This window comes from Lissotriton helveticus, chromosome 6 (genome assembly GCF_964261635.1).
Source record: "Lissotriton helveticus chromosome 6, aLisHel1.1, whole genome shotgun sequence".
Taxonomy (NCBI): Eukaryota; Metazoa; Chordata; class Amphibia; order Caudata; family Salamandridae; genus Lissotriton; species Lissotriton helveticus.
Window position 1 is genome coordinate 2,046,404,708 of NC_136067.1, and position 144,179 is coordinate 2,046,548,886.

Sequence of the window (144,179 nt, forward strand, 5' to 3'; positions counted from 1 at the left end):
ACTGTTCCGGACAATATACATCACCAGTCGGATCCCAGAAAGCTGGAGAGGGGCAGTCATCAACCCAATACACAAAAGCGGTGATCGGAAAAATCCTGCTAATTACCGCCTAATAGCGCTCATTGATGCCGAGGCCGAATACTATGCCTCATTGATATTGGCTGACCTAACAAAATGGTGAGATGACAACAAAAAAATTCCCGTGAATCAGTCCGGGTTCCGCCGCGGCACAGGTACTATGGTGAACGCCATAGCAATAAGCCGGATAGCCGAGAAAAGCCTGCAAAATCATCAAACTCTATATCTATGCTTCGTGGACTTCAAGGCGGCATTTGACCGTGTATGTCGACAGTTACTCTGGGCCAAACTAAAGCAGCAGGGTCTTCCAAACGCGATCTTAAATCCAATAATGGAACTATACACCAATACCTGGATGCAGGCAAAGATTGACAACGGTCATCGGCTTACACAGAAAATCAGTACGTCCGCAGGACTAAAGCAAGGCTGTGTCTTGGCCCCTCATTTGTTTAACTTATTCATGGCCGATTTGTCATCAAGGCTAGATGGGGTCAACGCACATCCTCCACGGCTAGGAACATTGCCCCTCACACATCTTTCCTACGCCGATGACGTTGTACTCCTCAGTCACACTAAAATAGGACTGCAACGCCTCATGCAGGAACTGAATCTCCTGGAAATAAACATCAAGAAAACAAAGGTCATGATAATAACCCAGCGCCGAATAAAACAGTCAAATTTCACCATCAACAATAAGAAACTGGAAGTAGTAGAAAGCTACAAGTACCTGGGGATACTTTTAGACAGACGGTTCACCTTTTGCACGCACTTTGACGCCATAGAGAAGAAAGGATCTGCCCTACTACATGCATTCAGCATTTTATCCAAGCAGTTAAAAGGCCCCCTGTTCACTCCCCTTTTAACAGTCATCAAAACCAAACTAATTCCAACAATAGCCTATGGTAGCGTGTTACATTGCGGAAGGAGCGCTCCACTCTTAGATCCAAACAAGAGTGTATAAACGCAAATTTAGAGTACCATGTGATGCCTCCCCCGCGCAGGTACGGCTCGAATTTGGCTTGCAGTTACAAACATTGCACAAAAATTACGAGACAGTCAAATTTTGGTACGGCATCTGGTTGGACCGTGAAACCAATATCAACTTTGCAATATGGGAAGCCATCCAAAACAATCCTAACTCTAAGTATGCAAAGTACCTAAAATCTTCCCTTGATATCACAGAGCTGGCATCATTGTGGGATAGGAAGATACCTTTATCCTCATTTAAGAAGGTAACAAAAAAGGCAGCGAACATGCATTCCTTGAATGTTGATAAAGCAACCCTGAGACATCAATCACACGCATGGATGGTATTACGTTCTTACAAAAGCTGGCCCCCCAGCCTATTTCGAGCTTGCCTTTCCATCGCACCACAAACACAAATATTTAAACCTACGTATGGGAAAATTACCCACAAACGCGGACCAACCTGGCTGGAAAACATCAGGTTTAAAGGGGTGCCATTTATGTGGTGCCGCTGTGCAAGATATAATCCACCTGATTTGCATTTGTCCAGAAATGTATAGTGAACGCCGATGCTTACTAAAGGCAAAATTTAAGGAAAAAGGAATTCGCACATGCCGGTCAGCGATCCTACAAATGCTGGACTCAGTGGACCCTCGATTTATTTGTAGAGTAATCAAGAATGTTAATAGTTTTGAAAACAAAAGAATAGATCACACACATTAGAACTCTTGGAATTTTTAAATCTGTATCTTTTATTAGTCTTGAACGAGTACAAGAATCATTTGGACTTACAGAACCGCCAATGTTCTTTCTTTTTTATCAATAGTGTCTCAACATGAGTACTCGAAGCACTTTTTTCTCTTAATAAGTACATATTTTTTCTCTTTTTAACTAATATAGCATGTAACATTGTAATGGTTTTTATTAATTATACAATAAAGAATTTCAGTTCAGGGTCGGGTCACGGATTAAATTCCGGCCCCTTTGTTGGTGAGGCAAGTTCTGTCGTTACATGGGCAATAAACTAAGTCTGCAGGGGTCGGTTAGCGCCTGGGGCTGGATTGAGTAGCCAGGTGCAGTGGAGGAGGTTATCAGGGGGGCCTGATTGCGCGCAGAGGATGAAAGGACAAGTGGGTTTGGTGTGGGAAGTGGCTCTAGGGTATTGTCATGCTGACATGGTTTTACGACCCCGGTATGTGTGCTCGGGTTCAGTCAGAGCGCGGGGGCGGGTGAGGGCAGCTGGGGTGATGTGCAGGTGACCAGCAATGTGGGAAATGGCTGCAGTGACTAAAATGGTTGCCGCTTACGCGCTCGTAGACAAGATGGCGCTGACAATGTTCATATTTATCGTCTTACTTTTCACAACAGTATATATCAAAAACTCCAATGTCCATAGGCGAACGTGTCCTATTTCAATCCACCGTTGTTTTGCAAAGGACCATCCACCAATCACAAGGGAAGAAAACAGAAGTTCCTTTATTTATATGTGCCACATTTCCAGCAATTCTTGATGCCAATTCTTGAAGCCAACATGTGTTTCGTCTGTACAAATATGTATTCAGACTTTCTCAAGGCTGCAATATAAACATTACATAGCCTCCATAAGCTATTTTGTTAAACAGCCAATATATACACAAATACAATCTATTCATATTAGTCTTGCCTGGACCAATTACTCCCAGAACAGAAGAAAAAATAAAAGAGGAGACACCGTGTATTAAAATCAGTTGTATAGGATGCCAGAAAAGTAGACATCCTAAGTGCTAATAGATATTAATCGTTACAAAATATAATTAATCGTGTAAGCCGGGCACACTTTGGGGTCGATTCCGATTCGGGAAAAAAAGCGTCTGTCCGAATCGTATCCGGAGCGCTCGCCGTACAAATCGTACACGTCCGTCCGAATTGCGTAGTACAATACGTTTCCCGTCAATCCGTCCAAATCGTTGTCAACCGTATGAATTGCAAGGCTGAAACCATACGATACTGATCTGCACAGTGAACCGTACGATCCGTATACATGCCTTACAAACCGACAAATACGATCCAGACCGGGGGATGAGGACGCGATTCGTACGGTCCACGTCAGGTAAGGGCGATTCATACGGAAAAGCACACAATCACATACACACCGTATGGTCCGTACACCCCATGATCACGGGGTACGGTGCGTACCCCTGCGATCATGGGTTGTACGCACCGTACCCCTGCGATCAAAGGGTGTACGCACCGTACACCCAGCGAACCTGGGGTACGGTCCGTACACCCCATGATCGACGGGTACGGTTCGTACCCCCCATGATCGCGGGGGTACGCACCGTACCCCTGCGATCATGGGGTGTACTCATCGTACCCGGGAGGGCCGTACCATACCTGTTTTGAGGCGAACTCTGCCTTTATGGCAGTTTTCAGCTCCCGTTGAAAAAGGGTCGTACGGTGCGTACCCGACACGGATCGTACTTGCTTGGTCGGGAAAACCTGCGTCGAAACGTACAAAGGTAGCTTGCTGCGTGTTCCGGCGGCAATTTGTACGGGAATACGAGTCGTACAGTTCCTGGTACGATTCGTACAGGGAGCTGCATTGGGAGGGAATCGTACTACATCGTACGTATGGGGGACGTTGCACGGTACGATTCGTACGGGAGAAACACTTCGAACGGCTATTCGGAGCGGTTTTTCCCAAATCGGAATCGACCCCAAAGTGTGTGATCAAGTAAAGGAAAGAAAGAACATAGAACCGATAGACCTCCACCATTGTTATTTCATACAGTGACAACAAGATAATTCTTGTAGCGCCAAATACCACGGAAAGTGTGATGCACAAGACACCAAAATGTTCAAGTAACAGATAATAATTCAACACCCACCAGACTAAATAACTGGACAAGTGTTCCACGACGAATCGAATGCTTCTAGATAACGATGGTCACATGTAAACTGCCAATACCATGAAACATATAAATGTTTCTGATACAAAAATTTACATGAAGTAAAAAGTAGTACAAACATAATATACTATACAACATGAATGTCACATTTGGTCTATAGCATTATAACCAAATGATAAATCCTAATCAATCATGCAGTGTCACCAAAAGAGTTGATGTCCAATAGCCAGATCCATACTATGAGCTCAAATACAATACATAGCCCACTGTATGGTGAAGTCGAACAACCCTTTGTGGAAGATGGATGCTCAATAATGCCAATGTCGTGTGAGACACATCCTAGCGGCGGCCCTAACCACATAAGAGTTACTCACGCAGTTCGCCCAAATATGAGCCAATCTGAGGTGACATGGTGGGCGAAAAATGATAGATTGGGATGAGGCCCGAGAGATTGCCAGTGGCTTTGATTAATACAAGCTTTCCATCATTCACCTAGTTGTTGTTGCAGTTGATGCGCTAAGTACGACGGGTATGCCCAGACGTGGGTCCTGTGCTCACTGTGCCACTAAAACTTTGGTATACCTGGCTGAAGGGCCCATTATAAGGGCAAAATCAGTCCTAGGTTGTTTGTATTCAAGGTCAGGAAGGACCTGGCTTGGCAGTTCGGGCTGGACTTTTCTTATTGAAGCAGGACCAAGACTGATATTTGCATATGACTGGTTCCAAACTGAGGTGGCATGGGGGGCAAAAAATGATGGATTGGGATGAGGCCTGAGCCATTGCCAGTGGCTGAGATTAATTCAAGCATTCCATCCATCACGTTGTTGTTGCAGTTGATGCCCTAAGTGTGACTGGTACGCCCAGAATTGGATCCCATGCTCACTGTGCCACTGGAATCAAGCTATACCTGGCTGAAGAGCCCATAATAAGGGCAAAACTACTCCTAGGTTGCTTGTATTCTGTTTCAGGGAGGACCTGGTTTGGCAGTTGGGCTGGACTGTTCCCATTTGAGCAGGGTCAAGACTGATTTGCATATAGCTGGGTCAACACTGAGGTGGCACAGTGGCTAAAACAACGCATTGTGGTGCGGCCCAAGCAACGGCCAGTGACCGGGATTCATTCAAGCATTTTATCCATCAACTTGTTGTTGCAGTTGGCACCCTCTCTCAGCAAGCCATGCAGTCTTACAGGCAGACCCACAGCATGCCCAGCAAAATGGTGCAGACTTCAGGTGATGTCCCCTCATCTCTAGTGTGATTTTGGACGGTGGACGAGAATGGTTTTTAACTAAGTTTAGCAACTGCAACACTACCAATGTTATTTACAGACTTACATGCAGTTGTGGCTTACATTATATTGGTCTGACGTCAAGGAAGGCCAAAGTACGAATACAGGAGCATCTCAGCACTTTTTAAAGCTAAGAGATTGACCACCAGGTGGGTCCAGCACTTTGTTGAGAAGCAGCATGACCCCAGGGATCTGAGGTGGACTGTCCTTGAGAGGATTCTCGAGCAGATTCTGGCAAGAAAAGAGGCTAAATGGATATTTTCAGAAAAAACTGACAGACTGGGGCTCAATGATCTCATTGAAGGGAACAAGGTCAGCAGTCGCTAGAACGCTAGCCGATTATTACCATATGATTATCTGTACCGCCTATTGGACAGTCTGAGTATATATTTGGCATCTTCCTAAACCTGCCGTTGCATTGTTGTTGACATTGGTGTTGAGTACCGGCCATCGCCCTTATCTGGCAACGTGGTGCCCTTTAAGTCTGAAAGTAACCTGGGTGTATGCACCGTCCCAGTTTTCTACCACCTTAACATCACGGATGGCTAGAAGGTATAAGAATTGCCTTCATCCGAGATAAGCATGATTGAAGCGTAATAGCCTGTGGGTCCTAGTAATCCAACAATAACAGTAAAATGTGTTTGAGATGACCCATTATTAATGAACACAAGGTGCCATTTATGCCCTTCCTTCATAATAAGTGTTTTAATATTACTGACAGATTATCATAAATATTAGAAATATTCATAGTGATGGGCTATGTCTGTGTATCTCTCGGCAAATGGAGGAGCATTATACAGTTAGAATGAGAGAACCGTGTTTTTCCTCCCTTTCCATGATGGCGCCCGTTATGACTTGCCCTGGTGCCGTAATCATGCGACCCCCGAGTACGTGCCATGTCACGTGACGCATCATAATATGTTTATTATATGAGCTGCTGTAGTAATATCTGCAGTGATGGGCTATGTCTGCATATTTCTCGGCAAATGGAGGAGCATCACACAGTTATAGTGAGCGAACTATATTTTTATTCCCATTTCTCTTCCCACTACATGATGGCGCCGGTTTTGACTTGCCCTGGCGCCGTAATCATGTGATCCCTGAGTACGTGCCACGTTACGTGACACGTCATTTCATGTTTATCATATGCGCAGCTGCAGAGATAGCGGCCGGATGATTGGAAACGCTCCAGGTCCGAGGTCGCGGTAAGAGTATGAATGGCAGTTAAGGAAGTGAGCACGCAGTTGTGTATGTCTGGGAGGTTACGGTGAATTGCTATAATGAAAGTGTTGTCACCAGAATTATCCATTAACGGGTCTTTATGAAGGTGGTGTGACTTACACATGAAAACTGATACTTTTATCGTTGTATAGAGTGAAGTTGTGAGACTCCCCCTGATGCTTGGGTGATGTGAAAATTCCTCAAACGAGGAGTGTGAATAGTAACAATATCCATCATGGATGGTCATGGGGTTGTTCTGCCGTTTGAATTGGTCTATAGGTGACAAGACTCGTTGGCGGTTACCCGACTGATGCGCAATCGTATGACGCGTGATTCCTGTCTCATTGAGGTTGCCGGTATGCTGCAGTGACGCAACCGGATGGTATGACACCCCTATTAAACTTTAAAACACTGATGTGGAGTACTATGACACATTGGAAATGCTGTAAAATGAGTTGCAGTTATAGCACGTTTTTACCTTCTTTGTCTTTTGTCACTACCATCACAGGTTTGATGCAAATCCCACATGAAAACGTCTATTTGGATCCCTAGCCCTGACGAAGTTGCTTAAAGTTGATAACAGCAACCAAACATGTTGGCTAGTTGTTATTTGATCATGACTTGATAGGAGTCATTTTTTAATGTGGAAAAGCTTACAGCAAGGAATAAAGAGTATCAGTAGCAAGTAAGCTTTACCAATTTTTATTAATGAGGATTATGTTTTTGTTCTCACGGGATCCTTGAACACGTAGATGATTTTTACACATATAGGAAGGACACTCACATTTAAGTTTCTTCTTCTTGTTTTCATTGGGTTGAGGCTTTGTCTTAACACACACGCACATTTCCTTTCTGGAAAGAAGGGAACCAATGATGATAAGTGGGTTTCTGGCGAGTACCAGTCAGTTTTCCCCTTTGGTGTTCCTACCGTGAGGTGCCTTCTCTCCTTCTCACATTTTTTCTGTGGATGAAAGGTCTGTGTATGGTAGTTTATTTCTTCCTTTTTAGAAATTAGATACACCACAGCCAAATGACCAATTCAATTAATTGGTCTCTGTAAAGTGAGGTTGCAAAGATATTGACCCTTTCGGGCTGTTATTTGAAAACCATTCATGGTGTATCAATGTAGAGACAGCCATTTCTCCTGCCCCTGCCAGTAACGCGTTGCCATAGTCCAACCGACTAATGACCATAGCTTGGATCAGGGTTTTACGATGAGCGGTAGGCATGAAAGGGAGGATTTTTCGCAACACACGCAAGCTATGATAGCATGAGCTGGTTGTGGTGGCAATGTGATCTCTCATTGATAGGGACTGATCCAATTTAATCCCTAGGTTTTTTACAACGTGAGTAGGCACTGGAGATGCTCCCAACTTAGCAGGCCACCAGTCGTCAGACCAGCTTGCTGTGGCTTTGCCGATTAACATTATCTCGGTTTTGCCAGGGTTCAACTGGAGACAGTTCGGCATCATCCAGCTGTAGATCTCAAGCATACCTCTGGCAAACCTTGCTTTCTCAGCAACTAAGTCCATACCAAACGAGAACATGAGCTGAGTATCATCAGTATAAGAGATGATCTCAAAGCCCAGTTGTTCCGCTCTCCTAGCTAGTGGGGCCATATAAATGTTAAATAAGGTAGGACTTAGGCAGGATCCCTGAGGGACACCTCTGTCTAAACTGATTGCCTCAGACCTGTATGGGTCAAGCATGATAGTTTGTGTCCTATCGGACATAAAGTTCCGCAACCAGTTTAAGGCTGTTCCTTGGATGCCACACGACTCCAGTCTCTCCGCGAGCATTTCATGGGAAATGGTATTGAATGCTGCGGAGAGATCTAGAAGTATCAGGATAGCCGATCCGCCATTGTCTATCTGTAGTCTAAGCGAGTCCGTAACTGCTAAAATAGCAGTCTCCGTGCTAAAACCCTGTCGGAATCCTGATTGTGATGGATCTAGTATGTCGTTTTGCTTCAGGTAATGACTCAATTGCTTGTTTACCATACTTTCCAGCATCTTGCCCAATAAAGGTAGAAGGGACTCTTCCCAAATCCTGACCGCCCTTCTCACTTACCATCACCCAAATGTGCTCAGTAAGGGTGATTTGCATACTGCTCCTCACACAATGTCACTTCTATATTTCTTAAGAAGCCCTGAGTCCGTCATGCACACCATGCTCTTGTCCAATATCTTTTTTCACCTTTATGAGCTCTATCCATGTATCTTTGCCCACTTTGATCTGTGTCATCTCTCTCTGATTTTGTGCTGTCTTTCCCTGTCATTCTGTTCTTCCACTGTGCTCTAGTAAAGTGTCACTCAAAGCATCACATATAGTGCAGGAAATGTCACATATAAGCACTTTGAAAACATGAAAATGTAACATATTGGCAAACTGAAAACTTGAAAGCTATGAAGTATGATAATTATTTAGCAGGCAGCTGATATCATCCGCGCTGGGGCCTCTCACATCCTCTTTGGAACAGTCAAACACCACAGTGCCCTTCCATTTCTGGTGCTTTGCAGCAGTTTTAAGCTCTCACGAGTTTCTTGTTGCTCAAATGAGTGCAATTTAAAAAAAGTATATGCTTCCCTAGTCTTTATTGCTTGAATTTGCTCGTGAGAAATTGTCACTCAAAGTCGTTGTATGACACTCATAGTTACACCTAAATTATGAAAATGTCATACATAAGCAATCTGAAACCTTGGCAGCTATGAACAGGTGCTCAGTCTAGGGAGTGCCTGCCCTTTTACATTTCCATTTAAAGCACTGGATAGGCTCAAAAAGCTGTCTGCATTACAGTTCTGCAGACAACAGCGTCCCTCTTACTTGACTCAAATGATTCAGACTAATCTACTTTGCATCATTTTTACTGGCCGCAGATGCCGTTTTACACCTGACTAACCCCCTTTCCCACCTGTCTCTTTTTCACCCCTCCTGCAACACACACCAACATCACCGTTCACACCACCAACAACTTAGCACTAGTGTCATCGAGTTAATGAATCATAATATTGTGGGGAGGTGCCAAGAAGTTTGTGCTCAGAGGCCAGACGTTGCTTTGATGTGTGACTGACCTATGATCACAAAATGATTCTCCTTCTGCCTTATTTTGTATTTATCAACTGCCGCGAGGGCGCCAAATTTCTTTCTGCACAGGGTCTTTACGAGCAAGGGCCGGCTCTGATTGTTGTTTATATAGCATTACTATTCCTGGCTAACCTGTGCAGCGGGCATCATGCCACCCCAGAACCCAAATGTTTTCAGTTTGGTTTTGGGTGACATTTCCATGTTTACAGTGTGCTTATGTGTAACAGTGCAATGCCTTTCAATTCCTTATGCATACATGGCAACATTTCAGAGCGGTAAAATGGAAGGTTTCGAAAAAATAATAGGGTAATGTATTGTCCCCATTGACTTCTGTTGAAGTGTAGGTGGGAGACAGCAGAAATAAAGCCGTTTTTGACTTAAAGAAATTGGGCGTCTTCCACCTGAATCGGTTCGGTTTGAATGTATGCTTACCTATAGACTGACAGTCTATAAATAGCCTTAAAATATCTCTAAAATTCCCTTAGTGCCAATCCTCCCACCAGGAAAACTAGAACTGAAACCAGGCTAGGTACACAGTGCGAGGGGGGTGAGACCAAGAGTCCAGGCTAAGCAGCCAGAGTGACAAGCAGAAAGGCTGTACCATCATCGTGAAAGGGCTAAAAACTATGCTCTGCAGCATTCATGCATAGCTGCCACGTTTTCTAAGCAGCCTTGCCAAGTACCACGCATCAGGGGTTAACCTAACGCATTTTAGTGTGTGGGTCCGCATCACAGCACTAAAATGCATAGTCAAGAATTAGCACACCTTCCACACCACCTGCTTGCTGCCTGTAGCAGCTGGCTGGAAGGCTTGATGGACGAAACCAGGTGAAAGCAGGAGGAGCACATAGCATCGCAGTGGCTTTGTGTGCTTACTCTAATGACCTAGCCCGTCATGAAAAGAAGTCTGTCTACCACTGACAGTTATTTTAAAGATGCCAGCTACTAGCTCTAACCTGAGACCAAGCACCGTGTGGCCTAATCACGTGATGTCACGTGCACCCACCTATAGCATCATCCAGGAATTAGACTCCGTACACAGCTGCCACTTTTGTTGAAAAGTAATCAGAAGGGGGACGAAAGGGAGTTTTAAGCTTGCTTGTAGCAATTCAACAGCAAGTGCAGCAATGGGTTTTCCTTTCAATTTAGTAAAAAGATCAAGCAGATTTGCATGCAGAAATGAAGAGAAGTAAAGGCCTCTGTTTGTAGTGACTTTCTTTAAAAGTGTCTGGCTCGATTAAAATGTAAACAAAGGCAGTGACACTTTTTCTTTGAAGTCTTGCTTTCGTTCCGGCAGACTCTCAGTACAAAGACAAAATGTGCCTCTTTGTCAGTTGCTTCCATGCCTCCTTTTCTCATGCTTTTCTGATACCTACCCTTCCATCAGATTGTCGGACACTGGTGTGTCATTGCCGAAGTGCTCTGTTTTGTGCTGCTCAGTCTGACACCTTAGATAGGAAAAACTAGTACATACGGTATTACAGTGGTGATCATCATGCTGGCACTCATGATTCTCCAATGGTATTTAAAATCATACCTGAAGCCGCTAAATGGAAAGGTCACGTTTAGGGACACGGAGAGCAGCACCAGTTGCTGGAATAACAGCAACAGGGAAGGTGCCACCTCTGGATAGATCGTGTAGTCTACTGACTAGCATGGACGAACTACTACAGGCTGTGTGACAGACAGTCAGTCGTGGCAGGGTCTCAGCTGCTAATGAATACAGTCAGCTGAGCCCAGCCTGCCATGGCACGAGCCCAAGGACGCGAGCATCTCTGAGTTGCAGGCTGCTAAAATTATATTATTAATGTTCTTTTATCAACATGTTTCAGCCAATATTTTTTAACACACACAGACCTGAGCGACCAGTATGAATCTTGCAGACTGCACTCGGACAATGCGCTGCGGTACATGCAGCTACATCGGTCGCGGTCACTTTCTGATTCTCTGTAATAAGACCATGTAGTTAATGTGTAGTATAAAGATGAATGCTTTATTGATACAGTTCTTAGATGTAGATAGGTATCAAACATAGAGCAAACCGAATCAAATATGGATTAGGTCTTCAGTACAGAGCCCCACCAGGAGCAACCTCCTTGCTGCTCAGCCCATCCTCTCAACTGACACACCACACTCAGGCCTTCAAACAGTCCATTACCTCATCACACACAACATTCCATAGTACATTCACACTGGCTGAGCAGCAAGGCAGAGAAGCAGTCAAGGTGCATTACACTAAATACCAGTATACTACACTCCTTCCCCCTTTAATGAACAGCAACAAAAGAATGAAGTAAGAAGTAAGCATAGTAATAGCATAAATAAAGATAGAAGTAAAATTGCTGCCAAAACATTTAGAGAAAAGACATACAATTATCCATAAGAGCGAAGACATTGCATTAATTAACAAAAAATGACATAACATGCCTCTTTCCCTTTTTACGGAGCAAATGAAAAATAGTAAAAGTAAATGCAAGATGCTAAAAAATTCCAATAACAGATAGATCTTGCAACAAAGGTCTGAAGAAGAAACAGAATAGATCAAGAAATTCACGAAAATAAAGAAGAGAATGTGAGAAAAAGGGTATTTCCCACTATATGTGCAGAAAAACTAAAACAAACCTAGAATAAAAACATGAACTTGACATCAAGGTTACCAGCAAGACACACCAGTTGGCCAGACTAGCATGAAGATGATAAGCAGTGAACGTCAACCAATGAAAAGAATTAGCGTAACAATGAGAAGGACAAGAAAAAGCACTCCCAAACGAGAGACACTAAGAAGGACTCTCTTACTCACACATACGAGGAAAAGGTTGGTTATGATCCAACACATAATCCCTGGAGAAGGAAACTAGAGAGAAGTAAAAGAGGGGTGAAAACTACACCCTGTTGGATATTGAAAATAAATCCAACATGACAGAAAATAGGTGTGAAATCACGCACAAGTACCATGTGAAAAGGTGAAAAACACACCCTGTCAGCAAATCATAGCAGTAGATCCTACGCACAGTGTGTTTTTAAATCCAGCACTGTAAAGTAAAGTAACAAGTAGAAACACTGCAGGTGATATTTCCACACACAAGTGAATATCACATAGCCAGTAGGCTATCAAAACGTATACTTTAATCAATGACAGTCCCCTTACTAAAACTTGCCGACAAAAGCACTGTAAGGAATCATGTAAAAACAAAATAGGTGACAAATCCACGTACCGGTGGAAGGTCACATAGCCAAAACACTATTACAACATAAACCTTGTAGAACAATATAGGTGACAAATCCACGTACCAGTGGAAAGTCACATAGCCAGAAGGCTATTACAACATAAACCTTGAACAAATCCATGCACAACAAATATTCACACGTGGAGTAAAAAAAAATACGTTCCAACATCCATGAAAGAAACAGTGAAAAATTCCAAATACAAATATTTGTTTCGAGGTGGAAATGCAAACTGTTAAATTTTAAAATAGACATGAGAATAAAATATTCTGCGAAACATGCAATCCAATAAGTAAAGCATTGGGGATAAGGAACAAAACAATTTTAAATAAAAGATACTTCTCTCCGGTGAATGACTTCTCACCCGAGTTCCCACTGAAGACCCAGGTACTGTAGGGCATTTCTGAGAGTCAGCATAGTGAAACAGGAGATCCTTGTGATTAATAACATTTCCTAGATCGTTTGGCAGAGCAGTACCTGTAAAGTCACCAGTCACTACCAGTTTTAGCATAGCAATAGTTTACAATAAAACCAAACCGAATTCCCAAATTAATTCCTGAAGAGGAGAAATGCATGTTAGAAATAAAGAACTTTGTTATTGAATAACATGCCCAGTAAATGGTGCTCTAAGCACAGTATAAAGAACATAGGTGACTAAAACAGCAAAACTCTCACAACATTGAATGAGAATGCACTTTGTAGCGAATTTTAAAATATAACTCTTTTTAACTTCGCCGCACAGATGACTGTAAAAAGCCTTGATGTATGACCCAGTTATAGAGTACTCCTCCAGTATTGGCGTTTTATGGAGTGTTCAACCTTTGTTTACTTCGTTTGTTGGATAACGATAGAATGTACCTCCAAAGTCTGATGTAATTCAGAAGTCCACACAGTCCATGTTAAGTCTATTACCGGGAACGTAATGACAAACTTCCAACAAGGACAAATGTAAGCCGGACTCCAAGTAAAGTTGCAGAAAGTCAATTTCATAGCAAATTTACCACAAGATCTCGAAGCAGCAACCTTGACACCTGTGCGTTGGCCTGAGTAAAAAGTCACTTACTCTTGAAACAAACGCCGCAGTAGTGATGTGAACGTGGTTGGCAAATAGGAGACTGTTAATGCTTGAAACACCTGACATCCTAAACTGGAGGCACATTATCAACGTCGTGCCAGGTGGCTCCAGGTGTGTTTGTGCAAGCTAGAGTGCAAACTGTAAGAAACTTCACACATGCTGCAGGCAGACTCGCACTGGAGGCAGGCTCGCGCTAGCAACAACGAGTGATGAAGGTAGGTGACTTTTTTTTTAAAAACCAACAGTAATTACCCCCATCTGGTGATTCTTCCCCAAAAAATAGGAGAAGTGAACTCCTCAGAGCACAAACAAAAACAGCGAAGATCAGTAAAGTTTGCTTGAAATTTAGAAAAGTGATGAAATTATCACTTCAGCTAGGCTCTTGAGCGTCACGCTCGGTTCCCTGCCCTGTCAAAGCCTGGGAAACACTAACCGAATCTCGTCCTTTTTCTCCGGTTCTGGGCCCCCTTCTCCGACTCCAGCTCTCCCTCGCTGACTTTGGGACCTCGTCCCAGACCTGGGTTCTCTGTCCAGACTCTGGGATCTCTGTCCCGGCACCGGTTCAGGATTTTTTCACCCGTTCTCGAGGCAAAATGCGGGGAATATAAATAAGAGAGTTATTATTGTTACTCTCTTCCAAAATACACTCTCCTAATGCAGCTGGAAGTGGAAGAAGAAGAACTCTTCAAGGTAGGAAGCAGGATGAACATTAACTGGCACACTTACGTAAGGACGACCGATGGAAGGTCACTGGTGGGGCTTGCTCAGGGGTGCCAGTATGCTTTTTAAGTCCGTAATTTCAAGAAATTCTATACCTTGTAGCTTCTTTAGAATTCAAAAATTAGTAATCCAAAAGCTGGCACACGTAGATTCTTTCCAGATCGTCACCAAATGTAACAAGTCCATGTAGTCGAGGTGTAGTATAAAGATGAATGCTTTAGTGATACTGTTCTTAGATGTAGATAGGAATCAAGCATAGAGCAGAACAGAATCAAATATAGAATAGGTCTTCTGGCAGAAAAGCAGGAAAGGAGCATTCCACTAAAGACCAGTATATTATATTCTACCTCATTGCGCAGGTGGTCAAGGAGCTAAAAGAACTCGATTCATGCATTTTCGCGTGGTGATGCGGACTACCACATTAAAATGTTAGTCTGACGATTGATGTGTGGTACTTGGCAGGCCTGCCTGTTTGCTCTCAAGAAGGGCTGGTACTCTCCCATGAAATGTATTACAGCAGTGCTGAGAAGTGCAGGTACTCTCCCCTTCAAATGAAAGAAGCTCGGGTGCTCAGTACAGGGCAGCACCTGCCCATTTAAAACACTGAGCCTATCTGAAGATTGTCCTGGGGCCCCTGGCCTATGCTGAGCTCCCCCTGCCAAAAGTCAGCCCTGAACACAATCATACTCTGTCCCTCTCACATAAGCAGCATCCGGGTCATGTGATCAGTCTGACGGGGTCACGTGACTCGCGCGGCGCCGGTGATTGGTTGCCAGCGAAGAAGAGGCGGTCCTACAGAAGTCACGTGATGCTCGAAGCGTATCACGTGATCTATCCAAACCCGGAAAATGGCTGCCAGCGGCGGAAGGGACCTGCGGTGGGGTCTCTGGCCCGTGCTGCTTGCCCTGGCAGCGGTGGACGGCCTCCCCGAGGTCCGGAGCTCCGGGGAGCAGGTGAGAGCGGCAGCCGTTCTAATACAGGGGCCCCGCGGCCTTGTCTCCGCCACAGAGGGGAGGGCAGGGCTCAGGATGGGGTAACACCAGCGGCCTCCGCGGAGGGGAAAAAGAGCAGAAGGAAGCGTGTGATTTAAAATAGAATAGTACGGTGTAAAGAGAAAAACAACTTTCTGACCCAAGGAGGGAACTCGAAATATGCAGTTATATTTATTGTCTTAGGTAGAGAAACTCCTCCCTTGGGTTTCTGAACACTGTACTCTTCTGTGATAATTTATGCTTATTTTTTATTATTTTAAATAAACTATGGGAGCATATAACTAAGCACTTTTTGCGCACACGGGATAAATGCAATATTCTCATACATTTTACGGAGGTAATTGTCTACAGCACAGCTGATATGTTCATATCGTTCTCAACTGTGAATATTTGCAAAAAACAATCTGGCATAAATTCACTATCGTGGTGAATAGCTAAGCATGTTTGCGCATATACTATAAATGCAGCATGTTCATAACATTTTCAGATGTCGTTGATAGCACAGCTAATATAGTAGAGGTGATTGATTTGTGTCAGCAAATTAAAAGCTCAAGCTCAGCCACATTAAGGCCTAAGAAACGCTAAAAAGCTAGAAGGATGTTCTGTTGATTTGCATAGTGCACTAATCACCTGAGAGTGTATCCAAGGGCAAGGTGTGTAGTTCCAAGTTGTTTTTATAAAGGGCAAGGTCTTCAGCTTCAGGTGGAACTAAAAGAAGTGAGGAGGAGGCTCTGATGTGTCGAGGGAGGTCATTCCATGTCTTTGGTGCGATGTAGGTGAATGAGCGACCTCCTGTTTTGCTTTTGTGGATTCTGGGTTGATCCAAAATGTATGCAACTTTTTTAGATCTTCTAGCCCTGTGAGTATAGGGCTTTCTATATGTGCATGTAAGGTTTGAATCAGCTGGGCTTTTGAATGGGGAGTCAGTGAAGTTTTCTGTGATGCATTGTGATAGGTCGAGTATGAGTCTTGCAGCGGTGTTTTGGATGATCTGGAGTTGTTTGGAGATTCCAGCTTAGAAAGTTTTGCTGTAGTTCAATGTTTGTGAATTGATTAATTATAGAAAGCATTATGTCCACTTAAGGTTGCCTCAAAGTGCTGAAAGGGACTGAGATTTGGGAAAGCGAGATGGGTGGGGTGAAAGAAAAATGGAAGTGCCTCGTGGATGGAGTTTTCTAGAATGTATTTTACCAGCTGGCTAGAGAGCACGTCGGGCAGCCAGTATTTAGCAAGCCTGATGATAAGATATGTATTTAAGGGTTCTGGAAAGTGAGGGAAGTAGATTATGAGTTAACGCAGAATGGGAGGTAACAGTGGGAGTAATCCAGGCTTGACCGAATCAGAAATCACTATACTATTTCATTGATATTCATTTACACCACAGAGGGCCTTAGAAGGCTGAAGAGCGTCTCTCTTGCTAAGCATCGTCTTCAGTCAGAGACGCTCTTAATAGATCACTTGTTCCTTCTATTTGAATATGAAGGGTGTGTGTAACACTAATATTTACCCAGCACAAAGAAGGCTTCCCCATGGTACCTCAGCACTGCAACACTAAGGCAATTCTATAACGAGATCGTGGTCATCTCTTTCTTACTTCTTTGGTAATAATTATTACAAAAGTCACTCATTCACTTGGTTTCTCAATCAAAATTGATTAGTCAAATGTTTTTACTTGGAGCCAAATTTGTTTCACAAATATGATTCATTTTAGCAAGACTCTCAATTTCTTTTTTAAGTACTTTTATTAATTTAGGCAGTTTTAATTGTCTAGGGCTGATACTTATGTTCCTGAACACACATCGTTTAATTTTATAGTGTGCATCAAATACTTCCTTCTCGGTGTACTTTCCTTTCAGCTTTCAGATTTCTTCACAGAAATTCCATTCTTGCAAAGACCTTCGTCGAATTTTCATGAAACGCATATCAACTGGAACCAAAACAAATCATTTTTGAAAAAGGGGGTGGTGATGGACAGAGTTTCTGAATGATGCAGAATACTCTTACCATGTCAAGAGATCATGGTTTTAATCCATCACCATTTTTTAGCTCACTGCACCATCCCAGCTCAGAACCTGGCTATATGCAAATTAGTCTGTTCCTGTCCCAGTGCATGATGGGAACAGGGCAAACCAAACTACCAAAACAAATCATGAAATTTAACCAAAGCAACTCAAGAAATTTCTGTAATAACTTTGGATGGAGACTATACTTGTATAATATACATAAGGGCTTATTTCATAGGAACCTTGGAAGTGGTGCCTAAGTGTTCTGTATCTACCTTAGCCCCCAGCTTAAATGGGAGTAGTAGATTGAAAGCGGATAAACTGGAGGGGATAGTCATCACCCAGAAAGAAGCCTGCACGTTAAAGATGGAGGCATGGCCATGTGTGACTCGTTCTACTAGCCCTGTCTTGTAAGCCAAAAGCACATTGCATGCTACTACCTTTAAGGTCATTCTTGCGATTGATAAAAATAATCTACTGGTTAGTTCCCAGATACAAACCTGGAAAAGGGTGAAGCCATGAGTTGCGACCTCTCACCCACCATGACATGTTGGGAAGTGTTATGAAATGCTTTGACCCCCACACAAGGGTTTCCATGCTTCCGTTTTATGTTATTTGTGATAAACATGTCTTTTTTTAGTTGCATGTGAAAAATATGTTGGGAGTAACTAGGAGGGAGATTCCTCCTTATAATACCTTTTAGACTGATTTTTCCTTGACATGCGTCCTCGGGGCAACATTGTATGTGTCATATACTGGTAGGTCAAATTTTACCCTCATAACCCCAGTCATAGCATATTTTGGGAAAGTGCATCCTCCTGCCCCTTATTAGTCCAGGAGGCTTATTTACTATTCTAACTTCACTGGAGAAATGTTTTGGGGAAAGTTACCAATTCACCAATAATCTTATGAAAGGGTTTAAAAGTAGTAATGCATTGTAGAAAGTGCTTCCCTGATGGCAGCAATCAAGGCACAAAACTAGAATACCTCGAAGTAAGATCAAGTCATGTGATTTCGAGGGTTAATCTTTTCAAAATCAACTGATGATAACTAAGGAGAACGGATTTCCTGTATGGGTGAGCACATTCAATTGTATAGAAACATTTGGATTGTGGGAAGGTGAAACACATTCCAAAGATGCCATCTAAATGATGACAACTTGAGTGGTGTCTGATTTTGAAAGTTTCTTATGAGCATTTGCTGTATATTTTTCTTTGCGGGAGATATTTCATTTTTGTTTCTTTAAACTGCGCTCTTATTTTATCATCGGTTTAAGAAATTAGGTTTTTAGGTACCCACCTCAAGTAGTAAACACAATCCATGTCGGGATTAATCACTAAAGTCCCTAAATAAACCTTTGGTCACCAACCTGGTAGCTGTCGCTTCAGGGCTTAACCTAGAGGCCATATGAAAGGTATTTTTGTAGTACTAAAACTGTAATAAAGTTGAAATGCAAAACAATACAAATCCTAAAAGAATTTAGAAAATGGAGTGAAATGTAATACCCAAAATGACAAAAGTTTATTAGGTTGAACTGGAGATATGATTTTTTCTAAAGTTTTAAGTAGAAATAACACCTATAAGCAAACAGTGCCAATAATAGTCAATGGATGCGGTAGAACAAGACCTAGCGACAATTCAACGCTGACCACACTAGAATGCGGTTCAGATACACTAACCAGGTTCGTCCTGGTCAAAGATTTTACCTTCTGACTTTAGACCCTTACATCTTAATACACCAGGGGAGTACACCTCTAAAGCCCCCTAGGACCACAGGGGAAGCACATAGAGACTCACGGGATGGCAGGAGAGGCCAATAGGAGAGTCCAGTTGCTGCTGGGCAGTTGCAGGAAAAGGCCTCTTGTAATTTGTTGTGTCCCTTTAGCTTTAACAGGAGGCCAGCCTTCTGATCCTTGGAGTCCACTTTGTTGTCCTGGATACAAGAGGAAGAGCAGGCCCATCCTTCCGGGCTATTTGTAGGTCACACAGCAAGCAGGTCCACTCGTCTTCTGCCCTTCCACAGGTCCAGAAAGTGTTCTAAAGTGGGTGCCTGGAGGCGTCACATTTGTGCCTTGCACAAGCTAATGGGAGAGAATTACCTCAGTAGAATCCCTTCCCAGTGGTGTGAGGAATACCGGGGCTAACCTTACCCAATTCGGCCACACGCTCGTGTGGGTGGATGTAGTGTATTATGGTAACCCCATCCCAACTATTACCGGACTTCATCAGTCTGTTCACACCCATGAACACTAGCCCCAAACACCTGCTCCCCCACTGAGACCCCCTCACAACTCAAGCCACAATCTCCGTCATGAACTCCGTGAACTTGGGAGTGCCCACGGACGCACGAAAACAGCAGATACCCCCTTCCGGTACATTGGTTGCGAAAGACAGGGCTACCCTTGCAGGACATTGGTTCCTGCTCCAGCCTTCATCTCTATAGCCCATCATTCCTCGCCCGACATAGGAGAGTCAACTATCAGCCTTGATTGGTTTCATACAGGCTTTCTCAGGCATCTATGATACCTTTTGTCTTGATGGTGATCCCCCTACCTCTTGGCAGGGATCAAAATGTCGTTGACACCCACACTGTGACTCCGAATATATAACAATTGTTATGGAGCACGAGCTGTCCCCTCTCATTGTGACTGCCTAGTAAATGTATTGCTAATGTCACTTTTATAAGTGAATGCCTGAGGTCTGGAAATCTGTTGATTTTCATACTCTGCTACGCTACCCACTAGATTGTTTATGTACGGTTTTCCTTATGTATGTTGAATAAACACAAACTTTTCCATATGGATAAATCAACACAGCCCTAATTGTGGTTCTGTGTTTATGCCTTGTATATTTTTGTTGTAGGGACCCATGTCTCTAGTAATACCCTGACTACACAGAACACATCCTTAGACCTTGGATTAAATAAACCATGGGTTTTGAAATGACACACAAACTGCAATTCCATACATGTTATCTATGAGATAACATGCCTGTGCCAATTGAGATACATCCAGGGGCAAGAAGGAAGGCTTAGGTCCTGTCACTGACTGGCATAGACCACTAGAATTCATTAAACAAAGACGATGGCCAGACAGGTTTGATTTCACACGTTACCACGCCTAGTATACAAATTGCTAGGTTGGACGACTATTTGATTTAGTCAATTATACTTTATAAAAACTCTTTTCAAAAGTTGGTTGATATGTCATAGAAAAAAGACACAATCATTGACAAATACAGACATTCAAAGAATATTCAAAACTTGGTACAAAATGCACAAAGTACATGTAACAAATTACTATACATATCACATAGACAACTGTACAATGCCTCAAATTAATTCATTATGAGGCACTAGTCACTAATCACTTGTCAATGATTGTGTCTTTTTTCTATGACATATCAACCAACTTTAGAAAAAAGTTTTTATAAAGTATAATTGACTAAATCAAATAGTCGTCCAACCTAGCAATTTGTATACTAGGCGTGGTAACGTGTGAAATCAAACCTGTCTGGCCATCGTCTTTGTTTAATGAATTGCGATACATCAGCATGACCGGCAGGAAGGTAAAAATCTGCATAGGAGAACACAGGAGTAACTTGAGAGGCAGAAAGAGTACAACTAACATGGCCAGTCACTACATAACGATAGGACACTCAATGACTGATTTGAAGTGGATAGTATTAGAACAACTGGAGGAAGACACCAAAAACTCAAAGTACTCTTTGAGAAAGAATAGCATTGTGTGTTCAGGTTTGAAACACATATAAAAGGATGAATTATCATATCCCCCGGGTGTGAGAAGTTGGCCTGATATATGATGCTCACTAGTTCTAGTGATCACCTTGTATCAGTCCAAACAACCCTTATGGTGATTAGTTGTAAGTCAACCTTATAGACCAGCTATCCTAATGGTAGCATGGCCAAAGCAGTCTTAGGCTAAACTCTTTTGGCATGTGAAGCCAGCTGTTTTACCACATTATAACCCCTTGAATATCAGATGAAAGGACACACACCCAGGTTGTTATGAAAATAAACAGTCTATTTATTAATAACAACACCTCTGAACTCTTTATGAGGTCAGAGGGCTAAGCACATGACAATCTCTTAAGAAAAATACGACAAGTTGCACAAAATTACAATGTTGCCCTAGGGGCACGACAAACCATATACTAAGTAAGTGGAATGTGAAAGTCGATAAAAGGAATGGAGCTGTCCAAAGGCTGTAAGATCGTTGGGACCACGCTACACTAACTCTAGGTAAGTAATAGGAGGCCCACGGGACGCGTGTGCAGAGTGTGAACTCACACGCAAGATGCGTAACAACGTCTATGGACAGTACAGTTCAAGTTAAAGGTGAGTACGGACAATCCTGGCTAGTTAGGACTAAAACGACTGTGGAACTGGACACTAGGGCAGTTAAACTACCCTTGAGCACCGAAATGCTCTCGTTACCTCACCCACAGGCTGCGGGTGCATAGGTGTCAGTGTGTCGGGTTCTCGCGTTGAAGTCTATGGAGCCTGGAAGAAAAGATGCTGCAGGCGACCAGGAGGTAGATGTCCGGTGCGATCCAAGGGTGGATCGGTGAAGAAGAGGACCTGAAAGCAGAGGGGACAGTGTTCAAAGTCACTAGCCAGTGACCGGTGTGGAACCAGGAAGGAATCAGATGTTGTCGTCGCGATCAGGTGAAGAGTGGATGCTTGACTCTGCAGCCACGTGGACCAGGAAGTGTCTTCGACGACCAGGATGGAGGCACGAGCTGTCCCACGCAGGCTCTCGCTGTCGGCGGTGTCGGATCTGGAATTGGAGTCAACAGGCCTTGGCAAAGGCAACCCACGCGGTGAGTGGAAAAGACGTCTGGTGCGGACTAGGAGAGTCCGGGGTGCCCCTCTTGTGGAAGGGAGCAAGGGCCAGTCTGGAGCAACCAGACCAGCAGTGAAGATTCAAAGGTTCGTTGTCTAGGAGGCCACTAGCCAGCCGGCAAGTGACCAGACAACGCGTCGAGCAGCAAACAAGCAGAAGGGCCCCACGCAGATCTTGTGGAAGCTGGAGGGCTGATCTTCGGTGCAGGGGCTGCTCGGGGCTGGGGCTTCTCAATCCCCAAAGCACTTGGTCGAGTTTACCTCGGGAGTCGTGCTGGAAGCGAAGTGCAGGTTCGTTCAAGATGGCCGGTCCTACGTGTCTCGTCGCACCCACGGGTCTCAGCTTTGCTGTAGAGGTGAGTTGAGGTCGGAGATGTCTGGGAATCCAGGTCTCGTCGGGCTCTGAAGTCTGGATCCTCGAGGGAAGACGACAAAGTGAAGCAGCTGGACGCTTGATGGTGCCTGCAGTTGCAGGGTGGACACTCCTTGTCCACAAGGGAGATTCTTCAGTCTTCTGTGGAGCAGAACGTCGAAGTCCAGAGTTTCTTCTTGTAGAATTGTTCAGGATAATCTAATTTAGAATGGGACCAGCTCCTACCTTTATTCTCCTAAAGGGGCTGCACTACTGACTAGGTCCCTCCCCTGGGTGGGCCCAGGAAGGGGGTGGCTACACCCCCTATCTTTTGTCCGGTTTCCCGCCAGAGCTGGGGCTGGAGTGCCCCAGCAACTGGTTTGAACCGGTGTATGCACAGGGCACCTTGTGTGCCCCAGGCATGTCTCATTCCTTTCAGGCCTGTCCTACCCAATACACAAAATCCTGTCTGGGGTGGTGCTAGCACCTCCCAAGGCAGGAAACCCTTTGTCCAAGCCTCCCTCGCTGGAAGGACTCCCAGCAGCAGGAGGTCAGACTTGTGTCTGTGGTGGCAGCATCCATTTTGTGATGCTGAGGCTGGAGCTAACTTTAACCGGGGTTCACAGTTACATACATGTCGTGTCCCTCTAGAAGGGTGGAATGCTACCCCCGTCGCCAGAATTGGCGAGGGGGTAGTATTCCAAATCGTATGACACCTTACTCGACATGTTTTGATAATGTTATACCAGAGTTAGCATTTAACCGTGAGGTCGATAATGCACTTAAGAGTATATGGTATAGCGTTATCATGGAACAGCTATTAGGACTTGGTTCCGCAAGCTGCAGACGGGCTCAGCTCATGCCAGAGCACCATCTCACATAATTCCAAGCACTCTGCCTTCAGGATTGATAAGGCCTGCCATAGGAGTGACTGATAGGAATATATGTGTCCATTTTAGGGTTAGATATAGGTATACTATATCTATAGCAAAGGGTGATTACACCACCTTGCCCCAGCTGTCATGCAGCCAGTTGTGTCAGCTTTAGATGGCCAGCCAGGGGTGGCATAATACATGCTTCAGCCCCTGGTAGGCCCTGGGTACACCTATGCCCTGGATACCTAAGGTACACTGTACAGGGACTGATAAGGTGACCCAGTACCTATTGGTAGATGCACCTAAAGTACATGGTTGTCAATTTAGAGAGAGAACAGCTAGACTGTGGGTCTGATTAGCAGGCCCACAGCCAGGGAAAGTCGTAAACCAGTGAAGCAAAAAGCAAAAATCTGGGGTGACCATAGGATTGCAGACCCCACTCTCCTACACCGGGGAGCAGTATTGAAGTGAACCCTATAGTGGTATTACGCATGAGTGTGACTGCTTGAGAAACTAAAACATTTAGATTGATCTGATCATTCCAGGGAAAATAGGAATCTCTGCGTTTGGAATTTCAGGAGAATATATTTATAGCACAGAGTATCAATATAGAGGATATATGCCATACAGTAGACTACCAGGTATGATGGCAGTATGTTAGTAAATATATCATGTGATAAAAAACACAAAGATATTGACATCTTAATAGATAAGCGTAAACATGTCTAGCTTCCCGGGAGACAACAGAACATGTAAATATACAAATATTGTCAACCTATCATCTTGCTGATGAATCTCAATAGGAGACCATGGAGGAATTCCTGGAGGCATTCATCCTCTCTGATCTCTCAAACCTGGAGCTGCTGCATGACTTTCCCTTAGATTAAAAGTATTGGTTCCCTGCACAAAGATCATCTTCAAGAGGATGCCCATGAAAGAAAATGATTAAGTAGAGGGAGATAATGAACAATAACAATCGCTTATTCTGCCTCGATTTCAAAATTTAGAAGCATCAACAAAGGAATATATATGAAGTTAAGAAGAAGCTAAAGCAGAGGGGTGTCCCATAGTTTCACTTGCCACCCTTAATTTGTTTTCAGTAAATTTTTGAGATTCTCGTATTCAGTATATTTTTGAGATTCTCGTAAGGCATTGGTTTATGATAGCCAAGGAACAATTATGCATATCGAACAGACATAAATTCAGCAATATATCAGTGGAGGAGATGGCGAAGAGATTCAGTATAGCGGGGCTTCTAATGTTCCACAGAGCCCGATATAATTGATAGGGTGCCCCTCAGGAAAATCTTTTTCTGTGTAAATATCATAAAAAGGGTTAAGAGAAAACCATGACTAAACTCGCACTCACCACAGGGAAAAATTACAGTCCTGCGGTCTTTGGTGCAAGGTTGCATTTAGAGAGGTTCGATTTCAGGGGTCATTGATGTGAGGAAACTGCAGAGGGAGAAGGAGAGGGGAATTGGTGGTTGATATTCTTCGAGGCAGTTGTGAGAGAATGTAAGGTCTGGTGTTGAATATTTAGGGTGGTCATGTATCATCCCTAGTGTGTGTCATTTAATTTTGTAGGTTCACGTCCCAATGTGATGCCAGGGGATATTTCCATAGGCCACGTCTCTCTTGCCTGCAAAGAGCAGCGCTTTCCACTTGTGCACATCTGTATACCTCCGCTCGCCATTGTGATAGGGATCAATGGTTGTGGTGATTTTTATTTCATCGCCACAACATATTTAGCATGAAGAAGGACAAAGTCCATAAAGCATGTCATTGCCTTGTTGTTTTTAAGAGTGTGGGATCAGACCAAGAAGGCGGTGTTGTGCCATATCAAGTATTCCTTCCTATTGCTCGGGATGTATATGACAATACAGTGTCCCAGTAAACCCCTAGCAATCTGCATGTCCAGAACATTACTAACACATGTGCGGAGTCTGATTTGCAGCAGGGACATTCATCTGGAACAAGTGAGTTGATTATGTTTAAGAGCCAGGTGGTCGGGTGGGCCCTGTGCAGGATTCTAAAGCATGTAATAATGGGCCTTTGGCTGGTTCTGCTCCCCGGATATACCAAGGTCGTAGTGTTGCTTTGAGCACCCCATAAATCAGGAAGGTCGTGGTGCTCCTTGAGGGACATGAGTGGGCTGTTGTCTAAAATGTCGCCAAACGTGCAAATGCCGGCTGCCACCCAGATCTCTAGGGTGCAGCCACCTACTGGGAGCCCTCGGAGTGGTATAAGTGGGGAGTACGGTCAAACGGTCGTGGACTGCGGAAATCTCTGCTTTGAACATTCCAGAGCTAACTGTAATAGGAGCAGGTATTGTTCTCTCTGCGGTGGTCAGGTTGTTGATGTGGCCTGTGCAGATGGTCGTCCAGGTGCACTTGCCATCCTTAAAGCTAAGGTTTTAAATTGCAAAACCTTCCTTTTTAGGTCGAGTCTAAAGCAGCGCATGCGCTGCTTGCTCGACTTTAGTAAGGGGGATTTCAAAGTGCTACCCTGGCCTAAAGCTTGCGTGCATGTGTGCGGGAACGCGCTCAGCCTCCATCTGCCTTTATCTCATTGGTTTACAGTTCCGAGCCGTCATGGCTCATTAAGTGCTTTCGCGCGCAGCGCGAGCGCACACAACTCCCTCCGGCTCTCTCTCCCACGGCAGCCCCCTGCATTCTGCGCGGCCAATGCTTGTTGAACTTCCTTCCACTCCACAGGCAGAGAAGTGAGAACTAGTCCCGCTCTTCCTTTCAAAGTTATATCTGTTAATGATGTGGCTGTAAAAAGTGCAAGCAAACTGTAGGCAGGCGTGGGCCAGAGTGCATGGCCTAACCAGAAAGCTGTTCTGAAATGCGGCATGATTTAGTTACCTGACACTTCTTGACTTACCAACTCCCTTTCTTGTAGAACAATAATTTTCTGTGGCCCTGGGCTTTTCCTATGAACTTACCCGCGTCACGCGCACTGCTGTGCTACGTCACTTTACTGCGGTAACCAGCGCAGCTTGCCTTAAGGGTTGCACGAGGAGTGTGAGAAACGCCAGATTGCACCTGCACGTTCCAGTGTTTGTGAAGAGCTGTAGATATTTTTTTACAAACCTTTGGAACCACGCTGAACCTGTGCAGGGCGTGCAGCAGGTTGGCACTGCAAACTCAATACCCATGATGTATAATCAATCAACAATGCCACCGTCTCTGTCTCATCTTGCAGGGAGCAACCCCCACGCATTGTGCCCGTTCTCCTGTTTGCTGACGCACCCCCACACGTAGGCTCCGGGTCAGTTTTTGTCTCTCGCCATCGCTGTGTCATATGTGAACAAATAGTGAAAGGGCGATTGAGGATAGAGAGGCCACGCGTGTGTATACTGGCTTGTTTTTTCCCGTCTGTCTGTTGCTCCACCGTAGTCTTTGTTCTTCTTGCTATAAGAACTCTTATTTCTATAAGTTTTACTCTTCTACAGTGATTTTTAGCGGACAAACAAATGTAAATATACAGCCCGACGCACCAAAACACCCAATTAAAGTAACCTGTTAAAGCTCTCAAAAGGAGTACCGTTAATGTGCAATTAACCCGAGCAGATAGCCAACTGTGTTATACTTAAGATTTACAAAAACAAATGCTTTGCGTTTATATAAAAGACCAAACCCTTTGGTTTTTCCAGTGCGTTGTCGCTTTCGCTTCAGTTCATTGTTATCCTCTAGCAAATCGACCCTCCTCTGTGGGAGAGTTGAGTGTAGAGGACACCTGAACGTATGGTCTTATTGTTGTTTTCTCCCAACCATTTTAAAAAAAACCTTTAGCTGCTGACGTAGTTGGACTTACCCCCACCCCTTAGATGCTTCATAGACAAAGTTTGCATGATTGATTGTTCATTAGAACATTGGAATGCTGGGAGCTCCATTGAAAACAATGGAGTGCTCCGGGCTTATAATGGCTGGTATAAGCCCGGAGCTCCAACATTCCAATATTTCTTTGTACACAGCTCTGGCTGTGAACAAAGGCTTCAGGGAGCCTGAGGGGATTCCAATCCCCTCACGCTCCCATAATGCTTTGTTCTTTTTTGTTAGAACATTCTGCCCTCTAGTGGCAGAATGTTCTAATAGCCTTATAGCCCTTTGAAGCTGTGCTATACCAGCTATTAAAGTCCCTCTTCCTTGTTAAAGGCCCGAGCCGACACTGGAGAGGGCCTTTAATAGCTGGTATAGCCCTCTACGGCGGGCTATAAGGCTATATTAAAGTGCTTTCTCTGGAAGCCTTAATAGTGCAGATGTAGCTGTCCCGCTACTTCCTGCCCTGCGAGAGGTGGTATTTTTTTAGCTCTCCATGGTGTGAACAACTGACTTTAGGAGGGGAAGGGGCTAGAGGCTTGAGGGGTTCATGCGAACCCTTTAATATGGAAATTGTGATTACTCTTTCCTGTGGTGAGTGGTGCAAGACAAAGTTATCAATGTGGACTTGATGTCCAGCAACCAAACGAGACCGTCTGGTGTTTACTTATTTCTTTGATCACCCTTATTAAATATAAAAGGGAGGCCTTGGTGGTCTGATTAGATTATTTATATAGCTCTAAGAGAATTATGCGGTAGGGAACGGCTAAATTATCCGGCAGGGTTGAGTAAATTATACGGCAAGCAAAGCCAAATTATGCAGTATAAGGCAATTACACAAGTTGAAAAACTTCAGGAACTCCTAGACTTCAACTAAATACATTGTTTCAACTTCTTGGCCACCTTTTTTCAGGCGTTAACATTAGCGGAAGTGAGGCAGGATCCTGGCATACTTACGGTTCATTCAGTTAAGCGCTGCCGCCCATGTCCGGTGGGACCATCTGTTCCCATACCTGGCCTGTCAGGCAGTTTGGTGCTTACTTTCCCTCCATGTTAAATAACAGTATGTTTCAGCACCCACGCTAATGTGTTGCATAGCTAAATATATATAAGATCCCAATGGCGAGACCGATTCGCATTGCCAATGCTTTTTCCTGTTGTCTTTGGCGCACCTCCACCCCTGCCTGTTCTATCTGGTCCGATCCTTTTCCTCCCCTTTTTCCTTTCTCCCTACCTTACATACCCCTTTGGACGTGTCTATATTTTCTGCTATGTTATTGTAACTAATGTTATTGTGCAACACTGCTTTTAACTTTGTAACTCGCTGATGCTTATGTAAAGCGCTCCGATACCTCCAGGTCTAGCCAGCGCTATAAACAAATCAAATAAATAAATAAAATCTGAGTAGCACTGTAACAGAATTAAAATCAAATAGTAAGTGATATTTAAGTAGTTATGTCTGTGATTGCTTATACAGATAGATATATCTGACATCTGTACTGTGCAACCGATGTCCTGCGGGACTCATTCACGGAAATACCTCTTCACGTGATTCCGAGGTATTAATCCTGCTTACTTCATTCATTCAATATCACATGAAAAACAAACATGTTTCAAAAAAAGAATCCATACATTTCACCAAAGAAGAACATGGCACAGTTGTTTTTGTCAATCTCCCTGTTGGGTTTATATGCAAGTATGCGCAGTATCTGCGACGTGCAGGTAGTGCTGACGACGCAGTGCTCTGTAGTGAAACAGATAAATGTACACACAAGCATCTGCGACGCGCAGGTACTGCTTACGATGCAGAGCTCGGTGGTGAAACAGATATGCTTGCACGCAAGCCAGGAGTGTGTCTGGAACCTTGAGACTGGCGCAGCTTTCCAAACCTACTACTGCCAATGTTTGTGAACCCAAAAGTAGTATATTAACCCCCATTCGAGGAGTGCTTCTGTGGGTGCAGATTGACTCGCTTTTTGGTAAACCTGTCAATATATATATATATATATATATATATATATATATATATATATATATATATATATATATATATATATATATATATATATATATATATATATATATATATATATATATATATATATATATATATATATATAATTAAAGATCCTGAGCCAACAAGGGAGCAAGCAAAAAGCTGTCCACGAAATGAGAATGACAAAAAAATCGACACAGACACAGCAGACCCGACTCAGGCCCCCGACCTAACTACTAAACGAAGAATGCTTTTGAGGGGTGCTGCACCCCATCGCTGTCGCTATCCCTGTGCCCTTCTCACCTGGACCTGGTTGTTCTATCTGGGAGCTCACGACTAGTCACGCACAGCGGCCTGGAGTCACTGCGCCGGGACCACTTATTATGGATGTATGTTCACAGCGCGCACCCTTCTCCGTCTCTGCTACAAGAAACCTTGATGGTCGAGGCGTCAAATCAGTGCCTGTGGGCGGGCTCCGCGTTTCTAGCCCTCGCTTTTGCAGGTCATTTTATGAAGTGGCCGGCGGCCCAGCGGCGTAATGAAACTTGAGGGGGCCCCCCTGCAAAGTACATGGAGGGGGCCCCCCATTCTCCGTGCCAGTCAAGAGCTCTCAGGCCAGCGACCCACCATACCTTCATTTTTTTGTCTCACCTATTATATCCCACAGGGATAAATAGGCGAGATTATAGTAAGGGGAAAAGAAAAGTCTACCTAGCCTGTGGATCGCGTACAGTTCATGTGAGCTATGCGCGTGCACAGAGCCAGCCACTTCACACACCACCATGTGTCTGTGCCTCGCCATCAGACTTCAAAGGCTGCCGCCCCGCGTGCACATCGCACTTCACCATTTGTCTGTGCCTTGGCATCAGACTTCAAAGGAATGCTCCCCCCCCCCCCCATGTCGAGAGCTTGGGGTTTTTTTGCATCCATTTCGCGGGGAAGCTGTGTTCTGTTCGGCGTTCTCTGCACCTTTCTCGTTTTTATTTCTAGACGAAAGTGAAAGCCTACCGTGCTTGTTTACAGTAGCCTTATTCCTCAAATGCTGTTGCTGTGTTGCCATTGCTCTAGGGACACTCAGCTTGAAAACACTCGACTTGCTAGCTGCTATGCTACATCCGCTATGCTTTGTCTCTAGACACGTTGATCCCTCGCAGACTGTGCTGACTCTGCCCCTCCTGATTCGGAAACTGATCAACGCAGTCACGATGCAGTCTCTTCTCTCTGTCTTATGATGTCTGCCCTGCCACCATTTACTTAGGACCCTCTCCCTCGCACCTCCTCACCCTCACACACCCTCACACACCCACACACCCTCACTCACCCTCCTACCCACACCCCCCCTCACCCTCACAACCCTCTCACCCTCACACCCTCACACCCCCTCAACCCCTCACACCCCCTCACCCTCACCCACCCCCTCACCCTCACCCACCCCCACACACCCTCTCACCCCCACACACCCTCTCACCCCCACACACCCTCTCACCCCCACACACCCTCTCACCCCCACACACCCTCTCACCCCCACACACCCTCTCACCCCCACACACCCTCTCACCCCCACACACCCTCTCACCCCCACACACCCTCTCACCCCCACACACCCTCTCACCCCCACACACCCTCTCACCCCCACACACCCTCTCACCCCCACACACCCTCTCACCCCCACACACCCTCTCACCCCCACACACCCTCTCACCCCCACACACCCTCTCACCCCCACACACCCTCTCACCCCCACACACCCTCTCACCCTCACTCACCCTCACACCCTCCCCCACCCTCACCCTCTCACCCACCCTCACCCTCTCACCCACCCTCACCCTCTCACCCACCCTCACCCTCTCACCCACCCTCTCACCCACCCTCTCACATCCCCTCACCCTCACACCCCCTCACCCTCACATCCCCCCTCATCCACCCTCTCACCCTCACTCACCCTCACTCACCCTCACTCACCCTCACCCACCCTCTCACCCACCCTCTCACCCACCCTCTCAACCTCACCCACCCTCACCCTCACCCACCCTCACCCACCCCACCCTCACCCACCTCACCCTCACACACCCCCTCACCCACCCCCTCACCCTCACACACCCCCTCACCCTCACACACCCCCTCACCCTCACACACCCCCTCACCCTCACACACCCCCTCACCCTCTCACCCTCTCACCCCTCACCCCTCACCCCTCACCCTCTCACCCCTCACCCTCTCACCCCTCACCCTCTCACCCCTCACCCTCACACACCCCCTCACCCTCACACACCCCCTCACCCTCACACACCCCCTCACCCTCACACACCCCCTCACCCTCACACACCCCCTCACCCTCACACACCCCCTCACCCTCTCACCCCTCACCCTCTCACCCCTCACCCTCACACCCCCTCACCCTCACACCCCCTCACCCTCACACCCCCTCACCACCCTCACCCTCACCCCCTCATCCACCGTCTCACCTCACATAACCTTTCGCCCTCACACACCCTCTCCCTCACACACCCTCTCACCCACCCTCACACCCCCTCACCCTCACACCCCCTCACCCTCACACCCTCACATCCCCTCCCCCTGCCTCACCCTCACACCGCCTCACCCTCACACCGCCTCACCCTCACACCTCCTCACCCTCACACCTCCTCACCCTCACACCTCCTCACCCTCACACCTCCTCACCCTCACACCTCCTCGCCCTCACACCTCCTCGCCCTCACACCTCCTCGCCCTCACACCTCCTCGCCCTCACACCTCCTCGCCCTCACACCTCCTCGCCCTCACACCTCCTCGCCCTCGCACCTCCTCGCCCTCGCACCTCCTCGCCCTCGCACCCCCTCACCCTCGCACCCCTTCACCCACCCTCGCACCCCCTCACCCTCGCACCCCCTCACCCTCGCACCCCTTCACCCACCCTCGCATCCCCTCACCCACCCTCGCATCCCCTCACCCACCCTCGCATCCCCTCACCCACCCTCGCATCCCCTCACCCACCCTCGCATCCCCTCACCCACCCTCGCATCCCCTCACCCACCCTCGCATCCCCTCACCCACCCTCGCATCCCCTCACCCACCTTCGCATCCCCTCACCCACCTTCGCATCCCCTCACCCACCTTCGCATCCCCTCACCCCCACCCTCACACACCCACACCAGCATAGCATAACATAACAAAGCATAGCAAAACAAAACATAGCATAACATAACAAAGCATAGCAAAACAAAACATAGCATAGCATAACAAAGCATAGCATAACAAAACAAAGCATAGCACAACAAAACATAGCATACAAAACATAGCATAGCAAAACAAAGCATAGCATAAGAAAACACAACAAAACATAGCATAGCATAACATAGCATAACATAAAACATAGCATAACATAAAACAGCATAACGTAAAACATAGCATAACAAAACATAGCATAACAGAAAACAAATCATAGCATAACAAAGCATAGCATAACAAAACAAAGCATAGCATAACAAAGCATAGCAAAACAAAGCATAGCATAGCATAGCATAACAAAACAAAGCATAGCATACCAACACATAGCAAAACAAAGCATAGGATAGCATAACAAAACATAGCATAACAAAACATAGCATAACAAAACACAACAACGCATAGCTTAACAAAGCACAACAAAACATATCATACAAAACATATAATAGCATAGCAAGACCTAGCATACCAAACACAACAAAAATAGCAAAACAAAGCATAGCAAAACAAAACATAGCTTAACAAAACATAGCATAGCATAACAATGCAGATTGTATTAAGGCAGCTAGATTGTATTAAGAAGAACAACATCACAATAAATGAAGACCATCTTTTTTGTGACTCATTTGAAAAACTTTGAGTCTTGCTATTAGCCCAGGATATATCTTGCTTTTTGCATAGCAAAACATAGCATAGCATAACAAAACACAGAATAGCATAACATAACAAATCAAAGCATAGGATAGCATAACAAAACAAAACATAGCATACTGTTAGACGGGGACCCTGAGGGTCGGCCAGGTACCGAGGGAGAGATCCCCGAGGGGGACCGTCTCCAGCGATCGTACCGACAAGTACCCTCCCTCCCCACAAACAGGCACCACACCAAGTCGAGTTCAAGGCTTTATATAAGGTTCTTAAGGCAAGGATATCAGCGATACAGGATAACTTGGACCCGGGGGTCCTCTCACTTCTAGTCTCTGTAGGGAAAGGGGGTAGCGGGACAGTCTTGGTACCGGATCGGTACAGGTAGTGGTAACAGGCGAGCTCACAATCCTCGAGCTGGAGTGTCTGGGGATCGGGCCGCGGCAGCGCCAGCAGGCCAAGGTGATAGTCTCTTAAAGCAGCGGGCCGCGGCAGCGCCAGCAGGCCAAGACGATGGTTTCACGAGGCAGGGGCCGCGGCAGCGCCAGCAGGCCAAGACGATGGTTTCACGAGGCAGGGGCCGCGGCAGCGCCAGCAGGCCAAGACGATGGTTTCACGAGGCAGGGGCCGCGGCAGCGCCAGCAGGCCAAGACGATGGTTTCACGAGGCAGAGGGCCGCGGCAGCGCCAGCAGGCCAAGACGATGGTTTCACGAGGCAGAGGGCCGCGGCAGCGCCAGCAGGCCAAGACGATGGTTTCACGAGGCAGAGGGCCGCGGCAGCGCCAGCAGGCCAAGTCACGGATGAGTTCTTCTCGGGTCTCTCGACTCCAGGATACAACTGCCTTCCTGGTCTGGTCCTGCCCCAGTTATAGGTCTGGTCCCCTTTGATGTCCGGACCCTCGCGCCTGGGGGGCCGGGAGGTCCGGGATGAGGGAGTCCAGACACCCAGCATGGGGGTGGAGCCAGCGCCCAGGCGGCCGGGGGTGATCGACACCTGGCGGAGGAGAGCCGTTGACGATTCCTTTCTCCCATTGACTCGCCAAGTGGTCACTCTGCCTCCCGGGGGGAGGTTGGTGCCTCGATGTCGGGCCCGGCCGGGCCCGGGGTGAGGGTCGAGTTGAGGCCACGCGGCCTCGTGCTGTAGTGGTCCAAGATGGCGGCTGGGCCGAGGCCGTGGTGTGGATGGTGACCCGGGCCAGCTGGGTTCGGAGCTGGTGTCTTGTGGGTGAGGAATTGCAGTGTACTTCGGGTGGTCGTCGGGGACTCTGGCTGGGGGATGCAGGGGGAGCCAGGGTCCAGGTCCCATTGCGGGGAGGGGGCAGCCCGACCATGCGGCCTGTCCAACATGCGTCCCCCCCAGCTGAAGGCGGGGAGAGTCAGCCATCTTCCTGGGGACTCTCCTCGCTGAGGCGGAAAAAGCGTGACAGGCCGTCGGCGTTGGCGTGGTCCTGGCCTGGACGATGTTCCACCGTGAAGTCCATCCCCTGCAGGGAGATGGACCAGCGCAACAGCTTCGGGTTCTCCCCCCGCATTTGCATCAGCCATTGCAGGGGTCGGTGGTCTGTTTGCACCCGGAAGTGGGTGCCGAAGAGGTATGGCCGGAGCTTCTTGAGTGCCCAGACTACGGCGAAGGCCTCCCTCTCAATGGTGCTCCAGCGCTGTTCTCGGGGCAAGAGGCGTCTGCTGATGAAGACCACCGGATGGTCGACCCCTTCGGCGTTGAGTTGGGAGAGGACGGCCCCCACACCATGATCGGAGGCGTCCGTTTGCACAAGGAATTCCCGGCTGTAGTCGGGAGCCTGGAGCACGGGGGCCGTGCACATGGCGGTCTTTAGCTTCTCGAAGGCTGATTGGCAGTCCGGGGTCCAGTTGACGGTTTTGGGGCTCTTTTTGGAGGTGAGCTCTGTGAGGGGCCCCACGATGCTGCCATAGTCCTTCACGAACCGCCGGTAGTATCCGGTGAGCCCCAGGAAGGCCCGGACCTCCGTTTGGCTCGTCGGGGGTTGCCAGGCCTGGATGGCAGCAATCTTGAGTTGGAGAGGGGCCACCAGCCCGCTTCCCACTTGGTGTCCCAGGTAGGTCACGGACCCTTGGCCAACTTGGCACTTGATGGTGAGCCCTGCTTGCTGGAGGGCGTGTAGAACCTCCCGCAGGTGGCGGAGGTGGTCGGTCCACTGGTGGCTGTACACAGCAATGTCGTCCAGGTAGGCGGCGCTGAAGTCTTCCAGGCCCGCCAGTACCTGGTTTACCAGCCGTTGGAACGTTGCCGGGGCGTTTTTCATGCCGAAGGGCATGACTTTAAAGTGGTAGTGCCCGTCTGGGGTAGAGAAGGCGGATCGTTCTTGGGCCCTAGGGGTGAGGCCGATCTGCCAGTAGCCCGCTGTTAGGTCGAAGATGCTCAGGTAGCGGGCGGCCCCCATCCGGTCAATTAGCTCGTCTGCCCGGGGGATGGGATGAGCGTCGGTCCGGGTAACTGCATTCAGCCCTCGATAGTCCACGCAGAACCGGAGCTCCGGGGCAACGCCCGGGGCAGCTGCCTTGGGAACCAGGACGACTGGGCTCGCCCAGGGACTGTCTGAGGGTTCGATCACTCCTAGGGTCAGCATCTTGGACACCTCGGTCTGGATGCAGGCTCGTACCCGGTCTGCTACGCGGTATGCCCGGTGTCGAATAGGAGGGCTGTCCCCGGTGTCCACATCGTGGAGGCACCAGGGGGTGACTCCGGGGGTGAGGGAGAACAGGGAGGCGAACTGCCTCAGGAGCGTTTGGCAGTCTTGGCGTTGCTCCGGGGACAGGGCCTCGGAGAGCTGGACCCCTTCCACCGAGCCATCCTGCTCGAGGGCCCTCAGTAAGTCTGGAAGGGGTTCGGAGTCTTCTTCTGTCCCAGTATCGGTAGCCATCAGGAGGCTGAGTTCGGATCGCACAAAATGGGGTTTGAGCCTGTTGGCATGGAGGACCCGTAGGGGGTTCCGGGCAGTCTCCATGTCGATTAAATAGGTGACGGGCCCCTTGCGTTCGATTACCTTGAAGGGCCCGGACCATCTGTCTTGGAGGGCACAGGGCTCAACCGGGGACATCACCCAGACCTGTTGTCCAGGTTCGAACTCAATGGAGGACGTGTGCTGATCGTACCACCTCTTCATGTCCTCCTGACTGGCCTCGAGGTTGGCTTTGGCGGTGTCTCGGAACCGCCGGGTCTGGTTGCGGAGAGCCAGGAGATATCGGTAGATGTCCGGGGGAGTTTTCTGGGGAGGCTGCTCCCAACCTTCCTTGACTAGGCTGAGGGGGCCCCGGACGGGGTGCCCGTACAGTAGTTCAAAGGGGCTGAAGCCGAGGGACTTCTGCGGGACCTCCCGATAGGCAAACAGGAGGCATGGAAGCAGTACGTCCCACTGGCGTCGAAGGGGTTCTTCTAGACCCATAATCATCCCCTTGAGGGTGCGGTTGAATCTCTCGACCAGTCCGTTTCCTTGCGGGTGATAGGGGGTCGTGAATTTGTAGGTGACCCCGCATTGCTGCCAGAGGGACTTCATATATCTGGAGATAAAGTTCGTGCCCCTGTCACTGACGACCTCCCGGGGGAACCCCACCCGGGAGAAGATCCCCATCAGGGCCCGGCCCACCACGGGGGCCGTCACAGTTCGAAGGGGGATGGCTTCGGGATAGCGGGTGGCGTGGTCTACCAGGACCAGGATGAACCGGTGTCCTTGGGCTGTTCGAGGGTCGAGGGGCCCCACAATGTCTATTCCTACTCGTTCAAACGGGGTGGTGACGACAGGAAAGGGTTGTAATGGTGCTTTGATTTTTCGGCCACTTTTTCCGCTGGCCTGGCAGGTGGGGCAGGCCTTGCAGTGGTTGGTGACATCCTTCCGCATGTGGGGCCAGAAAAAATGGGTCACCAGGCGGTCGTAGGTTTTATCCTGCCCCAGGTGTCCGGCAAGGGGGACATCGTGGGCTAAGTTCAGGAGGAAGTCTCGGAAGCGAAGGGGCACCACCAGCACCCGACTGGCCCCTAGTTCTGCAACTTTCTGCTCGCTGTAGAGCAGGTCTTGGTCCCAGTAGATCCAGTGGGCCCCCGAGGTATCCCCGGCGCTCTGGGCCAGGGCTTGCTGCCGGAGTCCTTCGAGAGAGGGACAGGTTTTCTGTTCGGCCCGGAATTGTTCCTGCGTGGGGCCTCCCTCCTGCCGCCATTGTGCCAGGTCAGGGACGTCCCGAAGCTGGTCGGATCCTTCTTCGGTTTGGGTCAATGGACTGGCTTCTGGGGCGGCCTCCTCGGGGATGAGCGCGGGAGGAGGTTCTGGCCACTCGGGCTCTTCTGGGCTGGGGACCGCGCGGGCGGTCATGGACCGGGTCGTGACGCAGACCCATTCGGGGAGGCCAAGCATCCCCAGGTGCTCCCTCCGTTCGACAGCTGCCCAGGGAGAGCTTTCAAGGTCGTTTCCTAGGAGGCAGTCCACGGGGGCATCATCGCGGACAGTTACTTTTAACATCCCTGTTACTCCCCCCCACTCGAAGGGGACGCAGGCCATGTGGCATAGGCTTTCGGAATTGTCGGCTGATCGGACGGGGCAAAGAATGTTCGGCAAGATTTGGTCTGGAGTGACGAGGTGGCGTCGGACCGCCGTTACACTGGCCCCGGTGTCGCCGAGGGCTTCCGCCCGGCGGCCATTAATGTTGACCCATTGACCGTACTTCTGGGTGTTGGCGGGAAGGGGGGCCCGCGGAATCATGTCTCTCTCCCCTAAGCAGACCAGTGCCCCTAAGCAGACCAGTGCCATGGCGGCGGGTGCCCATTCAGAGGGATCGGTCTCGTACTCTTCCTGGTCTTCCGGGATTAGTTCTTCCCCTAGGGCCGCCGCTGCAACTTGGCGGGGGGTAGTGTTCGGGTTCTTTGGGCAATTGGGATCACTGGCGTAGTGGCCGGGTCGCTGGCACCTGTGGCACGTAATGTTGGCCCGGAAACCGGCCCGGACGGCAGGGCTTCCTCGGCCAACCGGGGTCGAGGGGTTTCTGGGGGGTGACGAGGGGCCGGGGTCTCTCCCCCGACCCTGACTTCCTCCTCCCCCTCGGGGGCGATACGGTCTGGATAATTCGCTGGGTGCGTTCCTGCCAACTCGGGTGCTTTCCCACCGGTCGGCTTCGACGGCTAGTTGTCGAGGGTCGGTTAGCTTACTGTCCAGGAGGTGTTGCCGGAGCTCCACGAAGCAGTTGTTCGACAGGTGCTCCCATACGATAAGGTCAAAGAGTTGTTCGTAGGTGGTTACTTTGTTGCCCTTGATCCACCCCTCGAAGGCTCGGCTAAAAAAGTTCACGTACTCCACCCAAGTTGTACCCGGAATCCGTTTGCAGTCGCGGAACCGTTGGCGGTACATCTCCGGTGTGAGCCCGTATCGAGTGAGGAGGGCGGCCTTCATGTGGTCGTAGGAGGTCATCAGCTGGTCCGGGAGTTGTAGCAGGGCGTCCCGCCCTTCGTTGACAAACCTCCCCCATAAACCGGCCCCCCAATCGCTTCGGGGAATCCGGTGGGAGGTCATTGCCACCTCATAGGCTTTAAACCACTGCTGTATATCATCGTTCTTGTGGTATTCCCGGATGACATCTTTGGGGATGTGAACCTTGGGTTCGGTCGAGGCAGACGGGGTCGGTCGTTCGGGGAGCCCGAGGTCTTTATTCTGTTTCTGGACCTCCAGTGCTTTGAGATTGCGCTCATGTTCGTACTCTAGTCTCTTTTCCTCTAGCTCCCTCTGTCTTTGCTTGTCTTCCCGCTCTTCCCTGAGCCGTAAGTGTTCCAGGGTTATTTTTTGTTCTGCCAGCTTGAGTTCCCCATCCAAGCGAAGTCGGGCAAGTTCTAATTCGTGGAGTCTGGTTTTTTCTCTTTCTCGGATCTCTTCCAGGGAGAGCTCCGCTCTTTCTTTAGTTGGTGCGGGGCTCGTCTCGGTTGTTTGTGTTCGGGGTACGGCCGTACCCGTTTCCGCCCAAGCTTCTAGGGCTCGTTTGAAGTCTTCCTTTGTGCTAAGACCTGTGGTTGGAAGTCCAAGTTCTATGCAATATTGCTTCAGTTCCCGGTGGTTGTAGTCTTCCAATTTTTCCATCTGAAATTTCTCCGTTGTTCCGCTCTCTATTGACATGGTTGTTGTGTGTGGTGGGGCGAGTGACTTTCTGTACGATTATGCGTAGGTTCGGATCCCGTCGCTGGCCACCAATGTTAGACGGGGACCCTGAGGGTCGGCCGGATACCGAGGGAGAGATCCCCGAGGGGGACCGTCTCCAGCGATCGTACAGACAAGTACCCTCCCTCCCCACAAACAGGCACCACACCAAGTCGAGTTCAAGGCTTTATATAAGGTTCTTAAGGCAAGGATATCAGCGATACAGGATAACTTGGACCCGGGGGTCCTCTCACTTCTAGTCTCTGTAGGGAAAGGGGGTAGCGGGACAGTCTTGGTACCGGATCGGTACAGGTAGTGGTAACAGGCGAGCTCGCAATCCTCGAGCTGGAGTGTCTGGGGATCGGGCCGCGGCAGCGCCAGCAGGCCAAGGTGATAGTCTCTTAAAGCAGCGGGCCGCGGCAGCGCCAGCAGGCCAAGACGATGGTTTCACGAGGCAGGGGCCGCGGCAGCGCCAGCAGGCCAAGACGATGGTTTCACGAGGCAGGGGCCGCGGCAGCGCCAGCAGGCCAAGACGATGGTTTCACGAGGCAGGGGCCGCGGCAGCGCCAGCAGGCCAAGACGATGGTTTCACGAGGCAGAGGGCCGCGGCAGCGCCAGCAGGCCAAGACGATGGTTTCACGAGGCAGAGGGCCGCGGCAGCGCCAGCAGGCCAAGACGATGGTTTCACGAGGCAGAGGGCCGCGGCAGCGCCAGCAGGCCAAGTCACGGATGAGTTCTTCTCGGGTCTCTCGACTCCAGGATACAACTGCCTTCCTGGTCTGGTCCTGCCCCAGTTATAGGTCTGGTCCCCTTTGATGTCCGGACCCTCGCGCCTGGGGGGCCGGGAGGTCCGGGATGAGGGAGTCCAGACACCCAGCATGGGGGTGGAGCCAGCGCCCAGGCGGCCGGGGGTGATCGACACCTGGCGGAGGAGAGCCGTTGACGATTCCTTTCTCCCATTGACTCGCCAAGTGGTCACTCTGCCTCCCGGGGGGAGGTTGGTGCCTCGATGTCGGGCCCGGCCGGGCCCGGGGTGAGGGTCGAGTTGAGGCCACGCGGCCTCGTGCTGTAGTGGTCCAAGATGGCGGCTGGGCCGAGGCCGTGGTGTGGATGGTGACCCGGGCCAGCTGGGTTCGGAGCTGGTGTCTTGTGGGTGAGGAATTGCAGTGTACTTCGGGTGGTCGTCGGGGACTCTGGCTGGGGGATGCAGGGGGAGCCAGGGTCCAGGTCCCATTGCGGGGAGGGGGCAGCCCGACCATGCGGCCTGTCCAACACATACCATACAGCATCACTCCGCACCACCACAGCATCACTCAGAGGCACCACAACATAACTATGTGCTACCACAGCATCAATCTGTGCATCCATTCAACAACACCTGTTCAAATATGTTCTCTCAGTGTTTCAAGCTTTATTACAAATGTAACAAAAAGATGTTAATATTTCCCTTCTGTTCTGGTTATAGTTCCTCTGTATCTTTGTTATGTTATACAGCACTTATAGCGCACACGGATACTCGAGTGTCCCGGCGCAAGAGCCAACTACAGGAGACAAGACAAAAGGCGTTAGGAGGAGCTGTACGTTAGTTAAAAGCAAGGTATTTAACTGTTTCTTAAACAGCCTGAGATCTTGAGTGTTTCGCAGTTCAAATGGGAGGGTGTTCCAAGCTTTGGCCACCTTGAAAGAAAGAGAGCTACTCCCTGTTTGAGCAAGGCGAAATCGGGGGATGACTGCCAGGCATTGTGCTGCTGATTGCAGATGTCTTCGGGCGCATATAAGTCAAAGTGTCTCCTAAGATATGGTGGCCCAGATTTGTATAGGGCGGGAGGAATTAGACCCCCCCACTTCAGCATCCCACTAGTTTGTGGACCTATTTCAAGCTGATTGAGGCATTTGACCAAGCATTTGTTCTTTACTGCCAATGAAGGCATTTTTTGCAGAAATGCATGTTAGCTTTTACATGTTGCTCGAGACTGTGTGTTAGATAAGATTCATTCCGTTTGTGTTAGTCAAGTTTAGGTTGTGAAGGATAATTTGGGTTGTATTTGTGTTGCTCGATGGCTTCAGGTGGGATACATGTTAAGGAATCCCCTTGTGCTCTTATACACAATCTTCTGTGTAAAGGCACCAGAATGAAAATCATTACAGGTTGGCGAGATCTTGTGGTAGTATGTGACTGAGGTTTAACACATAATATTCAAATGCTATCTGAGGGTCACAAGGTTGTAAAAAGCAGAGTACCTTTGTATCTGGCAAAAGAGACACACCGAACAAAGAGGAACATGCTAAGTTGGCCAGGAAATTAGGTGATCATATAGTGCACACCTCCTTTAATTGTGGTTTGTCAGCCTTTGAAATGCAGTTTGTTAAATTCTTTCCTGACAATGTGTTGGGATGTTGCTAGGGTGTGTTAGACCCGTATTCTACACATGCGTCAAATATTGACGCACTTGTGTTTTTGCTTGCTTTTTTTTTAATTTTATTTTTTAATATTCCCAACTTACCTCCTCTTCTTTTTTTTAACGCTTCCCACACCGTTTGGAAATCCTCCACTGACCCCACATTCTTTAAAAAAAAAAAAAGGTCAATCGCCTCTGCCAATTCCCCTCTAAAGACGGGGTCTAGGAGCGAGTATGGCGGAAAGCGCCACGTAAAGGGGGGGTATTTTCCTAGCCGGGCCGCCACGACCAACAGTACGGGGGAGTGGTCCGACAGCGTGCGCGGTAGGACCTTGCAATTTCTGATATTGCGGAGCACCCCCGAGGCAGCAAACCAATAATCTATTCTAGTGTGCACTCCATGGTAAGCCGAGTAGTGAGTATACCCTCCCGGATCTGCATTCCTGCTTCTCCAGACGTCCTCCATGTCTAGAACGAGAAGTCTAGCAGTCAGCATCTGTGCCGCAGCCGACGGCCTTCGAGGTAGGCCAGTCGACCTGTCAATATCTGGGTTAAGCATCAGGTTAAAGTCCCCTCCCCAGATTATGTGGGGCATGTCATATGCGCCGATCATTGCAGCTAGCGATTCATAGCATTCCGGGGCATCATAATTGGGACCATAAGCGTTCACCACCAGCAAATCCAGCCCCATGCCCCTACAGGACGCTATGACCTATCTGCCCTCTGGGTCGATTCTTAGTGTCTGCAGCATGATTTTCGACCCCGGGTTAACCCATGTGATGACCCCTCTGGCATGAGTCGTGAACCCTGCTGCTGCTATGTTCCCCTCCAGACCTCTACTGTGCAACATCCTACAAGAGAGTGGCAAATGGGTTTCCTGCAGCAGCGCTATGTCTCTATTTTGTCTTTTTAAATAACTCAACACTTTCCTCAGCTTCCTGAAATCATTCAGCCCCCTAACATTCCAAGTGAGGGCGCGTATAGTGGCCGTCGTCTGTGCGTGCTCCTGCGCTTCAGGTGGGTTATTCATCCTGATATGATGTGCATAGTGTGGAGAGCGCAAGGTCTCCAGCAGTGTACCAGACCAGTGTGCTCAATCTGCGACGTAACAACAGGCTCATTTCCCCCTCACTGACCCCTTCTGTGCATTGCAATGAAACAGTACCCTCCCCCCCCCAAGTTGAGTCAAGACCCCTTTCCTCCCCCACCCACAGCAGACCAACCCAAACACGGCCTAGCATGTACAGACATCCCCCCGCAAACAATCCCAAATAACTCCAAGAAGCCCCATGGGGACTATTAGTGCATACAGCGCTAGGGCCAAGGTTGCCAGTAAAACAGGTAACTAAGTCGGTGAAAGTTTACATCAGTATCGCCCCTAACGCCATCACCACATGTATATCGATCAACAAGAGCTATAAATGAGTGATTGTGCCTCCCAGGCGTCCCCCAACAGCTGTGCAGCCACCCCACGACCCTTGCCCAGGCAGTCCACGATTGAACATTGTATCAAAAGGCGTGCGCTATCATAGTGCACACTAAAGCATATCACTGGTTGACAAACAATAGATGACAAAATGGAAAGTTCTCACCAGATCGCAGACCGGCTTGTCCCCAGTTGGCGCCTTGGGACTACACGACCCATCCACACCCAGGCGGAATGAGGTCTCGTAGGTACAGACCCAGGCTCCAAGTCAATTTCTAGGTCTCATCGCTCAAACCAAGAGCACAACACCCAGAGTGAGCGGCGCTCCTAGTCCTGTTCGTCCAGTTGGCTGCCTTGTCCCTCCTCGCCGTTTGGAGTTCTGGGGTGGCTTTTCTGTTCCTTAGCCCATGTTTTTAAGGCTTTTTGTAGATCTTTAGGATCAGTGAAGAAGTGGGAATGGCCTTGACAATTAATTCGTAACTTCGCTGGATACAGCATGGCGTAGTCCAGGCCAAGGTCGCGTAGTTGTTTTTTGTAGGGAGCGAAGTGCCTGCGTTCTTCCTGCACTTTCGCCGTGAAATCCGGGTATAGCGAGATAACAGCGCCTTCGTATTGTAGCTTCCCCTTCTCTCGGGCAATCCGCAACGCCGTGTCTCTGTCTCTGTAATTTAATAACTTGGCAATGATTAGTCTCGGGGGGGGGGGGCTCCCGGGCGCGGGCGGGGGCCCAGCGTGCGATGCGCTCTTTCCACTATGAACATAGGCGAGAAGGCATCATCTCCCAACAGTGTAATCAATAGTTTTTCCACGAAAAGCTCCACTTTCCCCGTGTGCGTCGTCTCCGAACAGGGAGTAGACCACGCTTCGGGGATAAAGCCGCACGCCTGACCCTAGCAATCGCTCGGGAGGAGCCACGCCGCAATGATTTACCAGGACCACGTGGCGCTCACCACAGTGTGAAACGGTGGGCTGTGTTCCACTGTGCCACCGGGTTCCCTCTCGGACGTTAATCTATGAAGGCTGGAGGGCACCCCCCCCCCCCCCCCCCCGAGCAGCGTCCAGAAGGGGGGGGTTAGTAGCAGTTCAGGGTGTCGCCCCCGAGAACTCACAATGTGGTCAGGCAATGGTCAGCAGCAGGGAGACTACCGTCTGGTGGCGCAATGTCTCCCCCCTCCACGTGTCCCTTCACTGCGCTCACAAATGTACATCCAGAGGGTTCAAGGTCTGGCACTGTCTTAGTGACCGCTGCAGGCGAGCATCCCGCTATGAGCCCGGGCAGCCTGCTGCATACTGTTCTTATCCAGTCGGGTAGAGGGCCGGCAGTCTCAGGCCCCACAGATGCCCTCCACGCGCTCGTGAGCACGAGTATAGCCAGTGCCTACAGTACGTATCCCGGCGAGCAGCCGATAGCGCAGGAGTGTGCTGAAGAGAGTCTTCCTACCTGGGGCCCAGACGTGCACTCGGGCCGTTTTGGAAGTTCCGCCTCCACCAGGTCGACAGTCCGCAAGTCAGCCGCACGTCTGATGATGCACGCCGGGTAGCGAGTAACTCGAGACCGCTGATCTGCGGCCCAGTTCTCCGGAGGTTCCGTCTCCGCGCCCGCTCCGTCTGGGCTGTCAGGGATCCGCTTAAACACCCGTTTCAGGCGTCGGGGGCGCCCAGCTGTTGTATGCCCCCGTTTATGTGTCTTAGGCTCCGTGAATTCAGGATAATTATCGGATATTTCTGGTGATGGCGCGGAGCTCCTCTATCGAGCGTCCGCCATCGGCGCTGGCAAGCTCCGCCCCCCCCAATTCCTAACTTACCTCCTTCGGTGCTCATGACGGCTCCCGGCTGTCATGAGTCATGGTAGGCGTGTGCTCATGTCGGCCGGGAGCCGTCGGAACGTTGCCGCTCCGCCCACGTGCTTTTAATTCCCTGCCTGTGCAGGAGAATTAATCAGTGGGCGGAGTTCTGACAGCTCCGGGCCATTTTGAGCACACGTCCACCGTGATTTATGACGGCCGGGAGCCGTCATGAGTACCGCAGCGCCACGCCCAACCCCTTCCCCCCCCCCCCCCCCCCCCCGGCACTGCAGCGGATTTTGCGGCGAAGGGGTTAATGAGGGGGAGTATCAATGTTACTATTTTATATAGGCTAGCAAACTATATCTTACATCAAAGACATGAGAGGTAGCAGTGGACTGCTGGTCAGTGTTCTCTGAGGCCTGCAGAATTACATGCTTGGACAACCCATCACAATTATGAAAGTGGTTACTTGATCCATTTGATGATTCATAACTCACCCAGTTGAATAGAACGTCGTGAACCTTTCAATAGAGAATCGTTTCATTTAGTCAGAAGTGCAGCTTACTGGACATGGGTAAGTTCCCTTCTGATAATGATACAATATAGTGTTGATGCTCCTCTGATGCTGACATGGTGCTTTTTAATATATGATGTTTACCTCCTGTGGTCTGGGGCAGGTGATGACCAGGGGAGGTGATAACCATGAGAAGAAAAGGACTTGAAAAAGTCTGGTGTCAAATACATCTTTTAGGAAGGGTCTGGTAGATATCATGTCTGATTTGTTTGAATACTACAATGACCATTTCATGGCATGTGTTGTAAAATGCATATGCCAGGAAGCAGCTAGATGAGAGGCTACAACTGGTTTAACATTATACACCTAGGGAAATTGATCCACAGATTATTATATTAAACAAGCATTTGAGACCTGCAACTCTGATATCTGTGGTAAGAAGATTGGTGGTGTTCCAGAGCATTTCAGTTGATGATGCAGAAGCCCACACCGAGTGACTTTAGATATTAAGGGCCATTGAAAATATGAGCAGCAGTGAAACGCCAGGTGGAAATGGATTCCCAATAGACTTTTACAGCAAATAGAGAGACATGATCGTGCTAGGGGCTAGTAAGTGTTTTATGAAGAAGCATTAGTGAAAGGGAAATTGCCTACAACCTCATCTTCCCAGAAAGGCAACTATTGTCTTACTGCCCACGACATGAAAGAATCCATTTAGCTTGTGGATCCAGCAAGCCTCTCTTTATGATTTTCTGACTTCAAGCTTCTTCAAAACATACTGGCATACCTGGTGGTGAAGGCTAAAGGCTTGTTAGTTCATGGGGATAAAGGGTTTCTGTAGACTCTTTATGTTGCAGGGCATGTCCGTTACAGCAAGTACATTTATGCAGTGACCAGCTTAGTCTCGCACTGAGCATTCAATAGCATAGATATTTCTAGGGCTCGCAAGAGAGCCCTCTTGAAGGGGGTTTAAAAATAGACCTGCAAATCCCACACGCTCGTTTTTATTTGTTACACACCAGAAGCTTTGAAAAGATTTTCTGTAGGTAATGCACAAGGGGATTCCCGTCACTATACGGGAGTCCAAAGGCAAGACTTGAGATGAACTAGGTGATATCTAGACAGTGGTCATTATATAAGGGGTCCAGACAGGGATGCCTCCTTATATTTGCCCCAGCTATAGAGCCTTTTTCTTGTCGTGTTAGGGGTAGGTTTTATCGGTGGAAGATTGAGGTGACTAGCCTGTTCCGCACACTGATGTGCTGCTGAGTGAAATCCCAGATGATCACATACATTTTGAAAGCATCAGAAAATGTTTGGGCTAGAGTTGTCTTCATATTAAATGGGAGAAGTGAGCACAGTCTCTCTGTCCATATACAGTTAAAAAGGAACCGGATGCCACCCCACGCATCCCCTTTAGACAATGGTGCAAATGCACGTACACACATATATCTACTCTTGCAATCTGTGGTATATTTACACTTGTAAATGTTGACTAGCCAAAAGTAGTAAATTTACTACAAAGTGTAGACTTGCATGTCTCTCCCATCCTGAATAGAGGGGTGGAGCTTAATTTGTGAGTGTAAAGTTTCTATCTGTAGCCTTTCTCTGCCACCGGGATACAGATCCGTCTATGGTAAAGGGTAGGGTTAATGTAAAAATATGATTAAACTTGGAAAAAAAGGCAATAAATATTTTGGTAGTACATATTATGTGAATTAATTTTATATGTTTAAAATGTACAACACAAAGCTACAGTGCTATTAATTTTGACTTGCATATTTAAATAATTTAAATATATTAAGTTAGAATTATTTTTCACAATTTATTTTCAAAACACTAAATTAAATTGTTATTTTATAAACTATACTAAAAGGTATTTATAGATTGCAATTACATTAATATAATTTCATTTTTGTTTTATTTAAAATAAAAGTTGCGTGGAGATCTTCCAGTGGAAATTATAGGAGAGGTGGAGATTAACACTCATAGTTTTGTTAATAACAACTTGTATTAATTAAACAGTACTCATATAGTACTGCTTTATGTGCTACAAAATGCTGTTTGTGAATCGGCCGTTCTGTATTTGAGCAGAATGTATAGAGGATGTTGATGACTATCGAGAAAGCTGTTCATTATTGGCTGGTGTTTTCCACTGGTGGAGAAAATGTATTTAGCAAAAATGACACTGATGCTCTGAGCTCTGCAAATTGTTGCCTATGATGATGGCCAGGACAATCTTTTGTACACTGGAAGCTCCCCTACTCCAGTTATTGAAGAGGGGGAGGGGCAAAGTCGCCTAGGATTAGTTAGGTTGGCCCTGAGCATCTGTAAACTAGTTGGGAGCTGCAGATTTTCTTGCATATTAAACAGCATCCCAACTAGAATAGTTGAGCCCTTGATCTGATCATGTACAAGCATATGCGTAAGCGGGACTGATTAGGGAAAGCTATTAAGTATGCAATTGCAGGTTGAGGCTGGGTGACAAATGCTTGAGATGCACATTAGCTGATCTGAAGGTCGTGAAAACCAACATACTAAATCATCTCCGTGTATGTGATACCATTCCCTGCTTTCAACACATTTCCTGCTTTCAACCCACAGCTGTGTTCTGAACATAATAAAAACAAGAGGAGCTTCTATAGTGAGAGCAGATCATGGGTTGTGACCATTTTAGCAAGGTGTGTGGGGTGGTGAGAGGCCAGTGTGTTGCATATACAGGGTATGCAGCATTATTCTAAAACCTTTGACCTGATTTCTCTGAGGTACTTATTATGAATACAGCTTTGATAGACTTAGAAACTGGTGATTGATCTATGTCAGGTATAGCGCAGAAATATTTCCATTCTGTATGTAATATAGTAAGTAGCAAATGGAGGTGGGGCAGGGGATAGGAGGTTGATATTCTTGTCCCTCTGTCAGAATCCAAGGGGTCTAGAGCCTTTGTGCTACATTAGTATTCCACAATGCTAGATGAAGCTCATTCCTTTTAAAATCTGCCTCAAGCCTCTTTCTGACCACAGTTATTACCCAAGATGAATACTTTGTCGAGAATAGCGTTTCAATATACACTACAACTCCTAAGTCCTTTATACATGGCGAGAGCCCCTGCCAATTGAAAATGTTTGATGAGATCACAGACCACCTTTCTAACATTGTGGGGTTTGATTGTGCAGTAAAGTCACTTTTTTTTCTGTCCTATAAAACAAGGAAGCATATTTCTAAACTGGCTGCATTGGAAATCTCTCTGATCAAACCCATGAAACTGTGCAATAGGAATCTGTCTGCTCCTGGATAAGACTTGATCAAACATAGATGCTAAAGCATAGTGTTTGTCCTATTCGATATCACGTTTTTCTTCTTTTCAGTTGTGCGACTGGTGCCCCGCAGAACTCAGAAACACTTCGGAAGTTGTCACTCTCTGCCAAGCCAGTCATGGGGTACTGAAGGGACGTTGCTGCCTCTCTCGGCTAGAGGATGGTGATATCATTGTGGGGTAAGGTATGCAGATATTGTTTTTAGGTTGAGCATTCAAGACCACTTGTTTATACTTTTAGTATATACTTATATGTGTATGTACTTTGTGGGCTCTGGAGATCAGTCCTAGGACTTGTCTGCTTCCGCTTAGGGACTTTTCTTCTGTTCAACTGCCTCTATTTAACTTTCTTGATAGAAAACGACCAGCAGAGGTCAGTAAAATACCATAATCACTTTAGCATTCTCTATATTCCAGTCCATAGAAATTGTCTTCAATGAGCACCCGTAGAGAATATTTTTTTCAATCCTGCATTCAGTGATATGACCAGAGAAGACCCTGATTTTATATTAAAAACAGAGCTTTGGACTATACCATTTCCCGCTGAAAGGCAATATTTCTCTCCATGTGTTCCCATACCTAGCGTGTCACGCAGTTTGGTGCTTATTTTTCCTACATGTTTAAGAACAGTTGATGTTTCAGCACCCAGGCTAATGTGCTGCATAGCTTAATACATATAAGGTCCCAAAGGCGAGACCGATTGCATTGCAAATGCTTGTTGTAATATTACAGTGTGTTCAGCAGACCTGAATATAATGCAGAAGCTGGGAAATAATTTTTAACAGCAAACAAAAGCCCTACGGGCTGCATTCAAAATATCCCATAAAGATGAATTTCAACACGAGGACCTCTACTTGTCCCAGGCAGTAAGAAAAACAAGGCCTGGAGGGTATTATTTCAGATCTCAAGCAGACAGAGAGGTGAAGCTTTGTGAGATTTACTTATCCACACTCACACTATTGAGGAGTTAAAGGCTTGTTCAGTGATTATTCACTTCACCCAGGAAGAGAGGATGATAACGCTTTATGTAATTGCTTTTCATTAATAAAGAAGATAGTTAAGTATAGTAAAGAAAAAGTAAAAGGATGCGGAAGGCTCACAGTGGTCCGGTTTACACTGGAAAGTGAATGGTCATGGACTCTTAAATCAGTTCACAGTCATGGAAAGAGGAAGAAGAATTGCATTGTTATTTCAGTTCACTCTAAGAGGTGGAGAGGGGTTTAAAATAATATTACATTTATTGTAATACTAAGAGTACATGATTGTGAGGTGGATGTATGACGTTACAACGCATACTTTTACAACGCCTACCTTTACATCGCAAGTTTTACAACGCATACAATTACAACGCATAGTACTTTGGGGCGCTGGATAGTGAATAGTTTAATTTACTATTCCAACTCCAGTCCCCGTGGATAGTAGGGAAGGTGTTGGATAGTACATTAAAACTATTCCCTATCCTAGAGCGCCCCCCAGCGCAATGCGTTGTAATGGTTTGCGATGTAAAAGTTGCGTCTTAAAGGAACTGCGTGGTAAAAGTTGCGTTGTAAAGGATGTTTCCCTTGTGAGGTACTACTTCAGCGTACACAGGGCTCCACCCTATTACTCATTAATAGCCCAACTCTAGCAGTTGCAATAAGAAACATCTTTATGCTTTAGTAGAGGGTGTAACGTAACCCTCTATACTTAAGCAGTAAGATGATTTTGGATGGCAGCAAGAGTGTTGTGGGAGGACATGTCAGGGCGTCGCTGACACCAGCCCAGATAAACCCACAGGACTGACTATCAGAAACGGGAGGGGACAAGCACTGGCAAAGCCAATAGGTCTTGCCTTTGTGACCTATTGACTTTGCCAATGGCTTTTAGCCACACTGCAGAGAATTCAGGACGACGTACAGCGTGGCTAAAGTAAAAAATAAAAAGCCTTTAACTTGGTTGCTCACGCCATTTGGTAGACCAGCGCGCACATACACAATGATATGGGTGTTGTGTTTTCTTTTCTTTTTATTTACCAATCCAGGTGGACAGGCACCTAAAAAGAAAATGCAAACCTGTTTTCTTTTTTAAAAGCAGGTGGGCAGGTTGAGAAGAACTAACACTGTGAAAGGCAGGGAGAACTGGAAGCAACAAGTGGGATGATGGGGCAGAACGTGAAGTACCGAAGGGGAATTTGAGGAGGGGACGCAAAAGCAACAGGGGATGAGAACCTAAGACAGGGAGGCCAGGAAGGACACGGAAGCAACACAGAGAGCGGGGGTGTGGGATGCAATGGGAAGAAGTACTTGGGCGACCGCAAGAGGGAAAGGACAAGAAGAAGCATCGACAGAGCAACGATCGACAGAGCAATGTTGAGATCGGGGGGGGGGTCCTTACACAAGGCAGATGACTGAAATGCATGCTCTCTCACAGAATGCTTGACTCAAAAGAAAGTAGTCCTTGAATCACAAACAGTGGAATCTGAAATGGATGCTAGTCAAAGAGACTGTAAAAGATGCAATGCTCCATGGGAGGGACACCTGCAATATTTACAAGTTGGAGCACGAATAAGAAGCAGCCAAATGAGCATGAGCAGGAAAAGCCAACCATTGATAAGCAATGGCCAGCTCCAAGCCCCTCTGTGTTCTTGGTAAGCCACACTGTCTCGCAACGGACTTCGCATGTACTGTCTACTAAGCTTGACCTAACCACTCACCTGCAAAAAGCTTCAATGGGCCCTTACTAGAACAGTCCAGTTTGACTGTGTCAGGTCAAGGTCAGATGTGACCTCTGGCTATGCAATGAATAATGTTGCAGCCACTCCATGCTGCTTGATACAGAAGCATTTGACGGGATAATATTTAGATATGGCTGTGTGAGAAGTTGGCCTGATGTGCAGTGTTCACTATTCTAGTGATCACTATATATCAGTCCAAACAACCCTTATTGATGATTGGTTGTAAGTCAACCTTATAGACCAGCTATCCTAGTAGCATGGATACGAGCAGTCTAAGGCTAAGACTCTAGAGGGCGTGTTAAGCCAGCTGTTTTACCATCACATTACCCCTTGAACACCCAGTGAAAGGACACCACACAAGTGTTATGAAATAAACAGTGTATTTATTAGAATCACAACAACCCTGTACTCTTTATGAGGACAGGGTGCTAGGCACACAACAAAACTCTTACGAAAATACTTAAGTTAGCACAGTATATACAAATGCCCGAGGGGCACGAAAAACCATTTACTCTAAAAGTGGAATGCGAAATTACTAGCAGGTAAGTACAGTACTAATAGGCTTTGGAATCGCTAGGACTTGACTAGGGAATCGTTAGATTACTTCTAGGAGACCTAGGGGACTCGGGTGCAGAGTGTGCACTCTCACGCGGGATGCGGGACAAAGTCTATGGAAGCTAGTAACGCTAAAGTTAGTGTTCACGGGTGAACCCGACCTGGTAGGGAGAAAACGACAGTGGATCCTGACCCTTGGATAGTGAGGCTATGCTGGGGCACCGAAATGCCGAAGTTACCTAGCCCAGGGGCTGCAGCTGCATAGGTCTCAAAAGACGTCTGGAATCCTCGTTGCCGGACCAGGAGCCTGGAAGAAAGATGCTGGCAGGCGACCAGTGAAGATAGTTCGAGTTGATCCAAGCCTGGATCTGGAAGATGGATGACACCTGAAAGCAGAGGGGACCAAGTTCGTGACTACTAGCCAGTAGTCAGTGGGCACCAGGAGGGCACCGGATGGCAGTCACCTCGACTAGGTGAGTGGGCGACGCTGGCTCTGCAGGTCTCACGGACCAGGAGGCGTTGTCGGCGACCAGGATGGAGAGGCGAGCTGTCCCACGATGGATGAAGCTGTCGGCGTCGAAGTTACCCAGGATTGGGCAACAAGCCTTGGCTAATTCAAGCCCACGCGGTGGACTCAAAATGGCGTCTTGAGTGGACCAGGAGGGTCCGGGGTGCTCCTCTTCGGAAAGGGAGCAAGGGCCAGTCTGGAGCAACCAGACCAGCAGCAGTGATGTCGTCGGGCGTCGTTCAGAAGGCCACAAGCCAGCGGGCTAGTAGCCAAACAACGCGGTGAGCAGCAAAAAGCAGAAGGGCCCCACGCAGATCGTGGAGATGCTGGGAGGCTGCACTTCGGTGCTGGAGCTGCTCAGGGTCGGGGCTTCTCGGACCCCAAAGCACTCACCAGGAAATTACTCGGCGGGCTTGCTGTGCAGAAGTCGTGCAGTCTTGCAGATGGCCGGTCCCTCGAGGTCTCGTCGCACCCACGGTTCTCAGCTGGGCTGTAGAGGTGGGTAGAGGTCAGAGGTGCCAGGGAAGCCGGTTCTCGTCGAGCTGGGCAGTCTGATTCCGGAGGAAGGACTTGCAGCAGACCGCAGTGTTCTTTAGATGGGGCCTGCGGATGCAGGGTGACTACTCCTTAGTCACAAGGGAGAAATCTTAGGAAGAAGTCTTGAGTTCCTTTCGTGGAAAGTAGTTTCAGGATTCAAAGATGATCTAATTTGGAAGGGGGCCTGCTCCTACCTTTATCTGAGAAAAGGGGGCTGGCACGCGACTAAGTCCTGCCCTATGGGTGGGACCAGGAGGGGGGTGGTTACACCCACTTCCTTGGCGGGCTTTTCCCCAGCTCAGGGTCTGGAGTGTCCCTGGAACTGGTTCAAGCCGGCCTATGCATAGTGAGCACCGGGGTGCCACTTGCAGTCACCTTCCTCTGTAGCCCTGCCTACCTGGAATACACAAAACCCTGTCTGGGACGGTGCTGGCACCGCCCCTGGCAGGAAACCCTTTGTCCTTGCCTCCTGCTCTGGGAGGACTCCCAGCAGCAGGAGGGCAGACTTGTGTCTCGGTGGCAGCATCCATTTTGTGGATGCTAAGGCTCTGTCTGACTTTAACCGGGGTTACAGGTTACATACATGTCGTGTCCCTCTAGAAGGGTGGAATGCTAACCCCGTCGCCAGAATTGGCGAGGGGTTAGTATTCCAATTCGTATGACACCTTACTCGACATGTTTTGATAAAGCGATACCAGAGTTGGCATATAACCGCGAGGATTATAATGCACTTAAGAGTATATGGTATGCGATATCATGGAAACGGCTAAGGGATAGATCCCGAAAGCCGCAGACAGGCTCAGCTCATGCCAGAGCACCATCTCACACGATTCCAAGCACTCTGCCTTCAGGATTGTTAAGGCCTGTTAAGGACTGATAGGAGATCTGTGTGTCCATTTTAGGGTTAGATATAGGTATACTATATCTAAAGCAAAGGGTGATTACACCACCTTGCCCCAGCTGTCGTGCAGCCAGTTGTGTCAGATTTGGATGGCCAGCCAGGGGTGGCATAATACATGCTGCAGCCCCTGGTAGGCCCTGGGTACACCTATGCCCTGGGTACCTAAGGTACACTGTACAGGGACTGATAAGGTGACTCAGTATCCAATTAGGTATGTACCTAAGGTACATGGAATCCATTTTACAGAGAGAGCAGTAGGCCTGGGGTCCTGAATAGCAGGGCCCCAGGTCAACTAAGTCAGAAAACCAGCAAAACACCAGGCAAAAAGTTGGGGGCAACCATAGTCAGGGATCTACCTTCCTACAGGCTGTGTTTGGCATCTGAATAACCGGGTTTTCAAGTACCCAGCGGCGTCAGGGACACGCCCAGAGTCCTCTAGGTTCCCTTGCCTTGGTATACAGAGACACGGAATACTTCTTGGTGGCGTCAGAGATTATATTTATTAGCTGCAGCTAGTACCAGAAATCCCAGTAATACAGCACGATGTACAACTCAAGAAACTGCTCAATTTTACTAAGGCGAGACATCCCTATTTATACACAAAAAAGGTACATTTAAAATGCACACCCCTGCACCAAAATTCAACCAATAGAAAGTACATGACATCACACAGCATCATACAGTAAAGCTCATTTTACAGTATCCCAACCCACAAGTTAATATTTAGGCATATCTAAAATATTAATCTGAAAAGCCCACACAAACCTTTAATTGAAAGCGTAACCCATGAAATGAAGGAACAATAAAAAAAAGTAGTTTCAGATAATATGCAAGATTAACAAAGACGTAAAGAAACTTTAAAAGTTAACAAATGTCTTGAATAGTGATTGGAAAAAGTAAATAACGATCTTGCAGGGAAATTGGCTTGGCAGGGTCAATTCCTAGGTGAATGGCCAGCTTCTAAAATTAACTCCAGCGCACGAAGAAAATCCCTGGTTAATGTGTACATGTGATTCACAACAGGTCAGATTGCTTGGCTCACAAACTAACTTCTGAAGCCTACATAGAAAGCAACACTAGATGGCAGTCACAACACATAGCAAAAACCCAAGTTTCAGAAGAGAAAGTCTTTGAGGAAAGAATACATTTAGATGTTGTTTAAGATAACACATGCACAAGGAAACTTAATGGTTAACAAGATCCTAATCAGTAATTGAAAAACTTAGATAACCATCAGCTAGGGAAATTAGTTTTACAAAAAGGTCAGTTCCAGGGGAAAAAAGGGTTACTCTCTGCAGTTCATTCAGAGACAGAGAAACCCAAATTAATATATGCACGAAAAGCCACTTGTTCGCTGGGCCCACAGCACTGGCCTACGTAAGGGCAAGATTAAAATGCAGACAGGTTTGAGAATTTCAGAACCACAGACCCTCCTTTTGCCATTACGTAGGCAATAACCTAAACTCATGTCAATCTGAATCTAGGTCTATATCTATTCTCATCAGGTCATCAAGGTGTTGCTGTAACATCATCTTATTATCCTTCACTTCTCTCGGAACTGGTCTTCTCACACAGATCATAGCACAAAGACTACAAATGGCGGGACCACACTGGATGCATAAACAACACGAGAAAAGGATAGCTAACGCCATACCAAGGAACGTCAGAATCTTCCATCCCCATTTGGACAACGACTCCCATAACCATCCCATCAATGACCAGTCTCCTTCGTCCACATGAATAGACTCAGAGATCTTATGTAGTCTAGAGATGGCTTGGTACACTGTAGGGGCATTATCTGGTATGAAAACGCAGCAACTAGATCTAATCAATTTGCATACCCCACCTCTATCTGCAAGTATAATATCTAAAACAAAACGGTTCTGTAATGTCATAAGGCGATCCGCTTGAAGCTCAGCTGTAATATTGCTAAGGGCACCTGCAGTCTCATTTATAGTGGCCTCAACCACTCTCGTAAACTGACGAATATTCCTTCTATTAGCCATAGGACCCCAAAAGGGTAGGAAACCCTTAAAGAAGTCTCCAGCTTCTTGTGCGACAGTATCTTTCGCATCGATTACACCTCTACCATATCTTGTCTTATGGTAGTCGAAAACAGCAGTGTATGTAGGGGGAAGCAAAAATGCCACATAACATGTGCCAGAAAAATCAGATGGCAACCATGTGTATGCTCTATCATGACAAACAAAATACGTGCCTTTAGCTGGCACGAACGGAGGGGATTTCTGGAACGTATAAACGTATGTGTGAACACACACACTCTTACCAAGCTGAGCTCTCGGATTCTGACCATTACCTTGCAAACAAAGATGACCTCGTGGGGTACAATCCAAATAGGAGGGGACCTTCGCTGTCTTTCTTTCTCCGTCAAGCTAACACTATATGTCCTCTTATTCCAACCAACATATGCTCGCACCTCATCTCTAGGGATAGCGTTATACGCATCGATATCTCTAATCATATCAACTATTCCCCGTATCAAGGCATTATTACTTGCATTGTCTTTGACGGAACGTACAGGAGAGGCTTCATTCGCATAGATAAACATTGATTGGAGTGCCCAAACTGACCCGTTAGGCGAAAAAGGCAAAACCAAATATGGCATTCCCTTATCTGTAGTATGTGGCATAAGACCACACACCCAACAATTCGTGGTATTTATGACTAGCTGATGCTGATGCAACATCTGTATAAACGAATTGTTCACAAATTCTGATCTTCGTGTCTGTTCATGTTCAGGTAACGTATGAAACTCATGTGAAGAAACAGTAGAAAAGGAAAGAGTAGGTTGAGAAGTTGGTGCAGACGTCAATTGTGTAGGAGAAACAAACCAGAATATAGTAGCTAATAGAATACATAAAAGTATTAAAATAGATAAAGCTATACCACACTTGGAGAACAACATTCTGTAATATCGGTTTTTCATCTCTTGCTTTTTATCGTCATTCCTCAATACAATCTCCATTTTCTAATGTCGCTCACGCAATCTTGATAGAGTACTTCAGCTGTGATTATTAGCAGGTCATAGGGACACTGCAAGTCCTGCCACTACTCAGGTCACAAACTGAACCATTGGTACTCCTACGTGACCCTGCAACTGGCAAATGGTAACCAATCAAAAATTTTACAGATATCCCTAATACAATTTCAGAAAAAGAAAAAGAAAAACAAAAACAAAATTCAAATACAAAATACTTGAAGAAATTGTCTCTTTTTGGTCTCAGTGTGGGGAAAAAAAAAAAATGTAATGTTCAAAGTCCCTTTATTTATTTCGAGATCGGAAGTTGTAACGTGATTTAGTCGGCACACTTTGGTCGGTAAACAAAAGTTCAGGTTCGGTAGTGTCCAATCTCAAACGTGGAGGAACAGCTTCTTGTAGCACATTGTCATCCTCGCGTTCTGACCGTGTCCATGTCAAATGAGCATCACTAAAAGGAACAAACCTAGGAGTTTTTTCACATTCAGAATCGGCTATACCTTCCCTCACCCACTTGTCATATGGTAAGGGCAATGGAACCTTTTTTGTATGGGTGGCATGCACCCAGTTTTTCTTGCCAGCTACTCTAACAGCAGTTCGAGTCACTAACAAAACTAAATGCGGTCCAGTCCACCTCGGCTCCAGATTCTTTGTTCGTTGAAAATTCTTCGTAAGAATGTAGTCGCCGGGTTGAATTGTGTGTCCTGGATCCGCAGTTGCTGTCGGTAGACTGTCATAGACCTGTTGGTGGAGAACACGTAATTTAGCAGTCAAGTCATGTAAGTAATCCACCAACATAGGGTACTCAATACTGCTGTATTCTTTAGGACGAGGCACACCCCAAACATTCGCAGGACGACCAAACACAATTTCATACGGACTAAGTCCCACTCGAGAATGCACAGTCGTCCTTGTTGACAAAAGAGCCAACGGCAAGGCATCCGGCCATGTAAGGCCAGTGCTTGCTTGAACCTTAGCTAATTTCAGCTTCAAGGTACCATTGTAACATTCAACAAGTCCAGCAGACTGGGGGTGATTCGCTGCATGGAACTTCTGATTTATTCCTAATCCAGCACATACTTTCTTCATGATTTGACCCACAAATTCACTCCCATTGTCCGACCATACGATTCTCGGCAAACCATACCTAGGGAAGTACTCTCTCAGCAAAACCTTGGCTGTAGACAAGGCAGTATTATCCTTTAGGGGGTAGGCCTCTATCCACCTGGAAAAGGCACAAACAACCACAAGGACATACTTCAAATTGTTGCATCTCTCCATATGTATATAATCTAGCTGTATCACCTCAAACGCATACGTAGGAGGAGCAAAATGACCAGCTGGAGTTGGAGTTCCCTTACCAGGATTATACTTCAAACAAATCATACAATGTTTCACCACATTCTCTGCACATTTCGGGATTCCAGCATTCTGCCAAACTGGAGCCAACAACTTGCATATTCCCTTCGAACTTATGTGGGCCATTCCATGAGCCATTGTAACCACTGGGAGCACATACGCATCCGGCAACAGCCATCGCTGGTGTTCTGACAACTCAACCCAACAACCTGTTGAATCCAACATACCCGTAGTTTCTCTCCAAACACTCACTTCTTTCTCAGTCGCTTCAGCCTGAATCATTTTCACACTTTCTATTGTGTCTTCACACATTCCACCAGCCATAACCCAATTAGCTGGGCCTGCAACATACATACGGCTCATCATGTCTTTCGCCGTTTCTTTCGCAACTTCAAACGCATTCCCTCGACCAACATCGTCCACAACTTTCTTATGCGCACTACACTTCACAATTGCAATCTGCTTCGGGAGAGTGAGAGATTCCAAAAGTTCATTCACCAACTGCCCATGCTGTATTTTGGTTCCGTGCGAAGTAAGGAACCCACGCTCTCTCCACAAACGCCCAAAACTATGGGCAACTCCAAACGCGTACTGGCTGTCGGTGTAAACATTCACTCGCTTTCCTTCTGACAACACACACGCTCTAGTCAAGGCAAGTAATTCTGCTGCTTGCGCAGAATTCTGTGGTATGCGTGCTGTCTCAACAACTGTATGTAAAGTTGTAATAGCATACGCTGCAGTCGTTTCACCATTCGGAAGCTTAAAACACGAACCATCCACCCATAGGGTACCATCAACATTCGTAAGGGGAGTATCCCTTAGGTCAACTCTAGCTTTCGTTTCTTCCTCTGTACGAAGAAAACAATCATGCTTTTCTTGAGGATCCGTCTCTGTAGAGATCGGTAACAACGTGGCTGGATTCAGCACATTACATCGTTTGATGTGAACATGGCTAGCCAAAAGTGTCAGCTCGTAACCTGAAAGACGTGCACTAGTAAGGTGCTGTGTCTTAGTCCTGTTTAATAAGGTATCCACTGCATGTGGGACCATTACAATCAACGTATTGTCCAATACCAAACCAGCAGACTGTCGGATAGAAACAGCCGCTGCAGCTGTAGCTCTCAGACAACTCGGCAACGCCTTAGCAACTGGGTCTAACGTAGAGGAGAAATACGCGCATGGACGTTGCTTGTCCCCAAACGTCTGTGTCAACACTGACAACGCACAACCTTCTCTCTCGTGCACGTACAACGTGAAAGGCTTACTATAGTCTGGAGTACCCAACAAAGGAGCCGAACACAATGCATCACGTAGTTCAGAAAAACTTTTCTGACATTCGTCAGACCAAGGAAGAGGATGCGGAGTATCTTTCAGAGTCAATGCTAACAAAGGTTTCGCCAACAGTGGAAAAATTGGGGATCCACTGTCTACAATACGATGTAATACCTAAAAAGGCACGCACTTCTCTCTGTGTGGATGGTACATTCATTTGCACAATCGCTTGAATTCGTTCTGGGGTCAATCTCCTTCCCTCCTTCGACAAGAGATGACCTAAGTAGGTCACTTCTTGGCGACAATACTGTAACTTTGAAGGTGACACTTTATGATGAAGGTCAGACAAATACCGCAACAAAGAAAGAGTAGCCTCTTTACAAATCTGTTCATCATCAGCAGTAACCAACAAGTCATCAACGTACTGAATAAGAGTAGCACCAACAGGTAACACAAAACCATCAAGCTGAGTTTTCAACGCCTGACTATAAATGGAGGGACTTTCACAATAACCTTGGGGAGCTCTCTTAAACCGGAAGCTTCGGCCTCCTAATGAGAAGCCAAAAATATCCCTGCTCTCCTCAGCAATAGGAATACTGAAGAAAGCATTCTTCAAATCGATGACAGAAAACCAGGCTGCCGAAGCAGGAATCAAAGTCAACAAAGCAGTGATATCAGGTACCACAGGAAACTGTGGCACGACTATCTTGTTTACCTCTCGAAGGTCAATCACAAACCGGTACACAGGTGGCTGAGAAGCATCAGTACGTTTAAGGATAGGCAAAACAGGACTGTTACAAACATTACCTCTCGTTTCCTCAACTACACCCTTCTCAACCAGATCATAAACAATCGCTAAAAGAGCTCTCTCACCATCACTAGAGATCTTGTATTGGGGAATACGAGGTAGCCTAGCATTCGATTTAAGTGTGACAACATAAGGTGGAATTTGCAAAAGACCAACATCATTTGGACCTGTAGCCCAAAGTGTATCAGGAAGCGAACGTAATTCCAGTGGCAAACAATCCTTAGACAAATACATTGGAGAAATCACTTTCCTACCAAGGGTAAGTTGTACTCCTGAAGGAGAACAATGTAATGTCGCATACAATCTTTTCAGCAAGTCCAAACCCAACAGGTTCTCACCACAACCAGTCGTTAAAATAAGTGGAGCTTCCAATTCACAAGGGCCAATCGAAAGGGACAAAGGACTAGAAACCGGATTACGAACTGGGGCGCCTGAAAATCCTACTGAAACATTGGTCAAGCCAGACAAAGGTGCGCCAGGAAGTTTAGAGTGCATAATAGAACTCTTCATCGCACCAGTATCCAAAAGAAAAGGTTCTACCACACCTGATGTATTCACTTCAACATAAGGTCCTCTCTGGTCTACTGGAACTGACACTACTCCCTCACTTTGTCCTTGGCTGTCCTAGTTATCATTATAACCAGAACTCTCACCTTCGACATAGTAATCCTCAACATAATACTGGGCAGACTGACCACTCGGAACATTCTGTCTGTCAAAATAATTCGCAGAATTCTGTAGGGAAGAGGAACACTCAGTCTGAGGGATCACACCACGTCCCCTACCCCTAGGAGCTTGCTGAAAACTACCACGACCTCTTTGACCAGATACACCATTCGCACGCTGTAACAAAGCCGGGCAACTATTCTTGTAATGACCTTCCTCTCTGCAATAAGCACACTGATTAGGGCCAGGAAAGAATCGCTGTACATAAGGCTCGGGCTTCTGTAACAATCTCTGAAATTGTGGAGGTTGCTGAAACTGAGGCTGATTCTGACGAGGCGGATAAGCTTCCTGCAAAAGAACTTTTGTCTTTAACTCTTTAGTTTTTTGCTCCACTTTATCCTTCTCATCTTTATCCCTATTCTCGTAATATTGTGCAGTAGCCAATATCTGGGCCGAAGAAGAGACAGCCCATGAACTCTCAGAGTCCTTTAACTTATTAGAAAGTTCAGGAAGCAAATTAAAGACAAATTTATCCACAAACAACCTTTGACCACCCTCCGTACTCCTATCCTGACCACTATGATCAATAAACGTCTCTTCAAACCTAGTGAAGAAATCAGATACACTCTCGTCTTTCTTCTGCTTACATGCTGCTAACTTATCCCAATTCACTCGTAAAGCGGGCATCATCGTTTTCATCAGATTAATAATTCTACCTGGTAATTCTGAAACTAGAGGTTCAGGTTTAGCACCTCCCTCCTGTCTACCATCTGCAGCAACAATATTCGCCCAGGTATCACCTAATTCAGCAGCATGATTCTCATGACGAATCTTCGCCCACAAGGGTTGAGGGACTACATTACCCATCAACATATCGATGTCCGCTAAATTCTTAATACACGCTTCAACTGTCTGGGACAACTCCTTGTAATAACCAGCAGGATTCTTACGAGGGTCAGGTAAGGTCTGCTTAAGAGCCAAGACCTCTGCTCTCTTCCAAGGGACATGTACCCATACTCGCTGAAAATGAGCCGTAGCGGCCTGAATACCCAAATTTACATTAGCCTGAACTGCTTCTTTCCATACTGGAGGAACTTCTCTCATGGGATACTGTTTCACTTTCCTCCTAATAGAGGAATCAGGTTCATACAATGTCTGAGGCGGAAGTCTAGATCTGAAAGCAAGTATTGTCTCTACGGCATCTGTAACATCAGATTCCACTATCATCCCTTTGGCAAAATCTGACTGAACATCGAGCACATCCTGCGGAATCGGACCCAACTCATTATCTTCCCATTCCTGATGCAGAAAAGTACACATTACATCAAAAACATACCGTTGCTTAGGCGGTTCCCACTGAAAGAAAACATCCATAACTGCTGGCAAATTATACCTCGAAGCATTTAAAATCCACCTACGAGCCAACAAATCCAACACTGTCCGTTCTTCAGAACTAGGAAGCTGACTACGACTCTGCTTACGTTCCGAAACAGGGGTCATATTCAGTGACCCAAACAATGGTGACAACAAATTAGAAACAGTCTCTGTCATTCGTTTTCGAACAGAAGGAGAAGAAGCAGACATAAGAACAGGAGAATAAGTATTCTGAGGCAAGGAAGGTGTAGGGACAAGAACAGTAGAAATCGAAGATGCAGAAGCAGAAGGCAAAGGAGTTTGAGGCAAAGCTGATAACAAAACTGGCGACCCTAGAATGGGCTGCGCAGGAGGAGGCAAAACCATCTGTGGAGCACCGGGTGGCTGAACAACAGCAGGAGGTTGAACAACAAAGGGTGGAACAACCGGGGGTAATTGAGGCGCAGTAGCACCCTGCACATAGGGAGGAGGCAATCTCAGTAAATGAGAGATCAAAGGATCTTTTTCAGGGTCTTCCATCACTTTCGGAGGAGAAGACGGCAAGGCCGGATAACATTTATATATGGCCATGCAACGCTGTCTATCTAAGACTTCACTCGCACGCTCTTCTCCATCTTCCTTAAACTGTCTAGCAGCTTGTAGTACTGACATATTTTTATCTTTCCTATCTCTCTTTGCTTGCTTAATTTCTCTCTGTTTGGCTTCCTTACGCCAAAGGCGGAAACAGTCAAACATTGCCGGCCGAGCTTTCTTCTTAAATAGCTTAATTTCTAGATTGTCTAAAATCTCTGTTTCAAAACTACCATGTGGGGGCCATTGTAAAACACCATCTTTTTTAGTGTAGCGGACCCATACTTCATTATAAGAAATAGGGCCTACTCCATGTTTTGAGTACAATTCATAAGTCGGAGTTCCAACCGGAGGTATCGGACATGAATCCTCCAATCGGGAATCCCTGTTACTACCACAAACAAACCAATTACCAATTTTACCAAAACTAGGCATCTTGCTCACTAGTCTGATTTCAAACTTCAACGGGAATCAAAAAAAATGATATATTTCGTAAATATACAAGCCCTTCGGCTTTGGATACTGCAGCAGCCAAATCAAAACCAATCAAATCAAAACCAAGTAACCAGACAAAGTCGTGGGAGCGACCCACTTATACTTAACTAAATATCTGTCACGCCACCAGAAGACCGTCTATCGTCTCGCTCTACAGACATCAATCGGAGGGTCCAAGACAAGGCGACAGTCAGGGCAGCAGTCCTTCGCAGCCGTTGGAAAGCGGGAAGCCTTGCAGAAAAGTCCTTTGGTCCACGCCGACATGCAGGGGTCGATGAAGTGGGGGCCCTCCTCCAGAATTTCCTCACGTGGCTCCTCGCAAACTTCGGGCTTGGACCGGTACCACTGAAGTCGGCCCGCGTTGGTCGCGCCAACTGAAGAACCGGGTTTTCAAGTACCCAGCGGCGTCAGGGACACGCCCAGAGTCCTCTAGGTTCCCTTGCCTTGGTATACAGAGACACGGAATACTTCTTGGTGGCGTCAGAGATTATATTTATTAGCTGCAGCTAGTAGCAGAAATCCCAGTAATACAGCACGATGTACAACTCAAGAAACTGCTCAATTTTACTAAGGCGAGACATCCCTATTTATACACAAAAAAGGTACATTTAAAATGCACACCCCTGCACCAAAATTCAACCAATAGAAAGTACATGACATCACACAACATCATACAGTAAAGCTCATTTTACAGTATCCCAACCCACAAGTTAATATTTAGGCATATCTAAAATATTAATCTGAAAAGCCCACACAAACCTTTAATTGAAAGCGTAACCCATGAAATGAAGGAACAATAAAAAAAGTAGTTTCAGATAATATGCAAGATTAACAAAGACGTAAAGAAACTTTAAAAGTTAACAAATGTCTTGAATAGTGATTGGAAAAAGTAAATAACGATCTTGCAGGGAAATTGGCTTGGCAGGGTCAATTCCTAGGTGAAAGGCCAGCTTCTAAAATTAACTCCAGCGCACGAAGAAAATCCCTGGTTAATGTGTACATGTGATTCACAACAGGTCAGATTGCTTGGCTCACAAACTAACTTCTGAAGCCTACATAGAAAGCAACACTAGATGGCAGTCACGACACATAGCAAAAACCCAAGTTTCAGAAGAGAAAGTCTTTGAGGAAAGAATACATTTAGATGTTGTTTAAGATAACACATGCACAAGGAAACTTAATGGTTAACAAGATCCTAATCAGTAATTGAAAAACTTAGATAACCATCAGCTAGGGAAATTAGTTTTACAAAAAGGTCAGTTCCAGGGAAAAAAGGGTTACTCTCTGCAGTTCATTCAGAGACAGAGAAACCCAAATTAATATATGCACGAAAAGCCACTTGTTCGCTGGGCCCACAGCACTGGCCTACGTAAGGGCAAGATTAAAATGCAGACAGGTTTGAGAATTTCAGAACCACACATCAAGGTGAATGCAGCAACTCACGTGAGGGGCGAGCAGGAGCATAAATGGGGAGACAAGCAGCTCAGGCATTGCTTTCAAAAGCAGGTCCGTAAGGACCATTGTTTAATTTAGATTCATCCCTAGGGTATGGAGCTAGTGGGATGCCTCTTGCTTCAATTTGAGGGTTCTCTCTTGTAGAAACAAAAGCAAGTTTTTTTTATGCATTGTTTAACAGTCTCTTTCATTTTACTATCTCATTGCAGCCAGTTCCCTACTTTCGTAATACATTTCTAACACTGCTTATTGTAAATTTAATGTTTGTAATTTAAAACTAGGCAACTTGATACTCGATTGCCTTTTGCATTTTCAGTTGCTGCTGGCTACCGGGGATTTGTATGGGTTTACTGGGCAGAGTTGTGTTTGGATCTAACCAAGTTCTTATCCATACCTTCCACATTCCCGTTTCATTTTTAGCACCAAGTGTCAGGAAATTGGCAAAATGATTTGGTCTAGAGTTTAGGAGGAAGGCGTTCTGCCTCCTGTCCTCTTTAATCTGGGTGTAGCCGGAGGGCATTTGTGACATTCACTACTCTATTTCATCTCCTGAGGCTTTGAAGCACCTTGCTTCCTGTCCAGAGCAAGCATTCACACACTATTGAACTGGGCTTCAGCAGTAGAAACAAACTATGACAAAGCCAGTGGGTCTTGCCTACGCGAGCTCTATTGGCTTCGTAAACGTTTTTTGGACATGTTGCTCAGCAGCGTGAATTGCTGTGCGAAATGCCTTAAAATTAAGGGAAAAAGAGCTATGACATGGCCAGCGTTTACGGTGTCTCAGCGGTTTTTTAAGCCATGTTGCACTGCAGCCACTTTTCTGTACAATATGGTTAAAAAAGCAGAAGAAGGAAAAGCAAGCAACATGAGAAGGGTGCGGGGGAGGAGGGTGGGAGCAGCAACAACAGGAGAGGGTAAGCAGCACAGAGGGTGAAGGGGAGCAGCAATAACAAAGTGGGAGGAGGCTGGTATGGGAGGAAGCTGGTATGGGGAAAGGCAGTAGGAGTGGGGAAGAAGAAATAGTAACATTCACGTTGTGAGCAGCAAATGGGCACTAATTAAGTTGGATTAGTCTGGGCTTGATCCATGCTCCACTGAAAGGAATGGAAGTGACACTTGGTGTGCCCTTGCCTATTAGGAGACAGCAAAGAAGATTGACAAAGAAGCCAGTGAATGGCTGGCTTACCTTTACTGTACACAATTTATCTTTCAAGCAAGGATGTATGCAGCGCATGAGCTGTCACAGCTTCAACCTAACAAGGAGGAGAGAGAAGGGCATTAACACCTTGCTAAAGGCTCAGCACTTTGGTATAGAGAGCAAAGAACCCTTTCCCATATTAACGTTTTAAGAATGCATGTGTTGTAAGTGATACGTAGTACATGATTGGAAGGAATACACGCTTCACAAAGCTTTCATCTGTACCCGCTTTCAAATGGTGCAAATCCAATGTAAAACCCAGTATTTTTGGCAGTTATTAAAAAAAATTATCACGGGCAGCAGAGCTTGCCTTTGGCTGCACAACAGTATAAACCAGTGAGCTTTTAAAAACACACAGCCCAACGTGTTTATTTCTTCTCTTTACTAAAGTTATAGCTGCGTATAGCCTTGTACAACAGATGTGTCCATTTCTTCAAGATCATGCCAAATGGAAATGGACAATGAGCCAGGAACCCATGATCTCTGCACATGGGGGTTCAACTCTGAGTTAATTTAGTGCAGTTAAATTCTCTACTAAGTTTGTAAACACATTTATGCAATTGGCATGTTCTCTCCTAGAGCTACTTTACTAAGACGTGAACATCTGGTTGCATAGGGATCTCAGCAGCAGTAGCACCAGCCCACTGAGGTGTCTTACTGGGAGCTACAATTGTTGCCTGCGTTTTGAGGTATAGTTAAGAAAACAAATAGAATAAAAAACAGTCGAACTCTTACAGGATTATTTACTCCAAGTTGTGCTTGTGTGATGCAATACTACTCAGTGACACAAGGCATTGTGTCAGTTTACTTACCATTTTAAAAGCCTGTAGGCTTGAGTGCCCAATCAACCTTTAGTGAATAACTCCTTCTGTCTTTTGTGCTCATTTAGATACATAGGGAGGTGGCGGTTTTGTTTATCACATTCTGTTCTGGATTAACTGTCCTCATTCTTGCAGTTTATGTACCCAGGCATGAGAAATTCCTATAGCCTGACGCCCAGGATATATTGTTTGGGGTCAAGGTCAACAAGTTTTCATGTGTTTTTTGTCCTTGAGACAAGTAGGCCCAACCCCCTGCAGCAGGAACCCTTTGGCTGCCAGTTTACAGTACCTCATTATGGATTAGGGAAGCCTTAACTGCATTGTCTGCAGTGAAGGTAATATTTTTGGCCATTTGTTAACGCTGTTCAAACTTGTATTTATCGTTCATTAATTGAAAGCCTTTATTAGGGTGAGTGCTCTAAGTTAATGTTGTAAGCTACGACTGCACTACGGACAGTGGTTCCAGTATAAAAATGTGCACACACGTTTTCAAAGTTTTGCAATATGAGGCTATGTATAATGCTCCCAGAATGCTCTCTGATATGATGCAAATATTTGCAGAAACTTTAAAGCAAGATTGATGATTCTTTGCTTTCAAAATAAAATATTCATAAAAAATATGAAAGCAGGAAAAATCCGCTATAATACTGTAAAATTTCAGGTACCATTTCTTTGCAGCATCATTTAGTAGCATGTGTTGATGCATGCTTGTTTTTCCCAAAAATATTCATAATGGATAATCAGTGTAACCAGTTTCAATAAGATTATGGGATACAAAAATAAACAGCAAAACACACAAGATGATGGACGGAATGTTGCACAATGGCAAAACATTCACCCCCAGTCACAGCTCTGGGATTAATCCATCGTTATTTTGCTCACCAAGCCACCCCAGTTCAGACATGGCCATATGCAAATCAGTCTTGACCCTGTGCCTCATGGGAACAGCCCAGCCCGAATTGCCAAGCCATGTCTTTCCTGGACCGGAATCAAGCATCCTAGGACAGGTTTCTGGCTATCAGCTGTCTTCAGCCAGGATAGCTTGACTCCAGTGGCTTAGTGAGCAAGGGACCCACGTCTGGGCATACCCTTCCCACATAGGGTGAACAGCAAAACACACAAGATGATGGACGGAATGTTGCACAATGGCAAAACGTTCACCCCCAGTCACAGATTTGGGTTTAATTCATCGTTATTTTGCTCACCAAGCCACCCCAGTTCATTGTAATCACACCTTGCGACTGGTCGGATCACCACATAATTACCTTCGAAATTCCCTTCAGAAAATCTAAATCATCCACACAAGCCATCAAACCCCAAAAGTAGACAAGGGACACTAGAGGAATTAATATGGAAATCTTAGCGGCTCGCTGCAATATTGATCTGCAACCACCCGTGAGCATGGTTGACGTCAACGACTTCACGATGCATTACAACAAAAAAATGTCCAGCATCATAGATGACATAGCCCCTCTAAAACTGAAAAGGTTCTCAGTCAAAGACAAAAATCCATGGTTCAATGGTGCCTTAAATGAAGAAAGACGGTCACTGAGATTAGCGGAACGTAAATGGCGTCAACACCCCTCCTCTCCATATCTAACCTTACTGAAACAATCCAGGAAAGCGTATAATAAAAGCATTATTAAATCAAAAAAAGAATTCTTCAGGAAAGAACTGGATAACGCAGTAAATAGACCAAGGAAACTCTTCGATCTACTTAAAGATCAATCAAACAAGGCGGCCAAAATGGCTCCAGTCATTTCCAAAACAAACTTAAACAGCGAAGACTTCTCGATCTTCTTTACAAACAAAGCCAACTCTTTGGAGAGGGAACTAAGAAAGGCTGCGGATGACATGGAAATGGAAAAGGGCCAGGGAGATAAGGTGCTGGATGATCTAGAATCAGTCGAACTCAAAAACAATGCCAGATGGTCGGATTTTACACAGGTTAGTGAATTAGACATTTCAAAGATCATGGCGTCCTCGAAACCTAACAATCATTACAACGATCCCCTACCGGCGAAATGCTGGTCCTCCATAAATCACCTGCTAATCCCGGCTTGGTCTAAGGTCATTAATGCCTCGTTGTCACAAGGTCAAATACCGGACTGCTTAAAAACAGGGCAAGTGATCCCGCTACTAAAAAAAAAAACATCTGAGAACCCTTTAGATGCAAACAATTGTAGACCGGTAACCAATATTCCCATGTTGGCCAAAATTTTGGAAAGATGTGTCCAACAACAATTGAGCCTACACATCTCTGACTTCAAGCTGCTTAACGATTGCCAATCCGGTTTCCGTCCAAACCACTGTACAGAAACTGTAATTCTACACATAGTTGATGATGCTTTACTGGCTCTTGATCATAATGAAACATGCCTACTAATCTTACTGGACTTGTCATCAGCTTTTGACACTGTGAACCATGCCTATATACTCGATCGTCTGAAAAACAGGATGGGATTTGAGGGTACAGTGCTATCCTGGTTCAGCTCCTTTCTGGAGAATAGATCACAAAAATTCACTGTCAACCAGACCCTTTCAAGCGCAACTGACAATACTATAGGAGTTCCACAAGGTTCAACGCTATCTCCATCACTCTTTAATCTATACGTAGAACCTCATACGGAAATACTTCGAAAATCTAACATTGCTTTCCATATGTATGCTGATGACACTCAGCTTTACATTAAGATTGCCTCGACTGATGATATAAAGACAATGAACCTAGCTCTAACAAGAACACTTCAATGGCTAACCAAGAACTACCTAAAACTAAATGCTCAAAAGACTGAATTCCTTCTGATTACCCCTAAAAAAAGCAAAACATTGATGGCAGGATGGTCCAACCTCATCACTGCACTAAAGTGCACTCCGAAGATTGTGGAGTCAACTAAATCTCTACGTATCATTCTGGACAAAAACCTTAATATGTCTGCACATATCAACACAATGGCAAAAAACGCAAGATTCCACTTGAGTTACTTACGAAAACCAAAACCTTTTTTAAATAAAGCAGACCTCAAGACAGCAGTTCAAGCATTGGTCATCTCAAGAATTGAATATGGTTGCACAACCTTAGCTGGACTCCCTAAGATCTCAACAGCCCAGTTGAAAGCATGTCTTAATGTAGCCACAAGACTCATAACGGGATCCAAAAAAGTCGACCATATCTCCCCCCACTTGAAAGCTCTCAACTGGCTTCCTTTCGAAGCTCGAATCCAGTTCAAACTGGCATGCATCACCCACAAAGCAATTCACAACAATACTCCAGTCTACCTCGCCCAGAAACTCTCACTGTCGGGAGGGTCTCGTTCCTCCAGGAGCAAGGCTGATCTACTACTGAAACCTGCGCGCTTTCATAAGAAAAGAACGTATGACCGAGCATTCTCAAGGGCCGCACCGAGAATTTGGAACGCCCTCCCCCCCGACTTGAGAAGAATTCTAACCATCGCAAAATTCAAAAAAGAAGCAAAATCGTTCTATATGAGGAAATTTCTCCCACAATTCCTTAAAACTGTTCTTTATTTAATTCATTCTGCCTGGCGGACACAATTTTCACACTACCACTTCACTGTATGATGTTGGTCATTTATACCCGTTTTTATCTCATGGTTTTAAAAAAAAAATGTCTAAGACTTTATGGTAATCCATCAGTGAACTTTTTGGTTACTATTAGCCCTTTGGAATTGCATTTACTGCAAACACCTATGTCTAGTAATATGTATTGTTAGGATTGTTGTTTAAATGCTTCTGTAAAGCGCTCTGACATCCTTTGCAGGGTCATGTTCGCGCTATAGAAAACACTAAAAATAAATAATAATAAGACATGGCCATATGCAAATCAGTCTTGACCCAGTGCCTCATGGGAACAGTCCAGCCCGAACTGCCAAGCCATGTCTTTCCTGGACCGGAATCAAGCATCCTAGGACCGGTTTCTGGCTATCAGCCGTCTTCGGCCATGTCTGAACTGGGGTGGCTGGGTGAGCAAAACAACAATGGATTAAACCCAGATCTGTCACTGGGGGTGAATGTTTTGCCATTGTGCAACATTCCGTCCATCATCTTGTGTGTTATACAAAAATAAACAAGCATTGGCACCGCCCGTAGGTCCGAAATTGATGGTCCGCATTTTAGTTTTGTCAATGTGTGAATTGTTTTGGAATGGTTTTTGTAAAACCTTATTGGTGTGGGAGCTGGCAGGCCCTCACCATTATAAAAAACATTGGCAAAAGCAAAAAAGATCTTGGGTTTCAAAAAGCACACACTGTCACAGAAGTTACTGGCACTAAACAAAACTTCTTTGGGTGCCGCTCTGCTCTTTGTGAAAGAGCAGAATGTTGTCACTCACAGTGAAGCCGGCCGATACAGAGAGAGACCGCATTTTATTAAATGCAAAAGGTCATGGTCCATGCCAGACAAAATTAGGGGCCCAATTATTAAAGAAAGTCTAAAAAATTCACAAATGGTATATGTCCTTGAACTAAGTGCAGCTATACAGCTTTCTTGAATTTCCCAAGAATTTACAGAAGTAGGACAAGAAAACGGACTCCTAGAAAATATTTGTGAACTGGATTTTAGCATGAGCAAATATGCATGTGTAGATTTGCTCATGCGAAAATCTGAGTGTTTGCAAGTTCACTCTTCCTCCAACCACTTTTTTTTCTCCCAACTCTGGAAGAAGGTTTACGTCTGCCATTGTCTGGAGTACCTTTCCAACATTTCTCAGTATGGGAAAGATTAGAGAGGAGTTGTTGAAACCCCTTAAAACATGCAAATAAGTAGGTTTGCACATACACAAAAGGGCAATCTAACCCTGAAACTATTGCTTACCACTACCTTCGGCCCTAGTATGTAGATCTGTGATAAAGTGCAAATATTCAAACACTACTATGGTATGCACCCTGGCATAATCAGAGAGGCTATATCAGAGTTCTTATATAATGAGATTGCTGCCATAATTTGTCGCCGCACTACATGTCATTCTTTAGGTTTTGTGTATTGATGTTTTGGCATAGTTTTTGTAAATCTTTGTTGGCAGAGCTGCCGAGGCCACCTCTATCCAAAATAAAACAAACATTGGGAATGAGCAGTTTTTGTGTCTCACACATTTCCACAGTAGTCTCTAGCACTTAAGTGAACTGATTTTTGGGTTGAAACCCTGCGAAAGGGGAAAATGTATCACTCTTAGTGAAGTTATGCCATGGCTGAAGTGGACTGACCCATTGTCCCATGCTGTAGTGGATGGAATTAAAATTTGAATGACCCAATAACAGATCAATAGATTAAGGGGCTAGCTGAAAGCCCCTATTAGTAAGTATGTTGTACATATAATGTTAGTAAAGTCAAAAGGTCTTGGCTAATGCGAGAGCTAAAAGGAGGGATACGCAGTGTGAGATTTACTCCCACAGAGTGCACTCCCGACGGGACAGCTGGGTTGAGGCTATGTTGCAGGATAGTGCAGGAATGTATTCTTTACCGGAGGGTTCCAAAGCGTCTTTCGAAGCTGTGCAGCTGTAACATATGCAGGTGATAATTCGGTCCAGGATCATGCTCTGGTGCAGAGTCCTCATGCATCACTTTATGAGGAATCTCAGCTGTGCGTGTTTAAATCAGCAAGAGCACCAAATAGTGATTTTACAGGCAAGCCCCTGGAACAGTATAAGAGTTGTACTGATCCACAACCCCCCCCCCTTTTATACACCCCCACACCTCCAGGTCAGACTTTGTGTAGATCAGACTACATACTGTGCCTCGTTCGGAGTGTATCCATCAAAAATGTTGAGTGATTGTGTGTGACACTCATTGCTTGACATGATATGCTTGTGTTTGTTATATTTCTCTTGTCACATAGCATGATATACAATGTTTCCACCGCCTCTTTACACTGGTGAGTGTCTAGTGTTGTGTTGTCGTAGTTTGAGACATAAAGGGAGCTCCTAAGGATGTGGTGTCTAGTCTTTCAGCCTTTCACCAACTTGAGAGAAAGAATAACTGTGCGTCCATCCATCCAGCCATGCCTTGGATATAACTGGTGTTACCGGTCCTTGAGGTGTGCTCCTTGTGTCAGGCAGTTGTGTTGCGTTTCTCGGTTTGTAGATTATTCCCAAATATATCCTGTGACATCCTCCAATTCATGTGGGTGTGATTGTGGGATGTGTACGTATTATGAAGGGGTGTTGGGGACAAGTGGTGTGCATGGCAATGTTGCAATGGAGTAGAAAAGGTGCGCAAACATAACTCAATAAGAGTAGACAAATTTCAGCAAGCTAGACCACAGAAATTAAGTTGTGTACTTTCATTAGAAGCAAGCATGAAGGTTTCCTTGCCAGCAAACTGTCAGGTATCTCTTTCATGTGTCACAGTTACACTGATATCTAGTCCTGTTTCGATGCATCTGAATTTAGACCTAGATCTCTAAAGGAAAGATTTCCCAATTGCTATCTTGCCAGATGGGTCCATCTTTATATATCTATGGCCAAATTCAAGGACTTTGGGTGGCATGGATTGTTCCCTAGGGATGATTTATTTCCTTTCATATCTATTACAAGATGGTTTCTTTTCTCCGCAACCTTCCCACTAGGTAGATCTCTCTTGCACTCCAGATTTTGTATGGTGTACTGCTAATTTCCTTAAGTCCCGAATTATGTCTAGAACTGATTGGGATCTGTAAGCAATCTGCTGTGTAGTATTCTGGTCTTGCATGTAGTCTCTCTTTTAAGACCCTTGTTGAATTTAGTTGGGACGTGGTTGCATGTCTTGGTTCTTAATGAATGTGATGGGCATGGCTTCATGTTTAGCCATACCATGTTAGTGGTGAGTGTTGGAACTGGGGAATAGGACTATGATTGTGTTTAGGGACAAACTGAGAAGTAGTTGGTGGTAACAGTGTTGGGTGGTGTCAGTTTTTAGTTGGCGCACTGTGCCATTCATGACACTTTCTGAAAAGTGATCATTGAACTATTGTGTGTTCAGCTTTTAATCTGTTGGGGCTTCATTTAGAGGTCCCGCATTGAGGTAATGTGGGTTGGTGATTTATCCACCAGTAGAATTGAGAAGAACATTTTTTCCCTAGTGGATGTTAGCGTTCCCTGAAGGTAATACTGTTGATGGTGAATGGTTGGTACTAAGAATCCTTACGTTGGAGTTATGCAGGTTTTTTTCTGTAGCATGTTGGATGTAAGATTCACTGGGCATTGAATTTGACCGGCTTGGTTGCTCTGCCTCAAGTCTCCCTGTCCTCTCCTTGTGAGGGTTTTATGTTGGTGCAGCTGTGCTTGGCACTGACATTACCTAGAGTATCTGGTTACAAAAAACCTTTCCTCTTTGAACCATTGTCCTCCCATCGGCTACCAGTCATTGATGTACCGGTCAATGAAAGAAGCTGCTCACTGGTGGAAGGGGTTTCTAGCATCAAACATCATCTACTAGAGTGTTTACCGGTACCTGCCCCTTACTCCCTGATCTCTTATTAATTCTGTTGTGGCAGAGGATGGTAAATACGAAGTTGTATCCCATTGAGGTGGGGGGGGGGGGGGGGGGGAGGTATCCGCCTTAAATGTTTGGTTCCAAAGAGGATATTTGTTTGTGCTAAGATTCTTAAATCACAGTTCCATTTGTCACTTTCTGCTGCCGCGCTCGACTTTCTAGAGGTCTAGTCTGCGCACTTTTACGCTGAACGAGGTCTCCATCTGATTATACTCTGTTTAGAGGCAGACTAGGACACCCACAATCTCTGCAAGCTTAGACTACTATTATGGGTATAACCCTAGGCATTTAATAATAACATGGAGGAAAAATGGGATCACAGTAAGGGAGAACAAACCAGGCACAAAATTCATTAAAAATTAGATTATTTTTAATCTACACATATATATATAAAAAAAGGCAATTCATATCATACAAATGTAATCAAAATCAATAGTACATAATTGGTCATATAAAAATTCAAAAACAGTTTTAAACAACAATAAATCTAAAATCAACTAGTGGCATTAATGGGTCTCAATAGGTCTCTACGCGCGTTTCGGCGCTAAGAAGACGCTGCCGGTTATCCGTCGTCCAGGCTCGCAGAAAGTCCTATCTCGACTCGACTGCCTAGAACCTGCCTAGTAGCAATCAGCTTCGACAGAAAATCGTCCAATTCTGTTCCACATCTCTGCCGATGGAGCGCTTGAAGTGCTTGTATTTTTAACCTGAGAAACCATCGCTTGCGGTGCCCGATCTGAAGGATAACACTACTCCACTGAATAGAATGCTAACTGGATGTCTCTGATGCAAACATAAGGATTACCACTATATTAATATAAACATTAATGATAAAATACAAACAGGAGACATTAATATAAGGAAGAACTAATCCATTCTTGAAGCTGTTATTGAATACGAATTTGTGCATAAACGGGTGGCAACGTTTTTAATTGGTGCGGATTGCAATAGTTGTAGTAAGACAGTGCAATTGCACCCTATGAAGTTAACCTGTCAACATATCTTTGACTGGTTAGGAAAGGCAACATCTGCTAATTTTTAAAAAATATTCGTGGCTCCTGAAGAAGGCGTTTTGTTTGATGCCGAAACGCGCGTAGAGACCTATTGAGACCTATTAATGCCACTAGTTGATTTTAGATTTATTGTTGTTTAAAACTGTTTTTGAATTTTTATATGACCAATTATGTACTATTGATTTTGATTACATTTGTATGATATGAATTGCCTTTTTTTATATATATGTGTAGATTAAAAATAATTTAATTTTTAATGAATTTTGTGCCTTGTTTGTTCTCCCTTACTGTGATCCCATTTTTCCTCCATGTTATTATTGAATGCCTAGGGTTATACACATAATTTGTTTTCCCTGTCCTAGGAATTGTATTTACCTTCACAGGGGGTCCTTGTTATTTCCACATAGCTTAGACTACTATGCCATACATAAAAGATTTCTTTCGACCAATGCATGGGAGTATTTCTCTTACCTGATTTTTTTTTTTTAACCATTGATTATGTGGAAAAGTAAATTTTGCCATGTTCTGTGTCCCTACGTGTTCCCCATCTTATGTTGCATATGCATGATTAATATGCATATGTATTCCCCATGTTTGATTAAAGATGCAATTACAGTTGTGTCCATCTCTAGTATGCCAGTTTCCAGTTCTCGTGAAAGCTACGAGTATCAGGCCTATGTAAAGTTACGTTGCCACGTTTCTCAGTGTGCACGTTATTTCATTGAAAAGTCCCCGTTTCTAGGCCTCAAAAGGGCCCGGACACCAGATTCAGCTCCTGTCTCCTGAGCCCTCGCTGAGGAGCGATACAGCCCCCACCTGTATTCCTGACCCTTCACTTACTTCCTGCCTCACAGTGCCCGGCTTGGCCTGGCTCTGCCTGCTAGTCTGCCAAGAGAATGTTATGATTCTAGTTATCAGTCCAGCCCTCCTTCTCTGCATTCCTTAGCTACTGAATCGCATCAATAGTTTCCGTCATGGTCTAGCCTTTACGTCTCCATGTAAGAGAAATACTGTATTAAATGGTCATTTAATATTCCTCAACACGCACTACATATAGAATAATGCATGCACCAGTCTTAGAATCTGTTAGCCTTTACTCCGATAACTTTTAGTTTATATCAACATGTTCTCTAAACATCAGATACTAGATAGTGTTTAGGTACATGTCGCCCTGACTCTCCAGACTTCAGTCTCTGCTCCTAGCGCAGAAGTCATAGCCCCCAGCTTCTCCTAGTAACACGTCATTGTCAGTTTACGCGCACCACTAGGTTAGAGGTCCCGGCTCCTTAGGTAGCCCCCTCCATGTTTCCGCCCCATTTATGACATATTCTGTTACGTTTACATCACATGTCTATGTATACGCCTCCTGTTACACCTCTTTTCACCCTTATCTTTCGCGACTGCTATTGACCACACCCACTGCTCCGCCTATCGTATGTATTGTAATGCAATTGTTTTAGTATATATACTTGTGCACTGTTATTAAATGTTACGCCAGCGCCGTTGTCCCGATTCCGATCCTGCCCCCGGCAGCGCTGCCATCCTATTCCTGTGCAGGTTGTCCTGTTCCTGTCCTTATGCTGTATTAAACCTGCAAACTCCTACTACCTCGAATCTTGACTCTTATTTATTGAGCTATCTGTTATTACTATGTCCAGTCAAAAATAGATCCGGTATTATTTATTTATATACCACATAATGGCGCCCGAACAGGGACTTGCCCTTTCCCCACGCGCCGGAGAAGCCACGCAAGCCCCCTGATCCTCTGCAGCCGTGACGGAACCATACCGTGCACGTGCAGATATTTCTGCTTCAAGTATCCCTCAGGCCCACGGAGGAGACGGAGGTTGCGGTCCAGCATCCAGACGAGGCGGTGGAGGAACGCGGCGAGTCCCGACCAGAGCCCAAGCCGAGAGTTCAAGGTCCGAGGTATCCGGAGGCCCACCCGTAACAGAAGTCCGAAGTGTGTCCGTCCGGCGTCGAAGCAGTCCAGTCCAGTCCGAGGCCTTCCGTTCTTGCTGCCCGGTGAGTACCATTGCTGGGGTAGTATCTAGACAGGGTCAATCTAATTGACTCTGGTCCGTGGGTTTGGTGGTACACAGACCCAACACGAAGTGTCCACTCCGGTGGATGCGGGTCCTGACGTGTCTCTTTATGAGACCGGTAAGTTTCGTACTGTTTCAGCAGTGCATCTAGTCTCTGTTCTAGTCAGTTCTGTTCTCGAGAAAATTCATGTATTCTGTTTCCAGTATTCCAGGTAGTATTTTGTCAGAACTGTTATTTTAAAATGTCATTCATGTATTTTAATGTCGTGGTATGAAAGTGGTGTAATTATCGTGTTCATTGTGTATTGTATTGTGTCTAGATTACAGTTCAGTCATGCCTTTGTTTTCCAAACTACGTCAGTTAAGAACTAGAAAAGGTCTGTTAGAAGAAGCAGTTCCTGTCCCGCCTAGGGACAGTCCAGGTCACTTTATGTATCAGAAGCATGGCATAAGTGCCATATTGTATCTAGATTTATGGGTAGAGTACACCAAAGAGTTAGAAGAAAAGTATAGATGGCCTGTATCAGGCACATGGGATGCCGAGTGCATCATGAGAGTAGAAGAAGCATTATGGAAAAAGAAAGCCAGACAGTCACAGAAAGACGCCATCGAGTTATGGCGCAAAGAATCTCATAAAAGAACCGAAAAAGAAATCAGAAAGTCAGAATTAAGTAGAGAATCCTTAGAACGAGCCCAAGAAAGGGAACTAATCGAAATAGGTGAACGAGTTAAAACCGAACAGTCAGACAGACAGAGGAATGCCCTTATTAAGGGTATGTATCCTCTTCTTGCCGAGGGCTTGCCAAAAGCAACCCCAGAGGCATCCAGTAATTTTCCGCCGCCATTAGTTCCGACCAAGCTACGTCACAAACCGACCGCAGCTGATATTTTTCTCTCGTCCTATTTGGACGACACAGTCCCAGAATATGCAAATCCTGTTCCGCCAGTTCCTGTAAATAATGCAATTCCTGCTCCTCCAGTCACCGGGGCACCTTTTGCAGTACCTGCTACGGTACCCCCGGTCCAGCCCATAGTACAACTTCCCGCCACATCAGCCACTCTGCCAGCACGAAGAATATCAGTCGACGATTCTAGTCTAGGGGCCGCAGGAGGAGGTCCTCCTGGTACCCCGCCACCACACCAACGTGTAACGTTAGTCGAGTTACATGAACGTGCGTTACAGCGTACGCCCAAATATAAGTCCGTTGCAGAAATCCGACGAGCTCTTACTGAATGCCGCTATGATCCAGTCACAGGCGATGATAGTACGGTTATATATTCCATACGTGTAAGACGGGTGACCGGGTATTTGGACACCCTACCGGATATGAAAGAAGATCTAGACAGAATATATCGTTTCATCCGTACAGGGGATGATCCAGAAAGTATTGGTGAAGCCATGTCTCAAAGGAAAGCTGAGATCCAGCTCATGATATTAAAGTTTCTGATTAATTGTTTAATAAGGGAACAAGATTATCCGACCAAAGATCCGGCCGAAATGAGAACACTAACAAGGTGGAGTGATAATATAGCCGAGGGTAAGCACAGAACTATCAGTAGTATAGAGAGTATGTACAAGAAAATTCGTAAGGAAATAATAAGGTTACACGAACAACGTAAAACAACACAAGTAAGCGAGAAAGAGAATGACTCTCCTACAGAAGAGGTAGAGGACGAGAATACCGCCAGAATAGCGTATGTAGGAAAATCTAGATTTCTAGACCGACATTTACGCCTAGAACACAAGAAAATCTTTCATCATCCAGCACCAGAACAAGGTTCTCTAGAACAAGTATTTCAAGCTACCGATCACATTTTGAAATCACGAATCGGTTATAGTGAGTTAAGTACTATGCATGAACAAGAACTAGTCCGATCAGCAGTCCGATGGATTACTGATTCTACCACTTTTCCAGACGAAATAGTGGCACAAATGTTTCTGAAATTGCCCCCAGCCGAGCAACGACTGGTGGGTATGTATATGATTCAGCACCTCATTACATTATATGAGGGTCAACATTCTGATCCAGGTCCGTTACATGATGTCCTGAACGAGTTACTCCAGTATAGATGGAAAGGTTTAGGTACCGATTTAATTAGTGTCATTCTAGAACAGCGCCACAAATACAGAACGTTTTTAAATCCGCATTTTGTTCATGTCTCACCTCCAGAAAGTAAACCGTTTTACATAGATAGACAGAATCCGTTACGAGAAGTACACCCAGTCAGGACAGCAGATGGTGAAATGCAACGAGTATTTGTTTACACCCCGATTACAAAAATGGAACTCTTAGAGATGAAGAAATTAATTCCCTGTCATGACAAAGATCCAGCAGGGTTCCACCGAGAATTAAAGGACATGCTCCGTATGGGAGAATATACGTATCCAGATATTATTAAAATGTTAAAGGTCCTGTTGCCCGCAGGGGTATATGAGAAACTCAAGGAAAAAGAATGGGAGGTGGGAGAGAAAAAGATCGATTGGGCAGTTCTAGAAGCTGAAGATAAGATACGAGTACCAGGTACCGGTCTTGGAGAGAAATGTAAAGAATTACCAGAACTGTTAATACAAGTTTTGCCCAGATTGTTAGCCACTAAAAAGGAAGACTGGGATGCAATCTCAGCCTGTAAACAGAAACAAGACGAAGACACTAGTGATTTTTATTCTAGGTTTGAGAAATGTTTCATTATAAACAGTGGCTTGAAGACGAGTAGTGAGTCATACCCTCATCTTTTTGTTACTAAATTAGTCGAGAATTCAAGTCCACAAGTTAAGAATCGAGTTTTGAAAGTCGAAAGTACATGGCAAGCTAGTACCCCGTCGCAGATGTTACAGATGCTCCAGTATCATCAGAATAGAATCAGAGAAGAGCAAGAACACGAGAGAAGACGTATGAAAGACACGAAAATGAAAGTACTAGTTGCACAATCTGTTCCACAAGACAGTCAGAAGAGGGGTCCGAATCAAGCCAGTCATCCTGCAGCTCCCGTTAAAGGGACATGCAATTATTGTAAACAGCCAGGTCATTTCATAAACGAGTGGGCAGTTCTGAAACATAATATAGTTACTGGTAAAACTAAAGAAAGACCACGTCCGCCTAGACGAGAACAAGTTTCACAGACTTCTCAGCCACAGAATGCACAACAGACAGTTCCAGCACCGCAGCCTATTGCTGCAACACAGCATGTTACACAGCAGATGTACCAGTATGCTCAGACAGAGTATCCAGAGTATCAACAGTATTCATGAAACAGCCTAGAGAGGGAGGCAGGCTTGCCTCTCATCGAGATTCCTGTAGATCAAGAAGGTCCCTATGTTCATAGTCAAGTACTAGGGAAAGACAGAAAGTTTCTGATTGATACAGGGGCAAGTAGGACCACTATAAGTCACGCCGAAGTTCCAGGGGCTCCGCTCTCAGGCTCCAGAAATGTTTCCCTTGGATTTTCAGGAAAGCCTATTGTAAACGAGATTTCAAAGCCAGTTACTCTAGAAGTAGGTCCATTGTCCCGCACTACTGATCTATTACTTACGAAGTCATGTCCAGAAAATTTGTTAGGCATTAAGACACTGAAAGAATTAGGTGCAGTCATATGCTGTTCCCCAGAGGGAATACGTTTGTTTTTACGTGACTTCAAGGGTCACTATGTATTACGAGATTTTGATCCAAGATTGTCTAATGTTCCGCAGCATCTATGGGCGCAAGGTCCAACTGATGTTGGTTTCATGCAAATCACACCTCATCGTGTGACTCTCAAGCCAGGTATAGTCCTGCCACGAATCAGACAGTACAGATTACCACCTGAGGCTGTAGCAGCCTTATCCAAAATTATTGACGAGCTCATGGCTCAAGGAGTAGTTGTAGAAACTGACTCCAATGTATGTAATTCTCCGATCATTCCAGTCATGAAACGTACTGATCCAAATGCACCCCCAGTATATCGATTAGTGATTGACCTTCGAGAACTTAATAAATGTATTATTCCCCAGTATCCAGTTGTTCCAGATATTTCATCCCTATTGACAGCCATTGATTCTGAGGCAATATTCTTTACCGTAATCGACCTCAAGAACGCATTTTTTAGTGTCCCAATTCATCCAGATAGCCAGTTTCTTTTCGGTTTTTGTTTAAATGGAAGGAGCTATAAATTCACACGAGCTCCTCAAGGTTTCACAGAAAGTCCTAGTATTTACAGTCAAGCACTTAAGAGACAACTAGACAACATTCACATGCCAGCTGACACTGCCATGCTCCAGTATGTCGATGATCTACTGATCACAGCCCGTTCTGAACGTGCTTGCGAGCGAGCGTCACTTACAGTTCTGTATTTCCTAGCCGAGATGGGGCACAAGGTGTCCCCTTCGAAGCTTCAATTCTGTGTCCAGCAAGTGATCTACTTAGGCCACTTACTGTCCAAGTGGGGTAGGCAGTTGACACCAGACCGTATCCAGTTAATAGCGAGTCTTCCTCAGCCCAAGACCCAGAAGGAGGTACGTGCTTTTATCGGCCTTACTTCTTATTGCATACAATGGATTCCTCAGTATGCATTTCTAGCCAAACCACTGATACAGTTAACGACACAGGAGGCAGCCGTATCGACTGTCCTCCCTTGGACGTCTGAACATACACTTAGTTTCAATGAGTTAAAGAAAGCTCTATGTCAAGCTCCTGTTCTAGCTACACCGAACTACAGTAAGCCTTTTACACTTTTTGTTACAGAACGTGATGGTACAGCATTATCTGTTCTCACGCAAGATCAAGCAGGTCAATACAAGCCCTGTGCTTATTTTTCGAGCACATTAGATCCAGTAGCCCAGGCTCTGCCTGCGTGCCTCAAGTCAGTTGCAGCCACGGCACTAGCTATCAGACAAAGTGATTCCATAGTATTAGGACATTCCTTGACAGTACAAGTTCCACACTCCGTGGAAGTTCTTTTAAACCGAACACAGACTCAGCACTTGACAATTGCACGTTTAACAGGTTATGAACTGACACTGTTCCAGCCACACATAGAAATCAGACGCTGTAACGTTCTAAATCCTGCTACACTGTTACCGTCAGTTACTTCAAATCCTGTCACACATGACTGTGTGGAAGTAGTTAACACTATGACTAAGCCAAGACAAGATCTGACAGATATTCCATTACCAGATCCCGACCTGACACTTTATGTGGATGGTTCATGTATGAGAACAAGTACAGGAGAACTAGTAGCCGCGTATGCAGTGACTACTGACACTGAAGTTATAGAAACACACCGTATTGACACCCTGTCTGCTCAAGCAGCAGAGCTAGTTGCTCTGACCCAAGCCTGCATACACGCCAAGAACCTGAAAGTTAATATTTACACAGATTCACGCTACGCATTTGGAGTCGTACACGACTTCGGAGTGCTCTGGCAGGCGAGAGGTTTCATGACTTCTCATGGAACCAAGATTCAGCATGGTCTCCTTATTCAAGCTCTGTTAGATGCCATACATTTACCGACATCTATTGCTATCATGAAATGCAAAGCACATACGAAAGTTACTGACATTATTTCCCAAGGTAATGATCTAGCAGACCGCACAGCCAAGCTTACAGCACAGACTCCAGACATGTCGGTTAATCCGACACAGACACATACTCCAGATCCGACTACCTGTATGACAGTTAAGGACCCTACTCAAGATGTCATAGATATCCAGTTACATGCTACTCCCGATGAAATCAAGAAATGGTCCGAACAAGGAGGGGTCCAGACAGATCAAGGATGGGTGACGAAGGGAAAAGCCTCATGGTTTCTCCCCGACTCTATGGTTCAAGTCATTATCAATACCGCACTTAGTCCAGCACATTTAGGAGAAAAAGCTATGTTAGACAGTATCCAGAACATTTGGTTTAACAAGCATTTACGAGCTGCAGCCAAGCAGAAAGTCCGTACCTGTATGATATGTTGCCAGTTTAATCCAGGTAAAAGTGTCCCGGTGGAACAAGGTGGATTCCAACCCCCTGACCACCCTTTTGAGGTCCTCCAGATGGATTATATTCAGATGGAGCGATGTCGAGGTTTCAAGTATGTCCTTGTAGTTGTATGCGCTTTGTCCAGGTGGACAGAAGCATATCCAGTTCCAGATTACACAGCCGCGACCACTGCCAAGCAGTTGGTTCGTGAATTCTTCCCCCGTTATGGACTCCCTAGGGTCGTATATTCTGATAACGGCCAGCCATTCTCATCTGAACTGATGAAACACGTTTCCCTTTTGTTAGGGTACCAGTGGAAGTTCCATTGTGTACGCCATCCTGAAGCAGCCGGTCTCGTAGAGAGACAACATCAGACCCTGAAAATACGTATTGCTAAAGTCTGTCAAGAAAAAGGTGTAGATTGGTTAGTTGCTCTGCCAGTCGCTCTGTTTTATATGCGCATGGTCGCACATTCCAGATCAGGTCTGTCCCCGTACGAGGTCGTATTCGGCCGCCCCCCTAATGTGTGGGGTACACCTAGACCTCGAAGTATTACAGATGTTTCAAGTAATATGCTGACAGATTACCTAGCTTCCTTGATGTCTGCCCTACACTCTTGTCGTTCACAGGTTGCCGCCGCATTTCCAGACAATACCGAGGTGGCACCGCATGAAATCGTTCCCGGAAATCTGGTTCTCGTAAGGAACTTTGATCGTTCAAGTCCGCTGGAGCCCCGCTGGAAGGAGCCCAAGCAAGTCCTCCTGGCCACCCGTACTGCCGTCAAGCTGGAAGGCAGGAAGGGCTGGGTACATTTGTCGCATGTAAAGAAGTTTTATGGACTAAAGACTGTTTCCAAGAACATTTCCGAGGATTTTAAAGACTGCCAAAGTACTATTCTCAAGGACTGTCCCGCAAATGACATTGATACGAAACCCTCCCTGTTAGAGAAAACTCCGCAGCAGGAGTATAAGTTAAAATTAAGGTCTAGTAAAATAAGTCAGCCAGTTTGATTGTCTAAGTCCTCCCCTAGGTGAAACGGTTAGACCGGTTTCTGACATGTATAAAATAGACCCCCATAGAGAGAGAGTTAGTGAGAACTCTAAAAGTTGCATTATTATTTTATGTTTTCTGCTATATCTCAGCCTTATGATTACCTGCACGAGTTATGCATTTTATTTATGTTTTCCAGTTTCTCATGTAAATAAGTCTTCTAATACTACAGTAGAGCATACGTTTAGTGATCTGCCTCCTCATGAACTATCTTATCGTCTTGCTATGCGAAATAATTCCTTTATCCGCATGTTACATTATTCACACCAGACCAGCAATGCCACTAATTGTTGGGTGTGTGGTCGACTCCCCCCCTTTCCAGACACCGAAGGGAGTTCTGCCACTGTTTCCTTATCCATTTTCACATAACGGTTCATGTGGAGCATGGTCCACGTTAACGTCATCCTCAAATGATATGTCTTTTCTGAACAGTACATGTTTTCCAGACAAGCAAGGTCTTCCCCACAGAACAGGGTTAGATCTAGAAAATGAAGTTTATAATTTGGGTAATTATTCTTCGAATTTCATGGTCCTGAATGTTCAGTCTGATTCTACTCCAGACTTACCTGCTATGTCAGTATTACCAGTCAAAGGTGAATTATGTGTCAGAAATAATGGTTCCGTACATGTAGGACATAGTGATTGTACTACTATTGTCAAGTATAGTGACAGTGGGAAATCTATTTTCAAAGCTTCACGTCATTCTTATTTTGTTTGTGGTCAGACCGCATATGTTCGTCTGCCCCTCGATTGGGAGGGAACCTGTTACATTGCCTTCCTACTGCCACCAGTTTTTCTAGCCCCACCTGACTATCATAGGAACTCCCACCTAGTACATACTAGACACAAGAGAGACCTCCCGATTGTCGATTATACTGAAACTGCTCTAGAACAATACATAGATATCAATAAAGGTGTCTTTCCCTACTTAGGTACTGTCGTGAATAGTAAACTGATACGTAGATTAACCAGAACACTTGAAGCAGTAGTGATTGAGACTACCTCTGCTCTAGGTAACTTAACCGAAGAGCAATCCTTTATGAGAATTGTCGTGCTCCGGAATCGTCTCGTCCTTGACGTCATACTGGCCGATAGGGGCGGGGCATGTAGAGTCATCGGATCTAGTTGCTGCATTTTCATTCCTAATAACGCGCCGTCTGTTTATTCAGCTATAACCAGACTCCATAAAATTGCCCATCTGTTGCACCAAAATCCAGGCACCTGGACATGGTCCGGTTGGTTCTGGAATATAATTTCCGCCTGGGGATGGAAAGTGTTGTCCTTTCTAGGTATTGCAGTAGCGATCATATTCAGTTGCTGCCTCTGTATACAATGTGGCCCTGCGATTTGCGGCATTTGTGCTACATCCTGTATTCCTAGTCCCAAGTCCCGTCCTAAATCCCGTTCCAAGAAAATTCGAGACGAGCAAATGATACTGTATGAAATAATAGATGGTATCATGAATATTGATGTTTCCTGATGGAAACGTAGTGACAAGGAGGGAATGTGGAAAAGTAAATTTTGCCATGTTCTGTGTCCCTACGTGTTCCCCATCTTATGTTGCATATGCATGATTAATATGCATATGTATTCCCCATGTTTGATTAAAGATGCAATTACAGTTGTGTCCATCTCTAGTATGCCAGTTTCCAGTTCTCGTGAAAGCTACGAGTATCAGGCCTATGTAAAGTTACGTTGCCACGTTTCTCAGTGTGCACGTTATTTCATTGAAAAGTCCCCGTTTCTAGGCCTCAAAAGGGCCCGGACACCAGATTCAGCTCCTGTCTCCTGAGCCCTCGCTGAGGAGCGATACAGCCCCCACCTGTATTCCTGACCCTTCACTTACTTCCTGCCTCACAGTGCCCGGCTTGGCCTGGCTCTGCCTGCTAGTCTGCCAAGAGAATGTTATGATTCTAGTTATCAGTCCAGCCCTCCTTCTCTGCATTCCTTAGCTACTGAATCGCATCAATAGTTTCCGTCATGGTCTAGCCTTTACGTCTCCATGTAAGAGAAATACTGTATTAAATGGTCATTTAATATTCCTCAACACGCACTACATATAGAATAATGCATGCACCAGTCTTAGAATCTGTTAGCCTTTACTCCGATAACTTTTAGTTTATATCAACATGTTCTCTAAACATCAGATACTAGATAGTGTTTAGGTACATGTCGCCCTGACTCTCCAGACTTCAGTCTCTGCTCCTAGCGCAGAAGTCATAGCCCCCAGCTTCTCCTAGTAACACGTCATTGTCAGTTTACGCGCACCACTAGGTTAGAGGTCCCGGCTCCTTAGGTAGCCCCCTCCATGTTTCCGCCCCATTTATGACATATTCTGTTACGTTTACATCACATGTCTATGTATACGCCTCCTGTTACACCTCTTTTCACCCTTATCTTTCGCGACTGCTATTGACCACACCCACTGCTCCGCCTATCGTATGTATTGTAATGCAATTGTTTTAGTATATATACTTGTGCACTGTTATTAAATGTTACGCCAGCGCCGTTGTCCCGATTCCGATCCTGCCCCCGGCAGCGCTGCCATCCTATTCCTGTGCAGGTTGTACTGTTCCTGTCCTTATGCTGTATTAAACCTGCAAACTCCTACTACCTCGAATCTTGACTCTTATTTATTGAGCTATCTGTTATTACTATGTCCAGTCAAAAATAGATCCGGTATTATTTATTTATATACCACAATTACTGTGTTAATACCTCCTAACCTGACTGCCCCCTCACTCTTCCTGCTCCTGCACTGTTTACATTCACCTTCTTGCTGACCTGATGCTCTTGCTCAGGTTTCTGTTTTTATTGTTGGTCTTCAAGAGACTGTCCTGCTAGGCCTGACAGTGGTGGGAGGTATCCATAATAGATTTGGTGTCTGCCGCTCATTCTCGATCTTCTCTCCTCAGGCTGGATCTGTGGAATTGCTCACTGACGTACCTTGGTCCTGAGTTACAGAATGCCAGTGCTGCAGTCGCCTTGTAAGTACATGTGAATAGGAGGGAATATGTATTCACTCAATCAATCAATCAATCAAGGCATTTGTATAGCGCGCTACTCACCCAGAAGGGTCTCAAGGCGCTGGGGGGAGGGGTCCTCTACTGCTCGAAGAGCCAGGTCTTGAGGAGCTTCCTGAAGGAGAGATGATCCTGAGTCAGCCGGAGGTGGATCGGGAGGGAGTTCCATGTCTTGGCTGCCAGGTAGGAGTGTCCTGCCAAACATAATCCAGGGGTGCTGAATAAAGCAGCGTGAAACAACCTGCTCGACCAGAGGGCAACACTGCATAACAACTTACACACAGTGTTAAAAAAGCGTTCACAGGTACTGCATACCACATCATGAAGATACATGCCCATGGCATTCTTCTAGACCAAAAATGAGATGAGAATTGCAACCACTGTGCACATGCCAAAGAAGATGGCAGAGGCAATACATATAGCTAGAGGTAGGAGAAGAGCTCTGCATGCCAGAACACAGATGCCAGAGAAGAGGCACTACATGCCACCAGAAACACACCAAGTAGGAAGAGGTGGAAAGACACTGAATGCCACCACACACAAGACCAGGAATAAAATAAAAGCACTCTGCATACCACCAGCGTTCACAAAGGAAGAGGAGAGGCATGGGCAATTTCTACACACATGCCAAGGAGGAAGAGTATGTGAGACACTGCATACCACTGCACACAATCGTGCCAAAGAAGAGAGGCACTTTATACCACCATGCACGTGACAAGGAGAGCCACTCATTCTGCCATGCATACTGCAAGGACGAAAACGTGCAGGGATGATGCCAGCATTGGTGCAAATCAGAGAGGCAATGAGGGGGACTCTGAATGTCAACATACATAGACTGATAATTATGAGAGGAGCTACATATCACTAGGCACACATTGGGAGGAAGAGGTATGATGCATCAGCCATAGAGACAGGGAGGATAGCGTTACACACCACCATGGACAGACTTAAGAAGAAGAGGCACTGGATGACACCATGGGCATGCAGGTGGAAGAGAAATGGAGCCCTGCATACTACCATGCGTAGTGCAGAGGACATTCACTCTAAAGAGGGCAGCACAGACCTGGGAGAATGCGCAACTTGGATGGTAGTTTAATTTGCCAGATGTTTAAAAACCTTGCCAGATTACAGGCTATTGCCAAGAAAACCAATGTTGCTGTTCTGGTGGCGGTGTTAATTGACTTGTGTGTGATCTGTACTGTGGCCTAGTTCCAGTAGATAGAAATCTCATGTAAATGTTTGTTTCTTTTACTAGAGACCTCTCGGGAAACCCCCTCCAGAACCTGTCCTCTACTCTCTTCCAGGGATTCAACAATTTGCAGTACATGTAAGTGATAGATTTAAACACAGCCCTACTCCATTGTTCTAAACGTTGCGCAATATGTTTTAAATAGAAAATTGATGTCGCCCAGGTGTTTTAAAAGATGAACTTATGGCTCAAACCAAATTTTCTTAAAAATTACAGAGCCTGGAATTTATCAAAGTATTTTTTCTTTCCCATTTCCTGATTACAGTATGAAGTGAAGTGTTCACTTGATGTCCTTATAAAGTAGAAGGACATGGTTAACAAAACAATTGTGATTCTCCGGGTGTAGACAGTGCGCCTCAGCATTGTAAAGATTTACAACTGTTCACCTAATTTAACAAAACTCTTATACGCAAGTTCTTAAGTGCGTAAATGATTGCAACCTAAAGTTTCTAGCATCCATTAGTTCCTTCAAACTCAACACCTGCTGAGACTCCACATTGTGCAGAATATGCCTCATATGGTTATAAGGTTAGATACTCTTAAAACCTTTCATCCTGTTTCCTACAACTAATCTTCTAGCACGTGTTTTCCTCCCGCACACATCACATAAAAAAGTAGAAATGTTGGTACACATTGATTATATATTTATTTAATGGTTTTATATAGCACAGACTGTATCTCAAAGGGGTGTGAACACATTGCAGTGAGTTTTTATTGTTACAGTCAAGAAAAGGTTCATTTGCATATAACTGCGCATTGGTGGTGGGATTCAGAACCGTGTATATACCTTGCCAATTTCTAAGCTTGGGTAGTTTATGTGGACAGGTCAGAATCTATAAAGGTAGGACTCAGTGGTGGAGGGGGCTCAATGTTCAGTAAACGTTCTAGGGTTCAGTCTGCAGAGAGGTATGGATGTGAAAAGATGGGTTGATTCATGAGGAGGGTAATATTTTCTACTCTCTCTTAAGCGAGCCGTAGTCTGAATTAGTTGGTAACTTGGGTGGAAGGGAATGCCAGATGCCACAGGACTTCAACTAAATAATTGATCGAATGTTGGCTGTCTTTTAAAGAGAAGGTTTAGTAGGGAACTGGTGTTTCACAGAAGCTGCAGGGTTCTGTATGATGATTTTGGATAGGTATTTGGGTGGGGGGTGGGGTGTTGTGCCTTATGGAAGATACAGCCACCATGAAGAAACTTCTTGTGTGGATTGGGCGTGATAAGTGCAGGAGTGATGTGCTCAAAGTGTTTGATCCCTGAGACTAGTCTGCCTCCAGTGTGAAGGGTTGCCTCAAAGGAATGAGGTGCGTCTTAGGAATCCGTGTAGCATGGACAACCTACAGTTGGACTGGAGAGAACCAGTCTTTGAACCACTGTTTCGAGTTTGAATCTGGAAGGTGAGTTTGATACATTTCAGGAATCTTACATTGGTGATGGGCACTTCTTGTCCATTTTTCTGGGCTTACATATTGAATTACCACATAAGGCTGCTATAATTCTTGGCAGTGACGTTAATCTACCCTTGGATGGCACAGTCAACAGGATCTCGGGGTAGCTTTAAGAAGGACTTGCTTCTCACAGTTGGGAGCGCAGGGAGACTGACTAGCATCCTGGGCGAGAGTAGCTTTAACCTCCTCACATTTCAGAGCACAGCAAGGCTGACGAGCATCCTGTGCGAGAGAGAGTAGCTTTAAGAAGGACTTGCTCCTTATGGCTGAGAGCACAGGGAGGCCTATGAGCATCCTGGCTGAGAGAGGAGCTCTTTAAGAAGGAAATCCTCTTTTGCCTTATAGTTCAGACCACAGGGAGGATGACCAGCATCCTTGACGAGAGAGAGAGACGCTGTAAGAAGGACCTCCTCCTTGCAGCTCAGAGCATGAGGAGGGGGTGTGAAGCATGTCTTGGAGGAGCAATAAGGGTATGGTCCTGGTGTTGTGATGTTATGTTAGCAATGGCAGCAGTACGCTATACGAACGCTATTACCATATGTCCTGGGTGTGTGCATTTTCACATAGTTCTAGGCTTTTTCACATTTCGAATCAAAACACTTACAGGAAGGTGGACTGTCGCTGGGTAGTGAAGGCGACTTTGTCCAATGTGTGTTCTGTAGTTAAAACTGCCTTTGTTTGAGCACTGGTTTCTCTGTAATGCTTTAACGATTTTAGAGTACCTTTTTCTTTTCTTTGTGCGTGTGTGTGTTTGTTTGAGTCTAAGTAGGTGAGGGATTTGCTGGAGTGGCTTTCCCAATTGATATCTTATTCTCCAGTGTCAAGTTGCCCATGACCTGTCAATTTGTGCTTGACGTTGGTGCAGTAATGAAGCATTGTGTGTATTGCATATTTGTATTATGTTTAGTAGAATTAAAATGTGGTGTACGATTGTAATTTCTGCACAAGGTTTGTTGGGTGATTTAAGGGTCTCAATCAGACCGCTTTTTAGTTCTTTAGGGGAGTAGAATGAACATCTGAATAGATCCCAAATGGTGTGTTATGTTTTGCGTATTCGGTTGAGGTAGGACAATCAGTCGGTTGAGAGTTCTCTCCTGTTTTCACATCATCATGCGAGGCCAGTTTGTGATTATTGGTTCATGATGCATGGGTGGGGTGGAGGTGCAGGTGATTGTGACATTGTCATTGATTGTGTTAAGAGCTGTGGGTGGCAGGACTGACTGAGCAAATCCTGAAAGGAATTGACTTGAAGACCTAGTGAGAGAGCCCCATCTAATCCAGTGGAATCCACCCCTCATCCCGCCACCTGACTGACTGAAGTGTGGGCCTATGAGAGGAAAGGGGGGTGGGGTTATGTTGGGAGCATCCAGATGTCGGCCATCAAAAAGGCGGAGGGGTTATCCGTGACTGGCCCAAATCCTTATTTATAGAGCCACCTGGCCGATACAAGGATGCCAAGCCGAGGAAGCCTCTTGGATCATGGAGCCTGTGTTGGCCACAGGGGACTGGAACTACCGGCGTGGCCCTCAGTAACCTTGACCCAGGCCGCAACTATAGGTGGGGGTAGACCAATTAGTGGCCGAAAATGCTAGTGTCAGTTAAGCACTACAGGGAACCTCAGAAAAGAACTGGCCATGTGTAATGGGACAGGGTCTGGGGGAGTGGTATCAATTGAGACGGAGGCAGGAAATAGCGCTCTCAAAGAGGGTTTTATTTTTGGATAAACTTTCCTTCGTTTGCTTGACACTCTTAGTCTTGCGAACTCGGAGGGCTCCGTCCTGACTCCTCTTGGGAATCCCGAGCTATCCAGAATGAAGCCGGTCCTGAGTGCAGCTGAGCCTGACTTTCAGGTCTTGTTAGGGCGGGGTTGGCTCGCCGGTGTTCTGTCCCCGGCCTCCGTCCGGGTGGTTCCCCAAAAGAAAGGAAAGAAAAGAAGAAGTCACTGGGACGTCCTTGTCAAGTCTATTGGGGCCGGGTGTGAGGGAAACCAAGTGCTCAACTATGTACAAATCCGTAGTGCTCGTGAGGGGGGGGGGGGGAACAAGACACATAGGCTGTACAATATTTACACTGGGTCGCGATTGTTCGACTGGCCGGTACGCCCCACCCAGCCCGCTACCTTGCCCCGTACCTTGTCCAGCCACGCTCCTCCCGTGGGAACGTGGCAGGGCGAAGCGCCGAACCGGTGGCCTCCTGGCTTGACGAGATCAGCTGGGCTCCTCTCGTATCCTTCCTCTTCTTCCCCGACGCTCGACTGCTCCACTCTCCGTCTCCACTCCAGTACACCATCCGCCTCCGGGAAAACGCCGTCCGCCGTCTTGCTCTGTCTTCCGGCTTTTGGCTCGGCTTCGCTCTCAGGGGGCGGAGCCACGTAGTACTGCAGTCCGGGGTTAAAGGGACCCTGCTCTTTTCCGACGGGAAGATCCATGCACTGCTGCCTTCCGTTGGGAACCACTCCTCTTGCTCTGTCGCATCAGTCTGTGTAAGGGCGACAGAAAGGGGGGGTCAGCGGTACAGCGGACCACCAGTCCAAGGCAACATCGGTATCTATGTCCAGGGGACCCGCCTCCCTGTCGCACCATGCTACACAATGTGGCATTTCAACAGGACAACAATCTGGCTGACCTGCAGAAAGAGAGAGCCCTCCCTCTGGCTGTAGAATTTGGAGGCATCAATGAAGGTGGACTGGAATTCTCCAGAGATCACCAAGGCAAGACTGGGAGAGCTGTGATGGTGCAACATAGCTGTCACCAAGAACAGCAATGTTTTCAGGCTGCTCGATCACGTATGTTAGTGACTGACCCACCATGCACTGAAGGTTTGGTAGCTCCTACAGTTTTACACAGTTACCCCAACAGCACTAAACAGGGAGAAAAGCAGCTAAATTGCAAGTTTGGCAAAAACTTTAAAGACCCTCCTGTTTTCAGTGCACAAAAGTAGGATTGGGCATTGTCCTGTTTTGGGGATTGGGTTTTTATCAGAAATTGCTCTAAGATCAAGAAAGGTTTATTGCCGAGGGAGCTCACTTGCCAAAAGTAAATACTTTCTGGTTGCTATGTTTTTTTCAAGTAACTTCTTTATGGCCTACGCTGCTGACCCGCATCAGGTCTGCAGTTTTCATTGAGCGTCTGATGCACGAGGACAGTCTGTGTGGGTTCCTTATTTATTACCTTGTACTTCACGAAATAAACACTGTACTTATTTCCGCTTGCCTCCCAAAGTATGTAACAGTGCCTCAGCTTACCCTACACCAGCCCAGCCTGATTTGTTCCCTAGACCCTTCTCTCTAGGAGTAGTACACCCAATCACGCTAGTTTGAAATCCACTTGTGTGTGAACTCTGTTATACTGTGGGATACTGCAGGGTGGGACTGGGTGCAATAAAGGAATAATTGTTAACTTGTACAAAGACACTGCCAGAGATCAGGCATCTGTAAATTAATAATGAAAAGAAATGCAGTTAATATTAACTTAGCAACTAAAACAGAGTACCTGTGACACCCTCAATGAAGTTTTACTTAAACCACAATGGTACTTTCAATTGCCATCGGACTCCAATTTATTTATGGACTCATTCTTCATTATTTTTGTCATCAAAATCGTGATTCCCATCACAATACACGTTAGGACATACCCTTCTTATATTTTTCTTATGTACACAACAACAATTGACCCAGCTTTAAAAAGCATGTGCAGTATTTACATGCCAGAGAAAGTGAAAAAACCTATAAAACATAGTTCCACACATAAGATATCCATGAAACTCATCAAGATTTTTATGGAAATGTCAATCTCGACATCAGTAAGTCCTACTATTTTACAATGTTTATTGGGACCTTCTCTTATTGTGTCCTCAATTAACCAATGTTACAGGTCCTAGAGGGGTCAGAGATTTATTTGCAAACTCGTGTGCCGGGCATCCCAGATTCAGCTCAAGTACACCAAGCGGCTTGCGGCGTGTCACGCCGCAAGCCACTTGCCACAGAGACAAGAATGAGAACTATACTAGAAGATGAAGCCCCAAGTAATATTCAGATCCGGATAAAGTTGGAAAGCTCATCCTAACGACACGAAACAGGAGAACCTCCATATTACAACGGTCAAGTCCAAATAGGTGCACATTGTCCTACATGTCCAGAACCCCGCCCTGATGAAGACCTTTCTTTGAAACCGTTTTTCCTGGTCCTACCACCAGAAGGTCGAAACGTGTTGGCTCTCTAATTAGAGAGGTTCATCTTCTAGTATAGTTCTCGTTCTTGTCTCTGTGGCAAGCTGCTTCGTGGTTTAAGTAAAACTTCATTGATGGTGTCAGTGGTACTCTGTTTTAGTTGCTATTATATAGATTCCAGCCTCTGTACTTCCAGAACTGAATCACTCCCCCTGTTTCAAATTGTTAATATTAACTTAGCTTCCGTTTCTTACAGAGCCCTTCCTCCTTCCTTTTCCTGCCCTGGAGGGAATGCTTCCTGGGACAGTGTGCACAGTGATACAGATGAAATCGTTTGCCGAAATCAGAGGAGCAGCTGCAATGGCACAGGAGAGATTGGTAAGTAGAATCAAGCATGTGAAGACAGTTTGCATCGTGGCAGGGGACTGCGCAATTGGTCTTGCTTATCCTGGTTTTCAACTATTTGCACGCTTATTCTTCCCAAGTTATTTTGCAATTCAATTGTCATAAGGATCGCAGGTCCAAGAGAAATTACTTTCAAATTTCCCAAAGTCAAGTTAAGCCACAGACATGCACACGTTTAAGGTTTCCCCTGCAGCAGACTTCACTCGCCAACAAGTGCTTGTGCTGAGATATAGCCGCACCCGTGCACGTGTAGAGACAAAAGAAATTGCACGTGCCAGCTCGCAGTCGACGAATGGAGGACTTGCGACTTCAGGCACTGAACGAGGGACCCTTGACAGCCAAACAAGATTGTGGCTTGCACCCACAACATAGACCGCATCCGCGGCTAAAAAAAGTAGCCAAATGTCCCATTTGGGTCAGCGCGCAAGCCTGATTCTAAAGCAGCGCCTTTCACCTTCATATTGCAAGTAAAAAGTAACGTAGTCACAATGCCTTAATGCCGGGCGCATTGCTTCTCTCGCTGCTAGCAGTCACTCACTGGCCCCTGCAGTAAAGCACACCTTCAACACAAAGATTGCCGCTTGTTTCTAAATCTGTAATGATATTCTTCATAATGAATCGTTCCTTTGGAAAAGGTTTATTGGAGCAAACGAAACACATTTGTACTATAAGGGGATGACACTCCTGGAATGCAGTGCTGACATTGCTGCCTTCCATGATGCACCAACACTCCATCTACTACATTACCACACACTGGTCTTCCTGAACCCATCCCTCATAGCTACCCCTGCCCTTGCCTCCTGTTCTCCAGGACTCACTCCCATCCTCTCACCAGTATCACTTGGTATCCCGCTGGCGCCGGTCCATCCTCATCGCATATCAGGGTATTCTGCCTTACGCCACTACTGGAACTCTTACTAGCCTTAAACACTGGTGGTCCAGTCCTCCACCACATCGTGCAGCACCATGCCTGCAGATGCAAGCACTTTGGAGGTAGATGTCTTCAGGGTCCAGGTTCCAGCCTGCATCGCCCTTCCCTGTTATCCTAGAGCTCAACAAGTTTTCATGACATTCATAAACCAACTAAACTCCTGTGGTCTTCTGGCCCCTTATAAGTCAACCGCTTGCCCTTATTATTATCATCTAATGGGTGCTTTGCCTGGAAGTCAGACATGTTCTCTAAGTAATGTCTCCTGCTTAACTCTGTGAAACACCTTTAAGTAGTCTTAAGCACTACACAAAAATACATGAAAACTGATGGTACATCTGAATCCAAACATCTACCTATGATCTGCCAAGTCCCATAAAACTCCGTCTTCTGCTCTCTGATCTTCACAGACATGAACTCTTCAGCTATTCCTTTTCCAAGATTTTAACCAAGCACAATAACCATAGATGTTGACTTTTACGCGAAGGTTTTGGGTCTTAAACATTTCTTAGCAATAACAATGGGTCATTTGGTCCATTAAGCATGGCCGTTGAATGAGACTCGGGAGGGGGTGGGGATTGGGGGGTGTTGAACCTGTAGGAAAACTGGCATATTTTGGAATGGGTTCATGCTACAGAAACGACCAGTAAACAAGCATAATGGTTTTTCATATGCAAGGTAACTCTAGAATGACTGCCCATTGATCTATGCAGAAGTTCCTTGCTTTCACTACAGGGTGATGCGCCTCCGATCATTAACTTCTCCTCTGAAAAGGGCTTGAGCGAGGATCCAACTGTGTTGTTGACTGAAAGATGTAAAAGAAGATCTTGTGCTCAGGTCTTAAAACCCAGCTTGCTAACCTTATGCTCTAGAGCTGGCAGGATTAGGAGGCTGAGGGCGTCACGTCACTTCAACCTTGTACTTTCCTGCATTAGTTTGGAGACCACGCCTTTCCTTCAGTACATAAAGGTTTCAATATTCTGTATATAAAAAGTCCTAGAGGAACTAGCTGCTTTAGTCTTGAAATGTGTGGTTTCATGGCTGCTTCATGTCTACCATTCTCCACAGCATTTTTGTGCCCAGAAAACTCGCTCTGCGCTCCTGATGGTCCCGGACTGTTCACATGTCCCTGTGCTGAGGACTTCCATGGCTACAAGTGTCAACGAGTGGTGAGCATTGGGTGCATGGTGGGTGGTGGGGCAGGCAAGATTTCTTTGAAATCTGGGTGGCATCAGGGATTTGCGCTCGGTCACATGTAAAGACTGACCACAGATAAAGAAAGAGGCCATTTACAAAGCTACAATAAAAGTGTGGTCTAAAAGGGCAGCAATCTCACCTCTGTAATGACCTAGGCTGAAACCATGGCCCAGCATCTAACAAAGAGACCAAATAGTCATGAGGGCTACCACTTTGATTCCTCTTTGCTCCCTTTTATTCACTTGAAAACTGCATGGTGAAAGCATTTTAGGGGAGAGGATGTAGCCTTACGGTTAGAGCGGTCGACCTCGAAGCTGGGGAACTGGGTTCGAGCCGCAGCAAAGACACTCAACATCCTGTGATCCTGGGCAAATCACTTAATCTTCCAGTGCCGAACAAAAATGAATGTATCCATCTGTAACAAAACTGGTGCTCACGTAAAGTGCTCTGATGCCCAATGTCTCGGGTCTAGTTTGCGCAATATAAAACCCTTAAAAATCTTTTAATTTTTTTTTATTTGAATACTGATTCATAGCACTGCGGTTACTCCTGCCTGAGAAGCTTTAGGTGAAGGGGCACAGTGATAGTCCGCATAAGATGTGAAGTGTTGCAGTGTCCGATGATGTGGCAGGAAGTAAATGAGGAAGGTACCCCTCCACCATGATCTCCACGGTCTGAACCCCGCTCTGACCCCAGCCTAACCGCATCCCCCACCGCCCACCTTCCAGTAATCCTGTTCAATCACCTTTCACTATCTGTTTTTTACTGTTCTGCTAAGGCTGCACTGGTTGTACCTGCTCTCTGAGGGGTTTCTGTTCTAATCTTTGTAGTCCGGGCCAGACTGGCCATAGTGGGCATCCGGTGTTTCCCCAGGAGGCTGCAAGAGTGAAGTCCTGTTTTGCAGTGGTGTTACAATATCGCCCCCCCGTTACAAACGCAGCAGTGCTTCACACACTTGCTCCATCCGCCCCCTCCAACTACCTCTCTCACAGGAGCTGCTCTGACAATATTGCCTGGGCTGCTTTGGATTCCCATTTCGGCCCTGTTCGTAGTACCCATATGTGTGGTGATAATCTGTACACTGCTCTTGTACTTTGACTCATTGCCATTAGTACGGCAGGGAACATAAGAGGAGTATTGTTTCTTCCATTGAGTGATGCCATTTTGGGACCTGAACTTTACCCAAGATGTACTTAAAAAGGGTCTCCTCAATAACCTCTGCATTGGTTTTCAGTGACGTCTCTTACACAGGTGAAAGTAGGGGTCATCTGTGACCGGATTACCTAAAGTAGCTCTAATAATCTTTAGTGTCCTGTCAACCAGCCAGTGTCAGGAAATCAGCTGGTCCTCCAGTCATGGGGCACCACTTGAATCTGCCTTGCATGGCCGTAATACCTAGAATTGCAGCCAGACCTGGCCCGCGTTCTGGTAGTGCTTGTTTTAAGAAATGCTGGTGGATGGCTTAGAGATTGGTGGTTCGCTTCCAAAAGTCGCAAAGTAAAACTGCTGTGCAATCTCTCCAGCTGCCAGGAATTCTCTCTCTTACTGTGCCTATTACTTGTCTCTGTCCGTGATTGGCTGTGCCTCATCTCAAAGTGCAAAAGTCCTGCACAGAAGACCCTGCGTCTCAGGTTTGCTCTCCAAATAGCATCCCTCATATTGGTGCCATATAAATTGATGTTATTCAAACTGCAGTAGAGCTATATCTCCCTTCACATTACTGGAATGAGCCAAACTGGGGACAACAGATTTTTACACAACCTATCCTACAGTAGCTGCCTGCTTTTACTTTTTACACTTAGCGGCTTCGTTTTATACAAATCTGCTCCGCCAAAGAATCTCTTCCCCTCTGGCTGAGCTGCCAGGAGAGCAAGGACAGTGGGAACCACAGGTGGAGCTGAGTTTGTCCTCCTTGTAGTTTCCTGGAGCTTCTACAGCTGCCAAGCCTTCATCACCTACAAGAGCTTAGTGTCATCTTTCCTGACTCCCTGTCTCTGCCTCTCCCTCATGCCCTAAGTAGCTTTCACCTGGGTCAACAGCATCATGGCTGGCTGTCTTTACAGATAAGCAGTGATTAAACAGTCCTGGAGTTAGAATGCCACCGTAATAATAATAATACGGATATTTGTAAAGCGCGACATCTACCTCAAACGGAGGTGTCCCATCGCCCACTTTGTGCAGTTGTGATGCATGCTTGGGAGCCACGTAAGCTTAAAATGCTTAATCGGCTGAAAAACCTTTCAACAAACACTCAAGCCTTACCCAGGTGCCTCCAATAGATTGTTTATGATGTGAACTGCTGAAGAAAACAAATGTGGTTTTGTTTTGCATTCTGGCCAGCTTACTCATTTCTCTATTGTTGTGACAAAGCTTTGCATTTTGAGCTCCTTGGGTGTAGTGCCGCCTACAGAGTATTGTGCATGTGCGAGTTGTTAACTTGAGCACCTTGTTGTCACCTGATGTGACATCGGTCCATTCATACAAACTCCGATTGACCGTCCCTTCTTCATGCACCACTGTACGCTCTGGCAATGATGGCTGCATGTGTGTGGCATAGAGACACTGTGTGTGAAGGGTGGGGAGTGTTAGTGTGTCAAAGTATTTAAGATGTTCTCGTGCTATTGGACACATGTTTAGTCCGAGTACTTGACAGGCATAATCGAGAGGCGATTCAAATGTAGTGACAGATGCTATTTACATAAGCACTACACATTGGTCAGAACATGACAATCTAATGAGTAATTGACAGAGGGTCCACAATTTAATGCCTTAAAGCAAATAAGGTAAAAATATCACTTAAGTTAGTGGTTTGAGTTCTTCTAAAGCGTTTAAGGAAGATATACCATGCAGTGCAGCAAAAAAACTGGCTAGATTTTCCAGATGGTAAAATATGGCTGGTGTCCCTAAATCCAGGTAATCAAGGCGCTGGGGCACAGGGTCAGTTGATAGAGGGGAGCGGAAGCCCAAACTTAGAGGGGGAGGAATCCTATTTTGAGTCTGTAATGGTAATAAGTGAATAAATTGACAAGCACTATTATCCGGTACCTGGCAGGCCACCTCCTTTATAAAAATAATCTGGCCACCTGATTCCATAGGGCATTCTGTGTGCTCACAATTATCTAAGTCTACAGTTAATGAGAGAGATTGAGTATATTATATATAGATCAATTTAACTTCCCAGTTAATGGAGCAAGAATATTTGGTGCTGAGGCAAAATAATGCTTTGCCGCTGGAGAGCTCCCCATCCACTAAGAAAGGTACACTTTTCCAGGTGTATTCTTGCAAATTGATACTGGTGACTTGAGCAATAAAGCAGCAAACTTATGAGACATAAATGTGCTGGACCTGACCCTGGCATGTTAAACCACCAGCAATTTAATACTATTCCTTTGCAATATGTTTTTTTTATCCAGCTAGTAGCTGCTCTTTATAATACTACATTGCATTTTTATGATGTTGTGAATTTAATTAATGGGATTAAACACCTTCATATTCAAATTAGGTGACGTGTAACATTATCACTTTCTTCAATGCCAAAAAATAATAAAGCAGTGCTCAAACGAAGTTTTGCAAACAGTGGCCTTAAAGAGGCATGGAAAATGAAGTGAGCAAGCCTCAATTTCCCTTTCTTACTCCCATCAACACTACCAAAGCCTATGCACCTGTACATCTGTTCTAACCCATTGTGCCCATATTAGCTGACAGATAACATACTTGCCAACCCTACAGATTTAGGCGGTAGGATACAACTTTTATGGCAGTCCTTCCACGTACTGCTCGAAGACCGCTTCACTACTGCATTAATGCCTAGGTAGCACGGCAGTTCAAGCCTACTGCAGTGCACCAAAAATAAACACCAGCTCCAAGAGCCAATCGGCTGCATTGCAGTTGTCCCAGCCAATCAGACGTTTCAAGAGCAGATCGAGCTACCTGGCACTTCCATCCACCTCTGGAGACCTATGGCTGAATAAAACCAGAAGTGCTTCCATTCAGTGTTGATTTACATGTCATGGCATGCACAGGGCAGAGCTGCTGAGGCGGAAAAACTCCCTAACTGTGTTTGACAGGACTGCAGCCACCCACACCGCCATCTGATGCAGCTCAGTGTTAGTCTATGCATCTATAGACAAGTGGGCCCTCTCCTGCAGCAAGTAAGGAAGATAAGCATCTGTGCCTTACAGACTGATTTAATTTACCTCTTTCCATTGACCATTGACATTAACTACTACAGCCCTACCTCCCCCATTAAAACGAATTACATCTTCTACTCCAAACGCCCCTCTAAATGGAAAAGCATTTTCACACAACATCTCCCAGTCACTAAAACCTCCAAAATACCCCATGGCGACAAACTTTCCACCACTCCCTCTCCAACCTTTCGTGGGGAAATCAACATCTCCATATTTAAAACTGGTAACATCCTCATCCAAGCGGCCGTACCCCATCTTAACACCTTCAAACTCCATTTCAGATCCTTGACCATCCAACTTTCCAATTCCACCAACAGCCTCCCACCTCTCTCCCCTCCGACCCCGCCCCACCAGCCCACTTCTCCCGCCCCTGACCTTACAACATCTAATGACACTATGCAAACGTTGACACCTATCCCCTCTTTTCTCACTATAACCCCCCTCTCCCATTGATCCTCTCCGCACCCCCTCACTCCCAATCCCCCTTGCACCCAATCAGCCCACCCATTCCCCTCCCTATGACTCCTCCCTCTGTGCCCTCTTTCACTGTCTCCCCTTCCATTCCTCCTCCAACACCCCCTCACTCCTCCTCTCCCAACTCATCCTCTCTCACACTGTATCACAATACTCCCCACCCAGATTCCCCTTCCTTTCCTCCTCCACCCCTTCATTCCTCCCCTCCCAATTCAGCCTCACACCTTCTGAATCTCACTTCCCCCCCACACCTCTTCTCCCAACTCATCCTCTCCCTCGCTGAACCATATTCTTCCCATTATCCCCCTCTCACTCCCACATCAATCCACAACTATACCTCCTTGCTATCTCAAAACTTCTCATCCACAGATGTCCCTTCTCCCCCCTACCCTGACATGCCACTCCTTCTCCCATACAACTACAGCCCTCCCTTCTCTCCAACCTGCTTCGGCTCTTCTCCTCCTCAGATCAGGCCTCCTGCCTGCATTTGCTACTGCCTCCTCAGAGCAGACCCCACTCCGCAGCTAACTCTGAACCCCAATTGTCCTCCTCCCCCCCCCCCCACACCATATTTACCCCCTCACTCTTATCTCAAACTCCCTTCGCAACTTCGAACGTAACCTCACCACCCTTACCAGAGATCTCTCTCGTCTCAGGAACGATGTCCTCAACCTCAAATCCAGCGACCTCCCGCCCCAAAAAAACACCACCAGCCCTAGTCTACTAAACCCCACCGCATCTAAAACGTGGAAAACAAATCCCTTGCTTTGCCGGACTCAAAGACCACTCCGCACCACTTGCACCCTCTCTCACCAGGAGATTTCCGACCTTCAAAATTCCTACCCTCCTTACTCACCAACCATGTACACGCCTCCCACCTTCTCAAGCATCCCCGTCATATTGGGAACCAGTCGTACTCCCCCCTTCACCTGTCTCACCTAGACCCCCTCCTCATCTCACCTCCATTCATACCCTCCCATCTCCCAAACCCACTCCCAAACCCCTTACCTGCATGCTTGTTAACTGCCGCTCCGCTGCCCGACATACCATAGAAATCTCTGAAACCATCCTTAGCGAATCCATCGACATCGCGTTCCTTACAGAATCCTGGCTTAATGAACACTCTACTAGCATTCTTGACCTACTCTCACCCCCGGGCTACTCCATCATTAGGAAAGATAGACCCATCCGAAAAGGCGGTGGTGTAGCTATCATCTTCAAAGACGAACTACAGCTATCCCTTATCAATAACACAGAATATGCCTCCTTTGAATACCTTGTAGCCGAACTCAAAATACAGGATTCCCCCCCCCCCCCATCCGCCTTCACAATATATATAATCCGCCTGGAAATCACTACCCATTCATCGACGACCTTTCTAACCTTCTTACGCAATCCTCAATTTCCAAATCTAAAAACATCTTCCTGGGAGACTTTAACCTCCATTGGAATGATACTAAAGATCCCTCAATCTCCCTCCTGTATGACCTTCTCGAAATTAATGACCTCAAACAAATCTGTAAGTCACCAACCCATTCCAAAGGAGCCACCCTTGACGCTATCATTACCAGAAAAGATCTAGCCCTCCTATCTAACATCATTCCGATTGACTGGTCCGACCATCACCTTATCCTGTTCTCCATAAACAACTCTGCCTCCACCCCTCCGTCCAAAACTATTAAACCCATGAAACTGATCAGAAATCTCAGTCATATCCCTCCCGACTTACTTGAATCCAAACTTCAGGCCCAGCTTCTCGCTATCCCTCCTTCCCTCAACACGAACAAACTAACCGAACAATATAACAGAGCTGTCACTGCTACCCTTGACCTTCTAGCACCACTCAAACTCAAAAAGCAAAGAAATATCCCCTCCAAATCATGGTTTAACAAAGACCTAAACATTGAAAGACGTAGACTTAGACTGACTGAAAGATTATGGAGACAGCACCCCTCTCCTTCTAACCTGGCCAACCTCAGACTTGCTAGATCGTCCTACAAAAAACACATCTTTAGACAAAAAACTTCCTTCCTCAGATCACAACTAGATCGAGCTCAGAATAGGCCAAGAGAACTATTCAACATTGTGCGCAATCAAACTGCTTCCGCTCCCCCTGTCCCACTGGCCTCGAAGACTAGATGTGAAGGAATAGCCCTCTTATTTTCAGACAAAATTAAACTAATTGAGCAATCCTTCCTCTCTACTGCGATCCCTACCACCAATCCGAACACCTCTCTTAATATCCCACCCTCCATCAGAACTCCCCCTACACCCTCTACGGCCCATCATAACTCTGATCTCCCTTACCCCTTCTAGCGCCCCAATTTCCTGGACTCCAATCATCCTAACTCTCTTACTAAAAATAATGCCGCTTGGCTTAACTTCCAGCCAGTCACGGAAAGAGACGTCTTTAACATCATTTCCAAACTCAAGCCTTCCTCCCACACCAAAGACCCTCTTCCGCCCAAACTTGTCCAAAACCTCAAACATATCATCACCCCTACCTGGACCTCTATTATCAACAGCTCCCTTGCCACCGGTTGTGTCCCTAACTCATTACAACTAGGCCAAATCACCCCCATTATCAAAAATCCTTTGGCAGACCCAAACGATCTCAATAACCTTCGTCCCATCTCCAACCTTCCCCTTCTTTCTAAAGCCCTGGAAAAATGTGTTCTTCTCCAACTAGAGAGACACATTGAACACTTTAACTTACTAGACCCCTTCCAATCTGGCTTTAGGAAAGGATGCAGCACTGAAACCGCCATGCTAAACATTATTGACGACATCCACCACTCACTCGACAATGGTGAATCTAGCCTTCTGATCCTCCTTGATCTCTCTGCAGCGTTTGATACTGTTAACCACTCTACTCTACTCAATGTTCTTAGAGATCGATTCGGCCTAAATGGTATGACACACAAATGGTTCGTCTCCTACCTACAACACCGTTCTCAACAAATCAAAATCCAAAATTGCCTATCTAACCCTACCTCCATCTCCTTAGGAGTTCCGCAAGGATCCATTCTCTCTCCCACTCTCTTTATCCTTTTCATGGAACCCCTCACACTCCTTCTTAAACAAGCCGGGATCAACTACCATCTCTAGGCCGATGACACCCAACTCTATTATAAGATTAAAACCCATGCTGACATCCTTCACCTCAACAACACTCATCAAGATTCAAGCCTGGTTCCACACTAACCACCTCAAACTCAACTCTAAAAAAACTGAAATGATTCTTTTTTCCCCTAAAAACAACCAGCTCCCTATTCAGAATTGGATCTCTGACCTTAATGCCCTCAACTGCTCCTTATCTTTGTTCTCCTCAGTCAAATCACTAGGTATCTCACTTGACGACCTCCTAACCCTCAAGACACACATCAATAATTCTGCCAAAGGAGCCCACTTCACTCTCTGCCACCTTAAGAAAATCCAGCCCTTCATCCCTATCGATTTCAAACTAGCAGTCCAATCCCTTGTTCTTTCTCGCATCGACTATGGCAATGCCATTCTCACCGGAATTCCCAAGATCCACCTCGCACCGCTTAAATCTGTGCTGTACCTTGCAGCTAGGCTTACCTCTGACTGCAAGCGATTCGACCACATCTCCCCTACCCTTAAAATCCTTAAATGGCTCCCCATTGAAGGTAGATCCACGTACAAAACAGCCTGCATTACACACAAAATTCTCCATCAGAATACACCGACCTACCTCGCTAACAAACTCACAAAAGCCGGTTGCTCCCGTTCCTTGAGAAGCACAAACACCCTCCTTCTTATCCCCCCCTTCTAAAAAAGAAAACCACCCAGTCTCGGTCCTTTTGCGGCAACGCTCCATGCATTTGGAATGCCCTTCCAACTGACCTTCGTTGCAACCCTTCCTACCCTTGCTTCAAAAAAGAACTCAAACTACATCTCCTCAATAAATATTGGGGACCATAATCCATATCTGCTATCTTCCACTGGCCACTTCCTTCCGACCTCAGATACATCTGCCTCCCTTCTTTTCAGCCTTACTTCGCCCTTCCTCCTCGTCACTTCCACCTCCCTGTTTACCACCTTCACTCCTCCCTGCACCCCCCTTCCCTTGTCCTCCGTCTGCCCCTCCTGCTCTCGTCCTTACAAACCCAATTCTGACCACCAACCTCCCTATCCTCCTCTGCAATTTTCAATGTATGCCTGGTTATTTTTGATTATCACATCTCCCACTTTTCGGTGTTCTTATTTCCCATATTTATAATTTTGAAATATGTCTGGCGGAGACTTATATGTTGTTTATACTCATTTATACTATGTATGACCCATGTCTTACTGACCTTCTTGTCTCAAAAATGTAAAGCGCTCTGATACCCCTGGGTCCAGCCAGCGCTATATAAAACCTCTAAATAAATAAATAAATTGACTCTCCGTAGACACACCAGCTTGAAAGTTCCTGAAAAAAAATCTTGGCAGCATTTTATGGTTTCTGACGCATTGTCATCCTAACCTGCAAAACATATTCTGTTCCCTGGCTCTTTCCTGCAACCCTCAGTTTCATCAAACACCTCGTCCAGCCCTAACCTCGCACACAAAACCCCCCAGCTTGTCATTAGGCCACATGGCCCTCAAACTCTCAAGATGCATTCAGACGCTACCTCCTCCGTTCATCAGACATCCTTGCGACATCCCGGTTTTGTCAATGTATTCTCTAATCAGGCCTCCACCAGCCAATTTTCAATTCACATTAAAACACCCGCAATTCATTATTCATTCAACACTAGATGTCCCTCAGCTTGTCTTCAGACATTCTAAGCAGGCCCTCAGAGGCCCTCGGCCAGCCACTAGACACCTTCTCTCTCTCCTGGAAGGCTCCTAACCTAAGCGTGGTCTGGCAATTGTTTACCCCAGCCTGAGAGACACCCAGAAGGCTTCCAGCCTCCCCTTAGATACTTAAATGTGGTTTTAGACATATACACTGCCCATAAGACTGCCTTAAGACACCACAAACTGGTTCTTAGACAAACCAGCTGTGCTCTGAGACCCTTGATCTGCCCTCAAACACCATATGCCTCCTTGGAGGTCCTCAGCTTGCCCCTTCCGTCCTTATAAGCATTCCCATTTTGCCCTAGGGAACTTTGTTGTGTCCTTGGATACCTCTGTCATGTGCTCATATGACCTGAGACTATCTTCAATCATCCCAGATAGTCCTAACACACTGCAGTCAACCCTTAGAAGGCCCTCTGTGCCCTCTGATACTTCCATCAGCCCCCTCAGATCCTCACCCCAACCTTGGGGCAGGTGACCTTGGGCATCAGTACAGCTCTTCCTCATTCAAACTCAAAGATTTGGTCCTCAACTGGGCAAAACTGTTCTGATCTTCAGTGACTGGGTGGGTAAAGGAGGGTTCAGGTTTCCCACTGTGTCCCCACCCACCACATCAACTGATCGCCTGCCATGCCCATTGCACAAGCTGTCGGTCTAATCCAGCACAGCATCATTTAAATCCCACAAATTCTCTCCATTTCTGGTGAGTAAATGCCTGGCATTGCATCATACACACACACACCCTTCCTTTGGATTCGATGTCAATGGTTTGACAAAACTATAGAGCATAAATGGAGTTATCAGGCTTTGGCAAAGGAAGTTTCATTAACAATCCATTTTGAGACTTTGATGTCCACCTACGGTTCTTCCTTGTGATGTATGCTATGGCCCCTTGATAGAACTTTGATTTTCCACTTGATGTTCCTCATGTTGTATTGCTTGCTGTCATTTGTTCCATTTAACTGACATCATTTTCTTATTTTATAGGGCACATTCCCTATGTTCATGTTCTATGGGATTTTGGGGGTTGTGACTCTCAGCTGCTCCTTGCTGCTGTGGTGTAGCCAGCGTCGGAAAGTCAAGAGCTCCTGATGGATGGAGTCCAGACGGCCGGCTCCAAAGGAAGGCTCCCCCAAGACCAGGAGAGCTGCCAGCCGCCTGGGCGCAGCCAGCAGTCTTGGATATGAACTGATCTCTCGACTTGGAGAACACTCTGCCCGAAGATCTGTCAATGGGCTGTCATAAAAACTGACTATGTTCTCTTAAAACGGGAACATTTTATAGTATTGGGAAGACAATAAGTTATTGTTTGGGGAGCTTGGATAAAAACCTTCACTTCATGATTAAGTGGGGATTGACACTATGGCAAGAATTGTGCAGCAAGATATGGAATTTATCTGCCACACATGGAAACACTTTCACTGTAAACTGACAATTGTGTGAGCGAGAGAGAGTGTGTGTGTGTATGTGTATGTATATGTATGTGTATGTATATGTGTGTATATATATATATATATATATATATATATATATATATATATATATATATATATATATATATATACAGCTCAAAATCCTCGCCCCATCCAGTGGCAAAAATGAACCGCACTCACACGGGGGAACGTTTTAGGTAATCGCTTCTTTAATGGTATATAAACAGACGCGTTTCGGCTGGAAGCCTTCGTCGGTGTTTACTGCACCAGGAAAGTTACATCACAGAAATAGTGTCAGTGCAATTGTGGACACAAAGAAGGGACTAGTAACCCCAGAAAAAATACGAGTGACATATTGGAGTTCGTATTCTGCTAAACCTCCTACCAAATGTAGACATTAGCATGCACAGGGTTAAAGTAACATTTAGCCGTGTATCGGCATGTCTCCCAGTAATTGTCCTACTAGGAGCTTCCCGCGTCAGGTTACTTAACGTATTACGCATATATTGCAATAATCACATTACGTTCAATGACCAACTCATATGTAAAACCTGTTCTGCAGGAGTTGTACATCTAGCCGTGTATCGGCAACAGTCCCTTCTGCTATTAACTCGTCCCACACTACACTCTTTCCTATTCGGGGCAAAAAACACATACAAACATATCCTATTACACATCCAATTCTTAAACGATACCCTCATATCAGTTTCATAAGGTTACTTCAATATCTTAAGTACAGTAGCTAAGGTGAAACACCATATCTAGTCCTTTCTATGAGAAGCCTCCCATATTTCATTTCATATAAACCAACACCATTCTCTATTGCAAAATTACAGAATCAAAGATTGAATTTTAAAATTTCAAATTCCAAGAACTACAAAGGTCAGCAATTCCATTAGTTGATTACAGTCAATGCTACTCGATGCACATGATAAACTATCGTATCCCATCAATACTCCCTGTCAATTTAGTGCACACCTATTTCCGTTCATTTGCCTAGATGGACCAGCAAATCCTCCCCACTATTCATGCCACCTGGGTGTTTAGTTCTTAAGTCAATTGTATACCTCGATTCGAGGCGACGTAGCTTACGTAGCCGGTCACCTCCCCTGATGTTGAACGGGATAAAATCCAGTCCAAAAAACATCAGTTTGGTTCTATCCTTTCGATGTTGCTCGGCAAAATGCCTTGCCACCGGATAGGCCGGGTCCACCCTATCTATAGCTCTCATGTGCTCCAGTACACGAATTTTTAGTTCGTGCACAGTGCTCCCCACATACCTGAGCCCACATGGGCATATCAGGCAGTAGACAGCAAACGGGGTACTGCAAGTAAGGAATTTGCTAATAGTTCTATTTTTCCCTGTGTCTGGAATTGTATAGGATAGGACACGCTTACTGCCGGCACAGGCTTTGCATTTCCCGCAAGGGAAAAAGCCTTTCATATCCTTCAATGTGCCGACCTTAGGCGGAATCTTTTCCAAATGACTCCTCACTAGTAGATCCTTTAATGATCTCGACTTCTTGAACGTTATGAGAGGAAATGGTGGTAAATCCTCATTGATAACGGCATCTGTCTTTAAAATGTGCCAATTTTTTCGTAGAATCCTTCTCAGTTCATTGGATTCTGTTGAATATGGTGTAACCATTCTAAATTTCCCTTCCATCTTTTTTGTTGCACTGGTGTCCCTGTCCTGTAAGAGTTTCAGTCTGGGGATTGTTCTCACTTTTGCTAGAGTTTTATCTAGATTTTCTTGCTCATAACCCCTCCTTCTGAATCTTTTCATGCTCTCAGTTGCTGCTGCTTCAAAGTCTCGTTCCTTGGAGCTATTCCTTCGCAGCCTCAGTAATTCTCCATACGGTATACTCTGTACCAATTTAGGTGGATGGCTACTATTGGCACATAAAATGGAGTTCCCTGCAGTGGGCTTACGGAAGAGGGCAGTCTGGATCCTTCCTTCCTCAATGAAGACCTTCAGGTCCAAATAGTCCGCTGCCACCGGACTAATTGTTCCCGAAAAGTGCAGGCCATAATCATTGTCATTCAGGACATCCACATATCGACTGGCCTCCTCCACCGTCCCTTGCCACACAATGAAGAGGTCGTCGATATATCGATGCCACTGAATTACCCTACCTCCATAGGGAGTCTGCCCCGTTCTGGGCACCCGCTCCTCCCACCAGCCCACGAAGAGATTCGCGAAGCTGGGAGCAAAGCAGGTGCCCATCGCGGTCCCAGACGTCTGTCTGTAAAATTGCTCCTCGAACAAAAATATATTGTTCGTGAGGCAAAATTCTGCGAACTCCATTATCATCTCATTATGTTTCGAGAACCGTAATTGGCGCTGCTCTAGAAAGTGCTTCATGGCTAGTAAACCATGCTCATGCTTGATGATGGTGTACAAGCTAGTGATATCTAGTACCATGAGCACATAGCTAGGATCCCAATTGATTGCAGTTATTTTATTCAGGAAATCTTTAGTGTCCTTCACATAGGACTGTAACTGAACAACAAAAGGAAAAAGATAATGGTCCACAAACATTGATAAGTGTTCGGTCAGTCCATTTACCGAGGAGACAATGGGTCTACCTGGTGGTTCCTTACTGTTCTTATGGAGCTTAGGGAGGTGGTAAAAAGTGGGAATGGTTGGATTCGTACTTCGCAAGAATAAAAATTCATCGGTCCCCAGCATGCCAATGTCATACCATTTCCGTATCATGCTTTCATATAAGGTGACGCTGTGATTGTAGGCATCAACTGTTGTTGGTTGGTAATATTTTTGGTCCGATAGTTGTCGTACTGCTTCTTGTCGATAGAACTCCCTTGTCAGAAGGACCACGTTACCGCCCTTGTCCGACGGTTTAATTACAATTTTAGAGTCATTGGCTAGACCTTGTATTGCACTTCTTTCTGCCACCGTTATGTTACTCCGTGGTGTCTTGCCACCTTGTTTCATCCGAAATTTTAAGAGATCACTGACTACAGCCTCAGAAAATGCATCTATAGAGTCTTTAGGCATTTGGGGATTGAAAGTAGAAGAGGGTCTAAAAGGGCTTTCTTCCCTATCTTGATCTATTTGTTGGTTCAAAGCTCTTTGTGCTGTAGATTCACTTGAGTTCTGTGAGTTATCCACCTCATTTCCTAGTCCTTCCAGGGTCTCCAAACCTTTCAGATCTTTCCCCGTTAATGCATCTGTTGCTGTCAGTCTTTTGCCTTGCATTGTTTTTGGCTTTATCTGTGGTCTCAGTTTAAAATATTTGTGTAACTTCAATTTCCGGATATAACAGAACAGATCAATGCGTGTCTGGGTAAACTCCATTCTGCTACTGGGGCAAAAGGTCAGTCCAAATCTCAATATTTTCAATTCCACCTCCGACAGCTCCCTAGTTGTTAAGTTGACCACCGTCAGGCTCTCCTCATTGCTTAGCGTCTGTTGTTCTTCTTCTTGCTCCTGGTACTCCAATTGCGAGTTCTGCCTCGTCCTCTTCCTGCCCCCCCGCCTCGTCTGGTTTTCCTGCGTCTTGTTCTGGTGGCTTGTTTTTGCCCCCACGGAGCCATGATTCTCTGATCACCTGGAATTCGTCGTGAAAAGGGACTGCTTTTGGTCGCCTCTCCTCCACTTGGTGATTTTGGTCATCACTCGACTCGTTTTCGGTGATTTCAGACTCCGAGGTTTCAACACCCGATGTTGCCCCCTGTTGTAGCTTACGGTTCACCTCTTTTCTCGGGGCATCGAACTTTTTAGCATAAGTTAGAACTCTTCCTCGCAGATAGTCATCCTCGTCTCGTCTGTACTTCTCCTGCTTGCGGGTCTTGATTTTCTGTTCGGATTTCTTCAGACGAGCTTTCATCTGCGTTTTCAGATCCTCAATGAGTTTCTGATCCTCCTCCTTGACCAAATCATTTTCCAGAGTGGCTAGCTCTGCCAGAGCTTTATCTCTATCGCTCCAGGCATATTGGACTAATACTTTCAGAGTTCCTTCACAATACTGAGCTGTTAACTCTGCCCAGTCTGTTAGCAGTTGGGGATCCGGGTTCTCGTACGAGGGTACGGTATGTACTCGCAATCCTCTCGGAACACGTTTGTCATCAATATAACTCTGTAGGCTGGTAGCCTCCCACCATTTCCTCACTTCGCGTTCATACAGCCTTTCCATTTTTGTCATGATATCCTGTAATTTGCTGGTTGGCTGGACCGCTACTGGTGTAACCTGTGTAACAGGTATGCTCTGTTTTTTGAACATGTCCTTCGCCTCATCACGGCGTGTATTTTCGCAGAACATGTTAACTGGTGTTATTACCGGCAAAGAAGCATCACCATCAACGTTCCCTCCCGTTAAATCGCCGCTACTCGATCCTGCCCAGGCTACTTCTCCCGCCCGGCTCACCTTCTATTTGTTCGTCGTTCCGTCTCTGGAACGTTGCTGCTATTTTCAATCAGGTGATGTCAAGGTCCGTAGCGGTGCTCCGAAAACAATATTTCCTCTCACTTCCCACCTTACTTCAGAGCACTCTTTGGCGGGTGCGGCAAGCGGCTGTGGGAGTCCGCTAACATATACAGCTCAAAATCCTCGCCCCATCCAGTGGCAAAAATGAACCGCACTCACACGGGGGAACGTTTTAGGTAATCGCTTCTTTAATGGTATATAAACAGACGCGTTTCGGCTGGAAGCCTTCGTCGGTGTTTACTGCACCAGGAAGTTACATCACAGAAATAGTGTCAGTGCAATTGTGGACACAAAGAAGGGACTAGTAACCCCAGAAAAAATACGAGTGACATATTGGAGTTCGTATTCTGCTAAACCTCCTACCAAATGTAGACATTAGCATGCACAGGGTTAAAGTAACAACTCCTGCAGAACAGGTTTTACATATGAGTTGGTCATTGAACGTAATGTGATTATTGCAATATATGCGTAATACGTTAAGTAACCTGGCGCGGGAAGCTCCTAGTAGGACAATTACTGGGAGACATGCCGATACACGGCTAAATGTTACTTTAACCCTGTGCATGCTAATGTCTACATTTGGTAGGAGGTTTAGCAGAATACGAACTCCAATATGTCACTCGTATTTTTTCTGGGGTTACTAGTCCCTTCTTTGTGTCCACAATTGCACTGACACTATTTCTGTGATGTAACTTCCTGGTGCAGTAAACACCGACGAAGGCTTCCAGCCGAAACGCGTCTGTTTATATACCATTAAAGAAGCGATTACCTAAAACGTTCCCCCGTGTGAGTGCGGTTCATTTTTGCCACTGGATGGGGTGAGGATTTTGAGCTGTATATGTTAGCGGACTCCCACAGTCGCTTGCCGCACCCGCCGAAGAGTGCTCTGAAGTAAGGTGGGAAGTGAGCGGAAATATATATATATATATATATATATATATATATATATATATATATATATGTATGTGTGTGTGTGTATATGTAATTGGAAAACTGGGAACAAACTGACACGTGTGTGTGTGTGTGTGTGTATATATATATATATATCTGTTTGTCAAACAAAATCACTTCAACCTGTATTTAACAATAGGTGTAATGTTAAAGACGTCAATTTTAAGCTAAATAGGCTGTAATATTCTACATGTTTTGTTTTTTTAATCCACCAATCTGATTACAATTGATTTGCCAATGTTAGTCTTTCGTCTTGTCTGAATTGCCTGCACTGAGTATGATAAAGAGGTAAGTGGAGTGGGCACATAGATTACTAAGCTGCACTGACTAGGAGATGACATGGATTTGGTTTTCTTAAGAGATTGAGGCCCGCAGTCTACCGCTATCACATGTTGGGGTGGTTGATCACGTGAGCTGTAGATCCACGAGATAGCAATGACTTTTGACCTGTTTAGTTGGGGTGGGAGAGGAATTCAGTTTTTATGGTTTAGCATAAAAAAGCAAAACTTTTGTTGCAGACTTGAAGTTGATTTGGGTAGCAAAAAATGCTGATTGAGTCATATTTGAAATGATGTAAGATTTGAGTTCGCATCAGAGCCAAGTAGAAATTAAAAGGTGTAGGAGCCAAATGGAGCCATGGGATACTTCGCATTTGGTATGTACTAAGCAGGCATCCTTTATCTGCAGCTGATCATCATTGTCATTTCAATGCTGCAGCCTCGAATGATCAGAAACACAATGGAGGCACCCTGCACTCCACTGGAACTAGGGAAATGAAGGCCATTTGTATAATAATTTTCCAAAGGAAATCACTCAAACCTTAAATACATTTGCAGGTATTATCCCATTCAAAGACCCTATTATCTCAATTAATGAGTTTTAGGATTCATAAGTTCAATCTTCTGTACACTGCATGATTAAAGTGGCAATTCCAATATGTTGAAAGGTGCTACAGGTGACGGCTTAGTGGGAGTGAAAATAAGTGAACAGTGTGCAAAGAAAAATACAGTGCACCTAACCAAAGAATGTCTTAACCACCAGGACATGAATTTCTTGATAGAACCCTTTGGAAAAGTAAACTGGATATGTTTTTTAAAGCCTGGAAAACAATGCAAATATGGTTAAGGCGGAACAGTTGATGTTTCGACCCCTTAACATCATTTGACGGGGTCTTCCTTAGGATAGAATTGTAGCGACCTAGAAAAAGAGGGAAATTGTGAGAATATAGTAGCAATGGGTAAGTTGAGGAGAATTCCCAGGAAGTATGCCATCAAACTGCTCACCAGACCCAAAAGAAACATGAGACAATGCAGTGTCTAAAAAGAGAACCAGATGAACCTAACATAACGTGTATTTGTAAAGAGCACATTCACCTGGCGGCATCTTGGTGCTGAATAACATAGGTTTGTTACCAAACTCAAGGGTACTCATTTTATCGACCTCCAATGCATCAAAGGCTGAGTGGACCCGCCAGGATTTGAACCTGTGACCATGAGGTCGAACAGAGGACCCTGCAGTGGACTCATTAGCCCACTGAGCCACCAGACCCGGCATGGAAGATGACCACCGTCCAATTTCACTCCTATCGGCCCCAGCAAAAATGCTGGGAAAAATGGTGCATCGACAACTAGCCAATTTAATCGAGAATCATGGTATTTTGCACGATACTCAATCAGGATTCAGACCCGGTTTCAGTACTGAGACAGCTCTTTTAGAGGTGGCAGAATCAGTGAGAATGTCAGTGGATTCAGGGGCATCAGCGATGCAGGTGCTCCTGGATTTATCCGCGGCGTTCGACACCGTAGACCATTTAAGATTGGTTCAGAGACTTCAGGACATCGGCATTGGGTGGGGGGGGTGAGGGGGGGGGGGGTACTGGCTTGGCTGAAATCATTTCTTAACAACCGTACTCAGCAGGTCACCCTGCAGCCCTTTAGGTCGAAACCCAAACATCTATGGTTTGGAGTTCCTCAGTGGTCTGCACTAAGCCCGCTTCTTTTCAATATATATCTGGCCCCGTTGTTCTCATTTATTACCAACTGGGGCGTGAAGGCGCTCTCATACGCCGCCGATACCCGGCTGGTGTTCTCTTTTAACAAGCAGTCGGAGTTCTCCTTCAAGAGTTTTAAGGGCTGTTTGAAAGACATTTCCCTATGAATGAACAACAATACGCTTAAACTCAACGCTGAGACAACAGAAGTGTTGTTCTTTGGCGAAAACCCGCCACCAGCAGCGGACTTCTGGTGGCCGGTGGAAATGGGATCCCCTCCCACCCCTGCAGTCATGGCAACAAATCTGGGAGTTAAGTGGGAGGTTGGCCTTTCTTTTTCTGCCTAAATTCGGCAGGTGACAGTCTTGTTTTAGCAAACTGAGGAAGTTCCTCCATCTGCTACCAGAGGACTGCCGCCAAGTCATAGTCCATGCCACTGTGACATCTAGGCTGGACTATGCTAATTTGCTTCTACGTGGGCCTGCCGGTGTACTTAGTCAGAAGACTGCAGATGGATCAGAATGTGGCTGTGAGACTGATTAGACGTGTACCATTCCGTCATCATATCTCTCCGCACATCAAAAAGCTCCTCTGGCTGCAGTGACAAGAAGAATCGAGTTTAAGGCTTTGACACTAGCACTAGCATTCTGGTCAATCCATGGTAATTGTCCTAGCTACCTGAAACAATGGCTTTGTAGCTATAAGCAGAATCGTTTGCTGAGATCTAACGTGCAAAATCTGCTTTGCACTCCACGGTTTACGAGAGCCCGGCTAGGTGGCAGATCTTTCACGGGTCAAGGCCTCCAAGCTTTGGAACTCCTTGCTAAATAATATCCAGCATATTGATTCAGAGCCACTATTTAGGAAAGCGGTGAAAACGTGGCTCTTTAGCTTATTTATTTTGAAGGTTTTATATAGCGCTAGCTCCACCCAAGGGTATCGGAGCGCTTTACATCAGCAATGGTAATAAACAAGAAAGCAGCAATAGCAATGCACAAAACTAATTCTACAGTTGATCAGACAAAATAAAAAGGAACCATTTAGTGTACATAGTTAGAAGAATGCATATAAGATATACAAAATATCAATTGAAAGAACAAGAATGTCGTTATAGAGAGCAATTTTACAGTATGCCAAGGAGGACTCAGGGGACATCGTAGGGTGTGGGGGAATATAATGAGGGGGAGGGGAGTGAGTGATTGTGTGGGGTAGGCGTGGTTGTCTAAGGCAGGAGGAGGGTAAATAGTCAAAAAGGAGACAAGGGAGTTAATTTCTCCAATATTTAGTGAGGACGTGTATTTTAAGGTTTCTTTTGAAGTTGGCATAGGAAGAGTTGCATCGAAGGTCTTTGGGGAGGGCGTTCCAGATGGTAGAGGCCTTGCCAGAGAAGGAGAGTGATTGTGATGAACTTTTTTTCGAGTCAGCGTTCGGGCGCAGCCAGCTTTTTTGAGTTTAGTTGATAGGTAGGTTGGAGTCTTCTGATTGAGGGCTTTGTTTGTAATACAGGCGATTTTATAGGAGGATCTACCTTCGATGGGGAGCCATTTGAGGGCAGGTGAGATGCGGTCAAAACGTTTACAGTTTGTTGTAGGTCTGGCTGCGAGGTTAAGGACGGATTTGATCGGGGCAAGGTGGATTTTGGGAGTACCAGAGAGAAGGGCATTTCCGTAGTCTATTTTGGATAGGACAAGAGATTGGGTAATTACGTTGAAGTCTTCAGCTGGAATAAAGGGTTTGATTTTTTTGAGATGCCGGAGTGTGAAAAGTGCACTTTTTGCTGAATTCTTAACATGGGAGTTTAGTGTAAGATTATTGTTGATGGTGATGCCGAGTGATTTGACAGATTCGGCGAGGGAGAGAGGGCAGTTTAGGGCATTAAGGTCAGCGATCCATGTTTGAATGGGGAGAGGGTTGTTTTTGGGCGAGAAGAGGATGATCTCAGTTTTGTTAGGGTTGAGTTTAAGATGGTTGTTGTGGAACCAAGTTTGGATCTTGGTTAGTGCTTTGTTGAGGTGCAGGATATCGGAATGGGATTTTATTTTATAGTACAGTTGGGTGTCATCAGCGTACAGGTGATAATTGATTTTGGCTTGTTTAAGTATCAGGGTAAGGGGTTCCATAAAGAGGTTGAAAAGGGCCGGAGAGAGGATTGATCCTTGCGGGACACCAAGGGAGACAGATTGTTGGGCTAGAGAGGCAGTTTAGAATTTTAATTTGTTGGGTTCAATGTTGGAAGTAGTAGGTGAACCAGTTAAGGACAGTACCATTAAGGCCAAAACGATCTTTGAGTGTATTGGGTAAGGTTGGGTGGTAAACTGTCAAATGCAGTGGTGAGGTCAAGAAGGATGAGTAGGTAGGTCTCGCCCGTGTCCAACGCAAGGTGTAGGTCATAGACGTTGTTGAGCAGTGCCGTTTCAGTGCTGCAACCTTTGCGGAAGCCAGATTGCAGGGGGTCTAGAAGGTTGAATGTGTTTGTCCTGTTGAAGTAGGGCGCACATTTTGAGGGCTTTAGAGAGGAGGGAGAGCTTGGAGATAGGGCGGAGATTGTAAGGGTCATTGGGGTCAGTCTTGGGATTTTTGGGAATGGGAGTGATGTGTCCCAGTTGAAGGGCGGTGGGAACATTCCCTGTTGAGAGGGAGGCGTTCATGATGTTGGTCCAGTAGGGGACAATGACCTGTTTGAGATCTTGGACGAGTGTGGAAGGGAGAGGAGCTTTAGTTTGGGAGGACGGTTTGAGTTTGGATAGGATGTTGAAGACTTCCCGTTCAGAAACGGAGTGGAAATTATGCCATGAAGCGTTATTTTTAAGCAGTGTGATAGTAAGGGGGGTTCTCGGGCCTTCTTTTCCTGCCGCCAATTGCTAGAGCGCCGGTACACCTCTTTTTGAGGTAGCTGTTCACGCTTTATAAATGTCGGTATTATTATTATAAATGACCCATAGAAAGAAAAACTAAACCGTACACCAAGGGTTCTACACTTTATACCATGTTTGGGCTGTTTTCTATTTTGTAAAGATTATCACTATGCTGGCCCAGTATCTTTCTCCAACGTGATTGAGTTGGTGATTTTAGCAGTTGTATTTTTTTTTTTTCTTTTTTCATTAGTCATGTATGTCCAATCGTAGGACACAGGTCCTCTGGTTGTCAATGAAGCCTGCCAATGGTAAGTAAGAGGCAGACTTGAGGCCCTCTACTATATAAAATACCCCTCACAGCAACGGCACATGCATGCTGTTAGGCGAGACCTAAAAAGTAGGCAAACAAAATGAAAGGTGAGAAAAGATAGTAAGCAAATCTACCATGTGAAGAAAGCGTAAGTGTATCCTTGCTCTTCAGTTTTCTCCTGTGCAAGTAAGTGTTACCCAAGGCAGTAAATAAAGAGACTGGGTCGGTAATCACTTCCTCCTGTCAAGTTTGCGAAGGTAAGCCAGTAAGGAAAGAAAATGTGTGCCTAGAACATAGAAATTAGCAAGGATAGGTGGTGGGACACAGTATTATGGTGAACAGAATACGACTGATAACTATTTATTTGTAGCAATATTTAACCAATAAGTGAAGTGGTAAGTGGCACTAGTAATATCTTTTATTGATCCTTCACACACTCAACAATAGGATTGGGTGAGTGGTCTCTGTAAATAAGTCTAATAAATGAAGGTTCTTCTTGGGCAAATGTTGACGAAGCGCCTCCATTGTGGCTTTTCAATAAGAGATAATGTAAAGATGGAGCGATTAAACACAATATTTGATTAAATGATCACCTCTTGAGAAAAGCATCCGCAAGTGAACTTCGTGTGATGTAGTCCTTGTGTACCACTCACCTTTTGTACTCCATACACTAAGATGGTGGATGATGATGGTTATGTGTGCCATACAAGCCGTGCGAGGTATCCAGTATATTGGATGAGCGATAGGTTAAGGAGGCATTTGATGCGTAATCGACTTGTAGGACACCGGAGTTTATGCCATGTTGGATTGGGAGAAAAAATAATCAATAGATTGAAAACTGCTTAAGTCTCACGATGCGTGCCAAGATTACGTGTATTGTTGTATAAGTCTGTTGTTTGAAAAGCTGAATGCATTGTCTATACAATTTCTGAAGTTGCGCGGTAGGCGATGCTCGTACAGCGCATGCAGCATATATCCAGGCTCACTGTCCCTCGATGCATTTTCTACTCAAGCCAGGTCTCCTCGCAGTGAAATTTATGAGAACACCACGGTAGGGAAATAAGCATTGGCAAGGCCGATTGGTCTCTCCTATGCAATAGCTATTGGCTTTGTCAATGTTTTTTAGCCACGTTGTACAGCAGCAAGACTGCTTTGCAGTATGGCTGAAATTAAAAGAGAAAAAAGTGAAATGACTCAGTCAGTGCTTGTCGCGTCATATTGCTTGTGGGGAAAGACCAGTCTAAACAAACCTGCAGAGAGAGCCCTCCCCTCTGTGGGTTACGTGTGCTCCCGGATATATTTGGCTATTTCACAATAGCGGACACAATAGAGATGGCATCGAATTTGTATCTGGGAAAGTGGAATGGCGAGTGAGTCACGAGGCGGAGGGACGTGGAAGTTACGCGGATGTGTGGGTTGGGAAGGCATTGGAGACAAAGAGACAAAGACACATAGACGAGATCAGGAATTTGAGGAGAGTGACGGAGGTGGAGAGGATGTGGCCTTCGAGCCAGAGCTGCAGACTTTGGAACTGGATAACTATTAAGCTACTGGCTGATGAGCCAGCGACTCCACAGCATGTGATTCTAGGCACAACACTTTTTCAACTTGTGCCTAAAAAAATGAATATAACTTTGTGCAATGTAAGTGATGCTCAGAGTAAAGTGCTCCTAGGGCCAAGTTTCTACTATATGAATATCATTATTTTTTTTTTTAAAGCATACAGGTTTATTAATACAGACTAAACACTAATGTGGAGGTAGGAATTACACAGAAGCACACTGCTTGTCAGCGAAATGGAGTAAGGGGCGAGAAGCATAGAATGGAGACAGCTTGTTGAAACATGCACTCTCATGGAGTGCTTGAGAAACAAGCAACAGCGGAACAAGCTGCGATGGAAGAAAAAAAAAAAAGTACCCCAAGCAGCGGAAAACCACCATTAAATATATGAATCAGAGCTTTGTCCATGTTCCTTCGAAGGGATGAACACATGAAGAGGATATGAAGCTTGCAGGTGATCTGACCAATGAGGAGAAAGTCCATGAGAGTGACGGTGAAGCCAACCAATGGTAAGTATTGTGCAAGGTAAAAGCCCTTTCAGGAGTTTATGTGCATGTGAGACCTAAAAAGTCCTGGCTGAAGTTTTATTGCGCAAACTCAACCATGCATCAACTATGATTATTAGATTACCCTATTTCAATAAATTAGGTTTTTCTTAGATTTCTGCTGTTGATACCATGCCTAAAAATAATTTCCATGAGAATTATTTGTATTATGGGCACAACAACCAAGGCACATTATTTCAAGGCAACAGACTACTGGACGAGGAATGGAATCTATGATTGATTGCTGTTCTCTTATGCCTGATGAGTCTCCTTGTTGCAATGACATTTGGAGAGAAACCAGACCTTTTCTGGCTTTTGAGGTACTGGACTGGGCTTGCTAGGGGCTGCCGAACACAGCACGGCTGACAGCAAAGCCCTTGGGGGAGCGTCTTGATGGACAAAGTTTGCCCAGAAACAACAAGATACCCGCAGTGCCGCTGACCAAGAAGAATCGAGATTGTAATAAGAGCATCAGCGTGGTTAAAATAAAAAAAACAACGTAATTGTTGCCTGTTGTCCATGCAAGGGTTAGTTGACACCATCCTAGCCCATTCTTTGACCACTTAGAACCTGTAATCCCATCCCTCAGCCCCAGGTGGCAGGAGGTCTTGAACCACTACAGTGCTAGGGGTTTTCCCGCTGTGCGCTGGATGTTCATAAATCCCATTATTCATGACAAAAGCCAGCTCGTCATGAGCGCAGCGCAGGTAACGCCCATGACGAGCTGGCTTTGTCATTCGCGTGGAAGGGGTTAAAGCTCCGGCTTGGGCCTATGATTCCCTTGCAAGGATGAGGTTGTCCTGATAACTGACACTTTGAACCATCTTTCTTCTCCTTCATGTTTAATAGATATCGATGGTTTAAAGTTGGGGTCAAGCGTGACCCATAACTGAGCTCTTCCTACTTGGGGCTGCTGCCACCAGAGATGTCAGGGGGTCCATATTGGTGTCCTTGCCATTGGGAAAGGGTGACCTTACCCTGAGTTACAAATGACTGCCGGATCTTCAATCCGAGCTCGATTGACCACTGGGCAAAGTCCTTGTGGTGCATTTTGGGAAATTACACTATTTTGGGTGACGGCAATTCAGTTGCTGAAGCTTCAGACTAGTGGGGTATTTTAGTGGGGTACCCAACATTTACTGAGGTCTGTATCTTTCTGCACACACCTTAAGCCCACTTTGTGTGAGAAAGGCTGTTACATGAGGCTCGGGGTCCCGAAGATCTTTGTATTTACCGGACTGAAGCCCCACAAGTTAAAGACTGGATATTGAGTCAGTATATCTCTGCCACAGGATAATATCTCATCTACTGCTTTTTTGTGTTTATCTGATCTTGACCTGTTCTGTTTACCTTTCTCTTCATAAAAGTCTTCTAAACAATAGAAACACTGGCTTGATTTTACTGAGTGTTACTAACACTCACTACCTGTTGGTAAGTCTTGGTCAGTCAACCGGGTGTGACTTTGCCACCCATGGGTCTAGGTGTAGTGTAAGTCTAGTGATGCTGAATGTAGAGAGGCGCACCAAGAGAAAAGGTGTGACACTGGCCCGAGGGGTAGAAGGACTCCCATGAATGAGGAATGGCAATGGAGGAATATGAAAACCCTCCTACCCTCCAAAGAAACTCATCAGGATCATCTGCTGTGTGACTGATGGGTCGCATGCTTAGTGAATTGTGAGCTTGCAAGGCCTCCATTATTAGTTCTCATCCTGTCATTCTGTCCTGACTGGGCATTGAAGAGGAGGAGGGAAGCCCCAACCACTGGAGACCCTGGCAGAGGGCTACCTCTGGGTGGGTTCACTATTCCCTACAATAGCCAACCCATTATTTTTCTGGAGATTAGGGGGCATCCCTTTAACTTGGGTCCAAGCCTGTCACTTGGTGATGGGCAAGGTGTCAGGACATCACGCCTTACGGAATTAAATATTAAAATGGATTAGAGTTGTGCAAATTACATTTATTTTGCCTGGAAACATGCATTATTTTGCTTTTCCCTAGTTTCGTTTGCCACTATGATTTGATTTCACGCGAAGCCAGGTCATCATGCTAGTTTAGTAGATCTGGCTTTGTGCGGCATCCTAGGAGTGTTTGCTCTGTTCCCGCCTGTTACATCTCCTTTGTATACATTTTAGGGGTTGGCGCTCTGATGCAAAACCTTTTTGCACTGAGTTTGTGTCAACTTTTTTATGCAAATTATATTTTGAACCAGAGAGCTCTATGATGCTGCCGTTCGCCCTGTTTTACATCGCCCTAGTGCCCGGTCAATAGACAGTGTCTTCCTCCCTAACATGATGCAGAAATGAGCTGTTCGTTTGGCTGGGGCCGTTGGAACTGCCACCTTGATCCAGTCTTTGGACAAGTCGTAGAGCCCCCCCCCATCCCCCCCCCCCCCCACAATCAAACATAGAGTCATTGACTCGTTGAGAGATTCAATGGATGGGTCTAGAGGGAACAGCCTTGAGTCAGTCTCTGGATAAGTTGTACGTCTCACCCCCATCCCAACCCCTACCACCACCACGAAGGCCACTGACTCCTTGTGAGATGCAATGGATGGGTCTCGAGGGAACAGCGTAGTACGATGGAGAGGGACATTCTCCTATTACTCTATACTTCCTGGGATGCTCACAGTTCTAGCTTATTTACGGCAGATGTTTTGGGGGATTCTATATATCTGGAAAAGAGACTAAGAAGTTTAATGCTCAGGATGTGACTTTCAGGGAGTATCTGGACCAAGAAATTGGATTTAAAAAAGTTGCATAGGACTAGTGTTCTTATTGAGCTCTAGAGGCTCAGCAGGAAGGGTGTGGGGGGCAAACTGGGCAGCCTATAGGTCACTCAGCATTTTGGAGCTGTAGTTTGGGCCTAAGACCAGAAGTGTGCCCTAAGAAGCAGAGAGTGTAAGCCGGGGCTGACGCACCTACTGAAAACCAAGCAGGCGGAAGAGGTGACGGAACATAGACCAATCTATTGAGCCCCCCCACATCATCAATCAGAGATCCGGTCCTAGGAGCCCTGGAGAGAACAGAAAAATCTGTATCAAAATGATCAGATGTTTGCTAATTTGAAAGAAAGAGTGATACAGAGAAACTGTCGATCTCCAGGGCAAAGTGGAAGAGATTCCAAGTTGGCAATAAACGGCCCAACTATGTCCTATGTGACCGAAAAAATAACGAGGGCCTTAGTGGTGGAGCAGTCATTACACTAGTGCTAGATCGGGGTGCAGGAGCTCCCAGTGGGAGATGGAGAGGACCCCCTACTTTTAATCGTTAATTGAATCATGGACATCCTACGCTTTAACAGGGAGCAGGATATGTCTACAAGTGCCCCAGGAATAAGTCTGGATAAGGGTTGGCAAAAGCTGAAAGAGTAGGTGATATGGGGTAACTTTCAAGCTGAGAGAGTAAAAGATCTTCTTGATCTTCCGATCTTGAACAAGAGCGAACAGAAAGGAACAAACAAACAAACATGGTTAAAACAATTTTTAGTACCTTGGGTCACCAAATGGACAAACCGAGATCCTGAAAAAGTTGGTGATGAAGACGAGAGGAGGGCAGGACAAGCTGGGAAGAAGAAGAAGAGGAACATGATTTTCTACCCTCGTGTTGTAGAAATGAGGAGGGGTAGCTTCCTTCACCTTGATGGAGGAATACAATTCTGGAAATGGGGGCATGACAGAAAATGAGTACGGTTCATGTAAAGTAAAGTGGTTGGCCAAAAGGAGGTCGAGAGATAGAAGAAGTGCACCTAAAATCTCTGAGGTGGACAGTTTTTATCTAGAAGATCCATTGCCACGACAGAAGAGCAGATCGGCGATTGAAGACCTGAAGGTGGACAAAACTCCTCTGATCCAACTACTCGTGTACACAGACATGCTTGAGACTATATCACGCAATGGGGAATAACTGAGGGCAGTTTAGACTAGAATAATATCACACAAAGGCGAAATGTCGAGAGAGAAGAGGGAAAACAATATTTCTGTTTCAGTGTGTACCATGAGCACTCAGAATACCTGGCCAATAACCCAGTACTCATTATCAAAAACCTAGACAGAGCCTTTTGCTGGAATTGTGACATTTAAATCAAAAACAGCCTGCTCAAAGGCGGGATGGATATGCTAGATTTCATAATGCATTCATAACTTCAGTTTTCTGCAATTTTCATAAAAAATGATCAGGTAATGTAGGAAGTTTCTTCTTGGCAGCTTGCCTTCCTTCCTTCCAGCCTTTCCCATTCCCCTGTCTACCCAATGTGTGTAAAGGCGGCAACGACTTGTTCACGTAGCTGTGCACATCAGTCCATCATCATCAGGTGCCCGGTCATTGGCTGGATTACATCTCTGGTCCCTTATGCACCCTGCATGGGATAGGCCTTCATTATAAACTCAGTAGTCATGACCACTCAGCCGTAAACCCACATAACCAATAGCGCCAACTTCGAGCCATTGCTGAAGTTCAACAGCTATAGTTTTATTACAATTCTGTAAATCAAAAAACAGCCCCCTGCAGGTGGGGATGGGTATTAAAAATATGCTATTTCATAATTTTTCAATAACTTAAAGTTTACACAATTATGATTGACGATCAGGTGACGTAGATGGTCTGTTCTGATAGACCATCTTGGGGTTCACCCCCTCAGAATCTAGGCTTCACTCGCTCATCAATGAGATTGGATGGAAGAGATTGACATTCTCTCTCCCCTCCAAGCAGGCTTTCGTCAGAAAACTGGCACAACCGACCAGGTCTTTTGCCCATTTTTGTTGTACTGGAAGGTGGTCCTGTTGGGTAAAGGGAGCCAGTACATTGCATTCACTGATCTTGTTCCCAGGGACAACTTATGGCGGGTGTTCAGGGAGATGGGCATGCCTCCGGCTTCATCAAGAGAACTTTGCCAGGGTTAGGTGGGGAAGCCAGGGACAGGTCACCGATCCCATTAAGCGGGTAGAATGTCAAGGATGTGTCTTGGCTCCAACCTTATTCTCACTTTACATCCATCATGTTGCCGAGCTTCTATCTGCCAGTCGAGCAGATGCCCCGTCCTTAGCTAAGCAAAGAATAGCCTTCTTTCTATTCGCAGACAACACCCTTCTTGTCACGAAGATTCCAAATGGGCTTGCAAAAATTACTAGATCATTTCAAGCTCTTTTGCGAAGGGAGGGGGCTTGAAATAAATACATCAAATCAGAATGTCCATGCCACCTGGCCTCCAACTAAGCTTAGACTGCAAGTGCTGTCTCTAGCCTTTATCCTTTTCTGGCTGGTCCTGCTGATGCACCTCTCATTGCTCAGTGGTTTGAAAGTACACAAACACAAGGCATCCCCAATATGCTAATCATGAACCCTGTGGAAATATCTGAGGTACAAGCACCAGTGGCTCATTGTGGAATTATTTTGGAGAAGCCACAATGAATGCGGTGGGTATCTGACTCGACGCTGAATGTGCCCATCTGTCCTGTTCAAAGAAAGCTGGCCAGCCATTGTGTAATCCACACATAGGCTTCAATTGAATTGTTTACAGTATTTATTCTTTCATTGGCAACAATAGGGTGCTCTAGAAAGGTTGATCACACAGTGCAACAAACTTGATCAGGTGACGTGTGCATCAGGGCAAAAGTCCTAAAAAAAGAATTGGGGGGGGGGACGCTGACCTCACGACAGGAAGTGACGTCACGAAAGGTGGCTTGCACCATCAGACTTATTTCCTCCCCTCGCTCACCCCTTAGATGTGATTGCATCAGAGAAGCCAGCACGTGAGCAGCGTTCTAAATGAGCGCCGATCTCGCCCCACAGAGGCCAAAGAGTGAATGCGTGGCTCCATTTGCTCCAGTTATCAAGCTCCCAGTAAAATAAGTGGAGTGACGCCATCCACCCGCGTGGTACCCCGACTCGAGCCCTGGTGTGCACGCAAATAAAACAATGACTAGACTGAGGAAGATTCATGAAACGTGGTAAGTTGAGTCAGCAACAGGGGAGCCATGCTCAATACAAGGAGCCTTTTCTCCTCTACCACACAGTAGCCAATACAATCCTTTTCTATGTGAGTGATTTATCTTGAACATTTTTGTATTCACACTAAGGCTATTGCAGTATTGCCTACTTAGACCTGCTCCTTAACTCTACTTTGAGTAACCTTGGAGTTTGTGCTTCTCGTGTCTCAACTGCAATCTCAGCCTCCCCCCTCTCCATAATCACTCATTCCATTTCCCTTGTTTGCATTTGTCCAATGGCCCATTACAAGAGCCTTGCATTGTACATGGATCTACTGTTGTGGTGAGTACCACCATGCCCCAGATTGTGCTGGATATATATGTCTACATATTCTTCTCCTAACTAGAAGTTTATCTAGATTGTTTTTCCCCACTTCATTCTATTTTAGGGTTTTTTGCCTCACTCTGATGTTTGACTAATTCTCCCAAGCACAGAGCCCAGCATTTGCTTCAGATGTACTCCAAACCTTCTCATCTGCTGCTCTATCTAGGCTGGGATTTGCTGCCTTGTACAGAATCAACATATGAGGATAAATGAGAATATGTGGTGAAAAGGGAAAGAAAGGTGCAAAGCCCATTCAGGGCTTCATTTGGCAATAAAAGTAACGGCATGTATTAGACGAGATGTTTATCAAGAAATGTCTGAGAGTTTCCCCCTCTTGTAAAATAATTGATGGGAGTGAATGTACTGAAATTTACAATACGAAATGAGTAGGAAGGATACAATTATTCAATAAGTAATATACAGAATTAATTGTATTAATCCAGGGTGGAAGCTGTCACTACCAACCCCGGGTGGGTAACTACGCTGCGCTAGTGGAGTTTACATAGTTTTGCCTACCTCGCTTTCCGTTGCGAACGCAGAGTTCAGGCAAAAGTACGGCTCCACGGTGGAGCGTAGTTAGCCAGCCCCTCCACCCTCCCAAATGAATTAAAACTAAGTAAAAGGCACTTACCTGCCCCATGACTGCCTCCTCTTTTACATCGCCACTCTCCTGCCTCCTCCTCGCCGTCCTACTTCACTAATGACCCTATGTTGTACGTCTTACTTAGTTTTAATTCATTTGGGAGGGTGGAGGGGCCGGCTAACTACGCTCTGTACTTTTGCCTGAACTCTGCGTTCGCAACGGAAAGCGGAGTAGGCAAAACTATGTAAACTCCGCTAGCGGAGCGTAATTACCCACCCGTTGGCCGATAGGATAACGCAGGAGTGCGCTAAGATGGCGCAGTCGGGTGCAGGTGATTCCCCTGCCCTCCCCCAGGTCAGGGCCCTGACCAGGATGCTACTGATGCCCTCCCCTCCCAAGAAGAAGTGTGAACAGGGGGTTAATAAGGACGCATTTGCATGCCTCAAAAAATACTTCCTGGCTAAGACCTCACAGGTAAAGCCACCGCAAGAGCTCCCAGCTCCTGATGCTACTCCTCCTCAACCAGATTCACACCAACCCCAAGAGGAAGACTCCCCTGAGGAGTTGGATGAGGAAGCGGGGTCCTCGAGATCGTGGTGGCCATCAGGGCTTCCGGAACCTCCCAAGGAGGACATGTCAGACATGCTGGACCCAGACGACATTGTCCATCCGAGGTCAGCGGAGTGGACTCCCGTGGATAAAGTAGCGAAGAATGTGGTGGTGTGCCTCAGGAAGGCTCTAGAGAATGAGGCTCGTAGCAGACTCAGGGCTGAGTGCCCTCGTCCCACATTGGAAGGGAATGTGGTGCTTATGCCAGATATTGATGCCAAGATGGCACAGTTCTTGGCGAAGTTTGTTAAAGATCAAAAAAAAGAGATTGCTCGGTCCTGTTGGGCTCGTCAGGACAAGCTCCTGGATGCCATTGGCCCCATGACCAAAACTTTGGATATGGCTGAGGAGGCCTGACTGTTCGGTTCCCTGTTTGCGCTGGACGTCCTTTCGGCATGGGCGCAGCATGCTATCCTTTTTATGGGAAATGCTAACTGCGCCCTGTCGACGGAAAGCTGGTGCTCCTTTTGATTAAGGTCGACCCAAAGTTGGGTGACCTAGCCTCCTTGGAGTTGGGGGCAGTTGCACAAGGGGGCTTGTTTGGTGAGCCTTTCATCAAAGAGTTGGGCAAGTTTGTCACAACGTTCACGTCTGTGGACAATGCCCAGTCGAATATTAAAAAGGTATTCCACCCTCGGGTTTTCCAAGGGGCTGGTTGTGGTAGGGGTCGCTCGGCCGGCCGGTTCGCATCTCAAAACCTACCTCGGGGGACAAGGCTCCGGACGTCGCAGTACCAGGCACACCCGCGATTCAACAACTTTTACCCAACAAGGGGTCAACACTTCAAAGGCCGCAGAGGATTCAAAGGCGGCAACGGTGGAGGTGCCAATGGTGAGTGTTTTTCCTTCAGCGCAGCTGCAAGTGGGGGCCGGCTGGCGCTGTTTCTCCCCACTTGGGAGGCGATTACAGGGGATGCTTGAGTTCTGCATACGGTACAGGGGCCCCCCCCCGCCAGTTTGCCCGCCCCCGGCCAATCTCTTTTTCCACTGCCGATGTGGCGATGATAGACAAAGATATTTCCGCTCTCCTGCGGAAGGGAGCAGTCTGTCGCACGGAGGTTCAGCCGGGGGGTTCCCTCAGCAATCTCTTCTTGGTCGACAAGTCCGATGGGGGTCGAAGACTGGTCATCAACTTCAAGGACTTCAACGAGTGGCTCGTGTACCGCCACTTCAAGATGGAGGGTATTCATCTCCTCATGGACGTGCTGCTTCCATTCGATTGGATGGTGCGCCTGGACCTGAAGGATGCATACCTGATGGTTCCGATTTTTTCCCCCTCACCATCGTTTCCTCCAGTTTCTGTGGCGGGGCAGGCATACAAGTTCCTAACGCTGGCGTTCGGCCTCTCACCCGCCCCATGGTGTTTCACCAAGGTTCTCAAGCTGGCGGCAGAGTTTTTGCGCGCGCAAGGAGTCCGGTTAATTATTTATCTGGACGACAAGCTTATTCTGGCGCAATGCCTCTCGAGACTAGGGCTTCACCTTCAGATGGCCGTGGAGCTTCTACAAAGCTTGGGCTTTGTGATCAACGAGCACAAGTCGCTCATGGTGGCGATGCAGTGGGCCGTTTTTCTGGGTTTCGTCATAGACTCCACCTCCTCCTTTCCTCCTCTCCCTTCTCGGAAGATCACGAAGATCAGGCACGAGATTTGCCAGATCCTGGCCAAGCAACAAACCTCTTTGAGGCAGATAACGCACCTCGTGGGCCTACTCTCAGCCTCGATTCAGGCAATTTTTCCCGGCCCATTACACTACCGGGCCCTGCAGTGTCTGAAGGCGCATCATCTAAGGAAGGGTCTTACGTACTCCTAGGTAGTTTCACTGAAGGATGAGGTGAGAGAGGAGTTGGAGTGGTGGCTCGCGCATATGGAGGCCTGGAACGGAAGGGCTGTCTTCGGTTCCATTCCCGACTTGGTGATAGAGTCAGACACCATCAGGTGAGGCTGTAGCGCTCAGTGTGGGGATTTCTTCACCGGCGAACATTCGTCTCCTCAAGAACAACACCTGCATATAACTGCCTGGAGCTTTTAGCAGGGTCATTTGCGGTCCACTGTTGGACCAAGGATTGGGTTCAGTCCTCTGAACTCCTAAAGATGGACAATGTCTCCGCGGTGAGGTATATCAATCATCTGGGAGGCACCAGGTCTTGAGCCTTGGTGAACATGGCCAAGGAGTTCCTGAATTTCTGCTTGGACAACCAGGTCTCGGTAACGGCGGAATATGTTCCTGGTCGGGACAACCAAGTGGCAGATTGGCACTCCCGCCATCTGCGAGACGCCAACGTCTGGAAGCTTGATCCATAGGTGTTTCACCTGCTGGCAGATCGATGGGGCCCTGTCTCCATCGACCTGTTTGCGTGCTGGCTAGATCACCAGCTCCCTCGGTTTTTCAGTTAGAGGCCGGACCCGCTGGCGGAAGCTAAGGACGCATTTCTCCAGGATTGGAGGCGGGAGAATGGATATGCGTTTCCCCCATTCTCGATGGTCATGCAGATGGCAGCCCTAGTCCGCAGGCAGAAGGCGACGGTGGTCTTAGTCATGCCACTGTGGAGGTCATAAGTCTGGTTTGGAGTTCTTCTGGAACTTTCTTGGGCTTCTCCAATCTGACTCCCCCACTTTCCTCGCATTCTGACGAATCCGGAGGGCGAGTCCCATTGCCTGGTGGACGGAGGGTTCATTACCCCTCATAGCTTGGCGGATTACAGGCAAAGATGTAGACTACCAGCCCTTTCGAGCCACGCTGAGCTCTTACTTTCCAGAGCCTGTGCAGACAGCAAATCCAAGCGTTACCGGTCCTTATGGACACGATGGGTTTGTTGGTGTATGCAAAGGGAAGTGGATCCCGTGGGCTCAGATTTGACTCACGTCCTCAACTATTTGGTGAACTTAGCAGAAAAGGGTTTGGCCTATAGGGCAATTAACACTGTCAGGTCTGCCATTTCAGCGGGGCACGTTCCGGTGGAAGGGGCACCGCTGGGTGAGCACCTTTTTGTCTGAAAGTTACTAAGAGGGATCTGTTTGTCTCTCCCCCTGAACCTCGATACTTGGTCCTTTGGGACGTCAATCTGGTGTTGAATCTTTTCTCATCCTGGCAGCCCAACCGGTTCTTCTCGTGGAAAGAAATTTCAGCGAAGTTGGCGATGTTGTTGTGCCTCATTTCCTGCAGGAATGTCTCTGACGTTCTAGCCTTAGATATTTCGGCTAGAGTCTTTTACCTGGACGGGGTAACGTTCACGGAGAGTAGACGCACTAAGTCAAACACCCATACAATTTTATACCCAGCTTTCGCGGATTCCCCAAAGCTCTGTGTGGTAAAATGTCTTAAGTCCTATGAGGAGGCATCGGAGGAAGTCCGTCCACCGGGCAGACGGCAACTCGTGATCTCACTCCGAAAACTGTTCAGGGTGGTTTCCTCACCCACGATAGCCCGTTGGGTCAGGTGGGTAATGCAGGAGGCGGGCATTAATATAAAGGCCTTTGGGGCCCAGTCAGCACGGGGGGCAATGGCTTCTAAGGCCTTCAGTCTAGGCGCTCGTTTGGAGGATCCCATGAGAGCAGCAGACTGGTCCTCAGATTCCACGTTTAAGAGGATTTATTTTAAACCAGTGCTGAATGTGGCCCAGGTGGTGGTGAGTAAGCTATGAAGGAGCATAATCCTCACCTTCGGTCCTGACATAGAATAGAAATTTGCCTAGCATTGGAGAAGGTAAGTTTCAATTCTATTAAGGACATGGAGGCGAGTATTATCTCTCCCAGCAACCAGAATGGATGCAGACCTACCCGTACGGGAGCAAGTAATCCGTTTTCATTATTGCTTGTTCTGTGACTCAACCTTACAACGTCGCATTGCTTAACTGTTATCGGACATGTGTTTCTGATATGACAACCAAATTTGCATTGCCAAGGCTGACGCACTTTGTCTTTCCAGGTAACGATGGGTCGAAGCAAGACGCATGAACAGGAAGAAATAGCGTGACTCGCGGAAAGAAAGAGAGGTTGCAGGAAGTGACACGGGGTGTTATGCAGCCTGGAATGTGGACACTGAAATAGGACTAAATGAAATTGCTGTTGATGTTTTTTTCCCTGGTTCATGGGAAATATAGTTTGTCTTATTAGCTGCTGTTTATGAATATTGGAAATAAAGCGAAGAAAGGTAATCATAATCCTTGCCACCGTGTCCTTAATAGAATTGAAACTTACCTTCTCCAAGGCTAGGCAAATTTCTATTCCTCCACCCATTCTTGATCTGCAGGGCTGGAGATAAACAGTGATCAGGGAATTTAGGTGTTAGAGTTTTTAGAATGAGCAGACTGGCTTCCATACAGTCCAGCATTTATTTAGAATGAATTGATATTTCTGAATAGTGTCTAAGAGCCTGGAAATCATTAATGATAGGTATAGTAGAAGGTCCAGAATTTTATTAGTACACTGGAAAGTCCCACGTGTATGCCCCATGGTGGTGGGCCTAAGCGCGCAGGGAGCGAATCGTGGCAGAAGTGACTAAAAGAGTCAGTTGGCGGACCTCCTGTATGAGCTACAGGGACACAACAATCTTCCAGAGGCCTCTCTCCCTACAAATGGCTAGCAAACCAGTTCCAATTGGCCTTGCCCTGTACCCTGCTGCTAGCTTCTGTTGGAGTGAGTCCTAACCCCCAACTGGTTGGCTGGTGTTAGAATATACTCCTTCTGATCAAGCTGTAAAAGCTTGGACTTAAAAAACTTCTTGCTACATTTTTTCCAGAAATCCTGGACCGACTTCGAGCCAAAGCTTTCAACATCAAATTGCTGGTTGGATATCTGACATCCAGAAAAGTTTCTAAGTCTGAACGTGGAGGTTTTCATCAAGGGTCGACGTCGAGCAGCAACTGGTTGACATTGAGGTCTTCCTGGGCACAGACTTCAGACTTTGCATGCTCATAGATTTCCGGCCTTTGTCAATCACCGCACCAAAATCCCGCTCTTCAGCAAATCACCGTCATTCAGCCCTGCTTTGGTTCCAGCTTTCAGTTCGCCATGCCAACGACTCGTCGACTACAACTTTTCCTCCAGATTTTTTTCAAGTCATAACGTAAACTTTCCATTAGGACAAACCTGGACCCTGTATGTGACCCGTGCTACATTGCAGCTAGACTTAACTTTTGACTTTTACCTGGATTAGGGTAATCAGATAACCTGGGTTGATGCCTTGTGATGCTATTTTTAACACAAACTTTAAAAAATGTACTCGTCCAGTTCTAGTGGAGTCTTGTAATTTTGGTGTCATTTTATTATTAAAATTTACTCTATTTTTCTAAATTGGTTTGGAATTTTATTTCGTTGTGTTTTCACTCTTTATTACTGTTTGAGTACGGTACAAATACGCAATACATAAGCCTTACTGCTTTATGTGTCGCTGGCTGAGAGTTAGGCACAGGTTTATTAGTGACTTTTGTGGTTCACCTAGACAAGGATTGTGGTTAAAAATTGAGGTGGGTTCTCCTGCCCTCAACTAACACCCCAATTTCCTACATAGATACTCTAATTAAACAATATATCTGGGAAAACAACACATCAAAGTTAGCTATTGTGCATGCGGTGACCACCTTAGATGGCCTACGCCTTCTGAAAATTAAACTATATCACATGGCTCAAGACATATCACAGCTGGCATGTCATGTCACTACGGATCTGTAGCTCCCAAACTGGGTAATCATTGAGAATTACTTGGAATGCTGCATGAAAGGGTCGAACGTGCTGTGTGTACGTCACCTATCACCTGACAGCAGGGACAATTCCATCCTAACAGAATCCATGCAGATATGGATCTTGGCCTGAATGTCTCATGCAAAATGGCCTTCAAAACATGCTTGCATAATGTTTCCTTATGTCTAACAGACCGGCCTTTAAATTGTTTGTTGTGGATTTGTAAGGGAATAATGACCTTTAACCATGTTATTTATGACCGCTTCTTTAAATCCTTCACCGGGCTGAGTGCGGATTTCCACTTTAACTCCAACCAATTTTTGCTTCGTCTACCATTGAAATGCTGCTGAAAGCAATGCTGTTGGCAATCAGCTGTCCGCCACCTTACCCTCTTATTTAGAAAAGTGGAATAACTACAAAAAAACTGGTCTCAGCCCTCCATGATACTCCAATGGAGGACATGTTCTGGAAACCTAGAGCTCTGCATCTCTGAAACAAGTGGCAACCCTCTACCCAAAAGCCTTACATGGAAGCAGAGCGGTGTGACCTATTGACTGCTCAAGATAAGGGTTAGAAATGAAATTAGGGGCATATTTAATAGAAAATGAAGCAGTGCAGCGATGCAAGCCATCTTGCTGCGCCAAGCTGTGTCATTAGGAAAGTGCAGGGATGCATCATATTTACTGCAATTTATTTAACAAACTTATAAAGCGCAGCTGTCACCATTGCAGGCATCCTGGCGCTGATAAGATCTGATGAGGCGGAAAGAGGGACACAAGGAATGAGGGCTTCAGACAGTTACCTTGGGGAATAGCCAGGTTTTAATCATTTTTCTAAAAGGCAGGAGTTCAGTGATGTGTCTAATCTCAACCGGGAGAGTATTCCAAAGTATGGCGGCTGCCACTTCAAAGGATCTCCCCCCCTGCTCGGACCTTCCTGAATCTGGGGACCACTACCAGCCCAGAGTCTGAGGATCGAAGTCGTCTGGTTGGAGAATACCAGGCAAACTTTGATTGCAAAGGGGCAGAGCCAGATGCAAAACAACGCATCCCGGTGTTTTAATCTGCGCTGGCGCACAATTCGCTGCCTAGCACCTATGCAGGCACCCTTGCACCACGATGGAAGGGTGCCTGCGTTGCAGGGATGACTGCTTGTTTGCAGGAAGGTGTCCCTTGCTGCACATAAACAATCATTGATGTTGTTTACCTCCTTCTATGTGCAGCGAGTAATGTGGGCCCTGAAAAGTCTTGCAGGTTGGCTTTGCCTGGCCTTGTAAATGTGGTGCTGCATTGTACCCCACCGGAGCATCACAAAAAGAGGCGCTCCGGTGGCGCAAAGAGTTTGTAAATATGCCCCTTAGTTTTCTGTATATAATCATTCCTGAAAGGCCCCGGTCATCACATAAACTACACAGACCAAAATTGTAATCGAACTTGAGCTACGGCGATGCAATAATTTGGGCTGAGATATTGCGTATATTCTCTGGTGCAGTCAGACCCTACACGTTTGGCACCAATTGTCAGAGTCGAGGCTGTTGATTTTACTCCCATCACTGGAACTTGCATTGCTCCACCACACGCAGGGTATCGACAGGATGAACAAATCACAAGAAAAGGTGGCTCAACTCTGCTTTAGCAGTGGAGAGGCGCTATCTTTAAGGCAGTGGGAGTCAAATGATCCCCATGACAATTTTGGAAAGCAAGTAACCATGATATTAATGGCATCACATGATATCATGATTTATAAGCTAAACAATCAACTATAGATAAATGAGAATGTGTGGGGCTCATATGTTAAAGGGACTTGATACTTTCTTTAGAGAACGCGCGGATAGGATTCATTTTTACAACTTTTTATTGAATTTTTAAACATAGGCATCAACAATACCATCCACGCCCTGCCAACGATGATAGAAGAGGTCGACCAAAACTGGGGAATTGTAATCAAGTATATTTAACCCCTTCAGTGCGGGGCTTTTCCCCCCGCTGTGCTGGGGGGGGGCGGGAGGGCGCGTACGGCGCTCCGGTGCTCATGACGAGCTCAGCTCGTCATGAGCTATACCTCTGAGCTTGTCATGACCGCGCCCGTTTCAATGGAACGCTCAGCACAGCAGGGGAATCAGCCCAGCATGCGAGCGTTCCATTTAACGGGCGCGGTCATGACGAGCTGAGCTCGTCAGGAGCACCGGAGCGCCGTAGCTCATGACGAGCTGAGGAGTTAAACAAATAGAGTTAGCGAGGATCAAAAAAAGAGCTCGTCGTTCTCCTCTATATAAGCAACCTAAACAATAAGGACGGTTTCTAGAAATTCAAACTGCATCCAAAATCATCTGTCTGAAAAAAAACTTTAGTTTATTAAGAAGAACCCTCACTCACCAACCTAGTTGGTGGCATGCTTTATTATTGGGTTCCCACCTGGGGTGACAAATGCATCCTAGGTGTGCTGCGATGCCTGATTACAGCGGAGCTGGATTTTCTTTTTTCGTGACAACTTGTGAAAAAAGATGAGTTAATACTATGTCCAGGATACCCCTCCTAGGCAGGAGAATTTTAATGACTGGTTCCTGGGGCAGGATTAAAAATAAACTGTGGATGTGAAGGAGATACGAATAATATTGCATATCCTAAAATAGGTCTACATGTTTCAGCCAATTAGATTGGATTTAAAATGCTTTCTTCAGGATCAACAGTGATGGGCCAGAAAAAAAGGGGGGCCTTTGGAGGTGTGAACGCACATGCGCTAAAGTGTGCAAATAGGGAGAGATATTATTTCTGTTTCTGGGGTGAATCAGTGACATACGGTTTTCAGCCAGAACGATGTACCTGTAAAGAAATAAAATGTGACATCATGATTGGTTATCACAAACTTGGTTACTAGAAATTCAGTACTAGGTACCCTGCACCCATACAGTGTCACATATACCTCATGTGGTCTCATACATGAAGCATTCATCCTTGCATGCCACAAGTGTGATTCTTTTGGTCAGTGCATTCGGGGTTGTCAGCGATTGCACAACGTCTATCAATCAATGAGCATGCATGTGATTCACTCATTCCCATGCATGAGTTTCTATTAGCCCACACACGGCAAAAGAGTGTGAGAGACACATTTATGTGTGCCTGTAATCCAAAATCTCTGCAACAGGTATTCAGGTGGTCACCGCTCAATTCCGAGACCGTGCCCTCTCCTTTGAATATCAGCAACGTATCTGTTTGTGGAGAAATCCTAGTCAGGCAGAGAACAATAAGGGGTTGTTTAATGTCGTTTGTCGTCATTGTGAAACGTCCTATCTGGTGTATGCGTCCAACTCCTTAAGGAAAATACAAGTTATATATCCAGGAGAAAGTAGGTAACTTACTTGAGTCGCTATCATTTTTGGGTCTCGCTGGCAAAATGCATCCGCAAGGATGCATGTGTCCAGCTGGAGACGTATAGCGATCAGTCTGGGGGGAAGGAGGACAAGAGGGTGTACGAGCTTTTTTTCCTGGATTCGTGTGCGCGAACGCGCACGTCGCGTCCCGCGCCGTACACATGCGCGCACAGACAGACACTCGCTCACACACACCCCCTCCCCCACAGTCACACACACGCACTCCAAGACACATACACACACACACGCACGCACGCACACACACATACACAGCCCGCCCCCCGCACGCGCGCGCGTGCACACACATGCCCCCCCCCGCAGCTCAGCAACCCACTCATCGGCTTCCTTCGTGCGGCGGCTCTCCTCAGCTGCAGGGCCCGGCAGCAGGACTCTTCTTCCCTCCTTCGGCACCGGGGCGCAGGGTAGGCTCCTGCCTGCTCTGGTGCTCCAAACAATCGCGGCTCTTCCGTGGGAGGCGGGGTAGGCTCCCGCCCTCCTACTTCCTGTTTCCGGTTGTCGCGCCGGCCTGCCTGACTTCCTGGTCGCAGGCCGGCAGAGTGACGAGGATGTTTGATTTGCGGTATTTATTTATTTATTTATGCATTTTTATATAGCGCGGACTTTACCCGAAGGCGGTATTTATTTATTTATGTATTTATGCATTTTTATATAGCGCGGACTTTACCCGAAGGCGGTATTTATTTATTTATGTATTTATGCATTTTTATATAGCGCGGACTTTACCCGAAGGCGTCAGAGCGCTTCACATTAGGAACAGAAATGAAACATAATGAGAAACATTACAAAAGAACAGGTTGCAAAAACATACGTTACTTACATAAGGTAATAGTGACAATTGTGAGCAAACAAAATACATGAGGTAGTAAAAACTATGAGCAACCAAAAATACATGAGGTAGTAAAGGTAATAGTGACAATCGTGAGCAAACAAAATACTTGAGTAAAAATTGTGAGCAACCAAAATACATGAGGTAGTAAAGGTAATAGTGACAATCGTGAGCAAACAAAATACTTGAGTAAAAATTGTGAGCAACCAAAATACATGAGGTAGTCAAAAGTGCACAAGAGGAAATGAAAGTGACAAGTGTGCAGTTATAAGAGAAAACAGAGTATAATTAGAGGTATAGTCCTGCAATAAGTGCTAGACACTCAGGCTCAGGAACAAGCGTTACATGGGCAAGGTGGCACTTGTGCAAGTATCAAAGGCAAAGACATGTGAGATGTAGCAGCCGTGTGTTGCAAGGGCAGAGTGGTGTGTGCATGTTACAAAAGGGCACCGAACACCAGTACATGGAAAATACTGCAAAAAGGCAGACCCTCCAATCACAGGCATACACTAGGAAGGCACTTCCATGGTCATGGAAAGTAGAAATTATCAGTAGTGGGAAGTCTTCCTCACAAATAGCAAGAGGACGTGAATTACTTTTGGAGGTGTCTCTGGAGGAGGAGAACTTTGAGGTCCCTTTTGAAGGCCTGGGAGGAGGCGGTGGTCCGGAGCTTTTTTTTGTCCTCCCGTGGTTTGTAAATACAAAACATATTGCATTACAAATGCTATAGGTATCACATTTGCGAAAGTTATAACTATTGGCATTGTAAATGACAAAGCTATTAATTTAGCTATTTAAAAAAAAAGAAACATAAATAAAAACTTTGCCATTTACAATACCAATAGCTCAAACTTTCCTAATGCGAGACCTATTGCATTGCAAATGCTTGTTAGTGACATGGATCCCAGCCAGGACGGTGCCTGTAGTCACACTCTGGGGAAAAACGAAAGATATAGAGGCAACTTGTAGTCCTTCTCAGGTTAGTAGCTACACCCTCTATTTTTTGGTTAACCGAGTGATCGGTGCAAGGCCCCCCAGCGGTTTCACTTACTTCTTCAAGGTCCACCACCCAAGTGGATTACCTATTGCAGCCCTTCCACGAGACCCCAGAGATGCTCTGGTGTCAACGTCTGCTGACTAAGTAGTCAGTATTGATACGAGCAGGAACGTCTCACGTCAGGAGTACAATGGGGTGATGACGTAGGAGGCCATTTTCCCCATTGGTGCAACTTGACTGGCCTCCTGCGAGTTAACCCCTTCCCTGTTGTATGGGTTGGAGCCACATTTCCTGCATCTTACTTCTGCACTGCTATGTGTCTTTCTACTGTGGGATGTGCTCGGGGGATATAGATATGCACATGGCGATAATCTTTTCTTTTTTTTTTTTTGCCTACAAAGGGTCAGTTTTCATTGGAAAAATGTGGTGTTTTTTGGGTCGTTTCCTGTTGCGGGCACTAGACCTACCCACACAAGTGAAGTATCATTTTTATCAGAAGACTTTGGGGAATGCTGGGTGGGTGGAATTTTGTGGACCCACACAAGTTCCAGAGCTTTCCATCACAGAAATGTGAGGAAAATATGTTTTTTTGACAAAGTTTGAGGTTTGCAAGGGATTCTGGGCAAGAGAACCTGGCGAGAGTCACACAAGTCACCTCTTCCTGGATTTCTCTGGGTGTCTAGTTTAAAAAAATGTATAGGATTGCTAGGTTTCCTAGGTGCCGGCAGTGGTTGGGGTTCAAAATCTACAGCTAGGCACTTTGCAAAAAAAGGGTCAGTTTTCACTGTAAAAATGTGGTGCGTCCATGTTGCGTTTTGCGCTATTTCCTGTCGCGGGCACTAGGACTACCCACACAAGTGAGGTATAATTTTTATCGGAAGACTTTGGGAAATGCAGGGTGGGTGGAATTTTGTGGAGCTAGGCAGATTCCAGAACTTTCCATCACAGTAATGTGAGGAAAATTTGTATTTTTTTTTTACAAAGTTTGAGGTTTGCAAGGGATTCTGGGTAACAGAACCTAGTGAGAGCCAGTCAAGTCACCCCATCCTGGAGTCCCCAGGGTGTCTTGTTTAAAAAATTTGATAGGTTTTCTAGGTCTTCCTATTTGCTGGCACAGCTAAGGTTCAAAATCTACAGCTAGGCACCTTGGAAAAAAACGGTCAGTTTTCACTGTAAAAATGTGGTGCGGGCACTAGGCCTACCCACACAAGTGAGGTATAAATTTTATCTGAAGACTTTGGGTAATGCAGCATGGGTGGAATTTTGTGGGTCCACGCAGATTCCAGAACTTTCCATCACAGAAATGTGAGGAAAATGTTTTTGTTTTTTTTAACGTTTTTTAAATTTTTTTCTTTTTTTAAAACTTTTTGTCATTTTCTGAAAAACAATGCAGTACAATAACACATGACAAGATGTGAGCTCCATAACAATACACCGCGCAGGGTGTCAGATCATTTCCAAAGATAGCCATGTTCACTACAAAGGATGGTGGAACGGCAGCAGACAGTCCTTACAAACATTAATGGGGCAGCGCTGTGCTCCCGGGTAAACCACTCCACTGGGCAGGACGGCATGCCTGGCGGAAGCTCCAAGTTTAAAGGTGCAACAGCGACCGAACAGGGGACAGGCGTAAGTCAAGCAGCAACCAGCACCAGCGGCCGGCGGGGAGCGCGGGGGAGATAGCAGTGGGGGTAAGGTACAGGCAGCACATGGATAGGGCGGGAGCAAAAGAGGTGGTCAGGCTTCGTTCACCACCGCGGCTGCCGCGGACCAAGGGCCGGCGGGGAGTGCAGGCGAGACGGCACCACTCGAGGAGGAATGGGAAAGAAGGTAGGCAACCAGGGGGCCCCAAATGTCCACAGGCCACGATCTGGCAGGCATCAGGTGGAGCGTGTGACAACGGGATGCATCTGCAAGCCAGTCCGCAACAACAGGGGCAGGACGGCGGCCACAGCACATCGCAACCCTGCGTCTCGCCAGCAGCAGGAGCATAGCGGTTAGCCGACGAGAAGCGTCCTGGCACGGTTTAACAAATCCGAGAAGACAAAGGAGGGGGGGCCGGGTTCACGGTGTTGCCAGTGATTTCAGATACAGTGAAGCAGACCTCAATCCAAAACCCTTGCACCCTCGGGCAAAGCCAGGACAGATGAGCGAAGTCTGCGGCTGGAGCAGAGCATCGCCAGCAGGCGTCCTCCGGACTCAGTCCCACGCGATGAGGATACATCGGGGTGCGTTAAAATCTGTGCAGAAATTTAAAATGAATCAGGCGGAGCCGATAGTTCGGGGAGAGTTTGGTCGTTTGGCTGCAGCAGTAAGACCAATCGGCGTCCGAAATGTCCACGCCAAGATCTGCACTCCACGCATCATGCGCTTGAGTCTAGGAGATGGGGGAGGCCACCAACGCAAAAGCATACAATCTAGTGACAAGTTTATGCGTGGACTCCGAAGTGTACACAAAATCCAGTGCCAGGACAGTAGGCGGGAGATGCGGGAAGGTTGGGTGCCATTTCCGACAGGTGGCACATAGCTGATAAAAGAGGAGAGTGTCCATCAGAGAGGTAGACTCAGGGAGGGAATAAAAGGAGTCATTCGGGTACAGATCCGCAACGGTCCTAAGACCCCGGGACACCGCATGGCGAGACATGCTGGAGGACTGTCGGGGCGGAAAATCCGGATGGTCGACGATGGGTACGGCGTTAGCGGATAAATGAGAAAGACCTGATAGACGGCAAAGAGATAGCCACGCCCAGCGCAGCGTCCCCACAGTGTTTACCTCCGCCCGGGGACGCACCGCAGGAGCAAAAAGTGCTGTGAATAGGGGCCAAGGAGAGGCAACATCCAGCTCCACTGTGACGTGGGGATGGTAAGGGGTGGGATGCAGCCAGAAATGAAGCAAACTAGCTTGCGCACAGAGAGCGTACAATTTAAAGTCCGGGGGGCCCAGCCCACCAGCCGACATAGGCAGGTTTAGGATTTCGTAGGCAATCCTGGGTTGCCGCCCGGCCCATACCAGCGATACCACCAGCGACCGGAGTCGGTAGAAGAAATAGGAGGTAAGAGGGATAGGTATGTTGGTGAAGAGGTAAAGGAATTTGGGGAGTACCACCATCTTAGCTATGGCCATCCGGCCTGCCAGGGACAGCGGCAACCGGCTCCACTTGGGGACTTTAGACTCAAGCCAATCTGTCACGCGGCCAAAGTTGGAGCGCCATAGCTCATCTGGGTCTCCGCTTAGCCAAATCCCCAGATAGCGCGTGGGGCCAGACGCCCACTCAAAGGGAAAATCTGACACAAATGGATGAGTGGCATTCATCAAGGGGAAGAGCACTGACTTGTTCCAGTTGATCTGGACACCCGAGAGCCCGCCGAACCGGATCACCTCCCGTACCAGAGAGCTTAGGTGTTCTTGGGGGTGTCGAACATAAAGAGTGACGTCGTCAGCGTGCATGGAGACCAGGAGGGAGCGGGATGAAAAACCAATACCCCTGTGGGTATGATGCTGCCGCAGCCGGGCAGCCAGGGGTTCCATTGCGATGGCGAAAAGCATTGGCGATAACGAACACCCCTGTCTGGTTCCGCGCTAGATGGCAATGGTGTCCGACACCAGACCGTTTATACGAAGCTGAGCTGTGGGATCAGTGTAAAGTAAACGAATGTTCTGCAAGCAGTAAGCACTAAAACCCATTCGGGACAAGACGTAAAACAGAAAGGGCCATTCCAGGGTATCAAACGCTTTCGTGGCGTCAAGCAATGCCGCCACGGCCGGAAGCTCAGGGTTAGTTTGGTGTAGTACAGAAAAGATAGTTTGTAGATTGTGTGAGGTGGCTCTGCCCGGGATGAAGCCAGATTGATCGGGAAGAACAATGGTAGGCATTAATAATAAAAGGCGGGAGGCAATCAGCTTAGCGAAGATCTTATTATCTATGTTGATAAGGGAGAGGGGGCGGTAGGAGTCGCAGCGATCAGCAGGTTTGTTGGGCTTAAGAAGAAGGGTCAGCGAGGCCTCACAGAGAGACGGCGGGAGCGCGCCTGTATCGAAGGATTCGTTGAACTTGGTGGCAAGATGCGGGACCAGGAGAGCGGCAAATGCTTTGTAAAAGGCGGCTGGCAGGCCAACCAGGTCCGGTGCCTTGTTACTCGGGAGGCTGCTAATTGCCGCTTGGATCTCTTCCCTTGAGAAGGGCTCATCGAGGAATTTACGATGATAATCCGCCAGCCAGACTAAGGCGATGGACTCGAAATATTTTTCGGACTCCGCTAAGGGAGGAGGAGAACCTGCGAAATAGAGGTTAGAGTAAAATGCTACAAACCAGGCCCTGATCTCCTCCGTGGACGTGGTGCGATCTTGGCCTCCATCACTAAGGGTGGTGATGTAAGAAGCAGCTCGCTGGGGTCGCAGCAAGTTGGAGAGAGTGCGCCCTGGGTGATCCCCCTCCCCAAAGCAGCGGGCACGGCCCTCCCTACACAGAAAGGTCAACTCTCGGCCCGCTTCATCTGAAAATTCGTTGTGTTTTTGGCGCACTAGCGCCAACGCGTTAGGGGTGGGGTTGAGCAACAGAGCGGCATCCAAGTCACGAATCTCGCCCTCCAGACGAGCAAGCGCAGAGCAAATGGACCGGAGAACACCGGATTGTTTAGAGATGCACTCACCTCAAATAAATACCTTAAAGCTCTCCCAGAGGTTAGAGGCTGAGTCAACAGATCCTACGTTAAGCTCAAAAAAGGTGGTAATGGCGGTTTGAATTTCATCACAAAATACCGAATCCCTAAGGGCATGAAGGGAGAGACGCCAGGAAAAAGCCCGTCGCTGAGAACCGGGGGGCCGAAGGATAAGCTGGACCGGCGCATGATCGGAAAGGGTGCGGGCCATATGAGTGGCATCGACTGTCCAAGACAGGACATCTGGCGAGGCGACCCAAAGGTCTATTCTGGACCAGCAGCCCCGCGCACCCGTGATACAAGTACCCTCCTGGGCATCCGGATGGAGATGGCGCCAAACATCAGAGAGCGAATTGTCGGCCAGAATAGAGGACAAGGCAGTGGCGGCCCACAGGCTTGATCGGGTAGTACCCGGCCGGTCCAACGCAGTGGAGAGGGTAACATTAAAATCCCCACCCCAAATAAGGGC

General features: G+C 46.2%; 1 protein-coding gene across 1 annotated transcript; it reads left to right on the forward strand.

The window, feature by feature from the left end:
• Positions 1-15,358: 15,358 nt before the first annotated feature.
• Positions 15,359-113,909, forward strand: ATRAID (all-trans retinoic acid induced differentiation factor). The gene is made up of 8 exons (XM_078650076.1): positions 15,359-15,497; positions 48,966-49,093; positions 87,597-87,668; positions 88,960-89,031; positions 94,823-94,944; positions 96,968-97,068; positions 107,554-108,051; positions 113,328-113,909. The coding sequence occupies exons 1-7, from the start codon at positions 15,393-15,395 to the stop codon at positions 107,656-107,658; spliced, it is 705 nt and encodes a 234-aa protein (XP_078506202.1). The 5' UTR covers positions 15,359-15,392; the 3' UTR covers positions 107,659-108,051; positions 113,328-113,909.
• The last annotated feature ends 30,270 nt before the right edge of the window (positions 113,910-144,179 follow it).

What these genes read in the sequence shown, in the direction of transcription:
- ATRAID (XM_078650076.1), top strand. Translation starts at nt 15,393, where the DNA reads ATGGCTGCCAGCGGCGGAAGGGACCTGCGGTGGGGTCTCTGGCCCGTG. An exon ending in TCCGGAGCTCCGGGGAGCAG is followed by an intron (nt 15,498 to 48,965) that starts GTGAGAGCGGCA and finishes TCTTCTTTTCAG; the next exon opens with TTGTGCGACTGGTGCCCCGC. An exon ending in GCCAGTGCTGCAGTCGCCTT is followed by an intron (nt 87,669 to 88,959) that starts GTAAGTACATGT and finishes TTCTTTTACTAG; the next exon opens with AGACCTCTCGGGAAACCCCC.